A 121,276-nucleotide genomic window follows, 5' to 3' on the forward strand; every position below is an offset into this window, starting at 1 on the left:
GTTTTGGCTCGCATTTGTCCCTCAGTCACCTGTACTGCTATCCCAGTATAGGGGAGTGTTAAAATCAGATACACAAAATCAATGGAACCTGGCATACAGAAAGCAGGTAAGGTGAAGTCAGCAGCCGCTGCTAGTTAAGCTCGGCAGTTAATGACTCGTTGCTCCTCTTGCCTCTTGCTATGATGTGACCTTTACTTTACACAGAGTCTTGGCTGCTGACAGTTCCACAGTTCTGCAGCTGGGGTGATTACATGTAAAGACCGCTCATGAGCAAGGCCCCCAGCCAGCCGTGTGAGAGAAGCCACAGCTTTGCAGAGAGGGGAAATGTCTTCCAGCAGAAGTTCTATTTAAGTCTTACAGGAAAGCGGTTATCCAATACTCACATTTCTGGGAAATCAATTGATTTCGGCCTCAAACGGAATGTGGGAGTGTGTACAGCATGCTTCCTTTTTTAATAGGAAACAGGGGGAAAAAAGAACTCCAGGCCCTTGTTTGTGTGTGGTGCAGAGGGAGAGGCTGATTAGAGAAAGCAGTAATTCACTGTTCCTGTCATCTCAGCTGACTGTGGGTATCTATTATTGAATTAGGATATTATTCAAACAGACCCATTACACTGCTAAGAGGGTAAAATTAAATGAAGATGTCAGGGTAATTATTATATAGGCTTTCAATCGGTTCTGAAAACAGGCACATGTTAAGGTTGGATTATAATTGTGGAATCCCTAGGCCTGGCGTTGAAATGTGATTATATTTAAAATAATTCAGATCCACCTCACCGGTTGCCTGATACAACTGAAATCTAGCCTCTTGTAATATCCTGCAGGAAATGTAGGCCCTATTCATTTTCTCTGGGGCCTGCTCTTATCATGAAGTTGCATTTTTCAGGTAGGTGTTTTTCATGTCAAAGCAATGCATCTTGGGAAACTGAACAAAGTGATTCGTCAGCTTCTTTTTTATTCTTTAGTCATTGGTTATTTTGACTATTACTGTGCATTACCTGTGGAATGATAGATGTTATTTTCACAGATCAATGGTCCATTGTGAGGAAGAATGGGAAACATTCCCATGAAGGAGACAGTCCCATGGCATGCTTTTATGCACTGTCACTGGACATTGAAAGAAAACACACTTCTGTAAAGTAAATATTCCTTTCAAAGATGAAAGGCTGTTTGGCTTTTGTGAGTTTGAAAAGCATGAGTATATTTGATCCTTACCCTGATTCCAGCTTTACTTTGGATCACATGCTTTCAATGATCATCATTACCTAGTTCTCTCTCTCTCTCTCTCTCTATGTAAAGGTGTCACATGTACGCTCTCTGGCAGGGATGAAGGCGTCAAGGTGGACTGAGTTTTTTGGTCCTGAAGCCTCCCCGAAAGGTTGCTGGCGGACCCTATACAAGCCTCCTGTTGACAAACGGGCTACTGGCCTCCAGTGGACAATTGTACATGGGGCAATAGCAACCAACAGACACCTAGTACACATAGCATTACATATATAACCCAGATGTATTAACTTAAAGGAGTTTTTAATAAAGGTGTTTAGGTTATTAGTGAATCAAGGAGGAGTCAAAACCAAGACTGAAAAGATATCCAATAGTCCAATTTGAGACCATAACAATGAATTTGTCCAAGTTTACCATCATATTGATTCCCTAAAAAAGAAAAGTTTCTTAAGGCATATTTCAACAAAATTAGCAGGTTTTGAGTACAAAATCCATTGTAGGCAACTTGTTTATGTTAGTAACATAGTTGCACCATTACTTAACTAGAATTGCACATATATTTCACCTACTTTTTCTTTCTGCTCCAGGACCAATTCTAAGTAATAGAATTTCTATAAGATTTGCTGATCTCAATATGATAATGCAATAAAAACTCAATTATAATGAATTAAAGTACAAAATTGAATAATAAAATAGGTAGGCCATAGCTTGGAATGAATGCAGGCCCAAGTGAAGGAGCTGAAGTATCTTGGGGTCTCATTCACAAGTGAGGGTAAAAGAGATCGGGAGATCGACTGCCGTGTAGGTGCAGCGGCCACAGCAATGCGGGCATTATATCGGACAGCGGTGGAGAAAAAGGAGCTCAGGCAACAGGTAAAGGTCTCAGTTTACCAGTCAATCTTCATCCCTACTCTTACCTATGGTCAGGATTTATGGGTAGTGACCAAAAGAATGAGATTGAGAATACAAGTGCCTAAAATGGGGCTTCTCCATAGAGTGGTGGGGCTCGCTTTCCATGATCCATGATTTTCTCTGTTCACCACAATGATTCTTTTTTATATCCTGCTCAACAAACCAATGCTGGGAGAACAGGTGATATCGTTAAGGTGTCATTCATCTGTAAGGGCCCAGAGGAAGACAAGCCACTTGGAAATGTAAAGATTTCCCTCAAGTGTTGTTTTCAGCAAGCACATGTCAGCTGCACCAAATTAAAGTCATGCCTGAGCAGTGAGTAATTATCACCTCCAGCCTCTTCATCACAGTGGCTTTTCTTTAAATTTCAATCAAGGCTGAAACCCTATTTGCAAGGCTTTTGATTCTGTCCATTAAAAACATCATCTGTTTCATTTCATTGACCATTTCTATGAAATACAGCCTTTAAATATTTTCTTTTGTGCACTCATGATCACCCTTCTTGTGTTCCAAAAATCCTTTAAAAATGCTGAATATTCAATCCATGACATTTCTCCTCGATCTGGCAAATTAAGGCAGGCGGGGGGAGGGGAGTGGGGGGGGGCACGAACGCTGGCCAGAGAGCGTGACGGAGCTGGCAGTTGTCAGGCCTGACAGGCTTTCACTACGAGGTGCGTCACCCAAATCAGGAGTGACTTCATTCCCAGCTAAAAGCGTGTCTAGAATACTGAGGACAGAAAGACAGTATCCACACTAATGTCCATACACATCAATACAGCCCATCCCTAAAGTCACACTCTCAAGGCAGTCAGGGGAGCTTAGCTGCTATCCAAGAGGACAAGTCAACACCCAACAACACAGTAGAATGTGTGTAAAATAACAACACACTTGAGAATAGGCCTTCTTCCTCTGTGTTTGTTGGTTCCAAACATACTGTAAATACTTCCCTCCATTCATTGGTGGAAGCTTCCCTATTTTTATTGTGCCCAGATGGGCCGTTTGTGGTGATTGATTGCCTGTGATTATTGTATATTACATATATTATCGTAAGCATCTTGTACTGAGTGAAGGCTTCCCTGTGTTTATTCATAGTTGCGCTGTACTCAGTGATAGTGCCCACAGGAGATGTCTCTTCTGCTTTGGATAGATTGGAAACTACAGAGAGTGAACAGGCCTGCTGTTGGAGATCTGTTTGGAGTTGGGATTTGCATTCCAATGGAAAGAGTAATTGAGATGCTGAAAAATAATGATGGCGATGTCAGTACCACCCCTCCCCCAATACCACCACCATCATATTTCTTGAGACCCTGCATTTTAAATTCAAATAATTGTTTTTTTGTGGGAATTCCAGCCTTTAGAAACCTCAGAACATCTTTGAATCTTGTGAACCAAATTAACAAAACATGTGATTGATAAGGGTTCTTGCCCATGTCTTCAGCATGATACTATTAGCATAGCATCAGCAAAACAATACAACAAGGTTGTATTGATCACATAAATGCAGAAACATCATAACTGCTATTCTGCAGTAATCGGAAGACCTTCCTCTTGAACTGTGGTGAGCCCTGAAAATCACAGGCCTTGAGCCACCTTTAAAACGAGGAAGGTCAATTTGGTCTCCCCTAGAGAAGACATGTTGCGCGCTAAATGCCACACCAATTACGCAAATGCTAAGAGACGGCCTGTCGTTCTGTTCGCCTGGTCAGGCCGATGTCCTCCACCTGAGGACGGCTGACCTTGCTGCCCTCACCAGGTTGATCCCAGGTCATAGGAAGGGCGGAGAACACCTGGAGAGGATTTTGGCGGCAGACCGAGAGCACCGGGTGCCAATTTCGTGTTTCCATGCCAACGGTGGTTAGACAGTGGAACGGGTGACAGATGGACAGAAACAGAAATGAAACTCCTTGGAAAAGTCAGCAGTCACAGCCAAGTGACAGAAGCTCCTCAGGGTGTGTTCTCCTGCTACCTCTCCATGAGCATGCTTTGCATACGCTGTAAAAAATGAGCAGGAGTCCTGTCACAGTGCACAGCACCAGACACCCGCCGCAAAAATAATTGAGGAGAAAATGAATGTAGGCATCATAGCATGTTTCCCATATCTTGACATGGGCTAGATGAAGTAATGAATTCCCCCTTCCCCTCGTCTCGCCATTTCATTATGCCATTTACCAGAGTTCCCTGGAATCAGTTTCTGTTCCTATTCACAGCGCTTGTTTGCCTTTACAAATAAGCCAGATCAGAAGAACAAGAAGAGGATGAAATTACCCAGAATCAGCTGAACGTAATGCACATTGTGCCATGCTGTAAAAACACAGTACATGAGTATAATAATGTCATGTGATCCCTATATTATACATGTTATATTTATTTCTTTCTTGGTTGGATGTATATTGTAGATAACTATTGGTCAATGGTGAGGTTTGTTTTATATTCTAACCCTGTGTTGTGATAATCATAGTGTTTTAGCTAAGCTGTGGCACTAAACTGTATTTGGTCTATCCCTGTGGTTAACCTCTTGCTCGAGAGCCACAGGAGAGTCTTATTTTTCTGACAGCTATTGCACAGGTCCTTGGACAAGACTATATATGTGCCACCGTCATTGTTGAATGACTCTGCTTGAATCTACTTGCTAGTATGAGTCAGGGGAGCCAGCACAAGCCACGGTTACTGCCTCAGTCTGAAGTGACAACATTTTTGCAAAAGAATCACATCTATTATTTGTCCCAGTGGCCATGCCATTTGTGGAAAGTTCAAAGGTCAACCACAGCCAGCGTTGAAGAAAGATTGAAACGTTATATCTTGTTGAGATACTGCATTACGTTTACTGCGACAGTCTTGTTTTCCCCTCCTTCCCAATCTGATTGTACTGGAGCAAAGGGTCAGCTGAAAGCACTGCTTCTTGTGTTACTTTTCTATAGGAGTTTATGGGAAAGGTTGGGTTTCCGAGGAAAGGAAGTCAGGATGATGGCGCTATATTTAGCCTAAAATAGGGGTCTAATGGGGGAACGTTAAGGCACTATTTGGTTTATCGCACTCTTTGGTCCCCAGATTTGGTGTATCTGGACCATGCCAGTATCGACTGTGGCCAGCAGGCCTGCAGGATGTCACATGATTATCCATTGCGTCTCCCAGAGAGGGACGTGATTATAGTTTGAGGGACGCCCATATCTTCTTGTGCACCATTGAACTCCTATGGTCAGACCCACAGTCTGTCTGCATGAGCTGCACATGAAGTGTCCTCTTCTGACTCTGTGTCTGTGAAGGCTTAGCCGGTTAACTGTGGGGGTCTCCTGAAATGACAGAGGGTGATATGCAGTTGCACTGCTGGGCATTCAAATATAGAGAACATGGGGGTAAAAACTAAAAAGGAAAAACCTGTAAAGTAAAATGACAAAAGTTGGACAAAAAGTGAGCAAAACTAAAAGAGAGCCTTAGTTTTGTGATTGAAATGAATGCCCATGAATTTTATGAAATATCAAATAAAACGTGACGGTAAAATCATAGTCGTATTCATGTTGACATGAGCCCTTTTGTGCGTTCTGCAATTTCTTTTTCCATAAGAGTTTTAACATGCGCTCTACTCTGCTTGAACCAAGGTAAAATTTTAAAAACAATGAAAACTACCATGGCTTTTCCCAAGACAGCAAGTAGATGGACAGCAGGTAGTCAACACAGGAAGGTTAAATACACATTTATCTGTAAAGCATCTTTCTGACAGTTACATTACATTACATTTATTTAGCATACGCTTTTATCCAAAGCGATGTACAAATCTGCATATCATCAGTTCTCTGTGAAAGGCACTATACAAAAATGAACTGAATTGAATTTAACTGTTCTTTATAATTATTAGAAGTACTGGCACAAACCCAAATATGTTCTGTAATTAAACTAATAGAGAAAGTCTGGCAGTGATACTGCCTTTAAGCAAGGACATTGCTTGCTTTAGCACTGCCATCAAGCATGGGAGTAAATATAGGCACTCACATCATCTTGGAGGTGTGCTGCGAAAGGGACATGCACCCCTCCTCTCTGCTCCAGCGAAGGCCCTCTGATCAGGGCAGACATACCAGACACTAGCGGAGGTGCAGTTATGGAGCCATCATCAGAGAGCGCTTCAGAAAAGAGGAGGTGCAGAAAGGTGTCATCGCTGGGAGGAGCATCCACAGTGCAGCGCGGTCCTGTCTGCTGCACCTGTCCTGGCTCAGGGAGGGTGTGGTTTTCGACTGGGAAACCTGTAGGAGCATATGATATGACATATAACTTTTACTTAGAGTGAATCATCCACCCTGTTTGAGGGAGGATTTGGCGAGGACTTCTCCTGGCATCACAATATTATTCCTTCCTAGGGTTTGCCTGGATGTGACAGAAAAGTCCACAAATTGAATGTACTCGTACTAGCAGTGCTGTTGGGACCAAGCTGACCAAGCTCACATAACTCAAACAATTCACTTCCATTTTCCGTTAACTTCTCTTTTTGTCTTGTGATGTGCACTTTTTTTGGTGCTTTTTTTGTTTTCTCCTGATGATAAGAGGCTTTACTAAAAAATAGGTACATCTCTGCATGCTCATACCTGATTCTAGTCATAGGATAGCCCTGTCCTCTATGTCCCTTCAAGTAATAACAGACCAAGAAGACTTTGAGTGAGAGTGACTTCAATGTTGAAAAGGTTTTGTCCCTTAAGTGCTTCACTTGTGACCTGTGAATCATTCTCGCACATCTTCACAGCCTTAGGCAGGCCAGGTTGGCATATATATATATATATATTTTTCCCCCTGCCAGTTACTTGTGAGAAAGTGCTACCAGCTACACACAACCATGAGCATAATGTTGGCACAACTGGCATCTTTTAAACATTTATACTGCATAATCTGGCTTGACTCTAACTTTTGACAGATGTAGGTAATGGCTTTAGCTAAATACATTACATTTATTTGGCAAATAATGCTTTGCATAATAGCTTTGTATAATAACTTTATAACAATTTTTTTTATTGTTTTATGGGTGGAATGCTTATCTTGCTGCTTCACTCACAAACTAATTTGAATTTTAATCAAATTTGTTATCAGGAATCATTTCACTTTAAATATACTTTTATTGCATTTTATGTTACTCTACTTCACTTTGCTGTGTAAGGCTGAAAACTTTTCACTCATCATACATTTGCTGGTCCAATGTTCTCATTGACTGCTGTGAAATGTCCATGCACTTATTAAATGTCCTTTGTTCAGGCATCTCTTCACCATGGAACACTGAAGGAGAACTCTGAAGAGAGGGAGACTAGCAGGATAACAGGGCCCAAGAGCAGCATCTGCTAAGGTGGGATTGTAGCATGTTAACTGGTCGGACTAGCGCTGTTGATGTGTGTGTAGGTTTTAATTATTTATTTAATTAATTAAGAGCCACTCATTTCCAGAGTTATGAAACTTTTCTTTTTTTACTTGCAAAGTAAAACAGCGCACCACAGTCCACAGCTTTTAAGACAGGATAGTGAGCGGAGCTTGGTGCACTATTGGGCATATTTGCTACCCACCAGGGGTTGCACAGGGACACAGGCAAGAGAAAACTGACAAGAGGAAGAGTCCACTCTCATTTTAGCAATGGAAAGATATTACTCTGGGAGAAGTACTCTGCGGCAGCAGACTTTGACACAGCCTGATAACACGACTTGGCCGCTGGCCTGAATGAAAAGCTGAACTGTCAGCCCTCTCTATCCTAGCTTTTTATTTTGAGGTGAAGGCCAGGTTAAAAGCAAAGCCTTGCGGCTTCCTGAGCTCCAGGAGTATAGCGAGTAAAGCGTTCTTTAAAACCCTTGTGTAAATGACTTAATCAAGAGCGAACGCTCAAAGGATTTACTGTACAAGAGATGCTGAGCTGGCTTTGGGCCATATTTCTAATAGTAATTGTTGCTAATAATAATGTTTAGGATGTTTCAGACTATCTTTGACTTTTCTTCAAATAAGTTGTTTGTCTTGCATTCATATCTATATCAAAATCGCGTTAAACATCCAGAGTACCAACAGGGACTTGTTGTGAAGAGTTACCACATTATTCCAAGGAGGGTTTTTCGGCTGAAGGAGGAGGTGGAAGCTTCAAAGTTTATTGGCAATTTTGCAGGTATTGTAAATACGGCCATGCTTTGTGTAGTTTTAAAAAATACATATGTTTTGTGATTGGTTGAAGATTATTAGAATGTGCTGTTATATTGAACAAATTAAGTGATATTAAATGTTTTCTTTTCAAAACATGTTATGAGGAAATGGTGGAACAAGAACTTTTTTTGTCGAAAAGCAGAGTGTCTAAGATAGTATTTATGCATTTATGTGTCTTCATTATTCAATATCTATCCACTATTCAACACTTTCATCGCTTCATTTCAGTGTTCATTTCCTGTTGTACTCATTTTTTGTCGCACCCAGAAAATTAGAAACACATTTAAAAGATATTTAAGTGAATTTAGCACGCATAGAGTACAGCACCCAATTTCATGGTCTGACTTCCTGACAGTGTCGTTTGTCAGCGTGATGCATTTCCCCCCCCACAGAACACGGTCGCTTCCTCACCTCACCACAGAGTTAAGGCATCGGATATTCCCCCTGATTTGCGAGGCAAAGTGAAAGTGTGGGCGTTGAATTTTTTTTTTCCGTCTAATTTTAACCACTTTCAGAAATCGTGTCCCAAATGCAATAAGCGCAACAAGCCTGCGTGGAGTGCTTGTTGACACCTGGCTGCTCCTCTGGTGTAACTCATGCATGTTAATGGAGAGCTGCATTAACTAAAAGGCATTAATATCACGGTAATGCATAACACGCTGATCACGAATATCTGAAATAATACATCATAAAAGGAAGCGTGGTGCTGTTATATTCGGATGGCCTCTGAAATATGAAATTTTTATCAAATTCAAACTCTGAAAGATAAAGAGGGAATCATGGATAAGTTGATTTTAATGACGTATAGTGCAAAAGGCCAGTCTAAAAATGTCTTCTGGAGATGGAAGCAACCCAAGAGAAACTTGGATGTAATAACCTATGAGGTGAGAGTTTCAGACCAGGTCACAGGTTTGATTCTCCAGTAGCACACTGTCGTTTTACCCTTGAGCGAGGTAACCGCCATTGCTTCAGTATATATCCAGCTGTATAATTGGATACAATGTAAATGCTATGTGAACGTTGTGTAAGTTAATCTGGATAAGAGCGTCTGCTAAATGCCTGTAATGTAATGTAATCAGTTCACAGGCAGAACACAGTACCTGTGAATTCTAATTCACAAGTACTGTGCTAGTATTTTTCAGCTGTTTTGTAGAGTGAAAAGAGCAGTTTCAGTATTCAGTACCTACTGCCTTCTGCCAAGATGACTTGATCGAATCCAGTAACTAATGAGCAGCTCAGATAGATGCCCCGCTGTCACCGGGGGTTCGTTAAGAGCCATGATTGACATGTTTGGAGAAATTAATATTTGGCTCCTTGGGATGAATCTGTGAAGAGATGCACAAGCACTCCTGTCATCTCGGAAAGCCGTTTGAGTAGAATTCAATTAGAATGGATCTCATTTGTAAAAATGTGCTTGCAGTGCCAGGGCTGTAAAAGTTACCCTGCTATTAGAATGACTAAGGTGGCTAATTGTATAAGTGTGAACTGATTTATGGATGACTATCATATCATAATGAGCCTGGATGCATTTTACACCATAGCTAGCAACAGGACAGCAAAAATAACAAATGCGATGTTGTAAAAAGGAAAGATGATGCAAAGGCCCTAGTCCTAAGCAGGCTTTTCCAGGGGGCTTTTTACAATGCTTTCATTTCAGGTGCTTCTCCTCAAGGAACTGGATGAGCTCTTCAAAGTTAATTTTGGGTTGTGGATTGGCTGAGACGGGACGTCCCAGGAGGCACAGGCGCTGTGCCCCTTCCTGCTGCAGAACACGGGTAGTACATTGGACTCCTCTTCCCCCCTGAGGACCAATGGAAACAGATGGCTGGAGATCCCCATGGAATGGCCATTGTGGTCTGTCCTGTCTGGTAGGTGTTGCTGAAATCTTGTGCTGGGGATAATGGATCTTAATTGTGATCATGAAACAAATTAGATTCCCAGCGTAATTGAATATAACTGAGGGCTCTTGTTGTTTTGGCTTTATTTTATTTCTTTACATTCACCTCAGCACAGTCCAAACACTGCCCTTGTCTGATAAGCTGAATATCTTTAAGCCAGTGATTGTGGTGAATGTAAAAGTGATGTGATGTAGCCAACTCATTTTGTAATATTAATCTGCAGAAAAACATATTTTTCAACATACATAAATGGGAAGTAACTCACACATATAAAGCACTGTCTGTAAATCATTAATTCAAACTTGCAGAATCTAGGTCTGGTATTAAAAGTATTGATAATCAAAAATAAGTTACAAGAAATAATATTGGCTATTTTAGCTCACACAAATTCAACAAGCTGTATTCCACAGTAATGCTACCCAATGTTTCCTAAATTATTTAATGTAACTTGGCCCTGTGTGTACAACGTTAATGGGGCAAACATATGTCTGGATAGGTTTGTAAGGTTCAATATGTACACATGCCACCTCAATATACTGTATTTCCATCTGCATTCTATTGAGATGTATTTTGACATTTTTAGACAGCACTGCCATCATGCATGATCATAGCTGTTGGGGAGCATGCTTCAACACTCAAATATTGTTCAATGCCTTGAGAGCAGGCTAGTTCACCCATCCTAAATTAATGCCTTCAGGTCCAGGTCTCCCTTGAAAAGGAGACCCATGTCTTCCTCAAGAAAGTGATGATTAATCTCAAGGGATTTTCCTGGTTAAATAAATAAATAAATAAATAAATAAATAAATAAATAAATAAATAAATCAGTGACTTCAGTGATCTTACCAAATGTGATCTTTACGTCAGCCCTAAATAAGAATGTGTAAATACTTATGAGAGAAAAGCAGGTGGTATTTACATTGCCAAGAAAAATTAGCATTAATCCATTAGTAGATATGTTATCTACATCTTTAAAGCCTTAGACCCTAGCAATGCGGGACAAGTTATTTATTATTATCCCATGTATGGTAATAGGCCCTGAGAATTGAATTTTCACAGTGGTGGCCACATAGCCCTTGTCACACAGCCATTACAATACATATTGCATTCCCATGTCACGCAGAGGCAAGTCTGTGCTTTCCTTTAAAATTAATTTGAGGTTGTGGAACAGTGTGCGGTGGCAGCTGCTTTGGGGCAAGATTCCAGCCTTCCATAAAACAAAATGCTTGTTTTTATGAATTTCCATTCATCAGAAGCATGGTTGCGGGACATAATGTGTGGTTATGCCGGGACCATCATTATCACACGTTTCCCACCTTTTCCGCCATGCTGCTTCTTTTCCCCGGGTGGCCATGTACCATGTGACACTCTTCTCCAGCACCCTCCCTGAGGCCAGCCAGACGGCACAGCTGGATCTGCACGGACGGTGAGGAGATGCCGGTGCCAGGCCCGTCCCACCGGTCGCTCTGGCCGCGGGGGCCACGGGGGGTACCCCTGAGGTACGGCTCAGCAGTGGGGGCGAAGCCCCAGCGCCGCATGTCAGCGGGCCTGTAATTGATCCATCAAGTCCCCGCCCGTTGTCCACATCGAGGTGTTTATTTCTGACACCGCGTCCGTCTGCGCTGTTAATGAAGACAGATGTTGTCATCTTTAAGCGTTACCCGTTGCCGCGCAAGGCCTGTCAGTTCGGGCATTAACCGCCCAAGGTGCTGTGGCTCCTCTGTCAAGCCAGACGAGGCATACATCAAGACGGCGGATTGGAGGTTTGCTCCACGCAGTGTTGAATCACTCACAGACCCTCCCCTAGAAAGTCATTGATTTTTTTCTCTGTCTCCCATGAGCATGTCCATATCTTAGCACTTCCTCAGTGTTCCCTGTAGAACTGGCCATGGGGAAATCAGTTGTCTCTTTCATTGTTTATTTATTTTCCCACTGTGGCAATGCTCTGCGTGCTCAAATTCATTTCCTCCAGCTACTTCCACCTACAACTGGACATGTTATACAACAGCATATATATAAGTAAGGGTGGAACAAATCCATATTAATGCCCACAATTTTGGATGAGATGTCAGCTGTCCACATACTTTTGGCCATGTAGTGTGTGTGTGTGTGTGTGTGTGTGTGTGTAAAGCTGGGTAAACAATTTTTTCTTTGTTTGTAGGACAAGGCATAAGTGCAGGGCATGTGACATTGATGGTTGTGTTGGGAATTGTACATTTAATGATAAATGAAAAGAAGGGATATTTTAAAAGAAGACAATTTTCTGAAAGTGTCATCACTGTCCTGTCAATCCACATTGACGTGATTTTAAACCTTGAAAGGCCGATATCTGATTCTCTGGCTTATGCAGCGGTGAGGCTTGTCATCCCATGACATGCCTCTTGGCAGATTCTCCCTGTTTGCTTTCTGTGGCCATTTGCACGGTTTCCAGTTTAGAATTCCGTTATCGAGGCCGAATATGTATTTTAAAGGAATAGCACCTATGTTTGAAGGGCAGTCTTGCTTTGGGCCTTATTGCTCATGGACTCTACAATATTCATCAGCTTTTAGGTTAAAGAGAGGATTGAGAGTGCGCTGGGTTCTCTCCAGAATTGAGCAATGAAAACGTGAAAGGATGCTACATCTTTTTTCTTCTACAGTGCTCATCTATTGCATTGCAGTGTTACAGAAGGAATGGAAAAAAGGGTATTTCGTAATTTTACTAAGTGTGAATAACAGGCCAATTTAAAAAATGCCCATCCCTTTTTCAAAGGAGAGGGAGGGGGTGCAAGTGGAACTATATAAAACAACTAAAAAAGTATACACAAAAGAGAAATAAGAAAATAAGCACTTTAAAAGTCAAAGAGAAAAACATAGTAACATGTCCCTGGGAAAACTAGTGTTCTGTGTGTACTTAATGCACTTTTATCATATAATCCTCATACTTATATATGTTTTAGAGTGAATACTGTAGCATAGTCAATGAACAGTCTTTTTACAGATGCTCTTATCCACATAGACTCACGCCATTCACATTTTTATGCATACAATCCATTTACAGTATACAGCTGGATATTCACAGAAGCAATTCATCTGAAGTACATTACTCGAGGGTAAAACGTTAATGCGCTACCTGGAAATTTAACCTGCAACCTTGGAGTTGTGAGCCACGTTCCTTAACCATTATGCAACCCTGCCATCTTTTTATTGACTGAAAGATATGATGTACAGCACAGTGGATCATCACTACTATAATTACAAACCCTGTTATTATGATTTAAATGGACAGGCACTTGTGTGTTATTGACTTCGATTACAATTTTATGTAGTCAATGTTGGTAATTGCATCCTTACATTTGACTAATTTAATCACACCATTTTCCCCAGTAGCTTGTCTTTGTGTTAAAATAATAAAGGTGACATTCCTTTGTGGAATTAATTTGGGTTTTATTACATTTAATTTTATAACTGGACAATGGGTACAGCTGGTATACAGTGTCTATACAGGTAATGTGTTGCATAAAAATAACTGGCTGAGGCTGCAGTGGTGCTTTGGTGTCTTGAATTGCAAGAGAGGGCACTAAATGTTGCACACATATAGGACTACACAAACAATGTGGGCTTTGTTATAGCCACATCTAAAAATAGGGCATTTATTTATTGGGACTGTGATGCTGTCCATTCAGTCACTGTGAAGGAAACAAAGTGATCACTAGGCAGGGAAAGACCAAAGAGATGACTGCCAAAGGACAGTCAGATACCCTGGCAGGAGACAGTGAGGGCACAACAGAGTTGCTTGTCACCACCCACACAGGGTGACGGTGTGGGGACCGGAGCCCATGCACGCACTTCTGCCAAGCTGTGTGGGAGTCAGGGCTCCACCGGACCTATTACTGTCACTGCACCTCAACACATACAGCACGCTACCCCATTAAATAAGGCCAGGTCAGAATAACAGTCTGCTTCATAGAAAAAGGCACCAGACCCTGAGCAGAGCTTTGCCATATGTTTTGACATTGATTGTCTGGTGTGATCTGCAGATCATTTTCAGTGTGATCTAGTAATAATAATAATAATAATAATAATAATAATAATAATAATAATAATAATAATCATCATCATCATCATCATCATCATCACCATCATCATCACCATCATCATCATCATATATTTTTTTTAAAGCAACACCTTTCGTAAAAGGAATTCAAGACCTGTTAAAAATTATGGTGTTAAAATTAAAACAGATGTTTACAGGGCAGTAGACACTGCCGAAGAGTATTGCTTTTTAGGAGATACTGTCTATGCAGCCCAGATGAAGGAAGCTAGGATTCAGGGTGGCACTTTGATTCCTGTAATCGGTTCACCAAACTAGTTAATGGATGTCAGCATTTAGAGAGATCAATCTTTTCAGAAAGACCTGCCCTCGGCACACAACTCATGGTCTGCTGATGCAGATGCTATGCGTCTGTTATAACAATGATAACCCTTGGGTTTCTGTCATCTGAATTTTAACAAGCCACTAGAAAGGCTCTTTAGTCACCATCCTCTGAATAATAAGTACGGATCATTTGTAAATGCATTTCAGCCCACAAAATAACTCAACAGTGGTTCTCATAATTCTTTAAAAACCATGGTTCTGATGTCTAATAGCAGGCCAACTGTAAATGCCAAATGCCAAAGAATTCTGCTCTCGGGGTAAGTATATTTCAAATGACTTCGCACTGAATGGAAATATCCAAAAGATGTCAAATTACCTATAAATAATATTCTTGGTGGATGTGCAATTAAAATTAACAACACTGTACAGAATATGAATGTTCAACATTCACATCATTTATTTTCCAAGGTCAACATTTATGGTAAGATCTCCATGAAGTCAGTTGAGCAGCTCTGTAAGATTGAGATTGGACATGATGGAAAATGCTTTGCAAAGTGTGACAACATTTGAGAGGGACTTTAGAATTCATTCCAATCAGCAAAGTGCCATAGCTCCATTTGTACTTTCTAAAGCTTTCATGTAAAAATGCTACAGTCCGTTCATCATCACATACATAATGTATCATTTGGGTGCTTTGTTGGTTTCATAGCTTTGTGTGAGAACAAATTAACTTTTTGTATCTTACTGTCACTCCAAAGAAAACCAAAGAGACTAATTGCTCTACTCAACATTCTTTGAGACAAAGCAAATACTACACCGTCGGAGCAGTGTGAATGCATTAAATTAATAAATGACACAATCAGTCACTGCCAAATCATGTTAAGCAGATTGTTAAAGGCCAATCACATCAACAGTGGATCTCTGAAAAGTGGTGGAACCATGATGCAATGCACTGTGATCAATAGCTGGTGTTCTAACCATGAGTTAGATTTTATGTGCATGGATATTAATTACCAGAAAAAAATGAAGCAGTCAGAGTCACAGAAGATGAAGTAGACCATAAGGGTGCCCCTTCCATAAGGGCATGCATATTTCATTAGGAAAAGATAAGATCGTGCCTCGATTCAACTCCTGCCAAAAAAAGTCCAGTTATCTCAGAACAAGAGGAAGTACGTTCAAACCAAGCCACACCGCAAATCGCATGCCATTCTTTCAAGTATGCTTACTGCAAATAAACCGTACCAGGTGAGACCAGGTCATATTCATCACAACAGAATCAGGCAGTTATTGCAGAGAAGCATTTCCCACAAGGTGCACTGTATTCATGATTTCAAATAATATAACATAAATATAATAACAATTTGTTTTAATCTTGTTGCCCACAAAGCATGTCAGGTACTTTAAATTGCAAAAATGCTTCAGCGATATAATTTGGGTCATTGAACCCCACCTGCACTTCTTTGCTTTGTAAACCACTGGTTTCTGGATAAAGTGGAAATCACTCTGCCACAGCCTAAGGCCTATCTAAGTTTGCTGTCCCTTGTAGTAGTGTGCAAGTGTGAAATAATCCACTGTTATGAATCCCTTATATATTATATAATATAAAGGTAAATATCATTTTAAAAAATTGAAAAAAAAGATTTACATATAGGGGTTGTGCGTTTGCTACATTTGTAGGTGGCCTGCAATGGATGAAGTGGATGAGAAAACTCCCAAACAATAAACTCGAGATCAAAGGAAATTATATTCCTTTTCAAAAGAATAAATTAGTTTTTCAACCAATGAATGGAAGTTGATTTTTCTCATTTAATGATGCATCATTTTGCAGGAGCAATTACATTTTCTTTTCTGGAAACCAAAGTTTAGTAGGAAATAATGGCTTGTTGGTTGTATGCTTATTTGATCACAGATAACTCAAAGGATGATTGAGGAAACATGAAATTCCTAAATATAAAGAAGAATCCAATCAACCTATTACATTTTAATTTGATTAAATGTGTGAAATAAGGCTGCATGTTTCATGGTCAAACTTATGAGTGTTTGATGCAGCAATAAGTGTTTGCAAAAGTTAAGGAAAATGTATCATTAAGCAGATAATGTCAGTACATCCAGTGCTTCATTTGTTTTGAGTGGTGGCGTGGGGGAGGTTAAGGGGCAAATTATTGCAAAGTATTGCAATGTAATAGCAGCTAAGAAATTGAGGAACAAGTCGTTCTCTGTGAGAAAGAACACTGGCACACATTGTTCTCTCTGTGGTGATGACCAGACACAGGTCTGAAAATGATCACCAGGACAGGCCCTACCCAGGGAGACAAGCCCACTGATGACTGTGCTCTCTGTATATTTTATTAGACTTGATTTTTATTGTTATTATTATTATTTATTTATTTTGCCAATACCAGGCTGTGTTATAGAAGTGATGGTGGATCTGTTGCTTAGATACCAGCCAATTTACAAATGATGGGACACCGGGTCACTTTGACTTTAACGCATCTTTTCTGCCATTTAGATGCTATTGAAAGGACGGGAAGGCTGTCTTTGGGGAATGCGCGACAGAATGAGGCGAAACGGAAAGGTAGCACCCCCTAAATGCCCAGCTGTGCGCTCCACGCTCGGATTTGACGCTGTGATTTACAGGCAGAGGAGGCTCAAGGAAACACCATCACTCACTGGCAGTCACCACGCCATCACAAGGGCTCATGGCGAAAGGAGGTGTTAAGGGAACTTCTGTCCCAGTCAGGGATGTTTTGCCATTCTAACTGGCCTTAGAGCGATGATGCAGTCCTGACTGCTGATGATTTATACATGGCTCTGGCTGTGTCTGCAGCTGGTAACTCCACACAACACCATCTGTACCACCATTTTCATTCTGCGTGATATTTTAGAGCCAGAAAGCAAAGGACTAAAAACATTTCAAATGTAGTGCAAAAAAAAAAAGGATTAAAAAAAAACATTACCTGGAAATAATCATGAGTAAAGAATTTACATTTGGCAAGTAACGACTGAATTGCTTACGTTAAAGACAATGGTCTGTGTTATCAAAGTGGAAATTGAATATGTTTATAAGTCCAATTGCACAACTTTCTGATTTGCTTTGCTGTACTGTCCTCTGCGGAATTACCACAAAGGGGACATTTGAAAAGAACCAATGGTCAAGTAACAGCAGGAATCTTTATATATAATTTAGCTCTAAGAGAGAGCGAGCGTGTGACATGGATTTTTTTGATATACAAAAGTTTCCAGTTTAACTATTTACTACGACCATGTTGACATATCACCAATGTGTCAATTTGTGAAAAATTCTATAACAAAACACAAAAAAATAATCTCTGTATTCCACAATGGTTCTGTGTAAGCTATGATGTGATGAAAGTCTCTAAACGGAGGGCGTGTCCATGCACTTAGCCTACCTCTCCGTGAGCGGCCGTACGCGGCGTACCCCTCCCTAACCATAAACTCACCCGTCCATTCAGATTGATTATTCACGGTAGACCTGCTTTGACACATGAGCGCATGACGTTACGCAAAAGGTAGCCTATTCTACAACGCTTCTAACTCGTGGGCGCTTTCCATGGCGCTTGACCGCCGTCAATACAGAACCCTAGCCGCGTTCATCTAGTAGGGCAATACATGGGATATACTCCAATAATGAAAGGTAACCATCCAAGTTAAAAGGGTTATGCTTATCCGCCCATACAGTTATCTTCGTTGCTTTGCATGACAATAGTCCCTAGCAATTTGATTATAAATAAAATTGGTCAATGCGTTGATTCATATAGCTTTTAGCATTTCAAAAATCATACAATGCCAATTAAGGAAACGCTGGAACCTATTTCGCAGTTTTCTCCTTTTTTGAAAAAATATTTGTTTCGATATTATATTTGTTCGTTTTTATTAAAATTCAATCTCCTTTGCTATTTTGTATTTGCCATCACGACCGATAATACAATAAGTAGCCTACGTGCCGCCTACACTGCAGCAGAGGATGGCGAGGATAAGTGTGATAAGTGACAGAAGAAGAGTTCCAAAGCAATGATGTCATAGTCTGAATGTGTGCCATGGGAGAGCATTTGGTTCATACCTGCTGCCGAAGGGAAGTGTTGCTTTGTTATGAAGAGGCGGCGCTGCAGCTGGCGGAAGAAGAGCTCGCCCAGCCCAGTATCTGCTCGTTGGTACATAGAGTCAGAAAGAGAAAGGAGGAGGAGAGAAAGGAAGGCGAAGGGGAAAAACGGTGTAGGTTAGATAAAGGGAGGGTTGGTATAATGGCCGCTAAATCAGATGGGGTGTTGAAAATGAAAAAGAGCGATGTGGCATTTACTCCCTTGCAAAATTCTGACCACTCGGGCTCAGTACAGGGGCTCGCCCCAGGATCACAGCCGGACTTGGGGACGGGTGAGGGGGACTTTGTGAATGCGGAGTCGCGCTGCTGCGGCTCCTCTTCGACGTGTCTTCGCCTCGGAAGGGAGCAACAGAACTACTCTGTGTGGGACTGTCTTTGGATCCTCGCCGCAGCTGCAGTATATTTTGCCGATGTGGGCACAGATGTTTGGCTTTCCGTCGACTATTACCTCCGACGCGAGTATTGGTGGTTCGGGCTCACGTTATTTTTTGTGGTTCTTGGTTCGTTCTCGGTACAGGTTTTCAGTTTTAGATGGTTCGTTCACGATTTCAGCACCGAGGAGAGCTCAAGTGCCAATGGTGCTGCCAGTTGCTCTCACATGGACGGAAAGCTCATGAGCGGCTCTGCCTCACATGGGGATGTGGGTGCCCACCCTTCCACACCCCAGAGACAGGCTTCCACCGCCAGCAAAAGCAACATCACAACTAACAGCAGCAACAGCAGCACCGCAAACCGGACTAACAAGAAAAGGTCGGCGTCCTGCTCCTTCTGCATCTGGCTCCTGCAGTCAATCATTCACATCCTGCAGCTTGGTCAGATATGGAGGTAAGAATTTTTATTTGTTCTCATCTTAATGGTGCAGCTACTCACAATAACAGTAGGAAACTATTGGAGCGTTCACTTTTTCCGTGTACTGACAGCTCACTGTTAATAAGCTGTCACAACTAAGCGAATGAAGTCGCTGGCAGTGGTGGTTGGGGGGACGTTTCCCGCCTATGCTCTAGCAACGACATTACCTCAGCTTTAAAACATATATGTGTTTTTTTAATTTTTTATTTCGGACGTTGCTACACAAGGTGTATAATTATCCGTGGAGTATCCCGTATGTGCAGCCCGATTTCTCTGGGGTGCTTAATATACATCGTAGTGGTTCGTGTCGAGTGTCGACTCCCGTTTCTTGAACAAAACTGGCCTTCAACATATGATAACTCTTTATATAGAGTAGGCTAAATGTAACTGTGTGTATTAGTAATGTATACTATTAGGCAGTGCTGACGAAAAGATGAATCCAAGGTAACGCAAGTTTAAAGTAGCCCCTACTCTTAGCATGAATAGGGTGGTGATGTATGGTTAAAATGCAAACGCTCGTATTCCATGGCAACAATATTTGTATTGAAGGGAAAGCATATCAACATCAACAGAGTATTATATTGATACATTTTATGAAAGGGCTTTTACACCAATTTGTGACGACAATATCCTTATAGCCCAGTCTTAAGAACTGTAAAATAGCATGTGAATCTGCACGTTCATTTAGTTTAGATAATAAAAAAAAGGTTAATCTATGAAATTTCTCCTGACCTCAAATTTCTCACGACCATTACATTCAGAGTTTGGTAGGGACCTGCGCCAAAAAGCCTTTACCAACATTTTATTCATTGTTGCTGAACTATTGATTTTTTTTTTTAAATTCCCACAGTCAGTGTTCTATCATTAATGACAAAGATTAACTTTAATTTAAAACAAATTGGCCTTTGTTAGGATTAAAATCGAACCACTATTCTGTCCTCAGTAGCTTTTTCATGATTCAGAAAGGCCTTGGTTCTATGTCAGTGAGCCCCCAGGTTAAAATACATTTAGATTCATTTTTGGCCAATTAACTACCATATGGATGGAATGTATTAACAGGCACAGCAACACATAACTTTTTAAAACTACTTCATTAATATTTAAGCCCAAATTTAATATTCAACTTATTTTTCAGTCTGCTCATATCTGTTTTGGGTGTGAGAAACATATTACCATATATTGGCTTATATATAGAAAGCTTAACTGACTGCTAAACAGAATTCAGCAATATGTTAAAGTGATTCCAACTAAATGCAATGTGCTTTTTTGTTTTGCTGTTTATAACAAATTTCAGTAAATAAAATTTTCTTGAAGAAATTCTTTTAGTATTTTAACACAGGAAAACCACAACGTGCTGCCAGCAGTCACTGTCTGTGTGCATTGCAGTGGTATAATGAGGAGAGTTGGTTTGTACAGAGCACTTCACAAGCATATTCGCAGGCAGTTGACTGCCATTCCAGGTGTTTATTAACCTTTGACATAACTGCAGAATACTTATCACTGAATTCTCGGCAGCACAATGGTGCAGTGGATACTGTAGTTCTCTTATAGCACCAGGGTCTGGGGTTTGAATCTGTAGACTTTTTCAAATCCCTTGTGTCTGTCTGTATCTCCTCCAAGCACTTTAGCCCCATCACATACTGCAGAAGCATGCTAGTTTAACTAGCATTTGTAAATTGTCCCCGTGTGAGAATAGTGTATCACCCTTGGTGCACTCCTGCCCTGTGGCTGTGAAGCTTGGCTTCACCTCGCCAGCACACTCCCCAGTACAATGCCGTTCCTCTGGATTGGTTGATGAGACGGAAGGATGGGTTGGCCCCTAAATCTGAGGAGTCATTGTCGCAAAATGAGCAACAAATGGCTTCCTTTCAACATGTGCCCCGGAAGCCTTTGTAAAGATGAAATGTCTTGGAGAAAATTGTATTACTCACTTCAGTTATACACTAATGCTGATACTGCATTGATATAGACCTGATTTCAGTCCATGTGGAATATGCTGTTGAGGGTAATTTCTGGAACTGGGTGTCATGTGCAGCCTATAATTAGTTATTTAATTAAAAGGAGTGGTGTCTCAAGGGGCCATTTGCGGGCCCAGTGCTGAAAGAAGATTGTTTATACAGCACCATCTTCACTTCAGATGGCTGCGCTAAATGTGGTGGCTGCTTGTAGGCTTCTGCCATGCTTATTAATGTCCGGTTGTCAGGTGCCAAGCACACTCCATTGGAGAATGCTTCAGTTTGCTGCATGTTTTATCACGTGCATCAGTGTGCATTCTCAGCTATCATTACCGATTAAGAGTTTGTTATATGTCCAGAGTGTGGTGCATCGATATGAAAAACCCGTCTGAGTTTGTTGAAATTCTTCTCATACAATAAATATCTCAAGGAGGGTTTCATTGCTGAAGCTTTGGGAGCTGTAAAAAAAAAATCTGTTTTATAACAGCATTTTACCAACAAAGGCCCAAGGCATACATGCATTTCTTTCACAAATATAGTCTCTGAGGACAGGAAGCATCCCTTAAGTTTACATTGCAGTTGCTGCAGGTATGTGCTTGAAAACCATTAGTGATGGATGGATTTTTAAACCAGTGCGGAGAAGCAAAGCATGATAGAGCAGTCTGGAGAAATCCTGTTGTGCAATGTTTGGGGCTTGCGCCTGCCATCCTGCCTATCTTTCCACCTTCATAGTAATGCTCTGATGGTCGAAAAAACAGATAAACAGTGCAGGTGCACTTTAACTTGTTGATCATTTTTATTCCTGTGTGAATCAAAGAGCAAGTCCTTGAAAGTGCAGTATAATGTTACAAAGCTCTGTATTAAGGAGAAAAATGTCTTTGACTGTTCATATACAGTGCACTCCAGGCTTCTGTGAATGAGAAAACACCAGGAGGTGGAATAAAACCCAGAACATGCTATAAATATGTACAATACTTGCACACTGTATGTGTGTGCTTCCCTTGTCCACATAGGTTTCCTCTGGGTGCTCCGTTTTCCTCCCGGAGTCTAAGGGCATGCAGGTTGGCTAATTGGAGACTCTAAATTGCCCATAGGTATGAGTGCCTGAGTGTGTGAATGGTGTGTGTGCCCTGCGATAGATGGGGATCCTGTCCAAATTGTATTCCTACCTCTTGCCGAATGCACGCTGGGATAGGCTCTAGCATCCCCCGCGACCCTGCCCAGGATAAGCTGGTATAGATAATGGATGAATGGATGGATGTATGTGTGTGTGTGTGTGTGTATGTACACATATGTGTATGTGTGCATGCATGTGTGTATGTTTGTGGGTACATGTGGGTATGCATGTGTTGTGTGTGTGTATGTGTGGGCATCACTGTCTCAAAATGACTGCTAAAAACTGTAAACTCCATAAAATATTTGCAAAATATTTCCAATGCTTTATGAGGAAGCCAACGTTTAATGAAAGACATTTTGCACACCTATTCTGGTCACATGTTTTTGCCTGGTCTTTTGTCTGGATAATAGCTTAATAGTTAAAACCCTTCGCTTTGTAGTAGGGCATGTGTCAGCTGAGTTTTTGTTATACTGCAAATGTACGTCTTGCATTGGCTCTGTTTCATTCTGTCATTGTGCATAAGACACATTGTCTTGGATTCAATCACTATTTGTCTTTAACTATTTCCAAAGCAAGCACAATCAGTTTTTATTTTAGTAATCATTTACTGAACAAGGGAACTGATTTTGTGAAGAAAAATACAACACTTGCATTTCATTTTCGAGTCAAAGGATGGATGTTGATTGAAACCAGCCTTATTCACAGCACTTGGAATCAAGATTGAGTGATTTGCATCAGTTGCATTTGATTTTTATCAAAAGATGTTTATGCAGTAGTTTTATAACCTTCCCTATGGTTTTGTTGTATGATTACTACAAATGTGAAATTTATCAAACACTGAAGACAGGTCCAGGTATATTGTTTAAAATCATTAGAAAACAAGGATACTTGCACTGCGGATTCATTTATTCTATTTGTTTTTAAGATGTTGCTGGAATTCACACAATTTGCAAAAAAACTGAAAATAAGAATACTTTTCTTTGCAATATCATGTTATTCATGTTAACCTTCTCGATTTAATTTGAAGGGATTTTGCGTCACAAACTAGTGGGGAGAACAATCTGCTTGCATGAGTTTTGTTCATGGATTTGGCAATGTTTAAAAATAGCTGCGTTTATCAAGTTTGTAACATGAGAATCTTGCAGAGATCTTTCACTCACAGTTAACCTCTTTAGAAAGAAGCTCACTGTGAGTTTTGAAAAACAAAGAATATGGCTGATTGTAACAACATCTATTTTATTAAATTGATACAATATGTAAAATCATTTTCAGCACATTGCATTATGCTGGACTCACACAAAGTATATTCACAATAGAAAGTGTGTTATACAGCAGGATATGGTGCAGTATACAAAAAGGTATGAAGACAACTCAAAAGAAAATAATATAATAACACTTTTCTTTGTATATATGATTTTGGAATATCTAGGAAAAGTCCAAAATATCAACAACTTAAATGCAGATTTATTGCGATTTTTGTCTTTCTTTGAACATGCAGTAATTAAGAAGGAGACAACATTAACAGCCTTCTTTTTTGTGTAACTGTAAAAAAAAATTTAAAAAAAGAAGTTTTCCTTCAGGTATACGTTATGCAGGGTATTTGTATTTAGAACAATAGGTTTAGTCAATGTGAAAAAAATTGTTATGGAAAATGAAAGAAATATGCATAGTCTATGCATCTATACTTGGCACAGTTGTACATTTTGTTTATATTAAGCTGCTTCGCAAGCATCCATTCTTTTGGATTTATTTATGTTTCAAATTACATTGCTGCACATTTAGAAGCTGGTACACTGAAATGTTCAGTGTTACAGTAATTCAGCTAAAACAGTGCTTACGTGAGCCCAACAGGGATCAAACCCACTCAATCAGAGTAAAATTTACTCTGTCAGAGTTGATTTAACGCTGAACATTTTACGATGAACACACATTTTGTTCTTTTCTATCTCCGTTTTGGTTGTGGATTTCTTCTCCTGCTCTGCATAAGTGTGTTGAAGCTTCACTAATCATTTTGTATTGCCTGCCTACATGAATACCCTGCAAATGGGCTTGCACCAGCTCCAGCCATTCATGGAGCACACAGCAGCTAAACTCGGAACGCTGTGCTTTCAGGTGATGTTTATGCAGCTGTGTATTGGATCTAAATGCAACATTAAGTATTTATTGGACCACGGTGAAGAGCACTCAGTATGATTTTTGGCTGATTATGATCGGTACTGAATATGTTCCTGAAAGGTAGAGCTATACATCTGTCTGAAGTGGAGGCATTTTCCTCAATAACCACAGCAAGACACTCAGTGCTTTTTACTGCCTGAGGATATGTACTATATTTGTAATTACATGTATCTTTTTTATTCCTGTATGTCATGCAAGTATGTTATTATATACGTATGTCATTCTCATGGTATATTCATTTTAACCCACTGTCACCCATTCTTTAAATTATGATCCAGAAAATTGTTTTGGAAAATCCACCAACAACGAAAGATCATGAAATCATCACCCTAAGACAAACCCAGTAATATAACGGAAACATCCCTGCTCGCTGTATCTACACTGTGATCATCAAAACCAAGCCAGGCATTGTCTTTTGAGCTTTTGTGTCACACTGAGGTTTGCAGCAGTCTATAGAGTCTCCTTGCATTGCCAGTGTCATATAGATTTTGTTTTCTTTGGCATGTAGTACACATATTCACAAAACTGAGACGCCAATGGAAAGGCAGTTGTTGTCCCCATTGTATAGATAAGTAAAGGGTACTTACAGTCAAATATTGAGCAAACCCTTTTCCCTGGACTGCTTGTAACACACCTGGACAACTTGGGATGTGATTTCTCCATTTTATTACAATTAGAGTATTGAGAGTTTGCTGCAATGCGGTCATGCGCTTAATGATATTGATTTAATATATGTAATATGATGCTAAGTGTGCTGTCGCTTAATCAATTAAAGTTTGGTTGGACCGCAGCAGCTTACATAATTAGCATATGATTATTTTCTAAAGCAAACTGTGGAGAGGCAAGCAGAAGACACACAACCCATTTTTCTTAAGAACTGCATGTACTAATCGAAGAGGCATTAAAGGCTTTCCAGTTTTAGTAGCGCTCCTGATGAAACGTACGCTTTAGTCTTTGCTTCTTAGGAAGTGACAATTTCATGATGCTAAATGGTATGAACGTGTAAAATCACATAAAGTTCTCATTTGGAAGTGAAATGGTGGAAAAATACTGCCAGAATCTTGCATTTTCACAACCTTACATGGTGAAATGGATATTGATACAGTCAAGTTTAATACATGTCCACGGTTCACCATCTTGGATACTTAAAAACTTCCACTTTCTTAGAAAGTATATGATGTGTGTGCGTGTGTGTGTGTGTGTGTGTGTGAGTGCATGCATGTGCATGCATGCATGCATTTAAATACTGTTGCTTTATTGTCAGACAATAAAGGTAATGCATATTTGATTGAAATCAGTTTGTGATTTATTAAGACTACCTCCTCAGAAGAAAAAAAAAAACCTTTTTAATGTAACCATGTTTGTGTAAAAGGTATGAGCATAAATGATTGTGAAATAATGTGAAATTTGGAAGACATACAATAAGTACGGTATGCAAATAATGACTTATCTTAACGAGCTATAATAGGCTATATGCAAAACAGACCTCAGCATATTGAATATTCTATACTTGGTTCTTTGCATGAGATGCGTGTCAGTCAAATAAATTCAGGTCATTGATGTGAATCTTCGGAGGCAAGGCTGACTTTGCTGTGCTGTGAAAATCAGCATTAAACCAACAAGACGGGCTTGTTGAAGCCTGTCATGTCCCCGTTGGTGTTGAGATCTTGGGATTGTCAAGATTAAAGTCCTCAGCTGCAGTTAGGACCACCGTGGTTTTTTTGTCTTTCTGAGTTTGTTTCTGAGAGGCGAACAGAAAGGTCATGGGTTGGTGTGTGAAAAGCAAATGCTGAAAACAAGTTCTCTCTCCTGGGACAGCAGGTGGGAAGATGTTGCGTTCATCCTGTCATTTTATTTTCTATCCCTGGAATGTAGTTCCATCAGGCAGCCCCAGCTGAGGTCTGTGGGCCATCACATGCAGTGATTTGCATACCTCTATGTGCCTCTGTAATATAGACAGTCAGCTTTATTAGCACCACTTCTTACAGTACTGCTTAGATCCATCAGGAAAAGGATTGAGCACAACAGGCTCATGCTGTACGTGCGGATTGCTGCATAGCGCATCTCTGCTAAAATGTATACATGTCCTGGCGGACTGCAAGACAGAGGCTGTTTCGGAGGACGGATGGCACGAGATGCTTGTGTTCCCTGAAGCAGCTTGACACATACGAGCGTTCGCAGGACAGAGCAGTTGTCTTGGCAGGACCTGACGCTTGCGTAATCTGTTTCTCCAGTGCGGACTCCAAGACTCAATTCTTTTCAGTAACAGGTACAGCTGTCGGAATCACATATTTCCATGCTAGGGGCTGTAGAGTTCTACACACAACTTCTTTGTGTCAGGATAAAATTTGACTGAAATTGAAATTTATTAAGATGAACTCTCAGCCCTATTATAAGTGAATAATGTTATTGCACATGATTGATTTTATGGGAGATTCTATAAAAATCCTGTTGCCCAGTTAAGTTGTTTTATAGATTTGTATTGCTATAGGGCATGCCCTAAGGGCTTACAGTACAGTGTATGCATATGGTACAGATGAAGAGGGTACACATTACCCTTTCCCTGTAGTTCTTGTTTTATCCCACAGGGTCTTTGAACTGGTTTATAGAATAATTCACTGGCTTTGGGACTGTGCATACATCATTCAGTTTGAAGATAACAAGTGTTTGCGGTAGGCTTGCAGCACTCCAACATGGACACAATTCATTCTTCATTTAGAGACCCTGACCCACTACAGATGTGCCACTGCGAGTCCCATTGTCATAGTCAATGGAATATACTGTATACTGTTACAATGGGGTTTTCATTCCGAATGTTGCATTTTGAATTGATTGAATTAATAGCAAATGTCTTGATTGTCCTGTGTGTATGGGGCATTTTGTTTTAACACACATGTGCGTGCATGCATGTGTGTGTGTGTGTGTGTGTGTGTGTGTCTGTGTGTGTGTGCGTGTGCGTGTGTGTGTGTGAAATTAAATGATTTGACAATGTTATATTCTCTTAATGGTGGATATTATTATGTATTTTATTATACCATTTTATTTGGCCAGTTGAAGCAGTGAGTGTGACCCAGTGTCAGATTTGTCATAGTAAATCACTCTCAGTGATGGGGAAAAGCAAAGTTGAAATCCAGCCTTGAGGACATTGTACAGTCCTTTTGAAGAGCGATAACTTTCTTTTCTCCACATCTTGCCATTTCACTCCTCAGGGAATAAATATCTGTCCTATATTTGTAGTATGTCTTTTTTCCTTTGTGAAGTTTTTACCCTTAGATGTACAGCATTTGAAACTTCTTGCCAGTTGCTGAAATATGTCTACTTTATATCTTTGCCGGAAACTATGACTGCACAGAGAAGCAGTGTAACATCATATAAAATTGCTTTTTAAAGAGGAATATGTTCTGACTGGTGTTGCTATCTGCAGTGGATACCCCTAAAATAGCACAGCGAGACCTGCTTGCTGTATTAGAACACAAACCATCTTGTCGTATAAGCTTACTGCCATATAAGCCCTCACGTTGATGCATTGGCTTTGCGGTTTATTTTCTCACTGGTGTGAACTCAATGCTGAAGAGAAACACCAGGCTGTACACAGGCTTAATGATTGTTTCAACACCCCGTTCCATGTCGAAGTTCTACTTTCATGAATATGTCAAATTGCAGGTTAAACTGAAGTGTATTTACAAAATCTTCTCTATAAAATCTTTCAAAATACAAGTACTACACTCTAGACTAGAGCAAAGAGGATGCATGGATTGTGAGATGAAAGGAGACAATATATTTGTATCTGTGTCAATGAAGCGTTTTTTTTTTTTTTTTTAGCTCTCTTTACAATAATTATTTCCATACACGTTTATGTCATTGACTTGGCTGATGTCCACTCAGAGTAACAGTGTCTGTCAGTGTGCAGTACTGCAGGATCCAGAGTCAGTAGTGCCATCCCAGTGTGATGTGATGCCTTCAGTGTTCAGCTGTGTGAGTGACAGGATGATGAAAGATGGAGCAGGAAGCTCAGAGGAAGATGCAGGATCACAGCAGATGGGTCACACCCCCCTACCCCCACACCCCCAAACCTAACCCTACGTACAAAAACAAGCTGAAACAACTGGCACCGCAGATTGTTATTTTTCCTTGAAGTGCTGTAATTAGAATGCCTTTCTGTAATTAATGGGACAAAATACAATTACAGATTGAGCAAATGCCTCATTTAGCAAACAAATATACAAGGAAAACAGCTTAAATCAGAGAAGTCAGTCAGTGCTAGTGTCATGCACTGCTTTCTGCGGCGCATTAACAGTACATGCAAACACATCCTCATCCTTTTTGTATGTACATTTCACGAGCTGATCTGGATAAGGGCATCTGCTAACTGCTTAAATGTAAATGTGATATACTTGCCAAAGTGGGGCCGTAGGTGCTGCTATTTCCTCATACAGAACCGTTTTTAAAATTCTGTTATGTGTCTGAGTTGTGGGATGGTTTTCATGAATGGAATGATGCACAGATATTGGGGCACCACCTGATTGTGATGAAGATGGTGATGATGATAATGTTAATGGTGTAAGAGTGCAGTTTTATAACGGGACTCTATTTCATAGATAGACCTGAAAGTTTTAGGGTATATTGGGATAAGGAATGGAGAAAAAAAAAGAGACCCATGGTTTTTATTGACAGGTATTTTTTGCATTTTTATTCACTGAGAAGTATGAGATTATTGGATGCAAGATAGTATCATATTACTATATAAGAACCATGCTGATTCAAAGAATGACCTGTTAGGGCATTTTCACACCATGTAAATTTGCTTTGGTCTGGTTCTGAGTTTGTTTGCAAATTCACGTGATGGTTGCTTTCATTTCGCACTTTTCAATTTTGGAAGCGCACACCAGTTCATGTGATCACCCAGTGCAGTTCCATTGGATACAAAAATTGCAACAGATTCACGAGTGCACAGTCATGAAGAATCACTTGCAAGTTGTGATGCTCACTGTTATTTTTGTATTTTATATTTTTTTATTTATTGAGTGCTCAAACCATATTGAACTAGAAGAAAGGAGTTGCAAGAACCAGCAAAATGAAAATGAGCGACTGATGTGATTGTGTGCTGTGAGACCCTTTCACCATGTTCACAGTTAGCACTGTGCCTAAACCCTCATCACCCAACAGCTCGCTGAGCTCTGCCAGCGCAGCGGTGTTTGGTGAGACATCCATCTCCAGGTCCTCATACCTGGAATAAGAATTGAGGCACTGGGAGTGGCACATCGCAACAGAATGCTAACTGCCCCATCTCATTTTGCATCGCTCAAGTGGGAATTTTATTGGTAGGTCTTAACCTTCCTTTGCCATTGCATTCCTGTTTAGTGGAACTTTTTGCATGGACAATGCATTGCAATCTTTTTAATAGCTCCCACGAGTTTCTCAACTTTGGGGAAATGGCTTGTGTCTGCCATCTGTTGACTCATAACCACAGACATACTGTCAGCTGGCTTGAACAGTTCCTTTACTGCATTTTTTTTTTATTTTTAATGTGCATCGACAACCTGCAGCCCGAAAATCAGCTTACTTTGATTTAGCAGCTAATGATTACCTGCTTACTGAGAAATACAGTACATGTGATTTGGGGTAGCTTGGGGCTGCTTATGAGGAACAGCTTGCTGGGTGTTCAGGGTAAGTGGAGTTCCACAAGGATCAGTGGCCCTGTGGGTATTCAAGGCTAGGCTTGATGCCAAGCTGGATACTCTCTGGTTTATTGGTACATGATGAGGATAGATGGGTTGAATTGCCCGCTCTCATCATTATGCATTCTTATGCTTCTTGTGTAATACAGATGGAGGCCCTTTGAGCAATGAGATGGATGAGGCATTGAGTCTGCCGTGAGCAGTAGAGATCTCACAGCAGCTATTATGCAGGGTAAGGGTTTTCACCCCTGTGCGTCCCAGCCAAATTAGAAATTTCAACTCTCAAATTGTGTACGCAGTGTGTGTGTAAACCCTTGCATTCCGTAACCTACACCCAAGGTCAACCCACTTTAGAATCTAACTAGGGTAAAGTTGACCTACCCAGTTATACAGAGACGATTAATAGATAAAGATGAATAAAGAGAATTACTGCGTTGTAAATTTTAAGTGACATTTAATACTCTGCTACCTGTTCATGACCCTTCATTAAAAATGAATGCTTGCACATTTGGGGCGTAAAATGCTATCCACAGCCTTGATGGTTATTGGCAGTAATAGATCATTTTTTCATGTGAAAACGCAGTTATAATAACCCTATTGTGATTCGTAAATTGTAATTACTTTATTGATTAAGAATGCTGGCCGAGAAGAATGCCAGCTTGGAAGGAGCTTCTGCATACAGAATGTAGAATACATGCAAGGCATCGGTGTACATGGATGAATTATGATTAATTTTTTTTCTAGAACAGCTTGGCTTAGTAACCAGGTGGAGTACATGGATTGTATTATACTGGAGACATGGATAGTTTGTCAATGTACTTTCCCTATGCGTTTCTTCTTTATGACTCTTACTGTTTTTTCAGTATTTACCAACAGATAACGCTTTATTTTTCCGTATGAAATCCGTTATCATTGCAGTGAGCTGGTTCACTATCACATGGGTGACTCCATTTCATTGCTGTTTATATTGTGCTTATCGGCACGGCATTCCTCGTAGCATGTTGTATAAACAGTGTCTCTTCTGATTCATATACAGGAGCCCTGGCTAGCGACACTGAGTGGATATGCTTTCTTTGCCTTTGGCTTGTCCCAGTTATCTTGTCAGAGCAGTGCCTTCAGCCTTCAGCACAGAGATTGTAATTTGTGGTGATCCAGTGGGCCAGAAGCCTTGATTCACTCTCAGCTAGTGCTGCTTTGTCTCATACATTTTGAGGTGATTCAGTGTGAATTGTTAGATTGCCCATATACATCCATATGAAAATGCATGACACAAGTGTATTCGATCTATTATTGGCTACTTGAAGAGCAGGTTACCTAAATTAAAGTTGTATTCATGCAATAGGCAGGAAGCCCTATGTTTCTGATATATTGATGTATAACATATTCAGAAATGATGAAATACATTTCTTTTTGTAATATCTCTGCATATATTGCATATATTTTACCTCAGTATGCTGTTCAGTTCTGTTCAGCAGCCTTTGTCTTTTCTTTGGCCACAAGGAGAGGTTTGTGTTTTTCATTTGAGTATGGTATGTGTGCATAAACCTTCCTTTCACAGTGTCAGCTGCCATTTTAGCCTCTTCAAATAGATGCTGCGCGTGGCGGCGTGAGGCTGAGGTGGTCGCCGCTGCGGAACTTTTCCGAACCGCACCCCGCACGAGGATACTGGGGGGGGGGGGGGGGGGGGGCAGTGCGGGGATTCAGCTCACAGCTCTGCACAGTAATTGACTGCGAAGGGGCACGCTCGGAACCTGGCGACGCATGCCGCTCCCCAGAGGAGCTGGCCGGAGTGCGTTATCGACTATCCGTCCCACACGTTTTCCCCTCCATCATCAAACATGCGTCGTAAATAAGTTATTCTCTATGCATTACTGTCTGCGGTGCACAGTCGCTGCGGTCCTCCTTTTTATTTTTCCTCTTTGTTTCCAAGGCTTTGTTTTAACCACCATTTCATTACAACAGGCAAGGCTAATAACATAGGAAGCCACAGTATGAATAACATTGACAAATAATAGGCTCTTTTTTAATGGCATGGAGTCTCAACATAGCAGTGTCTATAGCAGTACAGGATTGCTTATTTTACCCATACTAATGAAATCCCTTTTGTGAGGGTCTCGTATAAAACCATCAGTGGTTCTGACATGGTTGCCCATGTTTAGGGGGTGTTTAAGTGCTGCATGCTTTGTTACATGCCTGCCACCATATATATTATTTAAGCACTCGGTTTCCTCTCTGTGATTGTTGTGGGCTTGCTAACTCCCATGTTTGCAAGCAGTCTGCCTATGAACTTTCAAGCCAGGACAAGACTCAATTTAGCTCCGTAGCCCCAGAGGTATTCCAGAGGATCTTTTCAACATGACGGACCACTTAAGAAAGCTCTTTAGTAAAGCAGAGAGTGTGGAGGGTCGGGGGAAAGAGGGTGGTGGGGTGGAGGGGTCTTTGGAGCATGAACCAATCACTGGAAAAGAGGCAGATGATTCACAGCACGTCGGGACAGTTTTTTTAACCTGTGTGTCAGATGGACCCATCGCTGTTGATTTGCTCTCGGAGTTCAAATGAACTGTAAAGTGCCAAGACCCTTTCTCCCACAGCTCGATTACTGAGCGGGCCAGAGAAAACAGCCCCTGTTCAATTTTCACTGGGCATTTGGGACCAGGTCGGCTCAGAAGGCATGCTTCATGCTTCACGTGATGCTGTATTTTAGACCTCCTTTTTTTCACATGACACTGTCATGGACCTTACTGTTCTGAGCTCGTCCAATATAAAGCAAAAAAAAAAAAAGTAAGTGGGCATATGCAACCGTTTGGAATGCAGGTTTGGAGCCTTAACTATGGGGTACTTAAGCTATAGAATCCAGCAGGAAGGAGCGTTCACAAAGTGCTGCGCTTCTGCCACAGGGACAGTGCTTGTGAGGCTATCGGAGTACTTGGCAAAGAGGGAACATGTGGACGGCAGCTGGGCCCTCCATTGACTGGAAAGGCCCTCCGCTCTGCTAGTGTGGCAAATACGCCGCCAGGCCCATAATTACCAGCCCAGCCTGCCAGTTTCTCTTGATGTGTCCCGGAACATTGGTTCTGTCTACTGCGCATTTTCTTGACGGATTCAGAAATGAAATAAGAATTATATGTTCAGTCTCTTTGATAATCGATTTCTGCTGCTGCCCTTTTATCCCCTGTTGCCACTTTGAAAGAATTTTATATGTGGCAGAAGAAAAAGAAATATAGATGGAGATAGATTGGTAAAGATGGTAAGAGTCCAGGAGAAGCACCAGCAGGCTGCTAGTGATGATACCTACTGTACCCAGAGCCTAGGGTTTTCAGCTCACACAAACCAGACTAGGAGACTTTGGTAACAAATGTAATATGTCGTATCTGCTCACGGTATGAAGACACTTTACTCCTCTTACATTTATAAAAGGCCTTTAAACCTGTCACTTGTAGAGCTTGGCTTGATGCTGAAGTCTCCTGTAATTACTAGTCAATTTGAAGCAATCAGTTTATGGCAAAAGTCCTTGCAAATGTGGGTGATCAGGAATTTAGAGCTTGCTTGGCCATTTGCTGTATGATCCAAGCAGGAAATGTCCAACTATATTTCATTCTTGGCACATGATAAAAAACGCTCCTCTTGTTAGTGACCTTTCATGAAAAATGGTATTCAGCCTTTCTGTCACTATTAATTTTCTGTCTCAATAGGGCTGCACACTAGAGAGAGTGATTCAGGATTTTGACCCACACATCAAACTGAAAAAAGGAAAAAAAAAGGTGTTCACTTTGTCTTTGTAGACCCCTCTCATAAAAAAGCTCATAAAACATATGTAAGCAGAGTTGTTGTATGCATACAAAATTATTACTGTTTACTGTGCATCTGTAGATAACTTATTCTTGATGATCAGCCCTGTCCAGTGAGTTCAGTGATTTATCTGGCATACCAAGACTGCCAGTAGATCAGTTTCTGAGGAATTCTGTATTGACAGGTTGGCAATATTGAGCAATTCTCTGATGAGACCTACTCCATTAAAATGTGTCCAAAACTTTCCACATTGCTGATCTCATAGAATTTTGCAAATGCAGTGGATTAATTCTTGTGTGGCTTTTTTTTTTCTTTGCAAAAGAATGTCACTAACCCCGTTTTTATATAATACACTAAATGAAAAATGAAAACCATCTTTGATATTTTTGTTCCAGCTGAAAGCAACAAAAGACAAAAGTTAAACTCCTGAATCCTAACCTTTATACTAACTCCTTGTCTTTCAATGCTAACTGGTACAAAGGTATTTTAAGAATAAATTCACAGGTCTATCAAATTGGCGAGTTGCCTCTGTGGGAGCTGTCAATGACAGTACTTTATTTTTGCTTCTATTACTGAGCTACTGTATGTATATGAATGCTAACGCCTAAATACCATAGTCTACAATTAAATAACTTCATCATTTTGCATTCAGATTTCACATCAGAAAAATCCATTTTACCAGTTTTTTTTAATTTATTACCAGCACCCATTTCCTTCAGTTTTGTTGATGTTGTATTGTTTTTCTTTAGTTGTTTAAGAGACATAACCTCCCTTGAAAACCACTGCAAAATACTACACTGTTTGAAGAGGTCAAAAATCTAAATGCAATATTTTAAAATTACGTTCAATATTTTCCAGAGGAAATAGAAAATTTTGAGCACCATCCATAAGTTTACAACAGAACCTTCCCCCCTCTACTAAATTAATCTAGTCTTAATGGTCACTAGAGCAATTTATTATAGTGGAGAAATACTCAACCTCATCAAAAACACAGAACAACACAACAATCCAATAGACACTGAAACAAATAGGAACCTTTGTAATCCTATGAACATGCTGTGTTTGCGTGATGATTTCATTGTACAGAATTTGAAATGATCTCTTTTCTGACTCTGTGAACCCAATAAATTGATTATGCTCACAAATACTTTCAATGGATGATGGTTCAATGAAGTATAATTTTGCCTGTGCAGATAGCACCTCAGTTCAAATGTAGCATTGCAAATCCTCAAGGTTAAGGGCTTAAAGGTCAAATTGACATGTATTATGGATTGCTCTGCATCTGACATTTGAATCAACCTGTTAAACTCAACCTTGTGCGTGTCATTATTGACTGGATTGAGAGTTATTGCTTCAGTGATACCACTGCCTTCAAACAGAAGCCTTTATTCAGGTCCAAAATCCGTCATCATAATATTTGTCTTCATTCTGCATGCCTGGTGTGCTCATCAGAGTTCTTTTTTATCTTGGTCCGTGATCTTTAACACAGGTTTCCAGGGAGTTGTTCTGTTGCCATGGCAATATCTGCATGCTTTGATTATATAATGGGATGCCTTTGATTATAGGTGTTCTTCATCTGGCAGAAATAGACATGTGCCACTCAATTTGTCTGCATCTCCCTTCAGGGCATGAACATGTGCAAAAAAAAGTTACTCTATTTTCTGTTGTAGCAGTACATCATTTATTTGCCTAGGGTTTCCATGAACCAGTGTGATGTGTGATCAATAATTTTCTAATCAAATATATAGTGAAAGAACCAAATTTTGAATCAAATATTGAATCCAGATTAATAATGCATTTATTCACTGACCACAGAGAAACCTGCACTTTGCTCATGTGTTACTTTATAAACCATGAAAGAAAAGTGCTGTTATTCAATAACATTATCAGTTTATCACTGATCTAATTGTCTGAAATTGCCTCCTCCATTTCACCTTAAGGATGGCACTTTCCTTCAAAAAATTAATTGATAATTGGTTGCTTTTCTAGGTATCTGCGCACCCACTAATCACACATTGTGGTTTTAAATAGCACCGAATGACGCAAAGCAGAAAAGTCACACCTGTCCTCCAAGACGCTGGTTGATCCTGGTTGTTGGCACTGTGTATGGAAGAAATGAAAGAGACTGGAACAGGGGCTTATGTGCTCTGTCTGTGTGGAAGCTTTGTGTCAAACGACGTTTAGAGGAGGTGCGGTGTGGAAGCAGCGCTAGCGCGTTAGTAGGCTTTTCATGTGAGAGAAAGGGAGTGGCCCTGGGAGGAAGAATGGCCTGGAGACCGTGGTGACATCAGCTTCCAGAGTGCCTTTGGGGGCCTTGGCGATATGGGTCCCCCTCCCCTGGTGACTCCCGATGTCTCAGAAAGAAGAGGGAGGGGAGGGGGCAGGGGCCTCAGATTCCAGCATGGCAGAGGTGCAGACATTCAGAGCCCAGGAGCGGGCTATTCTTGTCACCACAGCTGCAGACAGGAAGCTTGAAAGAGCCCCTCTTGCTTGGCCCGCATTAAGAAAACAGGTAATTACAGTTGAGTCACATAAGCTGCAGCCACATTCTTCAGATGTTAAACTGGTGATAAGAAATCAGAGAGTGTGCATGATAATCTCTCTTTGTTGATCAGAATGATGTCACTGATTAGTAGCAGGTATACCACATGCTATTGAGATGTACCATACAGAATTCCCTCACTAAACCATGAATTTTAATTGTATTGCAATGTTTTGTCTTTCTGCAGTCTGTTTTGGGAGTGTTATTGTATATTAACTGAGCCCTAAGCCCTTCTTTCTCTCCTCGTTGAACTGGAACCCATTTTACACTATTGTCTTCAATAAGAACTCCATCCCTTTTAAAAAATATCATCACACTTGTGTGGACAATTAATTCAACTGAGAAACTAAGAAAGAAAAGTCCAAAAACTGCAAATGAAACATTGAATACATTTTTGCCCATATTTCATTTCATTTTAATATTTTATTTGCATGCATTTGCATGCATTCCTGCACCATTCCAGAAGAGATCCTGTCTTTAAAATTCATATGAAGGCTGCAAGGGTCTGGCTGCTCTCTTTTCCCTCTCTGAAATGGGAGGAGCTTTTTCTGCAGCAATATCAGGACACAGCACTTACACATGACATCACATTTCGTTGGTTCAGGCCCTGATTAAGCAGGTCAATGTTCTGAATGGTAATGAGGTAAATTTTTAATCCTACGGTTGCTGCCTTATCTGCACTAAATAATAATGGCATTTTACAAAACACATTACACTCTTGGACATGCCTTCTAATAATGCCTTTAAAATTTCCCATTATAATGTCATGGGTATAGTTTTGCGGGTTGGACATCCTTGAGTTGGATGTTGAAGAGGATGGAATTAGCTCAGTGGCAGAAAGCAGAGATTGACTGAAACATGCAAGTGCATAAAGAGAATATACAAACTGATACAGACATTTTTTTTTTAAGTTAAAGAAATTAAGTCCTATAAATGAATGAATCATAGATATAAATAAAATAAATTGATGAAATTCTAAAAGGTTCTGCTGTAAACAAACATATGCTACAAAATGCACTTTAAATAAGTCAAAAGGTATTGTTGCACTTTAGGCACCATTTTTGTTGGCCATTTGTTTGACTCTTCTTACGTTGGCAACACTGGGCTCAGAGCAGTTCGTGTTTCCCTTTACCTCTTAATCTAACCGCTGAATTTGCACAATTTTTAAATTTACAGTCTGAGTTTAATTATCTTTAGAGTGTAAATTTAAATACTAATCTAAAGTGTACCTGCTAGCACCTTACATTTATTTTAAGATGTACCCACTAGTGCAGAGGTATGAGAACAAGCATATACTATGTATTGATGTTCTGATTATTTTTGTAATTACTTACTGGACTGAAGAATAATTTTGATGACTTGTTGATGTAGCAACAATCTGTTTCAAATACCCTGATAAATAATTCAGACAGTCAGTGAACAACATTTTCATGCTGCTTTTCTCTAAGCTCAGTACAGTTCAGGACTGATACTACATTTGACAGTGGTTAATATTTGCAGTGAGAGAATTTAAACTTTCAAGATATTAACACACTCCAGTACAGAGAATAGACCACTCAGATGCAGCAAAGATATGTGGAAAAGATATTAACACCATTTTTGTGATTAGTATCTATAGCAGAGATGGGCAGTGAGAGCCATATCTGTTTCTGGTTTTCATGCCAACTTTTGGATTTAATTAGCCCGAACATTTATGGCATCTGACAAGTTAGCTAAATTTCTTGAAAAGCACATGATTGACAGTCGAAGACTGTTCTTGTGTCCCTATATGTAACTTTTTACTGTTAATCTAATCTATGAGTGAACCAGTGTATATAGCCAATTAGCTCATTTAGCCAGGGTAACTGGTGGAAAGAAAAAAAAACTGCATACACAAGATCTTCCGGACTGGAATTGCACACTCCAATCTATAGAAATATTAACTTTAAAAATCATCAGAGCAACCTCTATCATCACCTCTACCTCTACCTCTAACTCTACCTCTAATAATCCCTGTGGATCATCAAGAGGAAAATGCAGATGCTGCTTTACATACAGTATGTTAGATTTCAAAGTCCACTTCAAAGAAGAAAAGCCATGTCACCAATCGCACAAGCTCCAGCTTCAGGATATAATAGGTTGTCTCAAACACTGATATGCACATCAGCATTCATTTTGGTTGCACTGGCAACAGTTGCATTTGTACATCATATGTCCATGACCAGCTCGTAGCGCAATGATAATTTAATGGAGAGTGTGCAATAGAACACTAACAAAAGTGGTTTTCAACCATTGTAAGTCATTTCTTAGCCCTTCATTTTTTACTGTGTGAGATTAAGATACATGTTTTAGTGATATTTCTGAACATGATTGTTTGGAAGGGGAATAGATGGCAGTTTATTTTTCTTTTATGCAATACATTCACTGCTCAAGGGCTGCTGAGAACAGGCCAAAGCTGCATAGTACCATCTCGGCCATTTTCACTGCTGTGCACAACATACTATTGCCTAAATGCTAATGCTAGTAAGGGGCAACAGTGAGGAAGCTGAAATCTATCATTCAAGTCACAGTTTTCAAAGAGGAAATGAATAGGCAATTAGTAAAATAAAACATTACCTTGTGACATTTCTGTGTGGTAGCTGAGGTAGCTGAACCTGGTGACATGGTCTTCAGAGGTTAAGCCCTAGAAGGATTCTTTTTAATAGGCCAGCTTTTGGCTTGTAGCGGAGCAATTACACTTGATGAAATGACTCCACAATGACATTTTGTGGAAGACACCATTGACTGTGTTTAATTGTGGAATTTATAAAGTGAAGAAATGTGATTGTGGAACTGTGTTACCTGTGTGGTTTAGTGAGGGTGACACTGCAGTCAAATGATACCCTCACAAATTGAATGAATACATCCACTAATTCCATTTATAACCATTGTTCTCTTGGATTCTTCAAGGTCGTGGCTCTAAATGCTTCTCCAGGATTAATTCTGCATCTTCCCAGGGCAAGGTTAGCTCAGTAGAAAGACATCCAGCAGGAAACTATTTCATACATCATTATCTAGGTGGGGAGTCCCCCCTTGCAGTAGCCTGCTAGATGAGGTACCACTATATTTGCAGAAAGGCAGCAGACAGAAAAACATCCTGTGTGTGAAGCTATGGCAAACATCTCTGTGGTTAGACTGAATTGTGCCCTGAGAGACATTATAAATCCATAAATAAAGGTGAAAATTAATGAGGATTGCTACTGGAAAACCCCTTTAAAATCATATTTATTATACTTCCAACAGAAGTGAAACCTACAGTAAGCCATGGAGATCTTGTGTGTACATTATACACATCTGTTTTCCCCAAACTGTCCTATTGTTTTATCAGAGGCATTATACATTCCTTTTGAATGTGATAAATAATCTGTTATAAAAAAGAATAAATCACAGTGGGGGAGATTAGTATGTTGAAATTTAAAATTTTCCCTGGGTGTGCACTGGCTTGGCGGGAGTGTGGCTGCATGATACTTTCAAAGGCAGATTCAAGTATTTTACTACTGTACTGTCAAATCCAGAAATTAGTAATCACATACAGTAAACTCACTTGTATCAGAAGGATTTGATACTATAAATGTGATCAGGTGGAATAAAATGATCACAAATGTTGAGGGATTAGATCTTTCTACAGTTCTATGTTCTCCTGATTTCCAGGTTCAGGTTTTGTAGAGTGAATGTATACAGATTAATGTGACTGACCTTTATTTCAAGGGGCACTTTCTGGCAGAGGCTGCGATAAGTAAGTCAGTTTGATCTGTCATTCAGGTGGTCTTCTACATTGTGCGCTTCAAACAGTAAGTTCAAGGATATGCAAGCACTCAGATGGTTCAAGATGTTATTCACCTGGCTGCAAGCAAGAGGACAGTGAGGAAAATTAGGTAAATATTGATAACAGTGAGTAGTCAGCACAAGAGTCTGATCTGATTTGTGGTTACAGGCATTTGTCTCAGTTATGCAAAACAATCCTTCTCAGCTAGTAATGAATGAATTAGTCATAATATCCAAACCATAGAAACACTATATATAAACTGTATATATGTAATTGCTAAATTATTCGTACAGGTACAGTGACACGGTTTTTGTTATTTTGGCTCTACTCCAGCACATGAAACAAAGAATATGAAGTGCAGACTGTTAGGCTCTTTAATTTCAGAGTATTTGCATCCATATCCAGTGATCACTGCAGGAATTACAGCCTTTTTCTAATACACAGTACCCCCATTTTAGGGGACCAAAAGCAATGGGACAATTGACTCCTTAGCTGTTTATTGGCCAGCTGTGTGTCTTTGCATCATTAGTTCATGCACCAAAAAGCAAGCAAAAGGTCTAGGGTTGTTTCTAGGTATGAAATTAGCATTTGGAGTCTGTTGCTATTGTCTTTCAACATGAGGACCAAATAAGTGTCATAAATCAGAGCATCACGAGGCTGAAAAATCTGTATTAATCGATCAGAGACATAGCCAAGACATTTGTTGCATCAAAATCAACTGTTTGATACATTATTAGGAAGCAAGTGTAACCATGGTGAGCTCAGCTATCCATCTCCTTTCCAATAATTATCAGGCTTTATTTGACTGATAGGCTACAGACATTGTTTGAACAATTTAGTTAAACAAAGACATAAAATAGAGGTACTAGGTTACATCTTAGAAATCATGGCCTGAGATTGGAAAACATTTAGCATTAGCCTATAGCTTTGTGTCTCTCATGTGCACTACACTCAAGGGAATGGAGAACAGCAGTGATGAAATATGAGGCAGTGTGGAATATAAATGTGCTAAACTAATATAACCATCTCTTACACTCGATTGTGGTTCCAAACCTAAGCAATTAAAAAAGAAAGAGGGTAATAACTGAGTACAAAAATGCGTAATGCTCACAGGAGAACATCTGTGAGTCTACCTCATTATGCATGACCTTATCTTGAAGGAAATACAAAACCATGTATAAACGGTTGCTTGTGTGTTTTATCTTGTGTTTTTCTTGCAATATAACAGTAATACTGAATTAAACTGTTATTTTTCCATTTTAGGGTTAGGTGTAGGGTTAGGCAAGTGTTAGGACAGGGGTTAGTATTTGATTTTTGAATAATCCAGATTTTTCCACTGGGATATAACACTATTGCCTTATGTATTTTGACTTTTTTTTTTTTTTTTTTTGGTGAAGTACATTTAATTAAAAATTACTTCAAACGCATTTATAAGTGCTAAAATTTAAGGGCTAGAATTAGGTTTTAGGGTTCACATAATGGTTAGGCTAGGGTTAGGGTTAGGATGATGATAAGTGTTAGGAATTATTATATTTTGTATGGCTTAAATTTTCTCACTTGTGAGATGTATAGCCTTATATACACTCCATCCACTTGTACGCCTGCTCTTGTAATGCAAATAGCCTGTTCCTCCAAACAGAACATCTCTTTAGTCTGTCACTTCTAAGCGATCACCTTTATTTCCTTCAAAGCGACTGACTGAATGGTCAGCATCACAGTCCCTAGAAATAAATGCCCTATTTTAAAACATGGCTATAACAAAGTATATACACTGTCTTTGTACAGTATATATATTGAAACACAAAAATTGTATCAGTTTAGTGATTTGTGCCTTAGTAACAAAACTAACAATAAATATAATCCAATATTTTTAGGGAAATAATTCTCAAGGGTTAATTTAAGATACATCATTGATGCACAAAACGAACACCCTGTAAACTGCATCAAAATATGAGACAAAATTGATCTTCAGTCTTCTAGAACAAAAACAGTAATTACAAAATTCTGATTCCAGGGACTTTCACAGTTATGGAGTGAGCAAATAAATAGTCTTCTGTGGCAGGTAGCCAATACCAATTCTCCATAATTTTTTTACTTCCTTTAAATTGTCTTGGAAAAGCAAAATAGCAGTTTATTTTGTTTTAGCCTTTCTGGTCTGCTTGTTACTTTCTACTGGAAAAGAAAATACTTGATAAAATTGTTTAAGATTGGTCATACCAACTAACTTATGTACTGGTATTGCTTGAGTTGCTTACTTCATATTTTTAATGGCTACTACCTAAATTCATACCTCAATAAATGTTACTGGTTACATCAACCAAGCTTCCCATACTGTAGTTCATCCAGCCAAGTCTGAGTGAGTCACCATTCAATGCCTGAAGCACAAAGAATACAACTGAAATTAACCAGTAAGGAGAGAGCTAAATCCATTTTTCTGGGATCACACAGTTTAAACTGATGTTAGTTAAAACTGGAGTGGATTTATTTTGATTTATTTATTTATGCAGCCCATTGGAATCTTGGATGCTGCAGAGCTCAGTGTTTCACAGGTCAGGCAGTATGACGTACCTCTGCAGCACTGCAGTCAGCTTGGAATGTCACTTCATGTTAATGCAGCTTATGGAACGCACAGCACAGTGGACACACGGCAAACTCAGAAACCTATGTCTTCTGATTTATCGCTGTTGATTCATTCCAGTAGACCATCACATTCACACATAGCAATAAACAGCCATTGTAAACTCATTTATAGTTTGCATGACATACAGTTGCAAAACAGGCATTTATTTTGTCCACAGATGTTAACGTCTCACCTGCACAGGCTGTGTGGCTGCACTGAAGCAGGGGCTGAATTAACACAGGTGGCTCACAGTGTGAATTCTGTCTGGGAAGAAAGGCCATAGAGCAGGCCCAGTTTGGTTTAAGGCTCTAATTGTTTCCGATGTGTATATTGAAAGGCCTTAAACCTGTCTCCTTGTTGTTTTAGGTGCCTGCTCACTGGGAGAACTAATTTATTAAAAGACTGATTACAGGTGCCTCCATAGAGTGTGTTGGCTGCAGTTGGGTTTTCTGCTACATTAAAATCCCTCACACTGTCCAAGAGAGAAACATACTGTGCATTAGATTGGATGTCTGATTAGCTATGGTGTTATGAACCAAGGGAATCCTTCCATTTCCAGCAGCTCAGCAGTGTTTATGCAGCTGTTTTACACTCGAGCTGCCTGTAAATGTACCAGTCCTCCTGCATACACCTTTACACATCAGTAAATGTTGAAATCAGTGATCTATGTTGGAAGCCATAAATTATAGCTGTGTTTCCACCAGACCTTAATTTGCTTAATAAATGAAATCTATCAACAAACATTTTAAACTTTTCTAGAGCAACACATTCAGGTTCATTTTAAATATCCTGTGGTATTGACAATAGAGTAAACATATTTAGGGATGTGCAACACCAACATTTCATGTGAAAGGCCACTAATACACGGATGCCTTTTGTTACAAAGGGAAAAATAAATTCAGTAACCAAATGCTCTCACAGCCTGACAAGAGGCAAACCTCTTAGGGGGGAATGGGCAGATATAAAACAGAGCAAAAACAAAATCTAACAAAACTAAAAAGATGAGCCGGTAGAAGCAACAGCACAAATATCACAACAGAAAAGCATGAGACAATAGTGGGATAAAAAAGGTAGTTAGAAGGATACTTTTAAATCAGAGATAACAACCATGTTATGAGGTTATGAGGGTAAGAAGCAGTTTCAGCTGTCAGTAAGAGTGTCAATGATAGAGATGTTAGAAGTACTATAGATAGAAAGATACATTTGTCCAGTTTAGGGTTTTTTTCAGTTCATTCCAGTCATTGGGGGCAGAAAATGGAAATGAGGAGCGACCAAGGGAGCTATTTGCTTGGAGGGATGGTTAGGAGTATGTGTGTAGAGGCTTGGGTATTGTAGATGGAGGAGGATGTATGTAAGACCTGTTGCAAATGAATAAATAGCCTAAATTAAACCCTCAGGCTGCATCAAAGAGCTATCCTCCATTTTGGCTGTGAAACCCGCATTCCCAACCCCTGCATAGCTATAAAGTCTAGAGCTTTCCCTTGAATGCTCCAAAAGAAGGTGGGCTTGCCAGGTTTGCTGCAAATTAACGCACAGTAAAATAGCAATCAGTAGTTATTTCCATAAAATATGAAAATATTTTCAACATAAAAAACGTGCTGAATTGAGCAAGCAGAATTATGGCCTAGACCTGACCACTGTCATACTTACTACACACTTTGAGTCAAGAATTGTAGAAACTAGCCCACTTTTTATGTTAGCAGTTAGGATTTGACCCAGTAGGTTTTAACATTGTGTTACGTCCCGTAACTCATCCGTGTTAAATAACCAGGTGTACGCTACCAGGTGTAACACTAAGCCACCTCAATATTAACCACAACCCGAAAGAAGACCCAGTCAAGCATAAAGTGATATATTAAAATGCAAGAATGCGTTTATTTACAGCAAAGCAGGGAGTTAAGAGTTATAATTCCTAAAGAAGCTATAAGAAAATATGTACAGGTGTCTCACAGGAAGCAGGATTTCACCGAGCAGATAGATATAACCCAGCACTATGGTCCTCTGGCCTAAAGGCTGTCCTCCAGCTCTTTACAGATGTTTCAAGTTAAAAACTGGGGTATCGTTGACTATCGCTACAATAGGCACTTTCTACAACTAAGAAGTAACATGAAGGTTAATATTGGCAATCTAACACGTTATAGAAAATGTCTTTATCAAGCTGTAGAGAATTGACAACGTGAACTGTAGGCAGTAGACAAAGACTAACGAAGACCAAGACTAACTTAGAAAGATGCACATCATAAATATATAGTCCTGCATCTTTCTAATATCAATGCTCCGCGCCGGTCCCAGCGTCCTCACAACAGGCATCTATTGGCCTGGTTGCCAAGCGATGGCATGCGTGAGTCTGAACATGCATAAACATAAGTGTGTGATGACAGAGCTGACCTGTGCAGTGGATTTATGGACATGACCACAAATTTCAAGAACCGCATGACGTAAAGGTGTTATTATTGTGGGGCCCATACATTATTTAGTTTTGGGAATTATGGCCATTATTTTAAAGAGCTGCCATTATTTCTTGTGTTATTGCTGACAGATGGAATGGGATTTCATTGAGGAGTAATACATGCATCGCAGAGCGCTCTCCCCAGTCTTGCGCTGAGGGCCAGATAAATGGTGGTCGTAAACACAGCTGTCTACCGAGGCAGAGCAGAGCAGCCCAGCCAAAGAGGGTCCAGGGACTTGGCTGCAGGATCATAACTCCTTCAGATCATTCCCCTTCAGTCACTAAGAATGTAAGTCAGTCCCATGTACCACCACCCCCTCCCACTGCCCCACCCCCAGCCCCACTCCCACTGTTGGCAGTTCAGGTTTAATTCGTAATTGCACACGCATAGCTCTCTCTTCATTGCTTGCACAACATCCTTTCATCTGAAGCTGAGACAAATCTTGAGCTGATGTGACCGCAAGAGATGTGCATGGAATGGTGATGACATACTGCAGGGAACATTTGAATATCAGGTGGCCCAAAACCTTTTTAATTAGCGCAAGGATTTGGTTTAAAATGACATTTATTTATTTATTTATTTATTTATTTATTTATTTATTTATTTATTTATTTATTTATTTATTTATTTATTTATTTCGTTTCTCTCTGAGGGGATCAGCTTTTAAATTGCATTTGCTGTGAGCACAGGCTAAGCCATTTTGCCTAGACCAGGAGTGTCCAATCTTATCCGACAAGTGCCAGTGGTGTGGGTGCATGTTTTTGTTTTAGTCCTGCACTACGATTCAAGTAGTTAACTAGTCATGGTCTTCCATCAAGACCTTGATAAGTAGAATCAGGTGTCCTAGTGCTGGGCTAAAATAAAAACAACAACCTGCACCCACGCCAGCCTTTTTAGTAAGAGTGGACACTCCGGGCCAAGACCATGCTTGTTCAAGTCTGGACTACGTTATTGGTTGGCTATGCCCAGAATTTGCAGTGGCAGGGACAGATAGTGTTCCCAGGGATACTACTTCACATGTACCCACTAGCTAATCTCCAGGCTCCTGAAGGTTACCAGCTGTTGCCTGTGAGAGAAGCTCCACTGCTCTGCATGGCAGTAGTGCTCCTGGTGCCAGTTTTCTGCGTAGCTTGTGCTGTGGAAAACGGGTGTGTGGAAAAAAAAAAAAAAACCTCTGTTGCCTTACAGCAAGAATACTGTTCTTCTTTTTCCATTGCAGGTATTTGTTTTTACACATATGCATCCATAAAGAATGGTGTTCCGAGCTGTGCAAACAAAGGTCAAGAGCCACAATTCATGTAAATGGATGGGGTACTAGCAACTGCACTTTTAGGTGTGCATATGTGTTTGAGCAGGTAACCTGTGGGTCACATGAAAAATGAATGTATATTGCATTTGAGAGTGATGTTTATGTGATGATGTCGCAAGGCTCAGTGCTACTGACATCTGAAGAGAACATGTCCTTTGCATAAAGGAATTATTCATGTGTGCATGGATAGAGAATACAGTATATTTACACAGCAGTGGAATGGCGCTGTCACCTCACAGAAAGGTACTGAGTTTGAATCCCAACTGGAGGCCTTTCTGTGTGCGGAGTTTCTGTGTGCATATTCTCATCGTGTCCAGGTGGGTTTCTGCCGGGTTATCAAGTTTGCTCCCACAGTCCAAAGACATGCAGTAGGCTAATTTGAGACGTGAAATTATCCATAGGTATGAGTATGTGAGGGAATGGTGTGTCGTTGTGTGGGCCCTGCAATGGTTTGGTGATTTGTCCAGGGTGTTTTCCTGCCTTTGGCTGTGATATGAAGCTTAAGAAAATGGGTGGCTTATCACAAGACATCTCACTGTTTGGCTTTAATTGAAATGGCATCACAGTAAAATATTTATAATGCACAAAAAATGAATGCTTCTTGACTGTGGAACAGCCTTTTTCTGTATAAGCACCAACAATATCTTGTTTTAAATGTAACTGCTTTTCTATATCATTGCTTTATTGCATCTGTTATGGGTTTTTTTGGGTTACAAATAACTTGTATGAAAGGTGCTATATAGATATACTGTATTTAGAGAGAATAGTTGCTATATAGTGAGAAAGGTACAGTAATCCCATTGGCATAAGGTCTATTTGCTTGAATTTACTAATCTGGAGTCACTGCTGATACAACTGTCAGGACTTTAGCACACTGTGTTACTCAATACAGGACTTTAGTACACTGCATTACTCAATACAGGGCTTTAGTACACTGCATTACTCAATACAGGGCTTTAGTACACTGCATTACTCAATACAGGACTTTAACACACTGCATTACTCAATACAGGACTTTAGTACACTGCATTACTCAATACAGGACTTTAGTACACTGCATTACTCAATACAGGACTTTAGCACACTGCATTACTCAATACAGGACTTTAGCACACTGCATTACTCAATACAGGGCTTTAGTACACTGCATTACTCAATACAGGACTTTAGCACACTGCATTACTCAATACAGGACTTTAGCACACTGCATTACTCAATACAGGACTTTAGTACACTGCATTACTCAATACAGGACTTTAGCACACTGCATTACTCAATACAGGGCTTTAGTACACTGCATTACTCAATACAGGACTTTAGCACACTGCATTACTCAATACAGGACTTTAGCACACTGCATTACTCAATACAGGACTTTAGTACACTGCATTACTCAATACAGGACTTTAGCACACTGCATTACTCAATACAGGGCTTTAGTACACTGCATTACTCAATACAGGACTTTTACACACTGCATTACTCAATACAGGACTTTAGCACACTGCATTACTCAATACAGGACTTTAGCACACTGCATTACTAAATACAGGACTTTAGCACACTGCATTACTCAATACAGGACTTTAGCACACTGCATTACTCAATACAGGGCTTTAGTACACTGCATTACTCAATACAGGACTTTTACACACTGCATTACTCAATACAGGACTTTTACACACTGCATTACTCAATACAGGACTTTTACACACTGCATTACTCAATACAGGACTTTTACACACTGCATTACTCAATACAGGACTTTAGTACACTGCATTACTCAATACAGGGCTTTAGTACACTGCATTACTCAATACAGGACTTTAGCACACTGCATTACTAAATACAGGACTTTAGCACACTGCATTACTAAATACAGGAGTGTAGCACACTGCATTACTCAATACAGGACTTTAGCACACTCAATTACTCAATACAGGACTTTAACACACTGCATTACTCAATACAGGACTGTAGCACACTGCATTACTCAATACAGGACTTCATTTAAAACCAAATGTCCTATTGACCTTCCTCTGCATAATGCAGACAGAAAACAAAAACTTTGTAATTGCAGAATGACAAGGATCAATTGATTGTGAATGGGATCGTTCGACTTGGCAGAGTCACAAAAGCATCCATCAGCAGCAGCACTTGCTGCAGCTGTAATGAAAGTATGGAAACTGCAATTTGTCCTTCTAGATGTAATATGCCTCTCCCAAGCAGTGCAATATAATATATATTCTTGTAAATGCAAACCTTTTTTTGGCTTGTATACTTTATTTCAAATTAGTGATGGTAACATAACGTGTGGTCAAGAGGATGACTGTTTTGAATACATTTTTACAGACAAAAATGGGGACACTACCAATAATTGATTGTTATATAATGTATAGATAATGAAATTATTATACTTTGTTTGAACTACTTATTCAAAAATACATTTAAAAAAATAGAAATAAAAAAGTGTGGCTATTTATTGAAGGTCAAACATTGTTAGGAGTTGGCCTTTTGCCTTGATCAACGCCTTCACTTTGCTTGCTATTGATTCTACCAGCTTATGCAACAGCTCATCCTCCATTTCATCCCAGCTCTTTCTCAAGGCTTCCCCTATGATCTGTTGACGTTTGGCCTTTTTCTTCTTCAAATACCCCCACAGATGTTTGATTGTGTTTAGTTATGGTGACTGTGGTGGGTATGCCATCCTAATGAGCTACCCTTGTTTTCAATAATGTATTCTAGCATAAGAAGTGTAATTGGAATATCATGCATTACCCCTTGATAAATAATGAAATGGTAAATAATGATAAATAATGAAACAAACCAAGACTGGTAGTGTCCTTTGACTTTTGTTAACCATTTGTGTGTGTGTGGGTTGTGGTGCCAGGAAGGGAGTTGTGTTACTGCCCTTCAGGGGGCAGTACCTGTCCTACATACAGGTATGGCCTCAGCTGTGATGCATTGTAATCCCTATGGCTGTGCCTCATTACCTAATCACTGAGCCTAACAAAAGCTGACAGAGGCCTCGGGCGGGATGGTTTTGGGCATCTGATGATGTCATCGCTACTACGCCGCATTTCAGATAAGCGTATCTTTACTTAATTTGTTTCTGCTGTTGCTAGTTAGAGAACATAGTTGTTCGTTAGTTCAGATAATCCTCTTTAATTTATTTCAGTTGTTGTTAGTTAGAGAACATAATTGTGCATTCGCTAAACAGTGTATGCAGTCACGGTTACTGTTAAATAGCCTGTATTGTCTTGCTCATTTCAAGTAGTTTCACCTGGTGCTATTCGGCCCTAACGAGCTCAATGCAATTACGTAATTGCCACCTTGTATATTTAACTCCAGCGTCGTCGTCAGTTTGCCATGTGTTTAACCTCAATCCCCTTGTGCGTGTTGCCTTCTCATACAAGACCTCCGTACTATGTGAGCTGTCAATCACGGTTGATGGCACCATAGTGACTGCCTTTCACTCTGCAAAGAGCGTAGGGGTGGTCCTGGATGAGCAGCTGGACCTCAAGGAGCACATCAACGCAACATCACGGTCCTGCAGAATCCTTCTGTACAACATCAGGAGGATTCGACCATACCTGACTACACACTCCACCCAGCTGCTTGTCCAGGCTATGGAGACCTCCCGCCTTGATTGCTGCAATTCTCTCCTTGCAAGCCTGCCAGCTTGTGCCATACGGTCACTACAGATGATTCAAAATGCCGCTGCCTGACTTATATTCAACCTTCCCAAATTCTCCCATGTCACTCCTCTGTTGCGGTCACTCCACTGGCTACCGGTAGCTGCCAGGATCAGGTATCAGGTTCAAAGTCCTGACCCTCGCCTACACTGCAGCCAACAGAACGGCCCCTATCTACTTGCAGGACATGATTCGATTCTATACTCCTGCTCAACCACTCCACTTTGCAGCAGCAGGGCGCTTTGCACCCCCTCCCACCCAAGTAAAGGGATCACGGAGCTTATCCACCCTAGCTTTCCAGTGGTGGAACAAACTCCCTGTCCCTCTTCAAACCTCTCCCTCACTACCCATCTTTCGCCATGGTCTGAAGATGCATCTCTTCAGACTATACCTGGACTAACTGCCACCACTCTGTATCATTTTACTTTAAATCCCCCCCCCCCCTTCATGACACTCATGTTACATGTACCCCCATTCCAGCACTTTTTGTAATTTGTATTTGCCATAAAATTGTAGTTTGTTCTTCTCGCTAGTTTGGCTTGGCATAAGTTAGGTCAGAATAGTGTTCACTGAACTGTGTTCTTGGCTAGAAATAGCTGTACAAAATGAGTATTGTACCTTATTGAACCTGTGTTTCTCTTCAGCCTATGAAACACATGTTCAGTTGGATTGAGGTTGGGTGAATGGCTTAGCCAGTCAAGAAATGTCCAGTTTTTGACATTGAAAAACTCTTTTGTTACTTTAGCAGTTTATTTGGGATCATTGTCTTGCTGTTGGATGAAGCATCATCCAATGAGTTTGGAGGCATTTGCTTGAACACAAGCTGATAAGATGCTCTTGTGCACATCATAATTAATTCTGCTGCTGCCAGTTGTTACCTTATCAATGAAGACAGGTGAGCCAGTGCCTGTAGCCAACCCTAACACCCCAGCCATCATGTTTCACAGATGATGGGGGTGCTTTGGGTCTTGGGCAGTTCCTTTTGGTCTCCACACTTTGCTCTTGTCATCATTCTGATACAAGTGAATCTTGGTCTCATCCACAAAACCTTTTTCCAGAACTATGTTGGCTCTTTTTGGTGCTTCTTAGCAAACTGTAACCTGGCCATCCTATTTCTGCCGCTAACTAGTTGTCTGCATCTTGCAGTGTAGGCTCTATAATTTGGTTTGTGTAGTCTCACTGAGCCACACCTGCCTCCTGTTTCTGTTCGGTTGGACAGGTGCTTGGTTTTTTTTTTAGTATGGTGAGAATTATTTGATCATCAACTGTAGAGGTCTTCCTTTGCATACCAGGCATTTTGAGGCCTTACTGAGCTCACTAGTCCTCTCTTTAATAATAATTAATAATAATTATGTTCCGTACAGTTGATTTTGGACAGCCTAATGTTTGGCCTATGTCTCTATGACAGTTTTTTATTCTTATGTCTCGGCTTCCTTGACTTTCATTGGCATAACTCTGTTCCTCGTGTTGACAAACAAAGCCTAGAATCAGTACTAGATACTGAGGGTAGCAATGTTGTCAATGTACTGCACTGTGGTTCAATGACTGGATATCCTTTCAGAGCGCTAGTATGACACATTTTTGTAGCACATCTTTTTGTCTTTACAATTTGCTTGATGACCACAGAAAGCTCTGGGCTGCTGTAGATTGGGATTCTGGTAATGCACAACATGTCCTGTTCAAGGAAATTAAGTTTTTCACCAGCTCTTGAATGGTATGCATATTTCACTGTGTGGATGTGCATAAAGGGCACATCTGAAGGCTTGAGGGTTTTTTTTTGTATATGGAACCATGCAAGGAACTTTTAATCAGTGGAAATGGAATATCACCTCATTCAGTCTGTGCAGTTTATTTCCCTTTAATTTCTTCCCTGCAGACTATACCTCCTGTCCAACGCAGCAGCTCAACGTTGCTTAGCAACTGAACGCGTAAAGAAAAGACAAGTTTGTACTGTTTCACTCCTCTTCTCACAGGGCTGAGCTGTGGTCTGGTCTTCTGTCAGGCACTTTCCACAGCTGCTTCTGGTATAAAAGCAAAGCCTTGTACTGCTGACCATTTAGGTTTCCAGCCTCGATTAGCAGGTCAAGTGCTGTCAAAGCATACTCTTACCTTGACGTATTTTAAATGTCACTCTGTGTGCTGTAGATATTTTTAATCTCCAAAAAGCTGCTTTTCATTTCATTTTTTTTACTGATAACTACATCACCACTTAAGTTCCATCTTTTACTTATATGTCTTTTGTGAGCTAAAAAAGAACACAAATCAATCAATGACAGTTGTTTCATGATGTCAATATTTCATATGTTGTACTAAACTGTATTCTGTAAAAATGAAGAATGTCTGCTCTCCCCTTGTGAAAATAGCACTTTGTCTAAAACTGCTACTCTCAGAGTGCTCTATCTTGTTTCATTTAAATGCTCATCGGTCAACATTGAAAGACAGTGTTAGCCTAAAAAACATTTTGAATAATTTGCTTGCTGCTGTCAGTCTGAACATTTCCAAGGTTATTCTTGTGCTGCATTACCTAGCGCTCTGTTTGACAATGGGCAGTGTTTTTATTTTCTTCATTCATTGTCCCTGAAAAAAATCAAAGCATCCTTAACTCCTCCTGGACACAAAGGCAGAAAAAGTCTTTATCTGTTTTGACACTTACCTATACCTGGTCATATACAGGCTGAACAGAGGCATAGTAGCTTCACAGAAGATAATTTACCAATTATATTTCTATTATATATAATATAATTATGTTTTTTATGTGATGCTTTTTTTTGGCTAATTATATAACAAAGAGTAAGTGAAGGGAGACAGAAACAATGAAAAGTGCAAAGGCATGGAGTGTGAAATGTAACATAATAACAATATTTTGGGAATTTCTGAAATTTTTATTACCAAATTCATGAATAGAGGTAATTTATTTTGTTTAATGAGTTGAGAAAACCAACATGAACTTATACGTTCTGGGAGAAATTATAATTTTCTGTCATTTTTCAGTCGCATCTGGTGCTGCGCTGATACTGTAGTTCAGAAAAAGGCAAATAACCTGGTGTTTCCATAGTGAAAAGGGGACCAGCAGCCCGAGCTGCTGGGTGGTCGTCTCTCTTGATGCCCCGCGGTGGAAATTTGAAGGGCGAGGGAGGTCATGCTTATAGAGGCACTGGAAGCAGGGACGTCTCCTCCTCTTCGCACGCCAACGCTGACAGCCACCGAGGAAAAGAGATGGCCACAAACCTGGGAAAGTGGTCGTGATGCAAAGGAGCGAGACTTCACACTCTGAGGATGTCTGGCTTTGAAGGAACGCACCTGCGAATATGTTACCATACCACACATAACCAGTGCCTGCCTCCCCCCAAACACACATGCACACACATGCACATGCACACGCACACGCACATGCACAAACACACACACACACACACACACACATACACACCACTCACACACACACACCACACACACACACGCACATGCAAACGCACACACAAACACAAACATACACACACACACAGTATCTGTTTAAGCACATAGGTGTCAATCACAGGTGACTTACTGGCGCTTAGAGACTTGAGGTGGGTGCTGAAATGGAGAGGTGCAGAGCTGACAGCACTAGAATTCTCTGTGATGTTATGCAAGCACATGCACACTACTCTTTGTGGTCAGATCCCAGACTGGGAGAAATTGAGCTGCACATCTAATCCTATCAAAGAACGGGGTGCAAGTCAGCATCTGTCTAATCCCATTTGAATGGTGTTTATCAGAGTTCCACTTAAAGCCTCCGCTCTTAAATACACAAATGAACATGACACAGAGGCAAATTGCCCATTTAGACCACTGAGAAGATTTCACTCTCTGGGGGGGGTGGTGTGTGGGAGTGCAGATTCAGGTTTGACCCCTCTCTCTTCGGTGCTGCACACCAGAAAGGCGGGAATTATAGTGAGATTACAGTCTCCTTTTTATCTTATTTCTAGGTATGCTGTTGAAAACCACATGCATTCTGTATATACAGCAAATGCAGCGCCCATAAACAATACATTATATGTTATACATATATTAAAGTAAATGTACATGTAACCTACGGATGTACAGAATATAATCAACACCACAGTTCACCTGTTCTATTTGTGTTCATGGTATTCCATCTTACTTTCTGGCTCAGTGCTGGAATAAATTGCTGTAAAAATACAGGTGGTCAACTGCTCATAAAATAAATTTAATTTTCTTGCTTTAAGTTGTGCATTCTAGAAGCCATGCCAATGTTACCTTTGCCTACAGATATGTTTCATGGAAATCTGCCTCTAGGGTTCTTTCCTGTATGTTCTGACACAAGCATTGATGGAACCTCCTTTGTTCATATTACAGCTGTGTAACATACCTGCTTTGATAATCTAGATATTTAAATTACTCACATTAGAGATAAACTGTTCTTCCTCATCCGTTTTGTTGATACAACAAGCCTGCTTCTCTCGTTACCGTATGCTGACTGCTCTTATTAGCTTTGTTTTTGATTCTTGTTAATTAGCTTTGTTCTGAGCTTTGGGATTATTTTCAGGATGTCACACATCCTGCAAAAAAAAACTTCTTTTTGGTTATTAGCATTTGTTTATTCATCCTGGTTGACGCTGTTTGTACAGGTGGGTTTTTCATTTGTGTTGTGCAACAGTACTTCCGGAATTATTTCAGGCAACAATAAGAAGAAGTTTAATCATAGTGTTTTAATTATAAATAATAATAATAATAATAATAATAATGTATTAACTAGGATTATGAATATGGGGAGAGTTTCTCATACATGTGTGCTTTCCCTTACAAATGTGTCATTCCTTAATGTTCCAGAAAAATGTAGGACTCCACATGGAGTCCTGCCTGACATTATGAGTTTGCTTGCCAATCCGAGTCCCTGGGAACATTCTAGCCGCTTATTTTTTTACCTCCTTGCCACCTTTCCTTGCCTCCTTTCCCAGGATGGAAGGCCAAATGAGTCAAGAGAATATATGAAATTGACATCTGGAATGACACAATGTCCCCCACTGTGGGACTTTCCCATTCATGCATAAGGTCACCTACTGTAGAAGCCTTTGCAGGAACACCTCTGTTTCTGACAAGCACAGCCTAACCACTGCTTACACACAATGACCCTTTGTCCAAAACCTTCTAAAGGCAGAATTATGCTTAAGGGCAGTAAGAAAACTGTCACTGTTAAGACAAAGGTTGTAAACGACATCTCAAGGACGCTTACAAAATGCTACATACTTCATTGTTATTATTTTTTTTAATGGTTATTCTGGTAATATTTTGAAAGATTCACTACTCAGAAAATTCTGATTTAAATACTTTGGTATGCCCATGTGTTTGGCTGTTGTGTATTCTTGCAGGGGAGTTTATTTAACTTTCATGCAAATTGTCTGGCGTTTAATTGAATATGATTAATAGATTTAAGGCAGTGCAACTAATTGGATTACTACTTACACAACATTGTTTTATTTTTTTCACCTAGTAAAATGAATGTGTTGTCACACCCATAACAGAAAGGAAATTGCCTCATATCTGTGACTGGGACCGATAATTAACTGGTCAGCTGATCTGAGTGTGCAGTACTGCAGGCGTAGGCTTCTTTGGTCACAACCGCATTTGTGCAAATGGTTCAAATGTGCACATTGCTAAGAATGAGAAAGCCAGAACAGAGAAGCTGAGGAATTATAACTATGCGTATTTATTCTGACACTTCCAGGACAGCTACGTAATGCAAATGAGAAGATTTCTAAGAATTTCAAATGTGCTGACGCAGTAATTGCCTTCATATGCAAGTGCTTCTTGCCAGCCTGTAATGCAGCTCTGTTTTTAGATAGGGGAAAAGAAAATTTAATCTATTAATTATTAGATAAAGACGGAGTTCAGTAAGAACAGGCATTACTGCTTGAGATTAAAGATTTCTGTGATGTTTAAAATAATGTAAATTATAAAAAATAGTTTGTACTTCGCACATAAATATTTATTTGGTTATACCATATTTTTTTATGAATATTTAAAAAGTTTTTGCTTTATTTCACTGTGCTGTGAATACTGTATTTTTTGTGTGTGTGTGTGTGTGTGTGTGTGCGTATTATCAAAGTTCGCTCTGGATATTTTCACAATATGAATATAATCATGGCACTGAATATCAACAGATGATTTTTTTTTGGTTAATTTATACAGTAGATTATGAAAATAACGATTCAGAAACACAGGTATGAGGCTGCTGAGACAGTTCCTTTGTCTCATTTTGAGGTAAAAAAAATAAAATAAAAAAAGCTAATAATAATGATAATTTGTATTAACACTGCACTCAATAATAAAAATAACTTATTATTATTATTATTATTATTATTATTATTATTATTATTAATATTATTGATTGCGGTGTTAATTCAAATCATGTAAGATTAACATTTTTGAGTCTTTGAATTACATGTCACATTTTCTGTACGTAAATGTACTTAAATGCCATTTCACCTTAAATACTGTGGTTTTGAGAACAAAGATACATACATAATTAGAATAGTTATATTTCTGTAAATTGGCCTTTGAGAAAGGTGGCAGTACCTTTTAACACTTACATAGTACACATGGTTTAAATTAAACACTGGACATTTTACTGTAAAGTCATAGATGACATCTGTATTAATTAACAATACCAAGGTGCATGCATCAAATGAGAAACTGGGAGAAGAAAACGTGTTGTTAACAAGCAGCTATCTGCAATACACCAGTTGCTTTCACTGGACATCTTTAAAAAATGTCATACAACAGACTGTAATGTTGTTGTACTGTCAAAAATCTATACCACAATGCCCTAGTGTTGCGTTTGGATTACCTTTCAGACTTGAACCCATTCTGCAGAGCTCTGCATTATTCATGAGTTGAGACATTTTAGACTATGCCTTTCTGATCTTCATAGGGTACTTTTGAATTTCCTCATATATAAAGCGATTCATCTTTTAGGAGCTATGTATAATGTTGAAATTGATTCATTGCATGCCATGAATACACCGGCACTATGTTCCTGTCAACTTTGGCAAGTGTTGTGTATTGTGCTGATTCACTGTGCCCTTGGTGTTTCTGTGGAAATGCAGGCAGATACTGTGCTGTACAGTATGTTTCCAGTAATGTATGTGTTGATACACGGACACCTGTACCTGTTTAACAGAATTTAAAAGAGTTTAACTGAATATATTGGAGGCTGTATACTTTGAGATTAGGTTCTCTTTTAATAAAAAGCCATGGATTATTTTTACAAAGCTGACAAAACAAGCTGAAGCTAAGAAAAAAAAATATGTGAAAAATTGAGAAATAGAGGTTTTTAATTCAGTGAAAATGTAGATCTAGCTTTAAGATAATTGTGTGTGTCTGCGTACAGTATGTGTGTGTGTGCTGAAAAACCACTGTTCATCTGTCAAACGGAACAAGAACACTCTCAAGGATGTAGGCATAGATGTGTCAAGGACTAAACTAAAGAGAAAACTGCAACAGCATAGCCTCAGAGAGTTCCCCGAGAGATGCTAGCCACGGGTAAACCTCAAGAAGAAAACAGCCAGGTTAGATTTTGCAAAAAAGTATATTTTGTGAATAAAAAGTTCTGGAACAAAGTCTTATGGACAGAAAAGATGAGTACTGTAATAACCTGTACCAAAGTTATGGAGAGAGGAAAGTGTGGAGAAAGAAAGGAACTGCTCATGATCCAAAGCCTACCACCTCATCTGTCCATGGTGGAGAGTGTGTTACGGCTTGGCCATGCATGGCAGCCACTGAAACTGGCTCACTTGTGTTTATTTATGACGTGACTGCTGAGAGAGTAGCAGGATGGATTCTGAAGTGTAGAGAAACATCTTACCTGCTCAAAGTCAAACAAATACATACAAGCAAGGAGTTTTTCAGGGCCAGAAAGTGGAATGTTCTTGACTGACCAGGCCAATCACCCAGCCTGAATCCAATTGAATATGCTTTCCAATTGCTGAAGACAAAACTGAAGGCAAAAAGCCCCCAAAAGAAACAGGATCTGAAGATGGCTGCAGTACAGGTCTGGGAATGCATTTCTATGGGTCACAGACTTCATCAGTCATTGAAAGCAAAGGAATGCACTTTAACATCATATTCACTTTTCATTTCAAACCTAATTGAATACAGAATACAGAGCCGAAACAACAAAAAATGTGTCACTGTCCAAATACAGACTGCAGTCTTTCTCTTTTTAATTTTTCATGTGCATTTGTCTGTTTTACATTTCTATATCTCAGTTAAACAAGTTGCCAAAAATGCACATAAATCAGATTCACAAACAATAACAACAATACAAACCCTGGGGAGATGAGTACCTTGGGATCAAAGAAAGCTAGGGATCTGACAATTTCACGTTTTGTTCAAAATGTAGTCTTCAGGGCACCAGTCTGTCTTCTCCCATGGTGGCAGGACCCCCTCCCCATCCACCCTATAACCCACATACACACACATGCATGCACGCACGCACACACACACACACGCACACACACACTTACACCACACTGCAGTCCAATTACTTAACAGAAGTCCAGTGCAGGAGTTCCATCAATTAAGTTTGCACCATGTGAATTCAAGCAAACCTTATATAAGCTCCTCCAAATGTTCAGCAAGCTCACAATGTTTTCCATGTCTAACCTGTAGTCCATTCCCGGCCTACAATCAGTATTGCCAATAGTGATTTCAATAAACTAATCTCAGTTTGCACATGGCTACAATTTCATCAATGTTGCTTAATTTTTTCTAGTTTCAAATTATGCAAGACCTTCAATGTAATGCTGAGGCCACCATCTTGTACCAGGGGCCTGTTCATCTCTTAGAAGCCCATACAATGTAAATTAAATTGCAGCAAAAGTTTGACAAATCCTTTTAATGTGGAAGCGCATGCACTGAATTGAACATGTTCAGAAACAGTTCATTCCGATTAAGCATCAGTGCAGATACTTCCCTCATAATAAGATTAATTCATTGTTGGGAATTAGAACAGAGAAAATTGGCAGTGGGTGTAGTTTCAAAGGGCGAAGAGCAAGAAGCTACAGAAGAAATTGTCTCTCCTTTTAAAAATGAAAATGCAAGACATGCGAGCTCTCCTTACTCGTTCTATCACCATGAGAGGATTGGACTGTTTGCCGTGGGCAAAACTGGAATAGAGTCACAACAGAAGTAAGCGCTCACTTGACTTGACACATTTACATGTTCTGTATTTGAAGTATTGGATGTGTGAAGTGCAGAAGGAGTGGGACATAGAGAGTTCTCTTTCATACCCCTTTTCACAAAAAAAGCTGTGACCAAGCTGGCAGAAGCTGGGCCCAGAACTACCTCTTTCAGTGTTTTTCTCCTTTGTTTTAACAATGACAAAACTGGCATGGTTCTGCGCATTGCAGATTCCACCCACAGATTGCTCGTGTTTTGGCCAGAAGAAGTATTGGACAGATAATTGGGAAAAGAATAAATTAGTGCTTAACCCTGGTGCCCCCCACCCCAGAAAAAAAAACAATATAAATTGTACAAATGTCAAATCTTCCAGATATGAAAAAAATATGAAGTGAAGAAGTGCAGCAGGGACTTAAGTGAGATGATAACAGTGACATGCTCACTTCTCTTAAAGTTTATGCTAGCTGCAAGTTAAAAATGCAAAAGTGAAAAATAACTTTAAACCATTTTTTAACAATAAGCCAGAATAATTACCTGAGGCTAACTGTGCACTGTTGTATAAATGTTACATGGAAACAGATCATAGGAACTGCATGAACTAAGACGAGAGTGGAGAACCCACAAAAATGAATCTGGCATGCTTGCCCCTTTCCACCAATGCAATCATATTTAATACTCTTGATTCATATTCAAGTGATTCACATGAATCCTTACAAGACAAAAGAAAGTTACACACTCTTCTAGTCTATCCACGCCTTTTATTTCAGCAATTTTTTTCTCTTACCCTGAAATAAAATCGAGAAACGTGAAGTGCTGTTCGGCAAGAGGTGCATGAGACTCCTTTTATTTGGTAATATGCACCATTACTTAGCACCTCATTCAACTTGGGTGTGTTTTCCCAACTTTCTTGCGTTTAATGAAAACTTGTACATTTTTGTGTAAATTCTGGGTACCTTGAGTTGCTCCTGTGAATATTTAGTTTTATAAATAATCAAATGTTGAATATGTTTCTCTTTCCTACCAAAAATAAATGAACAAAATCATTCATTCTGTGTTCAGAGATACATAGTAGGTCTATTTTTGTGCACAGGGGCCCTGGGACAGGACTAAGAATGAGCAATATTGGAGTTTGTAATTTTAAAAGAGCTTTGGCAATACTATCCACATGTTTGTGTGAAGACATGATAGAAGTGTGTGTAGTGTATGTGTGCAGTCAGTACGAGCACATCAGGGGCTTAGATCTGGAGGGACTGGAGATCTGATTGGGCTAAACCCTCTCAGAGTGGGATCCAACCATGGTGAGCGAGAGAGCCGTGACATCCTGCTTCCTTATCCGCCATTCAGGAAAGCTGCGGGGGAGGCAGATTCCCACCCTCCCTTCCTGGAGCTCAGAGCCAGACCTCACACTGTGTATGGCCAAGTTAGACAGATGAAACGAGGTGTTATCGTGCAATATGGGTTTTTCATTTTCTGAAATCATTCAATACCAGCGATCCACTTCCCTGCACAGGTATTTGTGCTTCTTTATGACACATTTTCAGGGCAGATTTAACAGGCAAAGGATGCCTTTTAGGTCACTGTAGCGATCCATTTTAAGAGTAACTGTAGGAGATTCAGCTATTTGTCCTGTACGACTATACCCATGCTTGGATGTCCTCAGGGTCTTTGCGCACGGTCAGCGCTGAAGTGTGTAAAGTTGATTTCCCTCAGATGCTATCAGGTAAATTGGCACTGAACCTAGAATTAGGCAGTGTCTATCTAGGAGACACACACTGTAAATATATCAAACTTCATTCTAGCACTGGTAGACTTCCTAACACATTCTTATTCAATGGTGCAGGCTAAATGCAATTCCAATCATTTTGCAGTACTCAAATAGCCCTAGGATGAAGCAGGATTATGCCTGAGGCTCAATCAGGAATACGTCTGAGCCTCAATCTTGGCTGTTTCCCAGACTTTCACTGCAGGGTGACTAATATACAGTAGACTTCAATGCTATATTTAAACACCTAATTTAGAATCTCGTTGCTGTAAAGGTGTGCATGATATGTAGAAATTCAGCCGCTATTTTTTTTTTTTTAATTGGAAATTAAATCACATTTATTGAAAATATACATAATTAGCATGAAATTGCCTGCAGCCTTTCCTGAATGCTTCCATTTTTAAACAAGAAATAAATTAATTCTAGTATCTGCTTGGAGGTGGGAGGGGATCAGGGGTCTAATGAATGAGCCCCCCCACGAGACACACAGGCACACACACACAACACCACTACCAGCAACAGCCTCAAGGTTAATGATTTAGTTGCCATTAGAGTCACTCAGCCCTGTAGTTAAATGATTTAGGTGAATGGCGCGTACTTACAAAAGGAAGAACATTAAGCCAATTCTGCAGCAATTTAAGAACAGCAATCTAAGCAAGATAATAATACATTTATACCTGTACAATGAAACAGCATGAATTCTCGCCTGAGGTATACTGCTGGAGGACCCGCTGCATTCAAACCCTGTAAAATGTGTCTAACACATAACGGTGACATTTACGGAGATCTTTACATATACTTTGCTTCAATGCATTATTGTGTAGAATTTAAATATAGTTTAAACATAGTACTCAAGGCCATTTTTAATAGTACTGACCCCGAATTAATACTTTTGGGTTTGTCTATTTATCTACTTAATAAAAATTATGCATATCATTGGGCACATCTGTTTAATGCATTCAGCATTAAAACATACAGTTACACCTGTGTGATACCTGTTTTGTAGCTCTCATTTTATGTTAAGTGTTATTTCTTCCACCATAATTTTTAATATGTTAACACAAATTAAAAACTGTACTGTGTAATGAAAAATTGTTTGGACTGTAGATAAATCAGTTTAGTTGTTTGTGCTTGTATGGCATACTAAGTAATATTTCTATCTCTTTAGATCCTCTTAGAACTCTTTTTTCATGCTTTTTCTTTCACCACTCGCTCCCTAATTTGAAATGTCCAATTGTACCGAAAAGTGGAAACCCCTGTTGAAAACCTTGGCACTAGAACAATGGTTTAACAGGTTGAGCCACCCAGCAACCCCTCTCTCTGTAATCTGCATGGTCCCTGAGGCAATTCTTGCTGTGTCACCATGTAGGTCAAGCCTTGTCAGACCAGCAAGGTAACTTGGGTAAATGTCTACCACTTTTATCCTCAGACCGGGGTTATTAAATGGGTTATTAAATGTAGTGTGACATTTTGAAAATATTTTTAGATTAAAATAAAATCTGCGTAGTCACAATTGGCATATAGGTTGTCTGAAGTCTGCAGTACAGCATCCTTTTGAATATTGTTTTCATAGCGGCTTTGCGGCAAGGTAGGCAATGTATTCCTCGGGAATCTGAATATAACAAAACTGAGCCAATGATCAAAAACAGTGTTCAATGAATTGCATGCAATGTAATATCTCATGCTATTTGAATGTAAAAGAGGCACATAATGCTTTGTGAACTACAGTCAAGCACTATCGATTAAGCCTCCGTTCAAATTCATTTGAGCCCCAGAGGTACTGAAGAAGACTGGGACAGCACATGCGCGCCACGCCTTTAAAGAGCTGCATGTTCCAGAGCTTCTTTTAATTCTTTGTTCTAGCTGAGAGCCCGCCGTGGCTCAGAAGAGAAAGAAGTAGGCTTTCAAGACAGCTTGAGTCCAGGGATGAACTTCTCATCTCAGTGTGGGGGGCACAGCGTATATTTAGAATCACCTGAAATGAGCTTCGCTCGTCCGTAAGCCTCCGAGCCCAATTCATTCTCTGAGCTCCAGAAATGAGAAATAACTGCAGGGCATTTACATTAACTACTGTGTGTGTGTGTGTGTGTGTGTGTGTGCGTGTGCGTGTGCGTGTGCGTGTGTGGGTGGCACAGCTTGTATGAATAGTCAAGGTTGTGTTTAGGCCCGCGTTTGTAAGTATGAGTTTGGTGTTGCCTCATTCAGAGTTTGTTTTCAGTGAGATTTAACAGTATTCCTGAAACCTATGCACTGTTTTAGATACTGTCTGTGCACTTGTTAAGGACATTCACTCTAATGCCGCTCAATGCATGCGTTCAGTGCCAACTTTTAAATGCCATGGGTATTCGAAATATGCACCTAGAAAATATGAGGACAGAATTTAACATCTTAACATTTGAGACTTAAATTAAATTAAAGACATTCCAACAGGGTATTCCTCTGTCTCACTTGCTTAATGAAGGTTTGACAGCTGAAGCTGATGTAATTATGCGTTTCATGCACGCGGACTTGCTCACTCACTCACTGATTCGCATGCACGTACACGCACATGCACACACACACACACACACAGACGCACGCACAGTCAGTCTACTATTTTTTTTGGCTCAGCACATTGACATTCATGCAACACAATCTGGCCCCCCACTTCCAGCTTAGCGCCTTATCGCTGTCTGCTGGATGGGCATATAAATTCAGTCATTTACAAACATACACAGCGCCTGCCAAATTGTCAATGTTTGAAATGCAAGTGCAAGCACTGGAAGTTACCGGGAGATTTTGTCATATAGAGGCTACAGAAGATCCCCTGCAGGTTCTGTGGGAGACACGTTCTGAAACACGGCCCTTTGCCTCCTTTCCCCCACGTGTGCAGGTACTTCCACACCATCTACCTGGGGATCCGGAGTCGGCGGAGCGGGGAACACGATCGCTGGAGGTTCTACTGGAGGATGGTGTACGAGTACGCCGACGTCAGCATGCTGCACCTGCTGGCCACCTTCCTGGAGAGCGCCCCTCAACTCGTGCTTCAGCTCTGCATTATCATCCAGACGCGCAAGCTGCACGCCCTTCAGGGTAAGAGCTCTGGGTCACAGAGAGGCCAGATCTCTCTCTGCTAATCTGCTCCGCAGGGTCCCTGCTGCAGCCCTGCCTGCCTGCTTCCTGCAGTATTATGTGTACACACAGACACACACACACACACACACACACACACCCCCATGTATGCACACACACACACACACACACACACACACACCCTCCCCCATGTATGCACACACACACACACACACACACCCTCCCCCATGTATGCACACACACACACACACACACACGGAACACTGCATCATGGTTTTAGTGCAAGGAGCATTCGTAAGCGTCTCTTCATAGTGAGAAGTCCCTTAACAAAGCAAGAGTATTGGGCCCACAAGACACTGTTCTCCTGGAGGCTCAGGCTCAAGCTGCCTTTGAAGCAGTGCGGTTCAGTGGCAGCTGTGGATTAGACTGACCTGTCAGAGAGCTGCTCAAGCTGATCTGAGAGAAGCCCTGCCTTCGGGGCATGCTGGTCCATTCTGGGCTCTCGTCCTGGGAGACACCGGGGGGGTCAAGGAGACGCTTGGCACGCCAAAACCGTTTACTGACTCACTTGTTTCAGGAACTGCTGTCACGTGGCAGGTATGTTTCTGACAGAAAGGAGAGAGTGCACGGAAGCAGAGCACTAGAAAGAGAAGAGTGACATCACCACAAGGGTGATGAGAATAAATGAATGCACTCATGCAATGCTCTTTGAGCTTTATTCACACCAGTTATCCAAAAACATTTTCTTTCCTCCACAGTTAAATCTGACTAAACCGAGAATAATGTTAAGGGAATGAGTGTAACTGAATTTATCTTCATCCTTAAAATATATTTGTATTGCATCACAGGTTGAAGACTATCCTTTTGCTCGATTTATACAGGTCACCTCAAATACCTTGTGAAACAAGACAATTATCCATTTTAAATACAATTAATTAGCATTTAATTACTTTGGATAATATGTTAAAATTACATATTATGGAATATTTGACATAATGAAAAGGCTCAATACCCATGAATACAAAAGACAATCTGTACACTGGCCACTACTATGATGTGTCTTTAAATAAAAAGTTGGTCCACCCCACCCAAAAAAATTGAACAAACTGCAGATTGACAATAGCAGCATCTCCTCTTGGAAAAGAGTCAGCACCAGAGTTCCCTCTGTAGTACACGGAGAACGAATGCTCCTGTATAAGTTTCATCCTTCCACATTTTACACAGAATGTATACCCATCGGGGGAGCAGTGAGTCACGTTTAATATGCCTGTCTGTGTGAGTCCAGCCACGGTGGGAGCAGTAGGGCGCTTCCAGCCCTGCTGTTGGCTTATGCTGTTCATGTGTCATCTTCTATCTGCCCCCACCGCACTCACTGCCTTTCATTTGTATGGGTGATCTGCTGGACTCTAGGGTCCGTCTGCAGTTAGGAGACAGACCTGGAAATGCAAGTTTCCTCTGCTCAGCCCCAGCTTCTGTCCTGCCCCACACTGTGCGCCCTGTGGCTCAATTAACACATAGCAGATTTACAGTGCACTGTTTGTTATCTAATATCATATTAGCGCTGATATCAAATGCTCCAGCCGAGTATGATAACGGCCTCACAGAGCATTTTCCTGTTGCCTGCAACCGGTGGTAACGGCGAGCCATCTTTCAAACACACGGTAGCCTCAGCCTCATAGCCACGTTTAATAATTCTGCTGGGTAATCTGACCGGGCCACTTCAGTTCACCGCATCCGAGGGTCTGGGTGTGACCGCACCCCTTCTCTCTGGATCCCATCGTCACGGATCACTCAGTGCAACACGGAAACAGGTCAGAGCTTTTCCGTGCCTTCATGGAGAATGAGGGGAGGATTTCAGGCACTCATGAATTAACATTTGCATGAAATGTACTGTGACAGAATAATGTGGGTGGCAAGTGGAGGAGGAGTTAATTGCCCAGAAAATCTCATAGCCTGCCCATCAATGGCCGATTTCCATTTTGAAAATGGTACGAAGGGGGAATTCAGCAGGATCTATAGCTCTGCTGGAACATCCAGTGTGATGCCACTGACCTCTGTCTGACTTACCACTTAGTCTCATTTATTTTTACTTAGCAGCTGTCTGTAAAAGGCACAGACTTCCATTGTTAAATATTGCCGCTTCTCATGGATGATGATATTTCGTCCATAAAACGAGGTCAGGAGCCACCTTCTGTCCCCAAGGGTCATTTGGCCCCTGCTGAGAAAAAAAGAGTTCATTACTTTCTGTTTCATTTCACAGCAGGCACCTTTCGCAGGGAATTCAGTTCATGCTAATAACTGATAGGAACCGATTGTGAAGCCAAGAAAGATCTGGCCTTTGGCGTGGAAAAATCTCCACATGAACAAAATGAACAATGGTGAATCATGTAGATAAATACACACATATATATATATATATATATATATATATATATATATATATATATATAAGATAACCCTCTCTTAATAATACATATTTTCAAGGATTTCATGAAGGATACATTTCAATGTAAGCTAAATAATAAATAGCCCAAGAGAGTTTAATTATTCACTCAGCACATTCAGATTCTCTTACTTTAGTTGGTAGTGGACTATCAACGGCATATCCCATTTCAAAGCCATTCTATATCCAAAACAAATGCCGTCACTAAGGCTTTAAGAATGCACTGAATGATGGTACTTTCTGGGTGTTGTATTCCTCTGTAAGATATTTATGACAAAAGTGATCACGAGGGAATTTTCATGGCCCTACGTCTAAACTATGGAGAAGAGCAAATGCTGTTCATTCTTTTTGATTCCAGTATTTCCTTTGAAGGGCTTCCTATGTGTCTGGGGACTTGCCTCCGGTGGCGTTATGGTGTTATGCTGGACATGTTGTGTCCCTGGCACCGCCACAAACTAACAGACTGGCTCTGATACGGAGAGAATTCCAGAGCAGCAGGAACATCCTTTTTACCTGAGCCAGTCCGATCAGTCAAGGCCTGCTGACTCATTCATCACACTTCTGCTTCAACTGACAGCTACTGAGTCTGAGGCATTTTTACATTTTATTTCAATGTTTATTTATTTTGCTCTTCACTTCTTTGACTGATTTTTTCTCCGTTTATTTGTTCACCTGAAGAACATTTGTTTAACAGTAGCTTGTCATGAGTAATTTGGAAAACACATTATTTATCCCTTTGCCCAGTTGCTGTGCATAAGTTCCATACAACAAAATGTGCATTTCATGTGCAGTATGCCCCTTATTGCATTTGTTGATTATCTCCTCAAGAAAGGTACCATTGCGACAGTTGTTTCACACTCAACTCAAGTCAACTACACATACAGTGTTCCTACAGTTTGTGGCCTAGTGGTCTTTCTAACCTACAGAAGAGGAACATTGCTCTATTTATCCTGTGGTTCAGCAAATGTCAAGATGTGTACCTTTGTACCTGTACACACACACACACACACACTGACACAAAGAGAGAGAGGACAGAGGCCTCTGCTGGCTCCTGATATAGCTGAGTCACAGCTCTCCATGTGACACGTGCAACACGCAGGGTAGCATGTCATCACCGCATGTTGCATCACTGGGCTGTTGGGATCTTGTATTTTCATTAGTGTAACTGAGTTGAGACAGTGTAGGTACAGGTGGTTGGGGGCATGTAACATTGTGAAAAGTATATCTATTTGCTATAATGACGTACATAATCAGTTGCATCCCGTTGACTTCTTTCATTACTGGTGACTCGTTGATGTGGTTATATATAAGCATTTGCCTTCTTAACTACTGTTTTATTTGCTAGTTTCTGATGTGCGTGCTACCATTTGTTCCACACTAGTTCCACATGAGTGTGAATGTAAGTCAAGCACATCTTCCCTGATATGACACTTCAAAACAGTACACTTTTGTCTGGAGGCCAATCTGTCACATTGTAAGCTACGAAAAATGGGGCTTTGTAGTCATGCATGACAACATTATGCTTAAGTATTTTCTTTGGGTTTGAGTTCAGATCCTTGAGGGACAGGCGGGATCAATTTGAATGAATCCAGTTATGGATGACTGAGACCACGAAACAATGTGATTATTTGTGACTTTCACCACTTAAGAGCGCATTTTTCCAATGGTCCAAAAGGAATTTACTGCCAAGAACACAGTAGCTGTAAATGTTGTTATTTTACCTTATTACCTAGAGAGTAAACTTTTGAGAGTAAAGTTTAGAAGTTGCTCACTTGCATAAAATGGCATCATGGCCAAACCTAATACATATTTTGCTGCTTTGTGAGAGAGAGGAAAAACATATGCTTTCAGTACCATATTGAAGCTTATTGATGGTTTGAAATTTTTTTGCATGTATTTTTATTTTTGTAACAGAGTTCAGTGGTCTTATGATTTCCTTCTACAATTTATTTTCACAAGGTAACATGAATATTAGTCATGAATGCTCTTAATCAGTTGCCTATATCCAAGTAGTTTATTGATTGACGCGACACATTGTTCCCGATTTTAAAGAAATACTGAGACATACAGTATGCAGTAGTTATAGCACTGAACAGCTATAGAATCATCTATTGCTAGCTACAGAATATTTAAGTGTAGAATATAAGCATTGCCAGTTGTCCTGGAACCTCCATCTATTCTGCATGTAAATTATGTAATGATATATAAATAACATGATGCACGGACTGTCCCTTCATATTGTATTATTTAAATGAGAAGTGTGATAAGATAACGCAGTTAAATGTGTGTACAATAATGATAACACTCAGTGATATTGGTAGAGGCTTTCACTTCTTAGTTAAATGAAATGCTGAGAGTTTTGTCAATAAATTATATTTCTCCAAAGTTATTTCCTACGACTCAGTTATGATTTTCACAGTATGATTAAAACAAGAATTGTGTCATACAAGCCATTTTAACTCAGGTCTGCAAGTTGGTGCGTAAGTGAAAGAGTTATAGACTGCTAAGCAGTGCAGCATGAAATAAGGCCAAGCTGGTCAGTCTTATAGGAGTGTCTCTTTTTTTAGGTATTCTCCCCCAGTTACTTTAGCATTAGTAACTGGGGAGAATATCTAAAAATAAATAAATAAATAAAACAGAGAGATTAACTAATCACCTTGTGAGCGATTAGTTTGCTCCAAGAATCACCGCAGTTGAAGTGTGTGCACGCTGTCTGCATGCCTGTGGCTATTTTACACCCTACAGTCCACACAATGCTACAGGAGGGAGCTAGCATGGATCAGAGGGGTTGCCATATCTCTCAGTGATGGCACCTGGATGCCTACAAGCACTTGCCACATTGCCAGAAGACCCTAGCCAATTTACAGCCACCCTTCCACAGTCAGAATGAGGTCAGCTATGCTCTACTGCTTTGAACTCTTGGCCATAGCCTGCTGAGGCTCAAACCTGATTATTCATGAAACATTTTCACATATTCAGGATAGTCATGCCCAACATTATCAACTGTACTGTATTGGTGCAACTCATATTAACTCATCCTAGTGTGTGACTTAAAGGTATATTCACTGTCTTGAATCCTTAATAGCATTATATTGCACTTTTCCTGTTTTGTAGTGAATTTTTCTTTGTGGATAGATTGTGGACTGATAGATTTAGCAGACCATCGGGACAATCAATGCTTTACATTTCTGCTTTTGAAAGTTTATTAATAATATTAGTGCTCTCTTGGAGCAGGTTTTCACTGAATAGCTGAACAGTAATTTTGGCTGACTAACAAATGACAGATTTTGTTCCAACCCCTGCAGTCTTGCAAGGTGTTCCTTTGATGATGCTGCCATGATTGGTACATAATCCTCAGCTCACAAGGGAAAATGAACCATTCCATGTGTTGAATTGATCTATCAATTTAGAAGCCAAAGAGATCTGGCTTTAATTTCATTTCCACAGACAGCCGAACAGATTTAGCTTTTATTCAGTGTCCTTTATGTTAACATCCTAATAAACTATATATATATATATATATATATATATATATATACATTTGTGTGTGTGTGTGTGTTTGTGGTTTTGATATTAGAGCATTCCATCACTTCCTGACTGCACATATTATTTAGGGTTCTTAAGGTATTAAGGGACAATACATAGAGAAGAAAATAGCTCCATTAACGGAGCCTTGGGGAACTTTTGTACTGGCTGACTAGTTTATTAAAACTTAATTCACAAAGGCACAGATAAATTATTATGACAGCCGTGTCACAAGTAGAAAGAGAAACAATACATCATTTTTGAGAGAGCAGTATACTCTTCTTTACCTTTATAATGAATATTTACTGCACTGCACAATGAGAGAACTTCTTATGTTATAATTGCTGATTCTTTCAATGCTTAATGGCATGATTGAAAGATATGGGAAAACTATATATCTTGCATAAATGTTTCGTATTTTTGTTGTGAACTATTATGTGTAGCACTGCTGTGGGTCAGCATAAAAACATTACATGAGAGCTTCTGTGTAGTCACAGTGCTTAATGTTATATTTAAAACTATGTAGAGCATATGGAAAAATGACTAACAACTTTGACTAATAGACAGCAAATTAATTGCCATTGCACGGCCACGGTTCTTTAAGGAGCAGCTTTCTGAAATGTACCCAGAAAGTACACAAATGTTCTGCTTGGTTACTAATGAGTAACTCACTACAATCAAAAAAGGTACAAATGTATTATCTATTGCTGGCTAGGGGTACAATTTTATGTACCTAAATGGTACCACCCCGGTGACAAGCATTTGTACTGTTTCAGGCACCTTTTCATATGTTTTTTATGAACCTGGACACGCTTTCAGAGATGAAGATGATGCTGCGGTTTGCTGTGGTTTACATAACCACCCTGCCAAATTACTGCAGCCTATCTGCGAAGATGCAGAGAAGAGCATTACATCACCACCTGACCACACAGCCCAGGAGCGACGATGCTCATCCATGGCTGCTTTGCTCAGAACCTCTCGGGATGCAGAGAGCATGCATGCACACGTAAACACACAGATACACACAAATGTACTCACACATACACACACACACACACACACACACACACACACACAAAATGTACAGACAGACAAAAATACTCACGCGCATGCATGCACGCGCACACACAAACACACACACTCACACACACACAGACTGAGAAGCAAGTGAAACAGCCCGTGGAATAAGAATTACAGCCCTAGTCTCCTGCCACTGCTCTGCCCCACCAGTTAATTACCCTACTTCAGAAAGTAGTGATTAAATCCTTTTATCCTTCTCCACCACCTAATGGGCTGGCTATAATTTATTAACTGGTTAAAAAAAGAATAAGTACAGGGAACCATTCAATATTTACCAAGGGTTGACTGTGTTGTGGGTAGCAGTTATTTTGGAATTATACATGTTAAATACTAACGTTTATATCGCATAAAAGTGCGGATTCGTCCCCGGCCCACCATGCAGTGTGCAAATCTCTTTACACACTTATAAATGCATGTGCAATGTTGATCACAATAAAATGAAGCAAGGTTTATTGTGTTGACATTTCCAGTGGAAAATACTGAACGTTTCAAAGATAAAAATGATTTTTTAAAGCCTTTTTTAAGGGCATTACATACATGTTGCCTTCACTTGTGACAAATAGCCAGAGTATTGTTGTTTGTGCTTTTGTCATATACTAGCATGGGACTTTGAAGTAATTATAGAAAAATTACCACTGCTTTGAGAAGGATTATATAATAGATTGTATAAACCTTTGCTTTGTGACCTCTTTTCATCTGTTACATTTAATTTGATTTTGAGATGCTAAAGCTACTTTATCTCATGCTAAATTCATAAAAGTCCAAAAAATATCAAATAGACATTTTTTTGTGTTGCTAACAGTGTGTATGAACTAGATTAAATAACATGTACGATTTTGAGATTTCATTTCAATTATATTCAGTTATACATGGCATTAAACCCTGCTTGTGTTACACTTTCCTATAAACTGTATGAGTGTGTCAAATTGAAGTATTACTAATTCATCCACCAGTCACAGGACAGATTTATCTGTAAATCTCAGTGAGTCATAAGCATTGTGGTTCCCATGTGATCTACTGTTTGCAGGATGGTTCCAAAAAGGAATAAAAGGAGATTATTTTGCGCTATACCTAGGCTTTGCTACTCCCCAGAAATGATGTGTAGATACTGTAGGAGTTTATAACAGTGCTAGAGAGTTTATGTGAACCACAAGAAGCTTGTGATAGTTTGCTTCCACGTGATCTAATTTGTTGGCTCCCTGTTTCATTGTGTTAGCCTTTGTGGATTCTTACTTCTTAATTCATGAATTTCAATATCAGATGGTTAAATAAGGTTGAGTTGAGTAAACATGATACTTTCATTCTTGTGCCTTCTTGAGGTTGTCTGTTGTCAGCCTGTTACTCACGAGGGGATATCTCACATACATTCAGAGCAATACAGAAACCATGAATTGCAGGGGGCAAATGTGTCCTGCCCAATGTCTAACTCACTTCTAAACCCCTGCTATAAAGGCTACATTTGAGCTCAGTAAATTGCTGTATGTGAGACATTTCTGTTCACTTTTGTATTTTATTACAGCAGTGCAGAGCATGAAGCACAACAAAATATGCAAAGACTCCGCATTCCTGACTTCCAGCTCTTGCTATTGCTGTAATGGCAGAAATACAAGCAGCGTATTTTGGGAGGGGCTTTCTTTCGTTTTTGGAGATAAGGTCAAGAAGCTGCCCAGCATTGCTTTTGAAATTTTGCAGAAATAGAACAGTACACCATTCATGCAGTGTTGGTGCATGGATGCAAGGTTTTGTGAAACAAGCTGCTCTTTGCTTAGGCGCACTCTGGAGGAGCATACATTATGTGAGAATATTCAGAGAAAACAAATACAATCATATGGACTTTTTAAAGATGATCCATCTGTCTTCCATTGACTTAAAAGTGTCACACAGTATAGGTTATTTTCTGTTTTATAGCAATAATTTCTGTATGAGCTCAGAGAGCATCTTTTTGAAAGCACAGACAGAACAGGCCCTCTTGAGACAGGAATTACTGCCTGGTTGTAAAATTACCAGTATGAGATTATGATTCTTAAGATCCTGTTTCAGTGTTTTGAGAGTAAATGCTCATAAAAGACCCTGGCCGTGTGCCTGAGAGAAGCTGGCCCTCTATATGACTTCTTACCTCAGTATTATTTTGCACTTTTAAAAAAAGCTGTTTCGTCTCTGAAATGTGGTGCTTACCTTAAACTATGTACATTTTATTACAGTTATGTTCACTGAATTGAATTGGGAAAGGTTTCATAAAGGATATCTTATATAAAACCAATTCAGATTATAAAGATTTCCTGACACTTTGATTGATATTTCTTGAAGATCAGTTTTTCTAAGCGAGTGCACTCCGCATGAAAGCTCCCCTTTAGACTAGAATGTTGTGCCATGATAAAGTAGATGCCTACATATTTCCAGGCATCAATATGACTAATCCATCATAGCAGACAGCTGCCCTTATTGTTTCACAATATCAAGTTTTGTATTATCTAATTTAATGGTTTTGTATGCGAAAACAAATCCCCACAAATCAATCAGATTCACTGGCGTGTTTAACTTGAAACATTTCATGAAGCAGCTATTGTGTGTTATTAGTACATTTGGATCATGAGCTACCTGAAGTTAATGACTATCTGTGGAAGACAGGAGCTTTTGATTATGGACCTGTATGCTTGCACATTTACTGTTCATGTAATCTTATCTTATTAGACATAGTAGAGAATGGAATGGATAAGCTGTCTGTAGGGGTGTGTGCAATTCAGGTAATAAAATAGACACAATACAATTTATCCCCCACAGCTGATACAGTATGCACATCATAAATTTAAAGTTACTAGGCAAATCTAGAGGGACCAACAGCAGGGATGATTTACATTTGTTTCAATAATCATGCTGCATTCCTATTCAGATTTTAATATTAGTTCAAGTTGGGCAGACAGAACATTTTTCACTTTATGTTGGTTTATTTTGTCTGGTTACTGCTAAGCAGAAAATAGTAATGCCCCTACTCACATACTGACTAATTGAAGGGGTGGTTTTCAAACATGAATGGCAGCACATTCATGTTTAGATGGTGAAAGAGCACTAATTAGAGGAATCTTCAAACGAGCCACAGCCCATAAACAATGCCTGTGTCTTCTTGCCTTGTTTTTTTTTTCTTCTAATTTCAAGCTTCATAAAGGCAATTTACGTCATCAAGACTACTTCTTAATTTCATCATTATTATCACCTACTGCATGTTTTTTTATTTGGTTGAATTTAGTTTTCACACCAAAGGTTTAGGTTTTTGGCTCATCAGAGGGAAAAAAAAAAGTTAATTTAAAAGCATGTCCAAGAGAGGTAACCCACTGGTTTTGGAATATGTGAGCAAATAAAATGAAAATGAGAGTGAATTTCTGCCAATGATGATAAGCATAATGTGCAATATTTCTGTCCTTTCTGATGTAGCAGCACTGAAGAGAAAAGGGAAAAGCTGTTTTCTGAAGCTTTCCAATATGGCTTTGAAGTGAAAGTAATTAAAGAGCATGACAGTCAGCCACATGTTCATGCCTGATAACAATGTAATGGACTGTAATGGTCCCTAGTGTTAAAGGGCAAGAATCAGGAGATGTGACTAAACCTGCATCCATCTTATTTAAAGTATTGACTTTCTCAAGTTTGCAAGCCAACAATGTTGAATGTGTTCAAGTTTGGATAACTAAATTGATGAGTGTTGAAAGCTGATGCTGTAATTTCAGCCCACCTGGTTCCAAACACTTAGTCAGGAGAATAAACTGCTCACCTAACCCCAGTGGTGACTGATGTGTGCTCTGATTCTCAGGTCAACCCATTCTTCTGTGCCGCAGTGACATTTCCAAAGCATGTCATTACAGAAATAATACTGCCATTATCAGATGAGGATGTGGCTTGGTCGAGACACGCTCCACTGATAATACGCAGGTTGTTATCTTAATCACAAGGCACTTGAATTGGCCTTCTGATTATTTATATACATGCAATTTATTTCATGCCGATGCATGATTCTTAAGAAAGATTTTGACCAAATGTAACTCTTGAGGTGCCCCTTTTTGCCCTTTTTAAACGCGATGTGTCCCCTGGTAGTCTGAGTGCCATGCTGTACTGCCATTTGAGCCATCTCTCAGCTGCGTTTTCAAACTGATAGCAAGTGACCACAGGAGTAGCTGAAGTGGACCTTGGCTCATATTCCATAAATGCAACTAACACAATTTCTTTCTCAAATATAACCTTAGAAAAAGGTCAGATCAATGCATCAAAAGCCAAATGGCTGCTTCACACAAGTTCTGTTTGTGATTGTATTGTGGTCGCTGGGGTGTGTGTGTGTGTGTGTGTGCATGCGTGTGTGTATTTGTGTGTTTATCTGCATGCATGCATGTTTATGAGCTTGCTTGCTCTACAGTTGTGTGTCTGAAATGAAGATTTTGAATGAAATAACCACAGCCAATCTCTCTTCATAAGGCTTTGGTCACATGTCCACATATGCAACATTCCTTTGAACAGAGGAAATCCTACTCGGTCTGCTCGTCTACTTACAGAGCAGAAAAACAGGCTCCGTCCTGACAATACAGACATCTGCACAATAAAGCATGTTGCAGAGACATTACAACTCCCTGGTCTGCTGTTTTTCTTTTTTAAACTGACATTGTCAAATAAAAGTAGGGCATCTTGAATGCCATGATTTATAGGCGCTTAGTTTCATCATGACTTTTATTATGGACTTTGGTACTGCTGTCGCAATGCCCCATGCATGTTTGAATACATAGCTTTTTAATTAAAAAGAAAATCTAAATATTAATGGGGAAATGTGGTTTGGTTGTTTGTAAAAAGGTGTATATAAAATTTGGTTCACAAATATGGTATATTGTTATTAGTGTAGGATACCACAGTATAGCTGAGATAGTTATCATACTAGCTGCCACAATGTTATATATTTACTTTCAATTATGAGCAAAACTGAAATGAAAAAGAAATCCCATAGTGCTACATTATGGGCCTAAAAATGAAATTTAAATGCGATATACAGATTTACAGATGACTGCTCACCTTTTATAACACACAAAACTGATGAAAAAACAACAACTGAGCATACAAACAAATCAACAAAAGGCAAAAAAAGCAATTTGAATCTGTTTATTAGTGTGAGTACTTTTGGTCATGGATTTAATTAGTCTTTATTTGTCTTACACAAATTGCAACTTGATGAAAGTTCACATTTTAACCGTGTTTCATATTTTAAGTGTTATAAATGACATTCCAATATACTGTATTTTGGCTATAATTACTTGCTTCAGTGGGTATAATTACCCTCTTTCTTGTGGAATAACCTTTCTAGTGAAACCTTCTGCTGTAAGTTATCATTCACTGAAGAATTCTGCTTTCTTGCCATTTTTTATTTTTTATTTATTTATTTTTGTTATGCAAAACTGGTTGAAGTAAATGTTTGTTTGGGGAAATCAGAATGTTGCAATATTATATAAAAATAATGCAAAGTTATTCATTTATTTCAATGAATAAATCACTGAAGCAGAGTATAAACTTAAAAATCTTTTCTAGAAAAAATTTAGTTCAGAATTGTTGTTCTGCAATGCAGGCTATGCATTTAATGCAATGTTGTTCTAAAATGCAGGCTATACATTTGATGTAATCTAAGATGTCCCCTTTGGAAAAATGTCAAGGTGGAAAATGTGAACAGAGCATCTCTTTTAATTTCCTGATATGACTGAGAAATTATTTGGAACTTGAACATGTTTTAATCAAGTTACAGCACAATAGTTATCTGTTGTGTCTGTGGGTTAAAATAGAAAAGATTTTATACACAGTGGGACATCAGAGATAAACTTTATAATTATGGAAAATTGTACATTATGAAGTTCTCTTATATCATTAATGTGAAATGTGAGCATTTAATTTTTCAGGACAAGCAGCTTTAATGAAACATTGGTCTTATTTTTGATTATTAGGTAAACTAAATATCTTTGCAAGAAAATGAGAATTGCATATTTGAAAAAATCATAATGTAACAAACGATTCCAATCAATAAAGGATTCAAATTATTAAAATTTTTGTATATTTAACTTTCAATGTTATAATATTTCCTTTCCAAATTTCCTTAATTCCTAATGCATTCATGTCTATACTGTACGCTATGTGTATTTATTATTATTATTATTATTATTATTATTATTATTATTATTATTATTATTATTATTAATAATAATAATAAGAAGAAGAAGAAAGAAGAAGAAGAAGAAGAAGAAGCCTCCACCACCACCACTATCATCATCATCACCATCATCATCATCATCATCATCCATTCAAATATTTCAAACAGTACTTAAATAAAAGTGAGGATCCTACCAAACGTGTCAGGAAATGTATCTTCTTCAAGTAAAGAGGTAAGGAGGGTAATATAGTCAGGGGTTCATTATTCAGTTTTGGCTGCAGTCAAGGTAAGTGTTCAGCTATCTGGCATCACAGGCAGGTTCAGGGGAGGTTTGTTGTAATGACAATCAATGAAAAGGATCGCTCTCTCTAATTTCCTTCCCAAAATGGTCTTGTGGGGATTGTAATGCGAGCAGGCATGGGGATGAAGATTTACGAGGAGCTACTCACTGGGGTTATTGATGATGAGGTGGAATAGGCTAAACCAGGGTCAGGAGTGACAGCTCCACTTGTTTTCATTTCCTCTGTGTGCTTTTCCCCTCTCTTAAGAGGTGAATAAAAGAAGGAGTCTATTTGTGTATTATGCAGGAAGCCTACCTCCCACATACACAGCAGAGGTAAAGCAGATGTGCTATTTATCTCCACTATAAATTGCGTTTCGCGTTCAGTCCTGTTAGAGAAGAAAGGGAAAAACATATGGGCTATGGACCTGTGCTGATTGATCGCTCCTCCAGAAAGCTGCTTCCAGATCTCCATATCGCAAAATAAATTAGCAAAGCAGGCTTGATCTCAGCTTTTCAGCCTTTAATGTGACATATAATGAATGAAAGCTCACCTCGCTGTGTATTTTTTTCAGCTTCCATTCCTCTGTTTGGACTAGTTCTTCTGCCTCAAGCAGTGTTTGTTTTGTAATTAAACCTTCTGTTTGCCTGCTGCTTTATGCAGCTGTGGATATCATCCTTCAAACACAGATTGCTGTGTCACAGAGAGAAACTGTTTCTACACTCAGGTTAAACCATAAAACTGTTCTTTTATGTGCTACTTAAGTAATCTTATTGACCATGGAAAAAAACATGTTTTTGAGACATGACTAGCAGCAGCTGGTCAGCTGAAAATTGGTGGGGTGGAAAACTTCCCCTTGAACTGACTATTGAACTCGACCTGTTTGCAGTCATTTTCCTTAATTATCAATACAACCATTAATTCTCAAAATATACCAACCCAATACCATCGGCTATAGCTCTCCTCAATTAGGCTATTTAGAGAGAAAAAAATGTATTTTTATTTGCAGTGCAAAATTTCACACATTTTATTAACAATATTTGTGGATGTATATAGACCTCTTCCTTCTCTGCATTCACACTCCATGGATTATCCATGGAAAAGTTCTGCAATGTGCAGATTTTGTTACAGCTGGTTATGCTGAAAGCTAACACGATAGTTAATAGTGGTGCATCTTTTTTTTCATTTAGTGTACTTGTCATTAAAACATATTTTTCTAAATTGAATTTATCATTTAATCTCCATAACATGATGTGAAGAGATGTGTATTACTTATCAATTGATTAGTCAAATCGTTGGCACATTTGTTATTCAAGAATTCATAAAAAAGGTTGAGACCAATTATCAGTTTAAAGGAAAGTTTTCTACCTTACCAATTTCCAGCTCACCAACTGCCGCTAAATGACTGACACAATTAAGATTTCAAAGCACTCAAGCTGTGCCAATGTGTACCAAGTACGCTTAATTATTCATGACTTACCACTGTGTTCATGTGAAGGCATGTGATTTATCAAATGTTTTTTTTAAATTATAATTATAATGATCCAAATTGAAACCAGCTAGTCATGCTAGGTTCCCACATCTGGCTAACCTCCCATGGTGTGTGTGTGTATATATATATATATATATATATATGTGTGTGTGTGTGTGTGTGTATTACTATCTTAGAATCCTGGGTGAGGACTTCCTGTGTGGAGTTTGTATGTTTTGACCGTGTCTGCGTGGGTTTCCACTGGGTACTTCAGTTCTCTTCCAGAGTCCAAAGACATGCAGTAGACTAATTGAGGAGTCTAAATTGCCCATAGGTGTGAGTGTGTGACTGAATGGTGTGTGATGTGTGTGCCATGCAATGGATTGGGTCTGTTCAGGGTTTATTCCTGCCTCTCACCCACTGCATGCTGGGATAGGCTCCAGTGTTGGCCCTGTTCCTCCAGTGGAAAAGCAGCTTTTGTTCCTCTGTTCCGCAAAGTTGCTGCTGCAGTGGAAAGGGGGCTAGCGTAGATATTTTTGTCTTTCTGCGATTGCATTTTCATTGAGCTTGGCAGAAGTCGGTTAGCTGCCCATGCAGGGGAACTCACAGGGGAAATTTGGCTGACATTGCACAAGATGCACTATGTCAGACTGCTCCTCTCTGTCCAGGCTATGGAGAGGCTAAAGTGCCATGAATCTATAGAAAAATGGTGTTTCATTGTGGTGCTAGTTTTCTCATCTCCCGTAGCGAACGGAGACTGTTTTGTAAGCTGCTTGTAAGCTTTTCCATATCCAGGGCCTTGGCCTTCAACTTAAGCAGCCAGTTTAAAGGCCAGCTTTACATACAGTGTATACAAATGCATTGTCGTGAGCCTGGGTGTAATCCAACTTTTGGAGCGATGCTGGTGAAACTAAATGGATTGTGTTATTCCATGCAGTGCCTGCTGAGAGGTGAACCTCCTTTTCTGTCATCTCTCTGCATTTAATGCCTGGGGAGCCTTGCCTGGGGATGAGGCAGCAGTAATTCTCAGCAACCAGGGCATTGGGAATCTCTCAAAGGAAGACAGGGAATGGCTTTAGGAATGGGATTTTCTCTTTTGCAGACAAGACTTTATCAAGTGAAAGAGCAGAATCCATTGAGAAATATAATTTCAGATTAGGAAAAAATGATTAAACTTGTGGTATTATTATTATTATTATTATTATTATTATTATTATTATTATTATTATTATTATTTAATTGGCTACATTGCAAAAGTGTCAGAGGTCATCACATTATGGTAATTGAGGGGGGGAAAAAAACTTTTTTCATACTGATTTATTTCTTGTTTGGGTCCATTTGATTGTATGCAAAATTTGACAGCTGCTCCTGTTATTTAGAGGTTCACACTAATAAGAATATATATTTACATCAGTGACAGAACTGACATGTTGTTTGCCATTTGCCCTTTGCTTTCCCAGGTCTGACTGCAGCCGCTTCCTTGGTGTCGCTGGCCTGGGCCCTGGCCTCGTACCAGAAGGCGCTCCGTGACTCCCGAGACGACAAGAAGCCCGTCAGCTACCTGGCCGTCATCATCCAGTTCTGCTGGCACTTCTTCACCATCGCTGCACGCGTCATCACCTTCGCGCTCTTCGCCTCCGTGTTCCAGCTCTACTTCGGCATCTTCATCGTCCTGCACTGGTGCATCATGACCTTCTGGATCGTCCACTGCGAGACCGAGTTCTGCATCACCAAGTGGGAGGAGATCGTCTTCGACATGGTGGTGGGCATTATTTACATCTTCAGCTGGTTCAATGTCAAGGAGGGCAGGACCCGCTGCCGCCTCTTCATCTATTACTTTGTCATCCTTCTGGAGAACACCGCCCTGAGTGCCCTGTTTTACCTGTACCGGCAGTCGCCCAGCACCGACGCCTTCGCCATCCCTGCCCTCTGCGTCATCTTCAGCAGCTTCCTCACAGGGATAGTGTTCATGCTCATGTACTACGCCTTCTTCCACCCCAACGGGCCACGGTTCGGCCAGTCGCCCAGCTGCATCCTGGAGGACCCCACCGCCACCTTTGCCCTGCCCCCAGAGGGCGCCACCAACTCCCTGCGGGCCGGCCAGACCCGGGCTCCCGCGGCAGCCGCGGTGGGAGTGGACAGGGATCCCAAATACGTGGAGAGGGACGGCTGCGCGCCCGTCTTTCAGGTGAGGCCCACCGCCCCTTCCACTCCGTCGTCCCGTGCCCCGCGGATCGAGGAGACGGTCATTAAAATAGACCTGTTCCGGAACAGGTACCCGGCCTGGGAGAGGCACGTGCTGGACAGGAGTATACGGAAGGCCATTCTGGCCTTGGACTGCTCGCCCACACCTCCCCGGCTCCAGTACAAAGACGACGCTCTGGTACAGGAGCGTCTGGAGTACGAGACCACACTGTAGCCTGTGGGGATGGGGGAGAAAAAAAAAACGGAAAAAATGATTCAAATTTTAGACGATCAACTTGGGTTAACAGCAGGACTGTGGCAATAAGTTAGTTGCTCCCTCTATATATACATATATAAATATATAAATAGCATTGAACCATGATGTTGATTGTCATGGACAAAAGTAGGCACGATTTATTTGTCGATTAAATGATTATCAATGTTTTATAATGATTTTTTTTTACTCGCTGTTGTCGTCGTTCTTGTTGTTGTTGTTGTTGTTGTTGTTTTTATTAAACCTGTCAGGGAATACTTTAATATCAGTAAAAGGCCACATTTGCATTCAGCTGATACCCCCTGATTAGTACAATGCTGATCTCACAGTCTCACCCAGGGTCTTCAACCACAGTAGGCACGCAAAGGCTGTCTTCCCGTCTAACAGAGGACAGGCTTCTCATTTGACCTCAGGTTGTCCAATCAGTGTCCTGTAGCTGGCTATTAAATCATTTATTACACTAAATTTACACATTTATGATGTGGTCTACAGAAATAGCGCATACAGTACTATTTTAAAAAAGCAGTGTACCCAAAGCTGCATAGCTATTCCAGTCTAACATTATATAACTATTATATAACCAATGTGGTGGCAAAAATAACGGTCCACCTGTTATTTGAGGCAAACGGGATAAAATTAAAATTCTGTTTAGTATCCCTGCCCCCCCCCCCCCCCCCTTTTTATTACAATATTGTCCTTTCAAGAGTACCACTCTTCCAACGCTGGCTCTGTGTGTATTGCATTGACCTGTCATAGTGCCAAAAGCTCTGTTACTGTTTCCATCTCACTACAAACTCTGGGCCACCGCCAAGCACTGTTAAGCAGAAGTACCGGATTGTCTCTTACTTGAATTTGAAAAAAAAAATAAAAAGCTTGATCAACCCACTGGCTTGTGCCACGTGAAGTGAAATGTTGGAGTGGGGGTGCTCGAAGTCAGACTTCCTGGTTATGTTCCCAGTGGAAGAAAAACGCATCTCTGGCAGCTTGGATAAACAGCCCGGGGTTGACTATGGTGCTGTGTGCTGCTGTGCTGGGACATGTACGGAACAATGCGACAGGAAGAGGAGAATCAGCCACGCACCTCTCCAGCCAAACTTACATGCCTCACGACAAGGAGCCATTTTACTGTAGGGTTAAAGATGCAGCATTCCTTTTTACTTCGTATGTGACTGCCATTGTGTGTTTGTGTGTGTCTGTGTGTGTGTGTGCACAAACACACGTGCATGTGTGTTAGTGTGTGTGAGTGTGTGTGTGTGTATGCGCACATGCACGAGTGTGTGTGTTTGTGCGTGTGTGTGCATGCGCATGTGCATGTGTGTGTGTGTATGTGTGTGTGTGTGTGTGTACGTGTCTGAAAATGACTGACACGGGTACTTTGATTAACCTTACTTCGGTTACTGATATTGTGGTTTATTTGAAGCTAGCATTCACAAACAAAAAGGCAAATGATATCTTATGCATTTCCAGCACTAGTGTGCACTTTGCTGCTCTACTTTACTCAAGACCAAGTAAGGGCTTAAACCACAAATGTCACTCAAACAGCCTCAAGACAGCCCTCTGATAAAGCAATTGTACTGAGTGGGTTGAGATAGCAGCTAAAGAAGTGCTGAATGTGAGATAAATAAAAAAAAAGCAGACATGATTGCTTTTGATAGCACATCTGTGAAAAAAAAGAATACTGTATCTTTAAACCCCAGGCAGGATTCATTACAAAAGGAATGTTTGCACCTTTCGTCCTCGGCTGTGGGTCACAACCACCCCTTTTTCTCACAATGTTATGGAGTGCAAAGGTGACTTGCCAAAGAAATGCAAGCACAAAACCTTCCAGAGGGAGAGATTATGGCACTGTCATTTGGTGTCTTATTCTTGTTATCATGTCTGATGTGTGAAAAAGGATGAAGAACAGAGTTTGTTTCTTCTCAATTGAATTAACCATAGCTGATGTTTCCCTTCTGGTGTAGATATTGATTTCCATCTTATGCTGTTGATGACCTGGCTGAATGACCGGTTACTAACTGAAGGGGTACACACTTGATCGGGAATAAAGTACAAATAATGGATACAGTGAGAATATTTTACTTTGTATTCACTTTTGTTTGTACTGCAGTTTAATATAGTTTGCCTTTTTGTCTCTCATCCATAATGGATGCTGTAATATATCACAAATATCACATATTGTCTTGTGCCCATATTTATACTGTACATTTGAGTTTCAAATTTCTTGTTCTCCATATGTTCTTGTAAACATATCAATCATTGTAATTTTACGATAAATCAACAGGTTATTTCCTAAGTCAGTTGCTCATTGTTTTCTTGGAAATAACTTTTTTCATTACATTTAACATTATAATGGCAGCATTCAAGATTTGGTGACACCAAAAGATGTAAACTGTAGAGTTTTCATGGTTTCCTGTTACACTGTCTGACAGGCACATATTCTTTTTTCCTTTTCAACTTATGAAGTAATTTCCTTTGTAATTCATGCATTAGTAACAATCTAAAACGAATCAAGTTTTATATAGAACCCTGTACCTATAACTAAATATCAGTCTGATGAATATTAGATTTGTAGGAGGCCCATTTGCATTTTGTAAAATCCTCAAAACAAGCATATCACAAAAAAATGCACATAGATGTGCTACTTGAAAAACAAACAAAATGTTTCGCCATAGAATAAATCTTAATATTAACTTACGATATGTCAGTGTGAATTCGCTTTAATTCAGTCTTAAAGGGTATTTTGTGACAAATTGTCAAGTGGGTGCTATGTAATGCCTGTGTAGCTTCCGTGAACATCCTTCATTTCTATTGTACCATGAGCAACACAACACTGTTTCATAGAGAGGAGCCTCTGACACTAGTCTCAGTGAGGGTGCTGCAGGAATGTCACAATGTATCACTTAGACTCCATTATGTTCCAAAACTGTGTTAAACTGCAAGACATTACCATTGCCAATTGACACCACTTCTTTCTGTGTGCACAGAGCAGATACTGACTGATAAGTTTTATTATTATTATTATTATTATTATTATTATTTATTTTATACTTATTATATTTTATATTTATTTTTTTGATACAATTATCAAATATGAATCTTCAGAAATTGATGTGTGCTTTTTTTTTTTTTTTTTTTCTTTTTTTAGATTTTCTAAGACATTGCTCCAGGTATTACTTTTTGTCAGAACACAGCATAATTTAAATCTTGTCTGTTTTCATTAGGGATGAAATTAGTCTGTTATGGCTTTTGCAAACTCAAGCTCCTATAATAATGCTGTGAAATCTCTGACCTTTAACATCGTTTGGGAAAAAACTGCTTGTACTCAATAATAATAGTAATAGGTTTCCTTTCATCATATTTTAAAGTTTCATTTACAATTGGAATAACATACTGTGCTGAAATGTAAAATTTGTTGCTGAACTAAATGTAGACATGCTAACCAGTGCTCAGTTTCTTATGAACAGTGTGGGTGGGGGGGGGGGGGGCAGCAAAAGCAGTAAAGTGAGAATAATTCATGAATTCATATGAACAACCGTGGCACATTACATCAGTTAAGGATATAGCTATGGATTTTTATTTGACTTAAAAGCAATGTAGGTGTTTGCAGTGCATTATGTTTTAAAAGATACAAACATAAATGTTGTCTATGTGAAGCATTAATACGAAAATGGGATTTAGATGAACAGGCTGTGAATGAATAGCTATTGCAAAGCCCTGGCAGTCAGATGCAGTGTTCTCCTCCTACATTATATTGTGTTCCAACTGGCTCTGAAATGAAAATGAGCTTCTTGTGTCTTCTGAAATAGTTTATGTCCCTGGTGAAGGCATCCATTAAGATAACAAAACTGGCTAATCAGGTTTCCCATTTATAAAGTGAAAGTCATCTTTTTTTTTAAAACCACCATACTAATATATATTATATGTAATATTCTATTGTACCATGGAAGGACATTCTGTTCTTTGTCTGTAAGTAGATTAATTAAATTTCTTCAGAGGAATATTACTTTACAATGAGTTTATATGTGGCTTTGTCTCTATTGCTGCTTTCGAAGATATCTGACATTTTATTTTTCATGATGATTGAACATTATCAGGGCTCATCTTGTACAATGACTTATATGGGCCTCAGACAGCACAAGCAGTTAATAACTTCCAGAACCATAATGTCACATGGATCAGTATCCATTGCCCCGATATTAACTCATCACCATGTCAAAGATTATTCTTTGAGGATCATTTTGCCAGACTGTCCATTCAGCACAGCATTTCAATTTATTAATATGCGGCACGGCCAACATCAAGACAGACTTACCTGGCTCCATTTACCTCCGTTCAAATAGATTCATAAGCTTTGTGATCATTTCCATCAATGTGTTACCCTATGTAAACATAATTGTAATTAAATTGATGCATAGAGTTTTGACCAGTTACAGCCAATATAGCCAAATGTTTGTGACTGCACAATTTCTGTAGTAACATATATTTTTTGAACAACCCAATATAAATCCTTCTGACATAGCCAGTTCACCACACCAATGGTCGGTTATTGTTAGAAGAAAGAACTTATAAGAAATTATTTTTTCTGGCAATATGCCTCTTTAGGTGAAAGGAAATTATTTCACCCTATTTCGCTATCTCTGTTCACACAAGGAGCACCTGCCTAGTCAACCATGATCAGTTTAAAGGGATAGACCTCAAATATTTTGATTACCTGCCTCCTATGGTTGAGTGTTAAATCAGGAGATTCCCCTACACCATATTACCACCTGTGTAATTAGTTGTCTCTTTCTAGGCAAAGAACAAAATCTGAATATAAATTCACTTGATGCCTTTTTTACAACCAAAATATACCTTTGTATTCTTTAATCTACCCAGTAATGCTACCCAGTTATTTATTTATTCATTCATTCATTAAGCAGAGCCTCAATGTTGCAGTGTTATTGTTGAAAAAATGCCACACAAATGGTACTAGTCAGGTTAAAAAGTAGGATTATGGAGGAGCCATGCACATTAGCTTTCCACCTTATGCTGTTTTGTTTATGTAAAAGCAGCTTCCAGGAGGTGCTCACACACAGAAGAGACACTTTCTTAAAGCTGACATGGTGAGCAAATTCACATCTGAAAACAAATCAGACAGTCCTGGCTTTTACACAAAATATATACTGTCACTGCACAAGCAAATGTTCTGCATTCAAAACTGCCTTTCTGAAAGTTCTACTGTGTGTCAGAATAGGTAAGCTTGGTATTTTGAGTTCTTTTTTCAGATTTAAATAATGGATGTGAGACAGTGATGGAATACAAATACTGTTTCAAAACCTAATGTTTTCCATCATATAGAGCACTCTACTCCAGGCATCAGCGTTCAGACTGTGTTTTGGGCGGGCAGAGTGGATTAGTTTGAATATGTAAAGGCATGACTGTGATCCATTCAGGAGCAGGGCAGTGCCCCATAGTCTTTTACTGCAGGTGTTTTTAAAATAATGAAGGGTCTTGTCAGACATTTGTAATGCAAGAAAAATTCAAAATGAGGACAAACAGTCCAGAAGCAGGCAGTGGCATTACCATAATGAGGCCCTGCCGTGATAGGGTTTCGCCACTGCATAATCACCTCAGGAAACAGTTCCTATCCAGATAACTCGTTAAAAGAGCAATCACTCAGCAGAATAGGAATGGGATGGGATGGGGTCCGGGTCTTAAGACACCTCTGCTGAGGCTCAAGTCAAAATCTGTAAGACAAGAACAGCTCTGTATGCGCTTACTACTGGGAACTGCTGTAAGACCTCAGTTACATAACCACCCTCCAGACATCAGGACTCAGTTCCTGTAAAACGTGTGAGTTCCGCGCCCCTGTACTGTTAAATTGGCTCCAGTGCTCCTGTGCGATTTGCTACTTGTTTCAAGGCAGGTTGGACCGCTTGTCCAGCCTTGCTTTAAGCACACAACAGCTGCAGCATGTATAGATGGAAATGAGTCGGGAGAGCGTCCTGAGGCCCTTCCACTTTGGCTAAGCTGCTCAGCACATTAATAAAGTGATGGAAATGGGACTGCATATTGTATAAGTTTTAGGAAAATCGTAGCCTCGCGAGCCAGTCTCTTTTTTCACTTCGTTCAACAGAACCTGGCCAATGCCTTGACGTTCTAGGCATAGACGAAGAGGCAACCTTCCTGGGAGAACCAGTACACTGAGACAGACAGTTCGATTAACCAATAGGGAAGCTGCCCCAGAAAGTACATGCGTTCGTCCAGACTAGGAAAATCGCAGCCGCCATAATCCATGTCCTGCTGTGTGAATAGGATACTCATTCGGGAGGAAACGGGTCAGGAAGCAGTGTGGAGGAAGCTGAGAGCCTCCTATTCCGTTTCCCCAGCACTCCTGGGCTGAATCAACCCACAAAATAATAAATAAATAAATAAAATGTTGAATGTGAAGTGTTGCTCTTTTGTTCAAGTTCTGCTGGCAGGCTACAGACATATCCTGACATGATTGTATGTAAACATTTCTCTGTGGGCAATCCGTTGCTAATTATTATATATGAGTATATGAACAATGGGTAGAAGTCATTTTTCCTTTTTCTTCAATGAATAATGCATTCGGAGTTTTGAAACATTTTCTTTTCCCTTTATTCTAAACAATTTATGATAACAATAACTGTTTATAATACGTTAGGCTGCAAAAATGATGAGTCACTGTGCCACATAATTAAATGAAGCTGAAACCAATTATTCCGGTTCACACAGATCATTCGTAGGACACTCAGGTTGTCAGAGACCACAATAACAGGAGCAAAAATCCATAACAGCAAAAATGCTGTTTTTAATGACTGGATTTAATTATTCCCAACACAACTCATCCATCATACTGCATAAATCCACTGGCAGATATCAAACAATATTTTACCTCCCATGGTCCTCGATTTTTATAGTGATTTTTATAGTACATTTTTTAAGAGGGCATAGCTGACTTGTTAAAGTAATTAGACTTTTGGCACTCAATGCATAATGTTAATTATGAATGGGGCTGATAGATTTCCAGTAATGAGGATGTGCCACGCACATTGCCATGGGGCTTGGTGACTACTCTAGAGGAAGGAGTCAGCCTGTTCATCACTGGTACGTTATTTCTGACAAATGCACTAAAGTCTCTAAAAAGCTGTGGAAAAACTTCAGCCGGTATTATGTGAGGACAATGGCACTCTAGGGTTTTATTACATTTGCATATATACGGTGAGCCCAAATTGGATATTTTTAAAATGATCAGATCATCATTCGTATATTGATGTATGTGAAATCAAATTCACTTTTAAATATTGAACAAAACACCTGGAAGAGATATTTAAGTGTACAGCAATCAAAAATAATAAAAAAATACAAATCCCAAGTCCCAGCCATATTCTGATTCATGCTGGCTCAAAATTCTACCTTGTAAAAAATATGTTGAATAACTATCATGCTTGCTGGATTTTCTGCTGGATTGTAAAGAAATGCCCGGCCTTTGTTTCAAGAATTACAAATTACAAAGTGAACACACAGAAATGCTTCATAATTTTCCACTGCAACCTTGTTTAATTATGTTCAGTGTCCTAGTAGATAGATATTTATTTCTGTAATCTTGTATCTTTTTGTTGATAAAGGTGCTCAAAGCCAACAAAAAGAACAAAGACAATTTGGAGTCAAAATGCTAAATCCATTCGGCTGATTTGCATTTTTTCACAAGAGTGTCTTTTTTTTTCCAATTTCTCCTTGGAGAGAAATGCTGAGCACTAAGGACTGTATCCACACAGTTCCATAAACTTCTGACATAATGTATCAGAAATACAGATACAAAACGGCATCAATGTAATAATGAGCTTAACTATTTCACTCTATGCCACTTGCTTGCAAGTTAAGTTTAAAGATATCTGAATGTCAAATCAATGGCATGGGGGAAACTATATAAGAATGACTTGTCTATGTCAGAGCAGGAACCTGGCCAACAGTAAACAGATATCTTCAACAACAGAATCCAATATAATAGTACAAGAAATGAAGTGCCCCAGTGGTGTCAGTTTAAATTCTGTAAAAAAAAAAAAAAAAAATTATATATGTTTTTAGCATATTAATAATGCTGTCCTAGCCTTTAGGGAGCAAAGCTTGTGAGTACTGTAAGATTGATTCTCGAGCGAGGCCATGCCTGTGCACCGTTAAGCATGCTGCTTATTCTAAATTGCTTCACTAAAAGTATCTATCTCTATAAATGGATAATGTGTCAAAATGTAAGCTATGTAAGTGTCTCTGGATAATGGCATCTGCCAAGAAAGTAAATAATGTGGTGTGTTATTATTCAAGTATTCTCAATAAATTATTGTCATTTGCATTCTCTTGAGAAAACATTGGCTTCACATTTTTTATTTTACTCTTCTATATAATAAGTTTAAAAACGTATTTATTTTATATTTGTTTACTTTTCCTTGCTTTATTACACTAAAAATGTTTTGTGCAACTAATTGCAATTGATTGAGAACATAAATTGAACTAGTGGTTTATATAGAATTCATAGATATTTAATTACATCCATAAGAATTAATTTCTGAAGAGCTCACAAAAAAAGAAATATGTGGGCCTATTCACTACTCATCTGAGAAGTGTATAGCTGTATGCAGCTGCACTCAGGCATATTAAAAAAAAAAAACATTTTGATAGCTATTTTTACACAATCAATGTATTTATTTTCAAATTTAATTAATATTTATACACTACGTGTTCTGCATGTTGTTACCATTTTTACACATTTTTTTAAGTATTCAAATGAGGCTAAAATTAACTGATTGTCTTATTTGTTGACCTAGAGCAACATCAGTGGCAAATTATTGTATTGTGTATTGAGTAAAGACTGGGTGTATGTATCAAATCAAAAGTATACTACACTGACTTTTGAATTTGTTTTTCTCTTTCCAATCATCCTTTTGAAGCCATTTATTTTGATCACAAACAACTTTATTACAAAAAAGGACAAACTGTCTTTTCGATTTGGGGTTTACACCTTCTCTTCAAATAGATGGTCAAATTTTGTTGACTGGTATTAATAGGGACATTCTAATAGGGACTGTATCTAATTGATTTAATTAATTTATATCATCTTATCCAATTTAAAAAAAAAAATTGGTCTAAGGATTTGCTTAAGGGAAATATCAAAGTTTATAAGAGAAAAAAAAAAATTCATTATTACCAATATTTGGTATGCATGGCTATAAGAAACCCGATGTTAACGTTAATAAAATGAAGATAGATTTTTCTAGAAGTTTATCTGAAAGAGATACATACAATTTATGTGTTCATCACCATTGACTCACAACTGAATCCATACTGTACACTATGTATAAATCTTCCCATTTAATGAATGATTGCAATTCTACAGGAATATAAGTACTGTTAAAAATATAGACATTAAAATATGTGATTAATATAGTAATCTGCCTATTTTTTAATGGCTCAGACCCAAACACAGATTCCAAATAGGCTTAATTTTCAAGCAAGCGATTACAGCTATTATCTCATTTCTTTTTTGACATTGTGAAAATATTTTAAATGGTATATTGTACATTTAACTACCTCAGCTAAGTTTGCAGAAATGCAGTACCCCCTCCACCATTATATCAGAACCACATATATTTCTTAACTGCTTTTATTTTTATTAGGTCATCAACTTTGAAAATATACAAATGGAATGCAGAAATTGGATTATAGGGTTAAGATAATGAAGGGTATTTCTATTACATACGTCCATTATCAAAAATTAAATCCTTGGTTTGAATCATACAATCTCTTGTGACAATACATGCTGCTTACATCTGTTTAATTTGCCTTAAAATAGTTTTGTAATCTTGTGTTTCTCCTGTTGTGCTCTTTTTAAGTTCTTAAGTATCATTGATGGCACATTGAATAAGAGTTCTGAGAATAATGCAGAATAGGATAAATCAGTGGAGTTCTCAGTTGTCTGGTGTGAGCTTGTTTGGTGTGATATTGCACTTTGGTGCAGTTACTGTGTTTATACTATGGTCCATTTCCTCAACCAGATGAAGAGGGGCTTAAAGGCAAAGGGAAGGTTAGTGTTCCTCGTGACATTGCTTCAGTTTATACTGCTATGAACGGATTCGGGCAATGCTTTCTGACCAGCAGAGAGTTCAAAATAAACAAAAAAATAAAAATGCATGTAGGGGATTTCTGCACATAATCAGTTGGGTTAATTGGTAGAAGAAGAGTGCAAAGCACATGCATTTTTTGTTTATCTGGCATATACAAAAAATAATGCATTTTCCAAATATAGCACCCAAGTGAGGCTGCAAGCATTACTGAGTTTTTTTTTTTTTTTTTAAGGTCATGAATTTGCTAAACGATTCCTGGTCTACCCACTGTCACCCAAATACAGATTCATTTGGCTCCACGTGTGAGGGTGAAATCTTCAAACAATCTGCTCAGGGGGAGATCAGTGGATATACAATGTTTGACAGGAGAGTCTGACTGCCATGCGTAGGAATTTTGATTTGCATAGCTAATTTGTGTTCATTTGAAGGGTTTGTAGAATACTACCTGTGGATTTCATTTATTTATGTTAACCCAGCTGTAGTGCAAGCACAGTAACGTATTATGAACATAGGAACAATGGTATTCAAATTTGCGTGTAGTTTAAATCATGTAAACATGATGTACAAAAGTACAGTACTTGGTATTTTATTTGCAATGGAAGATTAAATAGTTGCTGAAAAATATTTGAACTGTAAATAAATGTATGCAAATTTAAATGTTAAAAAGAACATTCCTATCAGTGCTGATTGTGAAGGGTGTCTATTGACTAGAGGTTGCTGCCACAAGAAGGCAGCTTCATGTGATATAGTAAAGATAAAACTAGTGTGGTGTATGTGATGTATTTTTAAAATAAGAAAAAGAATAATACCATATTTATTTACCTTTTTGTTTTTTGTTTTTTGTTTTTTTGTTTTTGGTCTGTTGAGTAAGCTGCATTTTGTGATGAAAGTCAGAAGTTGTGGTTTAAAATTTAAATTGGTTATTTCATTTTGTTGTAAAATTAAACCTAAAACAAAAGAACCTTAAATTTTTGTAATTCTGGATTTTTGTAATTTTTTTTTTATTTTATTGCAACACAAGGTACCAAATTCATTTAATAAAGTACACTGTGGTCATTTTGTCAGCCTCTATTGCAATTATGATTTATCATCATATTACAATGCCTTTGGAAAGTATTCAGACCCCTTCACTTTTTCCACATTTCCACGTTACAGCCTTAGTCTAAAATTGATTAAATTCATTTTTATTCTCATCAATTTACACCCAATAACCCTTAATGACAATGTGAAAACAGGTTTTTAGAATTTTTTTGCATGTGTATTAAAAATAAAAAAATGAAATATCACATTTACATAAGTATTCAGACCCTTTGCTATGACACTCAAAATTGAGCTCAGGTGCATCATGTTTACATTGATTATACTTGAGATGTTTCTACAACTTGATTGGAGTCCACCTGTGATACATTCTATTGATTGCACATGATTTGGAAAAGCACACACTTGTCTATAAGGTCCCACAGTTGAAAGTGCATGTCAGAGCAAAAACCAAGCCGTGAAGTTGAAAGAACTGTCCATAGACCTCTGAGATAGGATTGTGTGGAGGTACAGATCTGGGGAAGGGTATACAAACATTTCTGCAGCATTAACCCTCTTATTGTGTTCAAATTAACTAATTAACTAACAACTTTTATGTTTGGGGTCAATTTGACCCCAGCAATATAAACCTCCAGAAAATAATTGTAACAGAAAGTGTTACCCAAGTTTCTCTCTCAGCTACTTTAGGCCTTTCTACTGACCATCTTAATAGCCCAGTAAATAAAACATGACTCTCCCCATCCTCCCCTTATACATCAAGTATTGATTTTATATGACTATTGCGAAATATGCAAATCACTGTATAATCTCATTCATTGACCTAAAATGGAAAACAATTTTTTGGTGCTTGCAGGGCTTTATGTTGGTATTAATTGCTCATTAAAAAAGAAAAATAACACTTGGAAAGAAACACACCTTTTATTATCAAGCATAGTAACATTTTATGTTCGGGGTCAATTTGACCCCAGGAAAAAAATACAAAAAATGTCATCATTTCAAATGTTTAGGTTCAGAAAACACTTCAGAACATCAATAAGTAACACATGACAGTTATATATAATGAAGAAACACCAATAAAAAGTAAATTAGTCACTAGAATTGGGTTTTGATAAAAAATGAACATAACAGTTCAACTAGGTACCCGTGGGTATCAATTCTTTATTCAGACGAGATAGGTGCAAGTTTGTCACGCTCCTGTCGACCCTGCCTTGTTTCCCTGTCATCAAAGCATATAATGCGGTAGAAAACATGAAATGTCTCCATGTGGCTGGAAAATTGCCCTATCAGTGTCAGCAATCCAAAGGCTTGCTGTTGCTTCACATTTTGACTTGTACACTCCTGCCAAAATAAGCAACCCAATATAGGATTGCTAGTGGGTCACATCCAGCTCTTTCCAATTGTCACCATACACAGTTTGTCTTCTCAAGAATATCCTTTTGCATTGATGGTGTTATGAAGAGTTAAAATGCAGACTTTATGTCTTGTACATGACTGCTAGCACATCTGGTGGGGCCTGGAACCATTTTGATGACATTGGCAGTACTAAGTCTACCATGTCTTTCAACTGGGGATCCGAACCATAGTAGTTTTCCATTTTTGGAAGTGAACATGTCAGTTCTTGGTGGTTGAGAGATGACAGGGGGGTTTATTGGTGGTTGAGAAACAACAAGAGGGTCAGAATGAATGTGGTATCTCAAAGGCTTCATTCTCATCATCAGAGGAGGATGCCACATAATCAGGGTCCTCCTCAACATTATCCTCAGTCTCAGACATATACTCATCTAAATCACTTTCACCCTCCAAGATCTGTGACAGAACCTCAGTGGCAGAAAATATATGCCTCTGTCTGGTGGTCATTTTCAAGTTGAGGCACAAATGCAAAGAGAAATGGTTTAGAGGGCTGTGTGTGCAGCCCTTATTATAAGTTTTCCCCTGCCCCCATGTTGCGTGAATTATCAGAGTTCTCGCGGGAACTATGTTTGCCCCACCCCCATGCTGCGAGAATGATCAGATTTCTCCTCACACACACACACATACACACACTCTCTCTCTTTCTCTCTCTCTCTCTCGCACACACACACAAATTAACGTGAAAGTGCCCTCAGTATCAGCCAACACAACAGAAACAAGATCAAAATGATGGTTTTATATAACAATAGAGCTTGGGGTTAAAAAGACCCCAACAACACCGATGCGTACAGCGTGGCCTCCATCATTTTTAAATGGAAGAAGTTTGGAGCCACTAGGACTCTTCCTAGTGCTGGCCGCCCGACCAAACTGAGCAATTGGGGGAGGTGACCAAGAACCAATGACCACTCTGACAGAGCTCTAGAGTTTCTCTCTGGAGATGGGAGAACCTTCCAGAAGGACAAGCATCTCTGCAGCACTCCACTAATCAGGCCTTTATGGTAGAGTGGCCAGACAGAAGCCACTCCTCAGTAAAAGGCACATGACAACCTGCTTGGAGTTTGCCAAAAGGCACCTAAAGGACTCTCAGACCATGAGAAACAAGATTCTCTTGTCTGCAGAAACCAAGATTGAACTCTTTGGTCATAATCTGGAGGAAACCAGGCACCGCTCATCACCTGGCCAATACCATCCCTATGGTGAAGCATGGTGGTGGTAGCATCATGCTGTGGAGATGTTTTCAGCGGCAGGAACTGGAAGACTAGTCAGGATCTAGGAAAAGATTAATGGAGCAAAGTACAGAGAGATCCTTGATGAAAACCTGCGCCAGAGTGCTCAGGACCTTAGACTGGGGCGAAGGTTCACCTTCCAACAGGACAACCTAAACACACAGCCAAGACAATGCAAGAGTGGCTTCGGGACAAGTCTGTGAATGTCCTTGAGTGGCCCAGCCAGAGCCTGGACTTGAACTCGATCAAACATCTCTGGAGAGACCTGAAAATAGCTGTGCAGCAACGCTCCCCATCCAACGTGACAGAGCTTGAGAGGATCTGCAGAGAAGAATGGGGGAAATACAACAAATACAGGTATGCCAATCTTATAGCATCATACCCTAGAAGACTCAAGGCTGTAATCACTGCCAAAGGTGCCTCAAAGTACTGAGTAAAGGGTCTGAATACGTATGCAAATGTGATATTTCAGTTTATTTTTAATAAATTTGCAAAAAAATTTTAACCTGTTTTTGCTTTGTCATGGGGTATTGTGTGTAGATTGATGAGAATAAAAATGAATTTCATCCATTTTTATAAGGCTGTAATGTAATAAAATGTGGAAAAGTGAAGGGGTCTGAATACTTTCTGAAGGCACTGTACATCATTAAATTGCATACATTATTCAGATTAAGTCATGTTTTAGAAATAAATGCATCTTCTAAATAGTTTTTTTTTCTCTGTTCATTGTTATTTTCCGCCTTTCATTGGGAAGTACACACTGCATGAACAGTAAAAACAGGACATTTGTCTATAAATCAGTTCCTAATATTAATAATAGAAAGTCATTGAGGATATGCTCTGAAAAGTGGGTACTTAAGAATGCATTTCCCTATTGCAATGCATGATGTTCATCTCTCAATATAGAACACAGCAGCTCATAATACCACAGGAATCACCAGGGTGCCACTGGCAAGACAGCACTCGTAACTAAAGGCATTATGCTGCTCTGTTCTCATCAGTTCATTAGCAGCCTCATCTCTTAACTTCCTTTAGTATTTATCAGAGGAATATGTGCCATTTTGCAACAAGCCTTGACTTGACTGTAATTTCACATCTCCATTTTTGCAATCAAAAACACATCCCTTAAATCGTCTATTTTTGGCTCACCAAAGTGCATGTGTGGGAAGAGAAATACCCAAGATAGAAATGCTAACACAAAGCTGTGAAAGAAACTATGGAATAAGTACAGTAATGGAAGAGGTTGTTTTTTAGATTGCACAATGTCCACGGTAAAAGTGCTGTCTCTTCTGTTATGGATAAATTGAACTGATCTCCTCATTTTAAATAGACAAGATAAGATGTCATGTTTTATGATATACAACATTCTTGGCTATTCTTTGCTTCTCAAAAGAATAGAGTAAAAATTGAAAATAGTGTACAAGTGGCATTTGAATGCAATAATCGTCATCATGATAAACAAAATGAGAAACACAGGTAATTTTATTTAGCATGAAGAGCACATATCAATTAAACAGGGAATGATCCATTCAACAGAATCTATAAAGTTAGCCACAGCTTTGTCATGCCATCTTTGATAGCAGTACTTATGGCATAGGAAGGCATTTAAAATAGCGAGTAATTATTTGCTTGACATGCAAATGTAGGAATTAAATAATGTACATGCAGCTCAATAATAAAAGGAACACAAAGCATGTTAAAAACAAGACTGATCCTTCTATATGGGATACACAGCAGGGGGTGCTAGATGAGCCTTAAGGCTCTCTGCAAAGGCACACGCTAAAGCAGGGGTGTACAATCTTATCCGAAAAGGGCCGATGTGGGTACAGGTTTCCGTTTCAGTGTTTATCAAGGTCTTGACTGAAGACCATGCTTAGATAAAGAGATGAATTAGGTGTCATAGTGCTGGACTAAAACAAAACATGCACCCACATCAGCATTTTTTCACACAAGATTGGACACCCCAGCTCTTGATATACGGTGCCCCCATGCACTGAATCAGAATCAGCAACCTTGACATGTCTGTGCAAAAACTAAAAAGTGATCCAGTGTCAATGCTTTGGCCACATCATCTCTATAGATTTTATAGGCCATGGAGCAGACCAGGGCTGCCCAACTCTGTCCCTGGAGATCTACCATGCAGTAGGTTTTCACTGCATCCCTAACAAAGAACACCTCCTTCAACAGCAAGAAATCTTGTTGACCTGCAAATTAGGGTTGCAATGAAAACCTACGGGTAGATCTCCAGGAACAGTATTTTGGTGGGCAATTATACATTATGCGTTCAAATAAAACACTGTATGAAGAATTAATTACACACACGTTTATCAACCAGTTTAAAGCATTTACATCACATCTACGGGGGCAAGTATAGCTTCCTGGTTATAAGGACTTATGTCTCCTGAGAAAACTTTGGGGAAATGCCACAATCTCCTGTGATCAAGGCTCTCCATAGCTGGACAAATAGCCACTATCCTTTCTTCATGCTGCCTAGTATTTAACATTTAATGTGTGTGTGTACACATTTATTCATTGTTTCAGTGCAAATAAAATTTGATTTTTAATTGTGACTGATTAACCCGTATAAGAGGCATTAATGAGGGATGCATTTCAAGTACAACAAAAGTAAGCATTTCACACACATTTATCATACAGTACATACACACTGTCATGGACTTGTACACCTTCATAAAATATAACAGTATTTGAAATTCACTGCTTTTATATAATCAGCTTCCATATACACTCACCGGCCACTTCATTAGGTACACCTGTTCAAATGCTCGTTAATGCAAATATCTAAATCAACAAATCACGTGGCAGCAACTCAATGAATTTAGGCATGTATACATGACGATCTGCTGAAGTTCAAACCAAGCACCAGAATGGGGAAGAAGGGTGATTTAAGTGACTTTGAACGTGGCATGGCTGTTGGTGCCAGACGGGCTGGTTTGAGTATTTCAGAAACTGCCGGGATTTTCACGCACAACCATCTCTAGGGTTTACAGAGGTCCGAAAAAGAAAAAATATCCAGTGAGCGGCAGTTCTCTGGGCGAAAATGCCTTGTTGATGGCAGAGGTCAGAAGAGAATGGCCAGACTGGTTAGAGCTGATAGAAAGGCAACAGTAACTCAAATAACCACTTGTTACAACCAAGGTATGCAGAAGAGCATCTCTGAATGCACAACACGCCGAACCTTGAAGCAGATGGGCTACAGCAGCGGAAGACCACACCCAATACTAGCAAGTACCTAATGAAGTGGCCGGTAAGTGTATATGCATTCAAAAAATTGCATGCATACAAGGAAATCAGAAATACATTTATTTTCTGTACAGACATTTTTAAGGTTTTACTAATTATTTTGCCAATGAACCCATTTTAAAGAGCATATTTATAAGCATAGCATCTCTGATGAATACGAAATTCTTCATTTTCCACCGTTTTTACATTTTAAGTATTATATATTAAAGTTTAGTGTGACTCAGACAGGATGTGTGCAGGATGGGTATCATTAAACAACATCTGAAGACCCCTACAACTTGAAAATATGTATCTGGCTAATTAAAAAAGAAGGAACATAAGTCATTTTGGAAGTTTGTTTCTTTAAAAAAAAAAATTCTATGTATTTCTTTGTTTCAACCTGAATTTTTTTTCAAATCATTCATTAAAAAACATACTGCACGAGGCGATGATGGAAAGAAACATTTACACTAAAATGTAATATTTTATACACACAGTTTTTCAATAAAATATAGACAAGTGCAAGAATCAAAGTGAAAATAGCTCTTTTTTACATTTGATCAACTACAGAATTTCATGATATTTCAAATACAATTTGTTATACTCTGTAATCATACAGCAGTATACTGACCTGTGAGACTCCAAGACACTCAAATGATTCCCAGCTCTGTTTTGTTTGTGCACAACAGAGAACACAAAGTGTCCGAAAGATGAATGGGGTTATTGAAAAGACAAGGCATTCCTACAGAGACACTGTCACAGACAGGTTTTCACTGCAAAACCCATATTCTATTACACAACATGGTAATATGGACATATTACACCAACTCTTACAAGGCTTACTGAAGATGCAGTGTGCAGTACAAAACTATTTTGAGACTGATCTGAACAGCGTAGAAAGGCACAGCACCATGGTTAAGACCCAGTGGTCGTGAGGGTGCCAGAATACAAGACAAATCCTAATGGTATGTAGAGATTACATTTCTTCTTACCATATCTAGATCAACACGTCACATATTGAATCGGACCCAGCAAATCGAGATTCACTATTTTTTTTTAATCACCTTTAAAAAAAGGCTATATCTGCTAAAAAAAAGACTCCAGTGGACATTCTGCCAGCACAGTTGGAAAGGTATTAAATTTCCCCCAAAATCCTGGCAGTGGAAATCTGAAGACGTTGGAAACTGACTTGCATAAAAAACATGTAATGTCTCAAAGTGTGAATGGTATGCACTCTTCAGTCTACTGTGTTGGTGGGTCTGCTGGGGTTTTTCCTTTTTCATTTACCATTTGCAATACACACCAATTTGAACACAGAAATTTTGATGCAATTACACGGCAGTAGATATCTGATGTAATGACAAACTAAAAAACTTTGGCAGTTTTGTTCTGAACAGGTTCAGTAGCCTCTGGATAATGTCTACCCAAACCACCGGACAATGGATTTAATCAGTGAGTCAAGCAGAAGCACTCTGAAGAGCCAACCTGTCCAGGGGGCATACCTGTATACAACGCTAGGCTAGCGCACCAAATATGAAATATAGCCTGTGTGACAGACACACACAGCTCCTGTGGGCCAACCTTAACATGGCCTCCTTTTGAACAAATCTGACTGTATGAGTAGAGGTTCTTTGTTAGCATTAACATTATTTAGAAAGCATAGACAGTCAAATATATATATAAATATGTATATATCCACATAAATATGTATATATCCACAAGTACTTAATTGACATCACTCCACTACAAATGATACAAAATTTTTCAGCAAATGCATTGCTGGGTCCAGTCACCCAAATTTAAAACTTTTTTGAAAGTGTACACACGATATAAAGACCCACTGGACGTTAGCTTTGATCTGGAGAACAACAAAAACAACAAAAAAAAACTGTTCTGATAATACTCTGCTTCTCATAATACCATCACTTTACCCACATAACACAGTAAAGTAAGCCGTATGAGCCTTCACCATAAAACAGGAAGGGAAAACATATTTATTCTTCTTTGCGTCTTCTGGGAAATCTTTCTAAAAGGGCCCGAAGAACATTTCCAGGTATTTTTTGGTGTCTGTCAATAAGAGACTGCACTGCTTGCTGTGCCTGAAATTGAAAAGAATGGTTTAGAAACTTGTAATTCCTGGTATTTTTCCATAACAGGATTAAAGTCAGATTATGACGCATGTCTCCCCATCAAAGGATTCTCCTGTAATTACACTCAATAAACTGTGGGGTATATATATTTTATTGACATTCATTTGCATAATTCTAATGGTATTCCACAAAGCCTTGTTGTAACCCCATTAAATTGAATTAATGCTACTCAACTACTTGATGTGTGGGTGGGAGGGGGGAGGCAAACACAACAGGTGTGCTGCAGACAAGTAAATGATATTAGCCTGTTAGTCAAAGGCGAATTCTGTGGCACTCCACAATGAAAAATAAACATGTCACACTAGGCTATATCTTAAATTTCAAATATAAAGCCTTGATTAGAGACTCTGTTCAACCAATGAAAGTCAACTTTATCATGCGCTGAAATTTAAATTTAGAACTTCCATTACATTTAATTCCACGACATTCATTCCATAAATACCTTTTTATGTACCCACTGTTAAAAAATAATAATTAAAAAACCGCAATAAATATGGTGATAAATAATTTTATAAAGAGTAAAAAATACCTTTTCTGCTAACTCAGTTGCAGTTACATTAGGATCATATGGAATTGGATCACCCAAGTATGTGCGAAACTTCACAGGAAAACCTCCATATACTGGTGCAATTGGCAATCGAAATCTTTCATACACCCATTTGAAAAAACCTACACAAAATAAATGGAAAAAAAATTCAGATTTCGTCATTATACTTTTTAAACAAATTTTAGAAAGTGATATTTTATATAACATTTACTGTACATTCAATGTTTAATTGGCACGATGTTGAGTTGTTGAGTAAATTTGCCAAGACAATCTACTACAGACAATTTTGAGCAAGCTTACTTACTTAGAGTTCCAAGAGAACGAAATCCTTCTCTGACATTTTGTGTAAACATAGGAATTATGGGCTGGAATGGGGGAAAAAATACAGATATACATATACTTCACATTTTGTCAATAGATTTACTCGAGAATTAGTGACATGCTGCAAGTGAACAGTGAAAACTCACCACTTTGGAATCGATAGCCACTTGAGCAAATCCCTTGCGCTTGCCCCACAGAAGAGGGTAAGTCTCATCGCTAAACAGGGCCTCCCGTACCCCTCCCGGAGAGATGCCCAGGAGGTGGCCGTTCTGCAGGGCCTTCACACACTCCTCCTGGGGCCCGTGCATCACGCTGAACACCTCCAGCAGCAGCTTGAACCCTGTGGGGCCAGCAGTCAGTGAACCCTATTAAAGGCAATCATCACAACTAACCTACTTAGTTACCTGCTTAGTACATGGCTATATTCAGGGTGATGGCTCTTTATACACTATCCCAAACTGCTATCTTACTAGACCTACCTTCCCCATCCCCCATACACATTTGTCGTTGTTATTGGTCCTTGAATTGTGAAATTTGGTGCAATTCCTTATCACAACACAACGGACAAAATACCAAATTCTTCAATCTTCATATTGTTCTTCACCCTGGGTAAACCGTGTCCAGAGACCCTGGTATGACCTATTACACTGTGTTATGCAACTAGACGCTGCTTAGACTCTGAGGTTCAAAGATGCCTCATCTCCATTTAAGACCTGTAAAATTCCAAGGGGACTGGTCAGGGAGTGCAGCGCGTATACGGCAATAGCCACACAGCGTGGGGGGGGGTCTTCCTGGCCAGGCCCCAAGGACAGGCACCAGAAGAATGCAATTCAACCAATCACTCTTTCTGCTGCACACAAGCCCTAAATATATTTGCTACCATCACACTATACATGCGTCCAGTGAATGATTGTGTGTGCTCTAACACTCTTATGGCTGACCTCCTGCAAAAGCAATATGGTGTGAATGTGTATGCCTAGAACAGTCGCAGTCAAGATCATTTCACAGACACAACCTGTCACTGATGGATGGAAGCCATGATGGCAGCCAATCAAGCATCTGAGGGTTAAAAAAAATGTATGACATGCTATGTAGTAAAAGTATACTTCACAAAAAGTAGTCTTGACAGGTCCCTGACAATAACTTTCAATAGATTGAGTTCTTTACTTTCAACTTCTCTTGTAAATCTTGTATTGCTATCCTGCGGGAAACACATTTTATTAAAGACAATTTTGAGATATTTTATAGATAATTCATTATTAACATTGGGGAAGAGTGCTTAACATGACATTTTACAGTAAACAGTACTTGTAACCACATAAAAACAAGTTGAATCAAAGCATGGGAGCTTAAAAAAGGTTCCATTGTGTCCTGATTCAAAATAGAAGTAATCTTGGGAGGACATACTCTCATAGTCATGGCTGATAAAAGTACGACAGCTGATCTTTATTTTGCTCACGCTGTCCAGAATTCTTTCAGATCAACCACTCGATCAGCATTCACTTCACATTCAGAACAAAAATATTCATTTCACTGCATACGGTAAACACAGCAGATTTACCAGGAATCTTGAAGAGTATGTGGTCGGCAACAGAGTGGCAGGTTCTCCCCTTCTGAATGATGACATTGGCCAGAAAGTAATAATAGTCTATTGGAATAGCTCCGTGATAATAAACAATAAGGGCCGGGCCTTTGTCCGGTATCTTCTCCAAACCATGTATTTCATAACCTGTTGAGGGATGGAGGGAGGGGAAGAGAGCAAGAGTGACAGAGAGTCAGAGAGAGAGATAGAGAGAGGGTGAAATTCTACTTCCTCCATAGTGTTTCTGCTGGATTGCTTTAAGCTGTGGCGTACTGCTACATAACTGCATCCATGTGTTTAAAAACATAGTCTACATTGAAAACAGAAAAAATATAACAAGTGGCAAAAAGGTATAAAAAATTATCCATGACAGAAGCATATTGCATTGAAAGCAAAGACAAAATCAAGCCAAATCCAGGTATGCATGTTAAAATTCTATCAAAGGAAGCATTTCAGCAAAGAGAGGGAGTCATACAGTAAAGAGATTCAGACAGAAAACTGCAAGCTTCAAAAAACTTTCAAAAATGTAGCCAACTTCAATTACAACTTTGAACAAAGAGCTCATAGTCTTGATTCTGTAAATCCTGAGCAATATCTTAGAAATGTAAAGTAATTTCAATATCCAGAGGATAAAAGCGCACACACACCCACACACGGACGCATGCGCGTACACACACACAAACACACACACAATGCACACAGTCTGGTGCCTTAATAGACTAAGTAATGCTATTCAACTGAGAAAGTAGCAATACAATGTTGTTTAAATTTCCTCTGAATTTCTTGAAGTTCTTGAGCAAAGGTGGTGAATCAGGTTGTCCTTTTCATCTAAGCACGAGCAATCTTGAGAGGATGTAATGAATCGCAACTTGGAAGCCTTTCTATCAAGCACCAATACTTGACTTTTTCATTCTTTGCCACTAAGAAATGCTCAAGGGGGCTCAAACATTAGGTATCATTGCCTCAAAAACTGGTACCTTGAACTTTGCATTGCAAGATAATACTACACTGAAAAACATTTGCATCAAATGAGGTTACAATTTTCAGACCCAACCTAAGGCTTATCATTTAAAATGTCAAACAGGTGGCAATTATCTCATTGTTACAAGATTTATGTTAATCAATTTTTACATATTCACAGCAGTTATCATAATGTATCAAATGCATGACTACTGCATGTATTAAGATCATATATCCTAAATTGACTGCATATATTGTACAAATAAAACATACTGAAAACATCACGCTAAAAAAAGCACTTCCCAGACACCACTTCCTCAAAGTAAAACAGCCATTGGCCCGGGGGAGATAGCGTGAACCTCCATGAGCGTTACGCTCTCCCAGTGAAACTCCTCGCTGTCAGGTGAAAAGAAGTGGCTGGCGACTCCACATGTATCGGAGGAGGCATGTGGCAGTTTACACCCTCCCCAGACCAACAGAGGATAGCGCATCGACCAGGAGAGTGGCTGGTCCACACAGGGAATTTGTAGGCTATAACGACTAAATTGGGGAGAAAATGGAAGAAAAATGGCAAAAAAAAAAAAAAAAACGGTCACTGGCTAAGAGCAGCACATTTGCAGCGCCACAGGACAGCTGGGTTCAGAATGACCTCTGAATGTCATACAAGTGATTGATCAGCAGGTTTCCATGCACTGCAAAGCCAGTTTTAAACATGAGGTAAAGCAATTCCATGTTTTCACCCACAAATATAAGCTATAATTTGGGCTAGTTTCCTTTGCTTGCATCCACATATTCTGAAAATGGTTCAAGAGCAACTTCAGCCAGATTATGAACCATGATGTAGCCTATTCTCTACACCCAACCAAAAAACATGGAAGTACACTTATGATTGATTAAATTAAATTACTTCTGTATCTAAAAGAGAGTTTGTGTAATTTATTTAATGAAAAATAACTGAAGGGTCCTATATGGTACTGCTGCCTAATATGCACATTCAGAGACATATGAAACTTCCAGAAAGTCAACCTGGACAACACATATAGAAGTATTTCAAGGTATGAATATTAGTTAAAGTTGACTGCATGGTTAAATAACCTACATTTTTATGGATCTTGTCATTATCCCATAACTCTGTAAGGTGCTGAAACAATAATGTGAGGGAAATTACATTAGGTTATTTCAGAAATAATGTGCAAGTACAGAATGAAACAAAATATCTGACCTGAATGGTAAAATAGGCAATGCCCTGCTGCCCATGAAAATGAAGACAAATGTGAACTAAAAGTAGCATCGCAAGCACGAGTGTCCTTTCAGCTTAAAATTTCTTGAAGTGCAACCACCCATATGAAATCTCACAAAAAGCACATAATGTTTCATACCATACCATACAACCTGGCAATACAAACAGGCCTATTTCAGCTTTCAAAAACCATATGAAACAATAGTTACCATGCCATATAGTCGCATGTCCATCCCACAGAGTGGCCAGTGTTTTTCTTGCACAGTCCCACAAGTTGTTGGAATATGCCTCTTTGAGTTCATTCTTGCGCTTGTAGACATGGAGGAATAGGATGGAAAGGTACAGGAACAGGACAATAACGAAGGGCAGGATGAAGACAACAGCTAAGGGGGTGAAAACCCAAACCAAGTAATCAAGGTAGCTGAAGTAATCTTCCAAACTTCCCAGTCCAACCCACTCCTCCCACAGGTGAATCAAGCAGGAGATATAACTGGCCGTTTCATGTCCCTTCATGCAGGAGTCATTCCCATGAGGCATCCTGTTACACTGCTAGCCTCTCACAAAGAAAGACATCAAAGTGGTATCACGACTGCTTCTGCCTGTCGCCTGACCTGCAAACAGAGAGACTCTTATTATAAGAGTAAAAAATAAATTTAAAATGAACCGTTTCAATTTTAAATAAAACTAATTACAAAGAGTTAACCGAAGGTGCACCTGTCCAGGTCAACACAAGAGAAACTGTTAGCTACTTTAAAACCTAACAAAACGCAAAGTACATAAGTTTCCACCTATCACTAGTTAATTTTTAGCCGGCAAATGAACTACAGTAACACAACGAATTATGCCTATACAGTGCAACACGCACGCACGCGCGCGCGCACACACACACCCCCCCCAAAACTTTCTCTATTATAATGGTTAAACATCCGGTAAAATAACAGCCAGACAGACATGCATGTCACCAGGCTCCAACTACCTCCAACGTCCCATCATCAGATAACTGCTGGCCAGCAGTAACACGAATACCTTCCTGCATTGCGATTGTTAATGACCTAGCAAGCAGACAATAAAAACAGCATTTTGTGAATGCCCTGTCAATCTCCTTTTCGGGGGAAGACTAGGTTAGACAACACAGAGAGCTAATGCTAAGCAACGCTATTTACGCACACGCGTAACATTTGCTTGCTGCTTGGAAATGAGCTACATTGAGAAATAATAACAATAGAAACGACCTAATAGATAGCACTGCACAACCAAAAGTAAAGACGAAAAATAAACCGGAGCAAACGCAGTAACATCAACAAACAGCTGAAGATAGCGGTCCGGCTAGCCAGCTAACCAGCGGCTAAACCTAGCTAAATATTCACGCACCACGGTTAGTATGAGTGCTAGCTAGCGCTTGCAAATTGACCTTGCAGCTAGTTAGCTTGCTAGGGCAAAATGAGACCACACGCTTGGGAAAAAGACGTTTAGCTGGCTTACTAGCTGGCCACACTGGAATTACGGCAGTGCATTTAATAAGGTATTTCGAAAAACGCAAACAAGATCATACAAACCTCGGTTAAACCCACATCCATCTCGTCACTATGATGATACAGAACCATGAGGAACTGATTCGTGTATTTCTTTGTCTGCCTAGTACGACCGGTTTACAGAAAGTGTGGCACCAGGAGGAAACCGTTGTTCATTCATTTCCTCCCATCAATGGTGATGTGATAGCTTGAGAAAATCGTCGTTTTACAATCGTTATATTAAACGTTTTGTTTTTAGCTAGTTTAGCTTCCTACAGCTATCTGTTCCAATTGTATATAGCTAACCGAGCTTAAGAAATAGTTTAACTTGTAGCAGTAACTTGGTGTTAAACTCCTAAAACATTTCCATCAGTTAACGCCGGGAGACAACATTCTCTTATAGGCTACTTGCATGAATAATTGATTTTATTAGTCTGCCTGACTCTGGCTGGTGTAGTTGTAAATGCTGAAAATGACAGAACAGCCTGTATTGACGTATTGATTGTGTCATTGTGCCAGTGGAATTTATAGTCTTATAGAGTAAAAAACAGTTATTTGCCCTAAAGCCTTGATTCCCCCCTCCTATTTGTAGGTCTAAATACAATTAAAACACTTATAAATGTATTCTTTACATAAGTTACGACAAACAAAGATTTGCCAATGGAATGAAGATGCATCTAACAAAAATGTTTCCTGCGCAAAATGGGAAAGGACATTTCAAAATAAGCACATCCACTGTTGTATATCAGTTTCAAATGAGATTTAATTGTCTCAGCAGTTAACAAAAATGTATAGGTGGCAAGTTAAATAGTGAATTATTTTGTGTAGGCCAACTACATCTTAAAATAATAATAATCAAAATCCAGTCTGCCTGCGGTTTTTATTGCACTAAAAGTGTGTGGGTTACCATTCAATGTAATTTTGTTGTTGTGTTCTAAAGCATCTAGTACTTAAGTCACCAATTAGAGATAAGCTACTGGTAAAATATGATATTTTCTGTGTTTTGGTCTGAAATATCTATCTGAAATTAGGTTTTTTACATGGTGCTTTTCCTGGCCTGAGGCAGCATGAAAGGTGATGGATACTTTGGTCTCCAGTAGCCAGCTGATGTCAGCCTAGGCCCTCCTGACAGGATTTAACTCTAGACCCATTAGTACTCCTGCTGGGCGAGTAGCATCACTGTATGTCTCAGGGATGGGATGTCCTGTAGAGCTCCCTCTGAAGAATGGGCAGTGTTAAATGAAATACAGCATGATACAATGTTGGTATCTTACTGAGCAGACATTAGCTGTAATTGTATCATTGTTGCCAGGACCAGCCAGCTTTAAGGGTTCCAATGACATACTTGGTGTAGGAGCAGGGTGACTCTGACCTCGTGGCAGTCCCCCATTTCCATGGTAATGTCACCCGTCATGGGCATTATCGCAAAAGGTCAGCATCCTCTGGCAGCAGCACTGAGAAAGAATGTCAGCATATGCCTGTTCCAGAGTATTTGTTGATCAAACAGACCTGCATGTTGTCAGCCAGGTTGCTGACTGACCGTATTCTCTCCAGCTGTGGCCATGACAGCCAGCAGTATGAATTCAAATTAAACACAGGCTGTGCTTACAAAAGAAACAAAATACACATGAAATGACATTAAAAATAAATAAACAAACATAATTACACTGAGGCTAGTTTTGGTTGCTTTAGCTTTGGTAAATAATTCATTGCATGGTACAGATGCAAGTATTGCTCCAACAATACTTGGTTTTGAGGGTGAAATGGAAACAAATTGAAAATAATGTGCAAAAATCACTCAGCATAACTTTCAATTCTTGTTTGTATTTATTCTCATATGCACATTAAAAAGCTAAAAAAGTCAGAAATTTAATTTAAAGTTCACTTTCAAAGTGGTTTGCTTTCTAAATATTTTGAGAAAACTATAGTTGAATTGCACTGCCCCAGGTCTGATTATAAAGCTATTTCACTTTGACTACTTGGACAAAAATGTGGTTGGGGAAAAGTGGAAAACAAAAGCAGTATTATAATAAACAAAAGGAAGTAGATTTATATATTTTAAGATTTGAATAGTTGCCATTTGAACAGTTCTCCTTCAGGGCCCACTTAAGCAGATGTTAGAAGTTGTGATTTTTCGTTCTGGTTAAATATTGCTCGAAAGTAAATAATGCATGACACATGGCTCAGGAGGTTGAGAGTGAAGTTCATCAGAAAAAAACATCTCTTGTAAAGAGCTTGTGTATGCACACATTTGAATAGTCTGGCCATTCATTTTACAAATGTATTTATTTATTATTTATTTAAGTAAGTAATGCTTTCAAAATATTTTGTATACTGGGTGATCAATTCATAGAATTATTTCCTGAACACTCCAAATAGTGTTCATGTTGTTAACTGTGTATTGAGTGCTGGTGCTATAACAATTAAGGCAATTATGAAAGGGTGCTTAAGGTGTCATTAGTTAGATTTTAGAAAACCACTTAACTGAAATGTAACTATGCAAGTGACGATTGTGGATATATTCTGCTTTGAACAAAAGGGACACATCTGCATCATGTTGTATATTGGCCTGGTTTGAGCCTCCTGGCAGAGGCAGCAAGATTTGGATTGACCTAATAAGATTCTCAGGGCCTTTGGAAGCAAAACAGCCTCATAACATCACATAGATGTCCGCAATAGATGCGATACAAGTACACGCACACTGAAGAAATATTGTCAATGGCTCATTTTTTACAATTGCCATTTCTTCTGAGATTGTCTAATCTTACATTCAGTCTAGTATAGGTAAATACACTGAAAAGCTGTGTTCTATGACAGTCAGGCTTATTGTTTATCATGCTCGGACCTTCTGTTTACTTAACAGTGTTGTGTAAAACTGCCTTTAGTCTGCCAGTGTAGGTCAGTCAGTTTTTCCTTTTTATTTACTTAGGTCTTATCTATATTAGGTTCTCTACTGATGTCACAAAGACATGTAATATTCATGGTGATAGGCAATTATGTGTGTTTTACCATTGACTATAATGTGTGTGTCATACATTTTGTTTGAAATGAAACTAATTATGTAGTCAAAAACATGACTTGGTCATTTGCACTGTTGTTCATTCATACTGTGTCTGCTATCCTCATAGATCTTAATCTGCGGGAATGTGCAAACATGGTAATAGTTTTGTTAATCACTAAGATTAAGATTAGACTATTCATCATCATTAAATGGTTAATTTAAAATTTTAAATATATCACCCTTATAATAAACTGACATTTATCTAGATAGCATCACTGTGCCTAGTAGTGTAGTTGTGCTAGATCTGACTTAGCTTTACATTTTAATATGGCATTGCTCAGTATAGTGGCTGTCCAGTAAAATTAATTTTGACCAAATGCGTACATTTACAATGTGTGTGTGTGTGTGTGTTTTGCATCAGGTGATACTTAATTTCAGTCCTCTCTAACTCCCTTATTGTATACTGTATAGTATATTATCTCTTATTCAAATGTGGGAATACAGCAATAAACAATTGAATTAAAGAAGGAATTAGATCTCTGACGAGGATAATCCTACGAATAATGCCTGTTTCGTGGCGTGATTACTGTTTAATCTCTTGAATCCAATTAGCTTCAGCGCGTCTTGTACAGTTGAATGCAAAACAATTGACAAAACTGTAAACCAGGAGAGATTATGAAAATCACCACCATGCACAGCAAGTTCTAAGGAGCCAGATACACCACAGCCGCTGTGTTTGCCAAATAAACAAAATATATAAATATTGCTATGTGACTGCATGATCCTTGAGAATTCTCACTGTATTCTCATTTCTCTCTTAGTGGACACTGATCCTGGACATCTTAGCTATGGTGTCCTTATACTCAGAAAGAGCATGAAAGAAATGACATGCCCTGCTCTGTGAAATGATCTTGCAACACACTTCCTGGTCTGTAACACGGAGATATCTGAGCATTAGCTGTGTGTCAGCATGCGTGGGCTGCAGCACTGCGATGCGTGTCAGGTGGAAGGCTGTGGTATTGCTGTCCTTCTGTCTCCACAGGGGGTCTTGTCTGGGAAGACTGCCTCATGTCTAACTCTGTGAGGAGCGGGAACACAGCCAGGAGACTGCAGAAACAATCCCTGTGTCGACTATACACTGGAATGCATTCTCTCTATGTACATCCACACACACACACACACACACACACACTGCTTCCTCCTTAAATTAACCTGTTCCTTTGACAGATTCTGATCCATCACCCAGATATGTACAATAAACAAGAAAAAGAAAGTTGTTCTTATGACACAGAATTGTGATACTCAGCCAGGATCCGATTGTTTATCCTTTCCGTTGCTGTGATATAAATCACATGGTTCTTTTGTATGAAATGTGTGTAGTTAGCTCTCACTTGTATGCTCTGCCTTGATCAACGCTTTGATGAATGATGTGACACTTGGTTTGACTAGATTCCTGTGTTCAAAGCCATTTTTGAGAAGAGGAAACAGTAATAAAAAGTTAATTTAAAAGAGGTTGGCAGTTTGGCAAAAAGTTCAGTCAGCAGACATTTTGTCATGCCAATTGAACTCTGTCATAACATATGACTGGAACTTTAGCTGATTATGTCCATTCTGCTTGGGGTATGAAGGGTTTAATTCAGCCAGAGCGGCTTGGGTTACAACTGCATTAGTTCCCGTCAACAATGTATCAGGTGCCCACAGGCTGGTAGTTGCCAATACCTGTGTGTGTGTGTGTGTGTGTCTGCGTCTGAGTGAGTGAGTGTGTTTTTTGTTGTTTTTTGTTTTTTTTTTTTTTTTTGGGGGGGGGGGGGGGGTAGCATACCAGTAACAGGCAGAACTGGCAGTTTAAAATTAAATTGAATTGTTTGGCTAAAATTGTATTTTAATTGATATCATTCCTATTAAGGTAAGCAGAAAATGCTTTTTCAATGGGCCACACCATAAAATTTTTTGCCCTTGGATTCAGAAATTATTGAGGATACTTTATTCACATGGTTTGTGAGGAAGCACAACTAGCAGACGCAAGCATTGCAATATTGATCTCTTCACAGGAAGAAACAAAATGATTTCTCAGCCTGACCAAGAGCACTTTACTCTTAACAGACAGTTGTTTAACAAATGTCTTTTTGTCCAGCATCTCTGGAGATAAAATCAAGCTTAACATAGTTCATGCACCAAGCAGAATGTGGGGCATGAGACAATGGACCAGCAAGTGGCAGTTAATGTGAGAAATGCTTCTGTTTTTTTTTTTTTTTTTTTTTTTTGTTTTTTTGTCAAAGGCTTCTTCAAAAATTCCCATGAAGTTTTCTCATCTTGTATAAATACTGAAAAATCTTCTAAAAAACAGTTAGGGATTGATGCTGCTGTTGTTGCTGGTGTGACAGGCAGACACCTGGTCTAGAAGCCAGTTTTGGAAGAAGGCGCTTGTGCAAAGCCTGAGGGAGGTAAGCAGGGAAAGTATTAAACCAGCACTCCATATCAGCCTAGATAATCAGAAGGTTCCATCTGTACTTCACAATCCCCGGTGCTTCTTCACAAGGCCAGAATGTGACAACAACTGAGGACCAGGAGTGCTATGCTTTCATCTGATATTCCAGACTACTGCTCCAATGCATATGAGGGACATTTTGAAAGAGATATTGTAAGTACAGTGTATAATGTGCTGTATCTAAAATATTATAAGTGATATAGCCATTCTAACAGAGGATGTCATAGCAAGAATTATCAAGAGGAGACATGATATTGGTTTTGCCTGGGACAGACTGAGCCTGCTGTCTAAACTTTGGAATCGCAACACACCAGTGCACATTTTTTATGTATTCATTTAGTACATCAACTCTGGCGCAGTCATATATTTCAAATTTGGCAAGTAATATAATGAAGTTCACTTTGTCTGCTTTGGTTCCAGAGCAGTCCTCAAACACATGGTGTAATAATAAAGAAAACAGAAGGAGACTGCATTTTATTGCCTCCTGAGCTACTGACTCAGCCACACCTGTTAAAGCAATGGGTGTAGTGACAGCGCCTCTTCAAACTACCTCTGTAAGTGAACACCACTGGATCCAGATAAATTCCAAACATGCGACAAGTCTGTATTTGCATAATCAATGAGCGACCCAGCATGAAATGTGAAGAGCAAGTTCAGTCAGGAAACTCTTGCTGCAGCCGACTAATGGTCGGCCTCAGCAACAACGTTATAATTCTCAACCAATCATATACACGCATCACTACATGTTCCCTTATTTAACCAATCGCACACACACATCATTACACATTCTCATATGCAACCAATCACATACATCACTACATGTTCTCATACTCAACCAATGGTCGGCCTCAGCAACCATGTTCTCATACTCAGCCCATCACATGCACACATCACTAATGGAGCGCCTTTTTTAAACAAACAGTCAGATCTGATTGTAGGCACTGGGGGTTTTGGTATTTCTCCCGTTTGGTAGGGGAGATATTTTGTGGTCCCTGTTTGATGGGTTATGGAATGCTGGTGCATTCAGATATACTGTACCTAAAGCAGATCTATTCAGTGCCAAACCAAAACTAATTACTTTGCGTATTCATTAATATATTTAATCTAAATATGTGAGTTGACCTGAGTTCTACAGGGGGTAATTTCTAAAGGACAAAATAATGATCAAACCTCTGCAGGTTCTTTCAGCTTTTAGAGCTTAGTACCACTAAAATGTGTCATTTTGTCATTGACATAAAATGTCAGGTCAATGAAAAGACAAAATAAAGGTTTCCTTTTGTGTAGGATAAAACAGCTTCTGACTTCTTTTTGAAAAGGGAGTCTTGCCTTGATGCTGATTTCAGAGGACAAAGGATAAGAAATCTCTTTCTGAGCGTATACAGTGCATGGCTAGAAGAGAGAAATTCCTGTGGGAAAACTGCTGACGTTTGTAAGGTGTTCCTCCTCACTGACATTCAGCTCCCAGTAGAAGAATGCCAGTCTGTACGACACAAAAGCTTTTTTCTTAAACTCCCAACAGCAATTCAGCTTATCCTTAGTCCTGAAATAGATTTCACATCTGCCTGTGTATTTATTTGTGTTTCATTTCTTACATTAGACTAGGCATTGAACACTAGTTTAATGTTATTACGAATTATTGTTAATGCCCCAGTCTTGGTAAAAGGAGACCAGGGGTGATTTGACTGAGGCTTTTAAATTCATAAATGAGATCAACAAAGTGAACTACCAGAGATTCTTCAGATTGAGTTCTCTTAGTAGAACGAGGAGAGATAAATGAAAATGAGCAAAGGGTAAATTCCATATAGACATTAGTAAGAATTTTTTCTCACGGAGAGTGGTCAATGTGTGGAGTAGTCTGCCAGGTCATGTGGTATAGGCAGGGAATTTTCAAGACCAGACTTTATAAGGTGTTAGATACTGTAGGTAGGTTAGATCTGTTGGTAATCAGAGCACTAGGTACAATTTAGCCAGGAAAATGGTGAGAATTGTTGGGCTGAAAGGCCTGTTCTTGTCATTATGTTGTTATCTTGGTGATGTTATGTTATCTTATGTTAGGTCAACAAAAACACATTTTCAATGTACAAAAATGCCAAGTTACTCACACATACAAATCACTGCCTATAAGTCATTAATTAAAACTTAATCAGGCAAAATCTAGGCCTGCCATTAAAAGTATTGAAAGAATATTAAAAGAATATTGGGTATCTTAGCTATTTCAAAGCAATGCTACCCAAACTTGGCCCAGTGGTTTTTCATCTTACCATCAGAAAAGAATATGGTCCACTTTGTATGCTTGAATATCTTTACATTTTTGTATGTTGAAAACGTTTTTTTGTTGAGATATTATTTCTTTTTGTACTGTGTACTGTGTTTGAGTAACTGATAATAATAATAAAGCATATAAATGTATGAACCAGAAGATAATTAAATCTGCAGAGAGACATGCATACACTTACATACAAGTTAAACTGTAGACCATGTATATTAGTTGGGGTTTGGGTAACTTACAACAACAATTAGGTGGGTGAATTTCATGATCGCTGATGACAAAGAAAATGGTAACACTGTGATAAATATTGTTTTCCCATTATTACCGACAGAAGGCGGTTAGGGCCAAAGTGTTTACATATGCATTTTACAATGCGATTGCTTTTGCAACTTGTATTGTGCACTGCTATCGGTTTCGTTACTTACACAACCACTTGCATTGTGCAATGCGATTGGCTTTTCTACTGACTCAGCAACTTGCCTTGTGCAATGCGATTGGTTTTGTGACTTTCTGAACTACATGCTGAGCTAGCCATGAAGCAAACTGCAGCACTTACGAATGGCTTAGTGAATAACTTAGCAAATGACATAGCGACTCATTTTTCTAATGGTCTAGCTATTCACTTAGTAACTTGTTTAGCTACTTACCTAGTTACTACCATAGTTATTTGTTTGGCTACTTGCTTAGCCACAGGTTATGAGAATGGTTAGCTATTGGATTTGCTATATGAACGGTAATGTTACCTACAGGACCATTTGTTAACAGTTTAGCTGTTGGCTTGGCTCTTGGCTTTGTGAATGGTTCTAATAGAGTTTAATTATTTAATTTTTAGTTTGGTCCTTTTTTTCATAATTTTGTACAGGTGCTATGGAACTTGGTAGCAGGCTTTACATGCTTTGCGTCTGAATATAATCTCCTAGTTTATGAACTTCCCAACATTCTACAAAGCCAATTCTTTCCATAATTGTGAGTGCACTACAGAAAAATAAAGTAAATAAAAAAATAAATACAGAAAAAAAGATTTTTTATATTTTTTAAAAGGTTTTAATAGGTGTACTTTTAAAAAAGATTTTATCTATGATATCACAACTGGATGATATGTGTGCATATTATTTTTTGTAATTCTTTATTCTGTATAAGAGATGTTTTGCGCAAATGCTGCTCTTTATATAGCACACTATTGGGATGGCAGATATCCCATCCAGCCTAGGTGTTGTTTGGTGGGGCGGCATGCCCCATTTTTATGCAGCACCAAAAGTTTCATACTTTTCAGGGTTCCCTACAGAAATATCCACAATGACCTCCAACTCTCAGTCCTTAAAAACATTAATTTCTGTACCTTCTGGCCCCATTTCTACAGACATAATTCACAAACAACTTCACACGTCCACACAATAAAGGCCCAAACTTAGGGGATTTTGTGTTTTTTCCTTCTTCTTCTTTTTCCTGCCTGATATCATCACAAATGCTCCGGGCCCACAAAGAATACATCTCCTCATTGGGACAAAACTGCGGCTCCAACTTCTGCTCTCCTTGTTGGTCACTGGTTTGCATGTTTGCCTATGGAACTTTTTGGAAGACTGATAGAACAAGGTTCAAATCCCCTCTCGGACTCACAAAGACCTCTTGACTCATTACACTAGCTTGCTGGCTAACTAAAAACAAAACTTTTAAACTATTGCTTTAGCATCTGTAAAATGTTTGCGGGAAACTCATTTATATTTCTGAACTGCAAATAAAATACACTCACACTTTAGACAGTTCCGCTTTCACATCACAAAGTTTAACATTAGCTACCTTGCTAGCAAGATGACAGACCCAGTGTATAACGTAAGTATAGACACCTTCAAAATTAAGCACTAAAATATTCTGTTCCGATTTGGTCCGGTAGGTAATGTTACTGGTAGTATAAAAACTGACTCAAGATAATGAGTTCGCGCCAGGTATATTGATTCTCAAAAAGGTTTACATTCACCGCTGCACCTGTACTGGTAACTACTTTTTAGCTACGCTACTGTAACTACCCTGCAATGCCACGTTTTTAAATAGTCTAATGTTAGCTAGCCCTATAGATCCTTTACCAACATATAAACAATTAGTAGGTCTGTCATGTACAATAGCCCATTAAAAAATTTCAATTTAAAAATATGTCATACACTTTCATTTACTTGTCATTCATAGTAAAGGTGACTGAATCAATGCCTAAGTGTTTCTTTCGGAATGTAGACTGTTTTCATGTTTTTACGTTTATGAATGTCTGTCATAGCCTACATTTATATATGAATTACTATTATCACTTACTCATAACATAGTACAAAAATAAATTATATGTGATGAAAAACACATTTTCAATGTACAACAATGCCAAGTTACTCACACGTACAAAGCACGGCCTGTAAGTCATTAATCCAAACTGGCAAAATCTGGGCCTGCCATTAAAAGTATTGATATCAATATGGCAAGTTAAGTTAAATTAAGTTACTTAGAACAATTTAGGAAACATTGGGTATCCTTGCTTTGAAATACAGCTTGTTTAATTTGTGTGAGGTAAGATTAAGCCAATATTGTTTCTTGTAACTTGCCGTAAGTTTGACATCAATACTTTTGACGGCAGGCCCTAATTTTGCCAGTTTGAATTAATGACTTATAGACAGTGTTTTGTATGTATGAGTAACTTGGCATTTTTGTATGCTGAAAACATTTTTTTTCATCAGATCAATATTAGACAGTGGAGCCTTAGATGTAACTTTGATTTTGAGATTTTTTTCTCATGTTCTAGGATTTGTATGCTATAGGTGACCAACATAAATAAAATATGTAAGTACACAATCCCGAGACTTCTCTTTAGATGATTTAACTCCTTAATGGGTAATCATTTCTTAATGGTCACAAGCATAACTGATTTTGACAGTTACTGTTCTGAATACGGTGATCAAGTGATCAAGAAGTGAAAATGTTGCATACCACAACATTAAACTTCCGCTTGGTGACTAAATATACTACTGATTCCTGTGTAACACGGATGTAGTCATGCACTGTGGTTTGTCTTGTCTTGCTTATTCTGCCCAGCTGCTTTGAGTTATTAATAAGGAGAGAGTCTCCTCCTATTCTTAAGAAGAGCTGTAAAAACCAGACAGCCTGGGAACAACCTGACTGCTTGGTCCATGTCAATCAATCAAACCACAGTGCATAACGCTCTTGGTCCACCTGGGAAGCATCTGAGGGAAAGAAGTGCTTCCCCTGAGATGATTGTGCAGGTGTCTACTCTCCATGGACAGTGAAATCTTGAGAAGGCGAGAAAAATTAAATAGCTCAAAAGGATTTAAAAACAGATGGCATGAGTCTGTGTGGAGGGGAATATATTGTGTGTGAAGCATCCCTGAATGTGAGAGTCTCTAGGCTTCTGTAACTCATCTTTAAGCAGGCATCATTTTTATAAATGGTGAAGCACCGCTGTCAGCAAATGATGGAGACAAAATGCTTCTCTTGGTGTGTGGTATATTCAGGCCTGTTCAGCTATTTCTCTATTTCAGAAATATTCAGTAATGTTGACCAACAGTTACAACAAGTGTCTAGAAGAAAGTATTAATTCATCTTTTTCTGTTTTGGCTCCAATGCATTGGACTTAACAAAATGAATAACTGTAAAGTTAGAACATTCAAATCAGTGTTAAATCATTGATGACTCTAATGGCATTTTTGTCTCTTGTTATTGATTAAGAGAGCAAAGGCATCATCTTTTATTTGTAACTTGAATGAAGATAAGGGGGCTTGTTGCCTAGTTACATGGCGAACCGCAGTGTGTGCATGCTGCTGAGCAGCAAGCAAGCCACAGGATCTTCTCTCTTTTCTGATCATCACAGTAAAATATTTCAATAGTTTCCACATAAGCATTGCTTCTGAGTAGTTAGATTTTGCATAGCAACTGCTATGGTAACCCTCTTTAACTGAAGCCACTGCCCCCCTTACCATCTCTGTTGGGAATTTTAGATTGTGTAAATTGTCTAAGTGTCAAATCGCACACATATCTGATACAGGTAGACATTGTGCACCCTTGCAATGTGGTTACGGCCAACTACAAAGGCTTCCTGCTGAGGCATGGGATGTGAAATAAAATGAGCTTGTCTGTGTAAGAAACCGTTCATATTCAGGAAACTCTTGGACCAGCTGCTCCCTGCTGGTAGGAGTGAGTATAAGCCTCATGTATTGTTGACACTCGATTTGCACAAGAGGCACAAAAGGAATATTTGTAATTTAACCAATAACAGCTAAAAGAACAATGTACCTCCAAAATTTTTATTTTTTATTTTTTATTTTATATAAGTCTTCACTCCATGTGGGTGTTGATGTACCACATCAAAGGCTATAATAACACAATTGCATTCTGTCTTTTGAAAAATACCATGAAATTATTTAAATTATTTAATTAAAGTTATTGAATTGTGTAGCGCTGCACGCAGGGACAATCAGTGCCAACTTGTTCTTTTGGCACTTTTTCATTGAGGGCAGTGCTCATCTACAGAAACCGTTCATTTAGGCAAACTGGCATGGTGCTTTGGTATTAATTCAAAATTTCAAACATAGATTATGTATTTGCTTACAATGATAGAGCACCCCCCCCCCCATGAGTTTACAAGATTTCCATTTTCTTTTAAAAATCAATTTTGAATGCAATCCACTTAAGATTATCTGCTTATATAAGTACATATATCATATAATGAAATATTAAGTGTTTATAGACAAGTTTATACAGTTTAAAGCATTTTTAATCATGAAAAAACTGGCTTAAGCAGATGTGTCCAAACTTTTGACTGGTACTGTATATATATATAAACATATATATATATACTCACTGGCCACTTTATTAAGTACACCTGTTCAACTGCAAACTGCACCCGTTAACGCAAATATCTAATCAGCCAATCACGTGTCAGCAACTCAATGCATTTAGGCATGTAGACATGGTCAAAACGAGCTGCTGAAGTTCAAACCAAGCATCAGAATGGGGAATAAAGGTGATTTAAGTGACTTTGAACATGGCATGGTTGTTGGTGCCAGATGGGCTGAATGAGTATTTAAGAAACTGCTGATCACGCACAACCATCTCTAGGGTTTACAGAGAATGGTCCTAAAAAGAGAACATATCCAGTGAGCGGAAGTTCTCTGAGCGAAAATGCCTTGTTGATGGCAGAGGTCAGAGGAGAATGGCCAGACTGGTTTGAGCTGATAGAAAGGCAACAGTAACTCAAATAACCACTCGTTACAACCAAGGTATGCAGAAGAGCATCTCTGAATGCACAACATGTCGAACCTTGAAGCAGATGGGCTACAGCAGCAGAAGACCAACCCAGTACTAGCAAGGTGCACCTAATAAAGTGGTGGTGAGTGTGTATATATCAGTCCCCTTAAGAAAAATTTGAAGCATGAGGAAAGCATTTTTTCTTTGTAAATACAATGGGTTCAGTGACATGGCAGGGGACAATTTAGGGTGCAGATTATCATCTTTTTTGGGTACTCCCAAAACTTCAAACAGTTTTCAGGAAATGCTCCCCTGGTGTTTGTCTTTTGTTTTCCGGTTTATGTACAAAGACCAAAGCACTCTTCTCTACATAAATATCAGTCTTTAACAGCTCAGCTATGACTGCCAGTTGTGAATTGATGCATACTTCTGAAGTTACCGAAGTATCTGAATTATTTGTCTTCCTCATATAGATATAATGCACAGTACAGTGTAAAAGTTGTTTGTGATAAACAGATATGTACTGTGGCTATTTTATCCAAGGCCCATTGTATATAGCTACGCATCCTAGTCTGTCCTGTATTTTGTACAAGGAGCTATAAGTCCAGGTTTTCCTTATTCTCTTGAGACCCGGCAGAAAACAAATTACAATTTTTTGCATTTTTGACATAATACAAGTGTCTTGGATGACAAAAACTTGTTGCAGTGAAAATATTTTCCTGGCACCTCCCCCTCTTCGCACCTGCACTTCCAGAACACGTCTCCTGTCTGTTCTGGCCCCACAATGGTGGAATGACCTCCCTGTGGAGGTCAGAACAGCTGAGACACTGACCCATTTCAAACGACGACTGAAGACTCACCTCTTCAGGCTGCACC

At 39.2% G+C, this 121,276-nt stretch overlaps 2 protein-coding genes across 4 annotated transcripts; one reads left to right on the top strand and one right to left on the bottom strand.

Moving 5' to 3' along the window:
* Positions 1–18,122: 18,122 nt before the first annotated feature.
* LOC135253533 (XK-related protein 4-like) lies at positions 18,123–93,239 on the top strand. Its single transcript, XM_064332920.1, has 3 exons — positions 18,123–19,485; positions 64,438–64,637; positions 81,061–93,239. Exons 1-3 carry the CDS (start codon positions 18,590–18,592, stop codon positions 82,017–82,019), a joined length of 2,055 nt encoding a protein of 684 aa, XP_064188990.1. The 5' UTR covers positions 18,123–18,589; the 3' UTR covers positions 82,020–93,239.
* Positions 93,240–97,317: 4,078 nt separating this feature from the next.
* On the bottom strand, positions 97,318–107,761 carry LOC135253534 (DGAT1/2-independent enzyme synthesizing storage lipids-like). 3 transcript variants are annotated; one of them, XR_010329647.1, is made up of 8 exons: positions 107,450–107,761; positions 106,103–106,504; positions 103,673–103,840; positions 102,258–102,451; positions 102,095–102,155; positions 101,773–101,912; positions 98,151–101,192; positions 97,318–98,028 (listed from the first exon to the last, which is right to left on the bottom strand). XR_010329647.1 is itself a non-coding variant. In XM_064332921.1 (7 exons), the coding sequence occupies exons 2-7, from the start codon at positions 106,428–106,430 to the stop codon at positions 101,088–101,090; spliced, it is 996 nt and encodes a 331-aa protein (XP_064188991.1). In that variant the 5' UTR covers positions 106,431–106,504; positions 107,450–107,761; the 3' UTR covers positions 97,318–101,087. The 3 variants fall into 3 exon arrangements, 2 of the variants coding, with proteins under 2 accessions (XP_064188991.1, XP_064188992.1); XM_064332921.1 differs by having other exon boundaries at positions 97,318–101,192; XM_064332922.1 differs by lacking the exon at positions 107,450–107,761 and adding an exon at positions 106,597–107,417 and having other exon boundaries at positions 97,318–101,192; positions 106,103–106,519.
* Between the last annotated feature and the right edge of the window lie 13,515 nt (positions 107,762–121,276).

Source organism: Anguilla rostrata, chromosome 4, assembly GCF_018555375.3.
Source record: "Anguilla rostrata isolate EN2019 chromosome 4, ASM1855537v3, whole genome shotgun sequence".
NCBI classification, from domain to species: Eukaryota; Metazoa; Chordata; class Actinopteri; order Anguilliformes; family Anguillidae; genus Anguilla; species Anguilla rostrata.

Excerpts from the sequence above, each read along its gene's own strand:
- LOC135253534 (XM_064332921.1), bottom strand. The coding sequence starts at position 106,430 with ATGCCTCATGGGAATGACTCCTGCATGAAGGGACATGAAACGGCCAGT. Across the intron at positions 103,841-106,102 it reads ACATGCGACTATATGGCATG|GTTATGAAATACATGGTTTG; the intron begins GTAACTATTGTT and ends ATCCCTCAACAG. Across the intron at positions 101,193-101,772 it reads CAACTGAGTTAGCAGAAAAG|GCACAGCAAGCAGTGCAGTC; the intron begins GTATTTTTTACT and ends TTTCAATTTCAG.
- LOC135253533 (XM_064332920.1), top strand. The coding sequence starts at position 18,590 with ATGTGTGCCATGGGAGAGCATTTGGTTCATACCTGCTGCCGAAGGGAA. Across the intron at positions 19,486-64,437 it reads CAGCTTGGTCAGATATGGAG|GTACTTCCACACCATCTACC; the intron begins GTAAGAATTTTT and ends CCACGTGTGCAG. Across the intron at positions 64,638-81,060 it reads CAAGCTGCACGCCCTTCAGG|GTCTGACTGCAGCCGCTTCC; the intron begins GTAAGAGCTCTG and ends TTGCTTTCCCAG.